The sequence below is a fragment of the Brienomyrus brachyistius genome, chromosome 9 (genome assembly GCF_023856365.1).
Source record: "Brienomyrus brachyistius isolate T26 chromosome 9, BBRACH_0.4, whole genome shotgun sequence".
Taxonomy (NCBI): domain Eukaryota; kingdom Metazoa; phylum Chordata; class Actinopteri; order Osteoglossiformes; family Mormyridae; genus Brienomyrus; species Brienomyrus brachyistius.
The window spans coordinates 7340709-7484887 of NC_064541.1; the positions used below are offsets into that span (position 1 = coordinate 7340709).

The 144179-nt window shown below is 45.0% G+C and overlaps 5 protein-coding genes, 1 long non-coding RNA gene and 1 other non-coding gene across 10 annotated transcripts; 3 read left to right on the forward strand and 4 right to left on the reverse strand.

The window, feature by feature from the left end:
* Positions 1 to 19131: 19131 nt before the first annotated feature.
* Positions 19132 to 27137, reverse strand: abhd5a (abhydrolase domain containing 5a). 2 transcript variants are annotated; one of them, XM_049027052.1, is made up of 8 exons: positions 27076 to 27137; positions 25453 to 25533; positions 23912 to 23997; positions 23433 to 23802; positions 22283 to 22437; positions 22086 to 22197; positions 21751 to 21937; positions 19132 to 21645 (listed from the first exon to the last, which is right to left on the reverse strand). In XM_049027052.1, exons 1-8 carry the CDS (start codon positions 27105 to 27107, stop codon positions 21556 to 21558), a joined length of 1113 nt encoding a protein of 370 aa, XP_048883009.1. In that variant the 5' UTR covers positions 27108 to 27137; the 3' UTR covers positions 19132 to 21555. The 2 variants fall into 2 exon arrangements, with proteins under 2 accessions (XP_048883009.1, XP_048883010.1); XM_049027053.1 differs by lacking the exon at positions 25453 to 25533 and having other exon boundaries at positions 27076 to 27117.
* A 319-nt stretch (positions 27138 to 27456) lies between these two features.
* On the forward strand, positions 27457 to 27620 carry LOC125749944 (U1 spliceosomal RNA). Its single transcript, XR_007400231.1, has one exon. It is a non-coding gene; the product is annotated as a U1 spliceosomal RNA (small nuclear RNA).
* A 22927-nt stretch (positions 27621 to 50547) lies between these two features.
* LOC125749619 (SNF-related serine/threonine-protein kinase-like) lies at positions 50548 to 75136 on the reverse strand. Its single transcript, XM_049027043.1, has 6 exons — positions 74938 to 75136; positions 69360 to 70056; positions 60830 to 60971; positions 55459 to 55671; positions 54344 to 54478; positions 50548 to 53877 (listed from the first exon to the last, which is right to left on the reverse strand). The coding sequence occupies exons 2-6, from the start codon at positions 69946 to 69948 to the stop codon at positions 52596 to 52598; spliced, it is 2361 nt and encodes a 786-aa protein (XP_048883000.1). The 5' UTR covers positions 69949 to 70056; positions 74938 to 75136; the 3' UTR covers positions 50548 to 52595.
* Positions 75137 to 82439: 7303 nt separating this feature from the next.
* On the forward strand, positions 82440 to 94585 carry pomgnt2 (protein O-linked mannose N-acetylglucosaminyltransferase 2 (beta 1,4-)). 3 transcript variants are annotated; one of them, XM_049027046.1, is made up of 5 exons: positions 82440 to 82927; positions 84348 to 84415; positions 84772 to 84887; positions 85303 to 85403; positions 91593 to 94585. In XM_049027046.1, exon 5 carries the CDS (start codon positions 91654 to 91656, stop codon positions 93412 to 93414), a length of 1761 nt encoding a protein of 586 aa, XP_048883003.1. In that variant the 5' UTR covers positions 82440 to 82927; positions 84348 to 84415; positions 84772 to 84887; positions 85303 to 85403; positions 91593 to 91653; the 3' UTR covers positions 93415 to 94585. The 3 variants fall into 3 exon arrangements, with proteins under 3 accessions (XP_048883003.1, XP_048883002.1, XP_048883001.1); XM_049027045.1 differs by having other exon boundaries at positions 84772 to 85403; XM_049027044.1 differs by lacking the exon at positions 84772 to 84887.
* Positions 94586 to 107587: 13002 nt separating this feature from the next.
* Positions 107588 to 126779, reverse strand: gask1a (golgi associated kinase 1A). The gene is made up of 5 exons (XM_049027047.1): positions 126645 to 126779; positions 113097 to 114389; positions 109075 to 109197; positions 107969 to 108072; positions 107588 to 107799 (listed from the first exon to the last, which is right to left on the reverse strand). The coding sequence occupies exons 1-5, from the start codon at positions 126645 to 126647 to the stop codon at positions 107595 to 107597; spliced, it is 1728 nt and encodes a 575-aa protein (XP_048883004.1). The 5' UTR covers positions 126648 to 126779; the 3' UTR covers positions 107588 to 107594.
* Positions 126780 to 130121: 3342 nt separating this feature from the next.
* Positions 130122 to 136515, forward strand: LOC125749628 (uncharacterized). Its single transcript, XR_007399969.1, has 5 exons — positions 130122 to 130325; positions 134527 to 134601; positions 134716 to 134889; positions 135897 to 135987; positions 136420 to 136515. It is a non-coding gene; the product is annotated as an uncharacterized LOC125749628 (long non-coding RNA).
* On the reverse strand, positions 131971 to 142313 carry entpd3 (ectonucleoside triphosphate diphosphohydrolase 3). The gene is made up of 11 exons (XM_049027048.1): positions 142247 to 142313; positions 141725 to 141873; positions 140596 to 140718; positions 138988 to 139105; positions 138127 to 138286; positions 137576 to 137735; positions 136327 to 136560; positions 134757 to 135020; positions 134517 to 134627; positions 133950 to 134084; positions 131971 to 132704 (listed from the first exon to the last, which is right to left on the reverse strand). The coding sequence occupies exons 3-11, from the start codon at positions 140713 to 140715 to the stop codon at positions 132513 to 132515; spliced, it is 1494 nt and encodes a 497-aa protein (XP_048883005.1). The 5' UTR covers positions 140716 to 140718; positions 141725 to 141873; positions 142247 to 142313; the 3' UTR covers positions 131971 to 132512.
* Between the last annotated feature and the right edge of the window lie 1866 nt (positions 142314 to 144179).

The window sequence follows — 144179 nt, forward strand, 5'->3', positions numbered from 1 at the left end:
CACCGGGAGGGGTGAAGGTCCATTGTGGACCGGGCACACACACCCAGCGTCGCAGCCGCATCAGCCGCGGGCAGCTTAGGGACACGACCCCACCCAAATAAATACAGGGAGGACATAACTAACCCATCTCCCATACAGTCGGGGTAGGAATCGAACCCACAACCTTGAGGCTACTGTGAGGCTACCGTGCTACCCACTACAAAGGATACAATATGATCTCGGGTCTAAGCCCAGAAATCCCAGAGATTCACACAAATATCAATTAGTAATGTTTTCACTAAATACATAAGTCAGGCAATATTCAACTGCATTGCTTAGTAACTGGAAGGATGCTGATTCAAATCCAGTACATTTCAGCGAAACACTGAATTACTCTTTTATTAATTGCCTTAGGTAAGAAATTAAATAGATATATTGAACTTGTATATAAGAATTTGGCCTATTGAAAATTGTCTATATACCTCAATAAATATTTTGAAGTATCTTTGTTCAGCACCACAGCCCTGTTATAGCAAAGCAGAAGAAATGAAGAAAGGATGGATGGGTGGATGCTGTCAGTTTAAACATACAAGCAAGAGCTTCAATCTGTCCACATCCCTGCAGACTGGCGGAGTTTAAGTATGCGCTATGAACAGAGAGGGCAGTAAATTAATTGACAAAAGCAAAATGAAAGAAACGAAGAAGTTGCTCATATGGACAAAGCGTGATATTAAAGCCAAACAATATTGATGGAGTCATTACACATGTAGCGCTCAGAACACGGTACAATATGAGGAAAGCATCCATCACTCGGTGTGATGGAAATCCTCCCGTCTTCCGTGTATCATCGTTCATTTTTATGGTTATTCGGGCTAAAGAGTGCCATCCAAACGTGGCATCGAGCCGGTAGCCTTGCCGGCCGTAGGCTGCTCTTGTGCCGCAGGGAGGGCTGTGCGGTCCGCCCACACACATGTCAGCACCGAGGGAAGAGATCGCAGCAGCTCCGGAAAAAGGAAATGAAAGGTGTCTTTTATTATGCCAGCCGGAAAGAAACAGAGTAAGAAAAGCGTGTACCCGGGGTGCCCCGGCCAAAGCCGCTCAGTGCGCGTCCCCGGCGCTCCGTGACCATCCCCTGGGCTCGCTGCCCGCGATCCCCATCACCCCCCGGCGCGGCACCGGCAGCAGGACAAAAGGCACAAGAGGCGGGTCATTTGGCGCCTTTTGAGACTATAAAAGTGTGATGCTCAGCGGAAATTCATTAGCACAGATTCACCCTAGGACTGATTAGTGTGTATTTAAGGGATTCTACACGGGATCATCGCGCTGTCTAACAGGTGAAATGGGATAAACGCTAAGTGATTTATAATGAATGTTACAAAAATAAATGCTAAAGAAAAAAAACACACTATTACAGATCATTCTGAAATAAGTCACAGCTAGATTCTTTTATATATCATTTTTAATACCAATACAGTCACGATTGGTACAAGTCTAGAATATCTAGTAATGTTCCATGTGACAATAACAACAATAATAATAATACACATGCCTAAACACCCAATTTGTTTATGTTGTTACGTATTTTAACCTTTTTAATTGAACGTCTATTGAATGTCAGTGCTAGGATTCTGAGTAAAATTCATTCGTTTGCTTTTCAGATAAATATACAGATGAATATACACTGAGAGTATAAATGATACCAGCTGTAATTCCGATATCATGGTAATTTAGAAATCCGGATAAGGAGAGAAAACATTGTCTTAAGGTACATTTGCAACGCTGTCCAAGGGGGATGTAATTTTCTTTTATCACTGTGACTGTGCACAATTATAAAAAGCCGTTTTCATGGCCGTAGCCGGGAGCGGTCGCGGCTGTTTCTCATACGGCCGCACTGAGCCGCGGTCACAGGGATCGATTTCAGCAGATAGACCATCTGAGAAATAAAAGGGGGAGGGACGGGTTACAAGAATATCATGTCAATCGATAGTATTTATCATAACGACAAAACAAACCGATGCTGACGTGGAGAACGTACAATCAAAACAATTATTGGTAAAGTAATATTCCACAGTATAATTATCACGGCTAAATGTAAAAAGAAGGCAAAACGAGATTAGACTATTAACAAATGTCCATTCGTTTTCTATTTTTTTGCTTACCTTCACAACCTGTCTGTCTTCTTGTAAAAGGAATAAAAAAAAAACAAACAGAAATATCTTGGGATAACTAACAAAGAGGGAAACGCTTACGATGCAGAAAAATGCCAAGCGCGGTTTTAGTGTCCAAAACCGCTCCTTATTTTCCAGCAACACCAGCGACTCCTGACCACCCAAACCACTCCGCATCTCACTCCCACGCAAAACTTTAACGATTCGTTTCCATTAATTGATTCATTCGTTCATTCATTCATTCATTCATTCATTTAAACCGAAGGTGATAGGTAATACATTTTATTGTAATCCTTCTCTCTTAATGAGAAACTTATACATACACTTTACTTATAGTATAGGTTGGACTTTACCAGTTACTTGTGTGGCCTACTCTGCAGTAGTGATAAGGGACATTTTTTTGCACGATGCACTTCAGTGTATGGGGCTCTTTGATAGTTTCTGCATCTTGCTGCAGTCCATAAAGAACAGCTATCAAAGCCATTTACTGCTCTAATGTATCTCTCCAAAGTTGCTATTCATAATTTTATAGAATGCAAAAGGCTCTCAGAAACGATGTGATCTTGTTCCTCTAAAAGCACCCAGTTCCCACATAAGATGCCCATTTGCAAACTATCTGGCAGGCTTTGCCCTCTGCAGGAATCCCTCTCTGAAGTGCCGCGTAATTGGTGCATTTTGTTGGCACGGTAATGCAGCAGTAATTTGATTAGCTGGAAGCCCATGATGAGAAGGCGGGGCTAGAACTGCAATGGGAAGCTGTCAGGCAGGGAGAGACCGGAGTGGGATGTATATATATCTGTCACAACGATTAAAGGGTCCGGGTGTAAGGAGGGTCAGGTACCGCCCACCCCACTAAGCTACTTCTGACTGACAGCCCGGTCACGGGTCAATCCAGGGAGCTGCGTGTGAGACTTTGCTGCCTGTCTCTGTAGTTTGTGGGGTCCAAGGACCAGCGGGTTTTAGGGAGCAGTCCTGGGAAGCTCCTGTCTGTCATACAGAGCAAACGCTTTTGGAGAAAATGAGACGCCAAGACAGAGTAATGTGCAAACCCCTCTTAGGTGTGTCCACATGCACCACTCCAACAAGCAAGCCTCCTATACAACGAAGACATTTGCTGTTTGTAATGCCCTAACCCGGTGGTTCCCAATCCGCTTCTTGGGGACGCACAGACGGTCCAGCCCTCGTTTTTTCTCCCCACTCTCATCCCAAAAATGTGGATTGACTGTGGGTCCCCGGGGACCAGTTTGGGTGACACTCTTCTAACCCCGGCCCTGCCCCCACGGCTCTCCATTTGCCTCTCATTGCTTAATCTCTCGGTTTGTGGGTTTGCTCTGTGATCAAGAGCCCCCTCATCTGCCTTTCAGGGCTTTGTCACGATCGGCTCAGTGTGGGTCGTCTCCCCAAATACCAGCTCGTCCCCTTAAGCCCGTGACGCCCTTCCAAGGGTGAGCTGGGAATGGGTCCATATTTCGGCAGGGACAGTGCCCCGGCGCGGTTCCACATCTATGCCACATCAGCGCTCGGCACGTGTCCCATCCATTACGTCACCTGTCCCGTGGTGAACCGCATCATCATAGTGCGACAGCTGTGCAGCACAGAGGCTTGCATTAACCTGGGGTTAACCCTGTTGTAGCTGTCGAGTGAAAAAGTGACATATCTGGCAGAATCAGAACAGACTGTTAAATTAGGGAAAGCAGCTTTCAGTCATTCTCAGCTGATCTGTCAGTGTCCAAAGGTCTGCTTTAGACCTTGTATTACAGCACTGGTATTCACAATAATAGACTTTTTTCTGTTCCTTGCAGTTTCCACCACCCCCCCAGCTTTTCACTGAGCATCTTGGGGGGGGGGGGGACTGCCCTCAATGTATCACTGAGCATGGGGCAAGCTGCTGGTTTCCCTTAGAGGACAGGGACACGTCCAAGGGCTGCAGCGAAAGGTCGAGACCCAAAGCTCACGTGAATCTTCATTTCCACATAGACGGAATCGTGCAGTTAATACCTATATCAGTCGGCGTGCTCATAAGGTACCACTGCCATGGTGACACAGGATAACCCCCTCACCCGGACCCCAGTGTCCTCGAGCCCTGACAGTTCAGTGTCCCGCTCAGCTGCCGTGTTCTGGATTCTTCTGGATGCCGCTCAGATGTGGTGGCCTAGTTCCACGCAGCCTTCAGACAATCATAGTGAGCTCATTTCAGGTCAGCGCCGGCACGGGGCGAGTTGGGCTGGGCGGTGTTGCCTTCTGAGTGTGAAAAGCTCCGATCCTGGTGACCCCCCCCCTCCCCACCCCCACTGCACCCGACGAAAAGCAAAGCTGCCTGCTGGCCACCAGGGGGCCGCGATCCCATTTCACGCCGGCAGTGAGCGCAGACGGCACGCCTCGAGAGCCCAGCCCCATCGGGGTGCCGTGTGCTTCGGAAATAAGAACGTGGAGGGAATCTGGAGCAGCGCTCTCCAAGCGCCAGAGCTCTGCTCGCCGGAATATGCCAGAATACCCAGCAGCCGAAGGTGCATCAGATACCTGCTCAATTACCCATCCAGGGTTCATTATGATCAATATAGAACTGAGACTCTCCGATCCGTGTGCCTGTGTGTCTACATATGTGTTGGATGACAGGTATGATGTTCACCCACCCATCATCTTTGACCTCTAATCCCCATGGCTTCATGGTAAGTTTGCATGTTCTCCCCGTGTCGGCGTAGGAAGTGAAAAATCCTCATTGTCCCCAAACAAGTAGCTAATGACAACTGAAAGAGTAACATGTGGTGTAACGCAAGGGGGGCAGGTTCCTCCTGGCTAACGTCTGCTTAAACGCGGGAGATGGTGCCCAGCTCTCTCCATCCCGCAGTCCGGCGCCTGTTCCAGTGACTCAGCACTCCCACATTATACCGCCAGCCATCGGGGGCCTTGGCACAGTGGGGACCCCGGCTCGCTCCCCGGGCACCGTCCCCATCTTGGCATAAAGAAGGCCAAGGAGCTGGCGCAGAGCCACTGATCTGCATTCGCACAGTCTCCTGTCATAAACTACCAATCATTTACTCATAAACGTTGTACTTTCAAAACGACGCTAGTTTACAGGAAACTCATCTTCCAGCTGCTTCTCCTGCTTTTAAAGGATTAATTGGGTTTTTTTATACATCCAGATTGACCAAACCTGTACTGGGCACCTTCACATCCACATGATACATGCAAAACCTGACACCCCTGCACCGTGTGTACCGATAGATGGGGGGGCACAGAAGACACGCCAATGTGACTCCTGTCGCTCCAAGCTGAAGGCCAATCGGGGCAGAACGAGGTGCCTCCTTTGTGATGGCGGCGGGATTGACGGGCTGCCAATATCCGAGAGGGCGTCCGAGGCTCAGGTACCACCGTCCCTGGAAGGCGTCACAGATCGGCTTCCTGTGATCGCCGGCTGGGCACATGCGCGGCCCAAACACATGGATGACGTGAGACTGGAACCTCAGTGTCCCAGTGTCTGCGCAGTGGAACGTTTGGGTAAAACGTGCCGTTTGATCCAGGATAAACCCTGCAGCCCCCTCCCCCGCAGCATCACAGAGCTGTATTTATACAGCTATATGCTCGCCACTGTGTCTTTGCTTCCTCCCCGCGAGCTGGGAGCCTTGATGCTGCTATTTCTGATTTACACTGCAGCCCCTTTCTGGCCCAGAGGGAAGACTCATTGTAAAACAAAACGTCTAGCTGTCAGAAACTCCGCCTAGGTTAAAATGTGCACTGCTGAGCGCATGAATATTTAAATGATTTAAATTAGCTACTGTATATTACCACCCCATGCATAAAGCCGGGAGATCGCAGATTCATAGCGCTGATGCACAGTAATGCAGAGAACAAACGTTTCTAGTTTGATGCGCAATATTCCGTTTGGCCTCTAGAATGTTCTGGAAAATGAAACATCACATTTTACAATGTGATGGAATTAGTATTAATATTTCACTATATTTATCAATCCATCCTTCTCCTAGAAGCTTATTCAGTAGCAGGTTACTGGTATCATGATAATTACATAATCAAATACATTTACAAAAATGAGATTCGCATACGACATAAAAATATGACATGAAATACTAATATAGATCTAAAGGGAACAGACGCTTATTATTTAATAAATAATTATTTATTTAGTGTATGCATTTATGCTATTAAATGGCTAATGTTACTTGTGCATTTGAAGGTCTGAGTGAGACTTTGCCTTAAATGTCAAAAGAACCCCCCCCCCCCACCTAGTTTAACTGCCTAGTCACTAATGAGTCACATTCTCTCCACAGGCGAACCGAATCTATGACATTTTCATAAATGTGTTTTTTCTTGGCCTAAATATCATTATTTTCAAATTGATAGAGGGCCATTTATTATAAAGCTATATCTGCATCTGAAGATGATTCCTGCACGACACAGAGTGGCGTAAAGACAGGACCACAGACTCCCAGCATATTATGTTTGTGAAATGTATCCTTTGTGTTGGGGTTTGACTGGATAGCTTTCATCGATCCCACAGAAGAACGGAGTGTCATTATTGGTGGCTGGGATCTTTCAGGAGAAGATCACAAACGCCGGGCTTAAACTGCACAACACGCATTCATTATGTGGGAGTTTTCTCGGGCCCCGGCGGCACAAAGACCCATCTGACGCCCGCTAACCTTGGAGAGGAAACAATGGGCCCTGCATCTGACCGGGTCAGACCAGTTCAGTGTGGCTGACTGATCCTTATTTTACAAGAGGAAGCGCGGTATTTTTGAGAAATGATGGTGTTATTGATTGTAAAAGCGGCAGGCAGGCCGGCAGAGCAGGCTCTGGGTTTTCACTCCAGTTGATGGAGCGAGGGCCCCACCCCCTCTGCTCTGTCTTATCTCTCCTCCTTTATGTTCCTTTGCTCTTTTGTAACGTTCTGGAAAATTCTCTCCGCTCTGCTTACACTGAGTTTTGCTGACAGGCTTTACCACCGGAGCGGACCGTGAACGAGGTGACGACCGTGACGCGGCGTTATAATCTGTCATAATCCGTATTGTCAGGTGTTGTTTTTAACGCCTCCTGACTCCGCCGTGCCAGTTTCCGATTCCCAACACCAGTGTTTCCCAATCCGGTCCTTGGGGGACCCACACGGTCCACGTTTTTGCTCCCTCCCCCCATTTTGCCCATGATTCCACAGTCTGGAATACCATTCCACATTTTCATAACTGTTTTTTTGCCCCATATATCATTTTCAAATTGATAGCGAGGTATTTAAAAATACACAGACTTTCTGCGTGTCCCTGAGGACTGGGATGGGAAGGACTGCTCTACGCATCTTTTCGTATTCTATGCTCTTCCGTGAGATTCTTTACCCAAATGCACAGGGATTATGTGAAGGGGCACCTGAAACGTCTGTTTACCCATCCATACCGGGCTCAACCTGGTGGATACCATCAGACATTTTGATCAAAATCCTTTTTTTACTACGGTCCTGGTACAACGTAGCCTACATGCTTTCTCAAGCAAAACATTTTGCCACAGACACGCGTATGGACAGGTCAAAGATCCATGGTCCAAGTGGATCACATGGTGCCTCTTGCATGGGAGAAACCTCTTCCAGTGTGACAGGATCGCATCTTAATGTCTTTCCCGCCAACCCCTCCCAACGTGCGCTTCTGATCTCGGTCAGTAGCCCCCCCCTCGTCGGCACGGCTGGCCTCTCCCTCCTTCCCTCCCTCCTTCCCTCCCTCATTAATCCCGCCTCTTCCTGAAAATGCACATTTAAGCAGCATAATTGCATTTGGGAGACGACCCCGTGGGCGGCTAACAGGAAGCCGGCTGTGCGCAGCGGGCGGCGAAGGGGCTCTTAGCCTTAAATCGATCTCACATCTGGGGCTAATGCTGCTCCAGGCTGCTCCTGGCCGGAAGTATTAGTCCTATTAAGGCAGGCAGACCTGCACGCTGATTTATTTACGGGCGGCGGTGATGGAGGTGAATTCCTGTCCCGACCCCCCCCCCCCCCCCCCCAAAGTTGGAGGAATGGGCACAGGGCGGCAGCACCACCTCAGAGGTCAGCAGAATCCGAAGGAAGTGGGGGGGGGGGAGTGGTAATTTACCCAAAATCTGTCCAGCATTTGTAAGGAGAGATTGACTGAAATGAGACCCATGTTCATATATGTGTGTGATGGAGTCATTGTGCTCATTAGGCTTCTGATGCAATAATACCACGCAGAAATAGCACCATAAGCTGATTTTATTTATAAAGTGAATAATAATATTGATTTTATCGCATTTTTATGGTGAAGTAGGAATCATTAAAAAAAATAAATAATAAACTGACACATAGGAAATAAAGTCAAGTGAAAGTAAAATTGAAACAGGGAATTATGGGACCCTGGATGTAACAAAATGCAAAAAATTATACAGTTTTTATCAGCTTAATAATTGGTCCTTAACCTGTATATGTCTTTGAATTTAATTGAATTTACTTTATTGTCATGCAGACCATACAGCAGGGAGCACACAGCTGAACGAAACTGTGTTTCTACTGCCTCGATGTATCCAGAGTGAAAATAAACAGTTAAGTATTAGTTGATCCATGTTAAAGAAACCATGCGAGTCAGATACCAGCAAAAGGAACAACTGTAACGGCAGTAGTGTAAGGAAATAAAGTGCAAGCCGAGGGAAAAGTGTGAGCGGGTGCAAGCTGGTGCGAGACCTCACATTCCCGGGGCGGAGGCCGTGCCTCAGCACCATCTGACCAGTCAGCAAAACGCAGTGGACACTGGGAGAGCAGCTGGAGGCGTCTGACAGCTGCACTGGCTCTGGCGACTCCGCCCACTGCCGCGTTCCGCAGCCAATCAGAATCTGCTGAATACAGGAGTCCATTTGCTTAATTAAACTGTGGGCTGATGTAGGCCGATTTAAGGCATACTCCACATTATATCGGCCCACGGACTAAGTCAAAACCATAACATCACGTAACATAAGGCATATATTATGTTTATTCTCCTGTACAGTCCACAATAAGATACAGTTTGGGACCTGAGTCGATATGGAGTCTTTCCGCTGCGTTAATTTATTACAGAATGAATGAGTACTTATCAGCCACAAGCTGAACCACCCTCAAATGCAGCAATGTCTTTCAAGTACAGTATGTTTAATCAGCATCAATTGTCTTGGTTCTTGTTTGATGTAACTCCTCATCTAACACAATGCGTGTTTTTCTGTCACCATGGCTACGGTCATGCTGTTTCCACGGTTAAGACATCCCACGCAAAAAAAAAAGTCTTTACATTCAGTTTTCTTTAAGACAGCAACATGTCATTTAGGAAAGCAAACTATACCAATTATAACACCAAGGCAATCAAAAAATGCACCAAATTTGGAGATTTTGGGACGTTCTGAGCAGATGGAGCAGTGGAATTTATTGGAAGCTGTCATCGTATCTCAGGTCTTCTTATTTCTTCACCTGTCTTAGTTAATGTAGGAATGTTTCTGGGATGTTTCTGGGATGTGTACTTTTCTCGTGTAAATAGCCTCCTCTCCATTTCTCTTAAATGTCAATGCTATGATATTCGGCATTCTGCCACCGGAAAATTGTACAATTTTTTTTTTTTTTTTGACCAAGACACCATATGCACAGCCAACAAACCAGGGAACACCATTCTGCGTGATTCTTTCCTCAGCTTGGAATTCCATTCCACTTGGATTATCATTCTGTGTGATTCATGCCTCAGTCCCCAATCTTTCTTCAGCATGGAACACCGGCCCATGATTCCACAGTCTGGAATACCATTCCACTTGTGATACCATTCTCTTTGAATTACCATTCTGCGTGATTTCTACCTCATCTTGCAATACCATTCTGCTTGATTCTTTCCTCATATTGGAATTAGCACAGCTCATAGATCATTCCGTGTAAGTCTTTTCTCACCTTGAAACAACATTCCACTTGGAATGTCATTCTGTTTGGAATAACATTCTGCCAGATTCTTTCCTTACCCTGGAATATGACTATTGGGAATACCATTCCACGTCATTCTTTACTCAGTTCGGAGTATAGTACCTTTCCATGAGTGTCTTTCTTTGGCCTGGAGGACCATGCCATGTGTTTCCTCAGACTTGGCAGCGTGATTGATTAAATCACCTTAAACTACCATGTGTGCCAAAGCACCACTCAGTCTAATTGGAAGCCCAAGCACTGATTCCACAATCAGAATCGTGTGAATATCAGTGAGTCATAAATCTCTTATAAACAGCACTAATGCCAAAAACATGCAAAATTCAATAGACTGTCTATATTGTTACGTTGATGTAAACATTTTCATTTTTCAGTCAGGTCATTTCACCAGCAGTCTGATATGCCACCAGTAACTTGTCATGCAGTTAAAACCATGTTAGCCAATAGCAGCCTTAGCAGAGACCTTTTTCTGTACATTTGGTAAAGTGGTAACCTAGTTTACTTTCAGAAAGTAAGTATGTCACTTCATGGAGCCTCCCTGGGAAAGGCGTTTGGACCTGAGAGCCGCATTTTGGAGCTGCTGAATGAGGCTAAGGGTGTGCAGCTGTTTCAGGTTATCCCGTTTCCCAGTTTTACGGTAATTACCCCAGTAATACAAGATTACCAGTAATAAACCAATGTGCTTCACCAAAGTGTTCTGAAGAGCTTCCGTTTAATACATTAATGTTATTCATACTAGTTTATGTACCTTCCATAAATATTCAGCTTTAGCAATAAATCTCTGGACTCTAACGAGCAGGACAACTGCAGTACTGTCTCTGGAGCGACGGGGACAATAGAGAGATAGTAAGAAACCGTAGGGCCTGGATGCATGTAAACAAATCAAACACCTTCAGCATCACAACGGCATTTGGGGGAGAGAGATGCCTCCCACCAGCCTACAATGCCAATAGGACACAACTTAGTCTGAAATATTATTTGCCCTGCAATAGTATCACTGAAAATAATCTGAAACCAGAGGAGAGATGGGAAGGCCTGGGTCTGTGTGTGTGTGTGTGTGTGTGTGTGTGAGAGAGAGAGAGAGTATGGGGGAGGGGGGGGATGGGAGAGGGGGGGAATGGAAGAGGGGGTGATAGAGAGTGATAGAGTGTGTGAGAAAGAAAAGGGAGGAATGGGAGAGGGGATGGGAGAGAGTGAGAGGGGGTGGGGGAATGGGAGAGGGGACAAGAGAGAGAGGTCTCCCCCATCCACTTGGCACCTCCCTGAGACAGACCTCTGAGCAAGCTGAAATTTGTCAGTTTTATCAGAATGTTTAAATTGTCTGAAATCGCTGAAAGGCAGCACGCCATGAATTATTTTGACTTTTGGCTATCTAATGCTGGAGTTTGAGTTTGTAATAAAAGCTTGGCACAGTTTAACAACGAAGAAACGTTTTTTGCTGAGCTCTCCATTCACCATGATAAATAAAAATCCTGTCAGTTTATTTTTTTTAGATTCTTCTTTTGAATGGCTGAAGTTGTCAAAAACTATTTGCTGTTACTACACTCTTAGGGTGATGACAGTTACCTAGACACGCAGTGAAAGGCTTGTATCTCAATTTGGCCTGTTCCCAATTCTACAGGAATCATCTCCCACGATCCTTTGAAAAGGCAGGATCACCTTGGAGTGGAAAAAGAAATACGACAAAACACGGAATCACACCCTGTTGGTTTCAATTTGTATGATACGTGCTCACCTATAAACTCCCTCAGGCGGAGAGTTTCTTGCAGTGTCATGGTCTGAATTTCCGGCTGAGAAAGGACAGTCAGCCGCTCTCCGGGAGGTTACGGACAGCGGGAGGGGTGACACAGTCACCATGCATAGCAGCGGGATCACCGGGGCTGACCATAACCACCTCAGGAATCACCTCATTTACTCAGAATAGCATCTACTGTTCCAGAAATCCCTCTGAACAAAAAAATCGGTCATAACTGGTTATTGTCTTCAGGGAACAGACCAAAAATGCAGTGTGGCTTTTTAAGATCCTTCTCCTATACATTAAGATATTACTCATAATTATGAATCATGGGCTGAATATGCATTAATTATACATTTTCGTTATAGAAGATGAGTCAATGTCAGCCTATGGTTTTGGACACACATGGACTGTGTACTAAAACAGCTTGTTCCCATAGCATCTTGTGCTTTCGTTCTCTAATGACAAGAATTTCTGTAGAGGAATTTCATATATGTGGTTTAATATCACAAGTCCACTTTTTAAGAAAGTAAGAACAGCGTCGATGTATCATTTAGCCTGCTGTTCTAATGTTTGGATCACCTGACATGCTGCAGATAGCTTAAAAAACAACTATCTCTCACAACCACATACCTATTTCTTAAATTGGCTTATCTCTCTAACAAGCCAGTGAAACATTTAAAATTGAAGACTAGTCAAATTAAGGAGTATTCAGTAGTGGCACATAAAGTGCGGAAGTTAATGTGCGGAACCTCTTTGAGGAAGCATAGCAAAAAGAATCGGAAACATCGCTTTCTATTAGCATGGCCTTCCATTACCTTCATCTGTCGTTAGCATTGCCATCAATTAGCATTACCTTCCGTTAGTATCTCCTTCCTTTAGCATCATCTTCCGTTAGCATGGCCTTCCATTACTTTCACCTGTCGTTAGCATTGGCATCAATTAGCATTACCTTCCGTTAGCATCTCCTTCCTTTAGCATCATCTTCCGTTAGCATGGCCTTCTATTACTTTCACCTGTCATTAGCATTGGCATCAATTAGCATTACCTTCTATTAGCATTTCTTTCCTTTAGCATCATCTTTGGTTTGCATCACCTTCTGTTAGCATCACTTTCTGTTAGCATGGCTTTCCACTAGAATTGCCTTCTATTAGCATCTCCTTCCTTTAGCATGGCCTTCCATCACCTTCACCTTCCATTAGCATTTCCTTCCTTTAGCATCACCTTCCATTAGCATGGCCTTTCTTCATCTTCACCTTCCATAAACATCTCCTGCCTTTAGCATCACCTTCCGTTAGCATGGCCTTCCATTACAATCACATTCCGTTAACAATGCCTTCCTTTAGCATCATCTTTACCTTCTGTTAGCATTGTCTTCCATTAGTATTGCCTTCCTTTAGCATAGGATTCCACTGGCATCGCCTTTAGTCCCACCATTTTTTCTTTTATTGACCTTCACTGAAATCAAGTTCATATAAATTGGTGGGAATGGGGAGCGAGGCCCGTGACTCCTTCGAGGCCCATGACTCCTGCGAGGCCCATGACTCCTGCAAGGCCCGTGACTCCTGCAAGGCCCGTGACTCCTTCGAGGCCCATGACTCCTGCAAGGCCCATGACTCCTGCAAGGCCCGTGACTCCTGCAAGGCCTGTGACTCCTTCGAGGCCCATGACTCCTGCAAGGCCCGTGACTCCTGCGAGGCCCATGACTCCTGCAAGGCCCGTGACTCCTTCGAAGCCCATGGCTCCTGCAAGGCCCGTGACTCCTTCGAGGCCCATGACTCCTGCAAGGCCCGTGACTCCTGCGAGGCCCATGACTCCTGCAAGGCCCGTGACTCCTTCGAAGCCCATGGCTCCTGCAAGGGCCGTGACTCCTTCGAGGCCCATGGCTTCTGCAAGGCCTGTGACTCCTTCGAGGCCCATGGCTTCTGCAAGGCCCGTGACTCCTGCGAGGCCCATGACTCCTACAAGACCCGTAACTCCTGCGAGGTCTGCATGGCTGCACATAGGGTGACCAGATAATCCATGTCAGGGAGGACACATTGAGCTAGGATAGGATTTTTAAAATACAATTTTAATTAAAAGAACCTGGATCTCAGTTAAGCGCCGAGTTCTTGCTGCGTGCTGATTGGTCGGTCTCCTATAATCATGCATATGCCACTATTGTTAAAGTGTAACAGCTGGATGAGTTTTTCAATTAAAGCAGTCAAAGCACAAGAAGACGTGAGTGATTTATCCAAGCACAGGTGGCTTTCAGTTTTAAAGTGGTTTGTAAAACCTGGGGCCTGTACTGCGAAGCGGGGTTACTAGCTTATCAGGGTAACTTGTCGGATTTAAGGTAGTCTGGGCAAAATGTAAGTGAATGAATATGAAGTCCATTTAAACCGTGGTACCTTAAATCCGACAAGTTACCCCGATAGTTACCCCGATAGTAACCCCAGTAACCACGCTTCGTAGTACAAGCCACTGGAGTAGCTTGAAGTTTCCTCCCTGACATGCTGCACATCTATGCCAAGCTCTGGTAGTGCAAATCGGGTGTTTGTACTGGAACACCTGCAGGAATTCACCTGTTCAGCATCTGACCTGATAGAGGACTGGGTACCAAACGGGTCAGACTCCTCAAAAGGCATGATTCTGGATCTATCATTTCTTCTCTTGTTAATTTTGGGCACTTAATGAACACTTCAGACATTTAGAGGTTTTTTTTCCCTAAGTCAGCACTTTGGACTCTGACAGTGTGCCACGCACTGGATTTAATGCCCCCCCATTTGTTGTTTGCTATTTTATTTGTCTTTAAAATGATCTTTTCCTTGCTATATCTTCAGTTTCTCCAGGCTGACCAGACTTGTATTATCGTAGTTAAATGGTTTTTCTTTAACTAAAACTAATTATTCTCTATGTAATGGCTGCATCATCCTGCATAGTGCCCAAGCTGGTACTGTGACTTTAATCTAGAAAAGCATGCCCCATGGGGGGGGGGATTATGAGATTCTGCATTATAGTTAAGCAGACAAGACTCTATTCAGTCGTTGTTAACAGCTGCTTATCCAGTTAGGGACTGTTGGTCTGGAGCCCAATCATGAGAAATGTGGGGTATGAACTAGAGAACTCAGATCAGGGTCAGATACCAGCCCCCCCGCAGTGCGTTTGCAGTCACATGCTATCGGCCCAAATCACCCTGAGCCGCATGTCTCTGAGCTGCACATCTCTGGGCTGCGAGCAGAAACCAAAGCAGGCTGAGGGATCTCCATTCAGCCTTGACTTTGTGGTAATGATGGCTTTCACTCACCATGTGGTGGCGCCATGCTGCTATTCATTCACTATTGTGATACGATTTGATCAACAAATTTATTTAATGAGTGCCCTCAGACTACTGGAGATTCTCTGTCTTTGCATTGTTTCACATGCCGACGCCACAGCGATGAGACTTGTCGCAATGCGATACGACGGAGGCGGCGGTAATTTCCTGCTCTGCTGTGTTTCTGGGCCCCCCCCCCCCCCCCCCGCCTGCCGGCAGGCTCGGCACAGGAGCGCCTGCATTTTATAAATTAGATCTAATATAGGAGGTCTGGTATCCTAGCAACCCCCCAGAAGTCGGTCTGCCCAGGGGTCTGAGGAGGCCGCCTCCCTGGCCTTCTGTCATGATTACCCAGACTGCACTCTGTGTCACCCTCCATCACTCTCGCTCGTTACCCAGACTGCACTCTGTTTCACCCTCCATCACTCTCTCGTTCTTTACCCAGAACACATACCTTGTCACCCTACATCACTCCCTCACTCTTTACCCTGACTGCACTCTGTGTCACCCTCCATCACTCTCTCGTTCTTTACCTAGAACACACTCCTCGTCACCCTACATCACTCTCTCACTCTTTACCCTGGCTACACTCTGTGTCACCCTTTATCACCCTCTCACTCATTGTCCGGGATGCCCTCCACCTCACCCTCTATCACTCACTTGCTTATTGCCCGGACTGCATTCCACATTAACCTCCATCACTCTTTCTCTTTACCCAGATTGCACTTCATGTTACCCTCTATCACTCTTGCTCTTTACCCATACTGCACTCCATGTCACCCTTTATCACCCTCTCACTCATTGTCCGGGATGCCCTCCACCTCACTCTCTATCACTCACTTGCTTATTGCCCGGACTGCATTCCACATTAACCTCCATCACTCTTTCTCTTTACCCAGATTGCACTTCATGTTACCCTCTATCACTCTTGCTCTTTACCCATACTGCACTCCGTGTCACCCTCCACCACTCTCTTGTTCTTTACCCAGAACACACTCCTCGTCACCCTACATCACTCTCTCACTCTTTACCCAGACTACACTCTGTGTCACCCTTCATCACTCTCTCGTTCGTTGTCCAGGATGCACTCCACCTCATCCTCTATCACTCACTTGCTTATTACCTGGACTGCATTCCACATTACCCTCCATCACTCTCTCTCTTTACCCAGATTGCACTTCATGTTACCGTCTATCACTCTTGCTATTTACCCATACTGCACTCCGTGTCACCCTCCATCACTCTCTCGCTCTTTACCTGTACTGCACTCTGTATCACCCTCCATCACTCTCTTGTTCTTTAACCAGAATGCACTCCTCATCACCCTACATCACTCTCTCATTCTTTATCCAGACTACACTTTGCGTCATCCTTCATCACTCTCTCATTCTTTACCCAGACTGCACTCTGTTACCCTCCATCACTCTCTTGCTCTCTACCCAGACCACACTCTGCATCACCCTCCATCACTCTGTCTTTACCCAGACTCTACACCATGTCACCTTTCATCACTCTCTCTACCCAGATTGTACTCCATGTCAACCTCCATCACTCTCTTTACTCAGACTGCACTCTGCATCACCTTCCATAACTCTCACTCTTTACCCAGACTGTACTCCGCATCACCCTCCCTCACTTGTAAATTCTATTTTGGTGATGGAGTTGAAACTATTCAGGGGGAGGACACTTGGTGGTTTGAGCACTATTAAAGCATTTCCCTATTAAAGCATCATGTTTCCCAAAACTGTATTTTATCTCACAGCTGTAAATTTTATTGCAATATTGGAGGTACTGTAGAAACTCAAATTTGAGACCTTTAACCTACAGTGTGACAAGTTCTCCTCAATTGAAAAAAAAACCCTGAATGGTTTACAGTAATGCTCTATATTGATATCCAATATGAAATGTATGACAAAACCTACATATACAGAAAAATCAGAACCCGGTTGCCTTTGGAGACACACATACAGATAACTGTGTGTTTGTATTCTGGTACGTTTTAAATCGCTAAAACAGTTTAGGCTTCGTGGGTAATTCCTGTGGCGACTGATCAGTCTGTGCACTTTTGCTGTAATCGTCCATCGATCATGCACTTGAGCACAGACTTCATTCATCAAAATGCTAACAGCGTGTCGATACATGGAGAGTACTGCATGTTTTTGTTTCCTAATAGTGAGCGGAGTGCTTAGCTTACGCTAATGCCCCTTTAGTGCTTAGACAGTACGGCCCACATATAGGGCTTTGCAGCCTTCAAATGAGGACGGGTCAGCGTTACGGACCTCTTACCGCTTAATGCATGATCACATACTTGAGCCCTTGTTTGGGGTCAGGGGGCTTCAGTAGTTTTCCCGTTGAATTAACCTGATAATTATATTGACATTTTGTCCGTTTATGATACGTTTCTGCTGACGCCAAGAATTCACATACCCCATCTTATCAATGTTCTGTCCTAGAGAGCCAAAGCTGAAATGAACGATACGTGTATAAACGCCATTTTGAAAGCACTACCATCGGTAACATGAGACGACTGTAAGATGTTGCTGCAGTCATAACAGACATCGAGATTTGTCATCTGTTCCTCATATCGCCAGCTGAGTGTTAGCAGATCCTTCGCCGGGTCCTGGTACGCCCCACTGGCCCACGGGCCGAGGGGACAATAGACGCTAGTGTGTGGGTTCAGCTGGGGTCTTTGGGATTGATGAGGCCGACTGACCTGGAAAAACCTCATCATGTCTGTTAACCAGTTACTGTCAGCCACAGATCTTTTGTGAGCTTTAGTTCTAAAAAAAGCACATATATAACATTTCTAAACTCAGAGGGATGCTACAGAGAGCAGGAATGGACCTCCTTTGGTGACTGAGGTGTGGAAACTCCTAACTTCTGCTGGTACATTCCATACGGCCCTGGTTTGTGGAATTAGCAGATATAGTAACAAATGTAGTAATTGCTTGAGATAAAAGATCTGTCACAATTCATTAATGATGAACGAATATGAGATCAGTATGTAACTATGACATAGTTTGTGGTTAATCAATGCATAAGTAATAGCTTAATACGGTTTTTGTGCCCCGTCAAGTAGAGTTTTATCGAAACAATTTTATGCTGAGTCAGCCTTTCTGGTGCTACTTATGGTGGCTTGTGATAATATATGTCAGTTACGCATCTCAAATGAAAACAAAATAATCCCGTAAAAGAATGAAAGGCTGAAAGAACGGACATGAAACTGAACTTATAACAGGTTTGACCAAAATATACATTTCCTTACAACATCGTTAAAGGATTGTTTTTTGTGTTAGGTTACCAATATCTTAATTTTACCTACTTTTAATTTTGAAAGTGAAATGTATTAATATTATTATTTTACGAATTCCTGCACATCCCTGCCTGGTGACCTGTACAGCCTGGAACTGCACAGTGGATTATAGAAAGGCATGCGTAAATTTACTATTTAAACCTGAATTTATCGGTTATGCATTCTGATGATTATGCTGTGTAGGAGTCCGTGTTCAGGAATCTGGGAAGGCTGTCTTTCCCAGCATGTATGGCATGTGCCCGCTGACAGTGAGCGCAGCACACACGAAGCTGAATTTCCGAGACCTGCGGAGAGTTTTCCGGGGAGAGGGGCGGGGGGGCTTGTGCCCTGTGCCCCATATCGCTAGCTGAGCTCCGCCTGCATGGCTCAGTATGACACATCGCGGCATCAGTTTCAGTTTCCGGTCCGACTGTCAAAGACTTAAAGGAATCTCTTGGCTGCTGTCCATGTTGAGGGATTTGTATGTGATGTTGCCAATAATAATTTCCAAGATCGTAGCCATGGAGTCAACAATGTCAAGGCCATAATTATAATACTTATTGGGGGCGGGGGGAGGATGTTGTGAGCAGATCTGAATATTGGGAGGACGTGTCCCCAAGTATATATTATAATTATAGCCTTGATAATATTAGTAGTAAATTCCATATTAATATACATGTAATATTAAATCTGATATTTGTTCATAGAGAAAAGAAACATTTACATAAATTTTGCTTGGTTTTTTATTGACAATTCAGTAACAATGCCTTATATGAAATATTTGCAGTATTTTGGTTTATTTGTACAAGACAGAAAGCCTTAACACTCCGCTAAAGTGAAAACATAACCTTGATAAGAGTCATTTAGTGAACTCGGCATCTGCCGTTTTTTTCCCCCTTGCCTGACAGTCGTATCTCTCCTGGCGTGAGTCTCGTGCCCCCTCGTGGCTATAAAGTATCACTGCAGTTTCGAGCATATCGATCATCTTTGAGAAAACCTTCGTAGAGATCTTTCACTTCCCCTGCTATTAACAATTGTCTCGGGTGTGACATATTTAAAATTTGAAGGCTGGTATCAAAATAAGGCCAAAGCTAATCACATTATCAAGATTATGCTCAAGACTCTCACTGCAATCACAAACACTGTCATGCTGAAATGACTTTCCAATACAAGGATCAGTACTGAAGATGTAATACACTGATGCACAGAGAGGAAAGAATTAAAGGAAAACTGCTTGCTGCAGACCCTTATCTAACTACCCAGAATATCCCCATCTGTTTGTGTCAGCAGGCTGTGCGTTGCAGATGGGGGAAATGTCAAAGAGCTGTGAATGAAAATTGGCCAACATTTCACCTTTGCCTCAGTTGAGTGGTACATTTCCATCATGCCCCACACTGCCACTCCCTCCCCTAGGTCCATTTATACTGCAAAACAAAAAAAAGTGTAAATGTCTTTTGCTATTTAACATGCACTAAACTCTTAAACCTGCATTATCCATCCATCCATCCATCCATCCATCCATCCATCCATCCATCCATCCATCTTCAAACCGCTTATCCCAGACAGGGCTGTATTCTTTGGGCTGCTGTGCCCCTGTCTTACAGATCAATATGCTCTCAAAATAAATTCTGGGTCTCATTCAAAGGCAGAACAGAGGTGCAGAACATTTTTATGTGAAATATTTACAGGATTGTGACATTCTCACATTTGCATGGTTGAACAGTAACATATCACCGAGCATCAATGACAAGAGAACAAACTTCTCAGGAAGCTGGAAGAATTGCAAATTCTCCTCCTTTGCAAAATCACCACATTGCTTGGCTCTGAACGTTTTGTTCCAAAGGTGAAGTATACTGAGGAAACTTAGCCGTTATGTCATTCCAGGCTCAGCTGTTTATAAAGGTGTGAAAAAAAGTTCCTGTTGCATTTTTCAAGAAGTTATACTTGCACACTTGAGGTAGAATCGAGAGAGAGAACAGACTAGCAGACGTGACGGATGTGACCAGTGTGCTTTGTTCCATCAGATGGACAATCCATGTGAAACCACATACAACATTAGTGTCCAAGACGGAATGGCTTATTGCAGTTAGGCATTAATGATCTCAGCATAGCTCTTTCCAGTTATAAACTTCCATAGCTTGAGATACATTACATAATAAAGAAATATCTAGAAGTATGGCAAGGCCCCATAAGTACACAAACAGATTCTGTGCAAAACCCTTCCTCTCTACAAACGTAAATGTTAAAATAAAGGGGGAAAATCCTCTCCGTCTGGCAACTTCTACAACCTAGAGAAGTGGACAGGCACCGTCACACCAAAATACAAGCTTGCCATTTGGGGTTTACATTCATGGTGCTGTGTTAGGGTCTGGTAACGATCTAGCCTGAAATATCTAGCCGGAAATGTAGCGCCAGGATGAGTTCAACCCCTGACAGCCGGCACTCTACACATGATGAACGGCAGTTGCTGAAGTGATGTCGGAGGTAAATGTGCAGCAATTACAAACCTGTCAAGATGCTAATTAATTATAAACAGAACAGGCACTTCCGGAAGGTTGCAGCACAAGAAAGAGGGGCTGTAGCAAAAACAGCAGAAGAAAAAGCCTGATAAAAACGTTGCGGATAAAATGCGTATTACAAACACATGCGACGTTGCAGAGAAGGCTTAGCTATTCAGCAACTTACCAAACCAGAGCATAACTCATCGGCCAGGGATCTGCTGGGGCCCAGGGTATATTATTGGGAATTGCAGCCAATTCACATGTTCAAATAAAACAACATTTTACTCCCAAACTAAACTACTAATGAACTACATAACCCATTATTCAGTCTGTGCTGGGTTAAATTAATGATTTTTTTTTTCTATGTAGAGGAAACTTGAAGGTAAATAACCAAATCTGATTAATTGGCCTTCGAAAAACAGCCGTTCTGCAGGAGCCAAGCTCCGAGTTTCACTGAGAAAAATCATAAAAAAAAAATCATAAAAACAGCATTCCAGTGTGGCAATGTAACCTGTTTCCAGTGAGGCCTTGAGAGTAAAAAACGCATCAGCAGCATGGTATAAACAGTAAGGGGGCCTGCCTCAGACTGCCCCTGAACCGGGGTCCCAGGTCATGCCGCTGTGATCACGGCAAACACCTCACTCCACGGCACTCACTCCACGGTGTCGCAGATCTGCAAGACCTTCTGGTTGAAGTCCTCTGGTTGGTCAGCGTACACGTAGTGGCCAGCTCCGCGAATGGCCTGAGGGAAGGGGGTGGGGTCAGAGGGGGACGCTCACCTCAGCTCATTGGATCATTCAGCGAGTCCTCAGAACAAACGTGGCAGAGCACGGGGCGTCAAACTCACGATGGTCTCCACATAGGAGTCGGGCCTTAGCTCCTTGATCAGGGTGCCAGAGTTGCCTACGATGCTGGAGCGGGAACCGTAGAGGACGGTGATGGGGATGTCCCGCCGGATGAGGCCGACCCGCTGGCCCATGGGCCGCTGTGCCCAGCCGTACGGAATCGTCATGTTCCGGAAGGCGCTCTCCCCGCTGGAAGAGAAAAACACCTTCCGCTGACTGCAAACAGTCCCCCGTACGACGGCCAAGTGAGAGGGTCATGATATCACTATTAGACTACCAGTCTATATGCTACCCCTTCACTACAGCTTCACAGTAAGTGTGTGGGGGGGGGGCTAACCTTGGGGTCTGGGCATTCAAGTGGTAGATGTACTCCGTGACGGTGTTGTCGTTGAACATGGAGGAGAATTTCTTCTTAAAATCCGGTCTGAGTGTCTGTACCAGTGTGGGCCCTGGGCATCAATAATGGACATGGAGACATTACATGCTGCCTGGGAGCAGGCAGTGATCCACGTGTCACCGGGCACACGCTGTTACCGAGGGGTCCCGCCAATCTCAGGCCTGCCAGTGGATTGAAGGGGCTCAGCATGGCCCCAAGTGCCCTGATCCACACGGGAATGGGCCGGTCCTGCTCTGCCGGTTCGGGCCTCTCTGGAAAACCCCAAGGCTCAACGAGTATGAGGTGCTTCACCCTGCAGGGCAGAGAGCAGCATGGAGGGACGACTAAGTTACTCATCTCTGCCGCTGACCTATCAGCTTAGCTACTCATCCCTCCCGCTGATCCATCAGCTGAACTACTCATCCCTGCCGCTGATCCATCAGCTTGGCTACTCATCCTTGCCGCTCTATCCATCAACTTGTCTACTCATACCTGCCGCTGATCCATCAGCTTGACTACTCATCCCTGCTGCTGATCCATCAGCTTGACTACTCATCCCTGCCACTGATCCATCAAATTAGCTTCTTATCCCTGCTGATGATTCTTGAAATTAGCCACTCATCTCTGCCACTGATCCAAACTAGCTATTCATTCCTGCCAAAAATCCATCAACTTAGCTACTCACCCTTGCCTCTGATCAACTGAGCTATTCATCCCTGAAATGCCCTTTTTACCCTGAAAATCCCACTGGCCAGTTTTCAGAATCAGAATCATTATTACCACACAACCAAGGCCAATGGGAATTATTATTAGCACAGCTCGCTAATGTTACAGACGTGACAAATACGGACATAGAATAAATGCATGGGATATGAAATTGATAGGGGAAAATGCAAGGTATGATAAATACAGTGGTTTGTGCAAACTGAAGTGATGCAATGCTCAAAGTTGACAGAGGTACAAAACAGACAACATACATCCATACAAATAATGCATAACGTACATCACATTAAATGGTAATTATGATGTGTGGACAGATTGTCAGGGGTTTGTAATATAAACATTTAAATGGTACAAATGTTGCGTTGCTGTTTGAATACAAATTTAATTTGAGTAACTGTTAACTGACGCGCTAAATCCTTGTGACCATGGTTACCCTAATACAGATAAGTCTAAATAAGCAAATCTAGGAACTGAAAATCCTTTCCAGTGCAGCAGATTATCAGAAAAGATCTACAAGATCTATAGCCTTGGTTTCATAAATACAAGCATTCGTTGCTTTGGTGTGTGCCATGGGGCAGCTCGTACCTGCTCGGGTACTGCAGCGAATACGCTGCCGCCAAATAGCCACCCAGATTGTGTCCAAGCATGATCATGGCCTCCGGTCCTACTCTGGCCCTCCATTCCTCTATGGACTCAACAAACTGGTCTTCAGCTTCGCGGGCGTCCGTGCTGAAGTGTGGCCTACTGCTCTGGCCAAAGCCCAGCAGGTCAAAGGCATAGAGAGGCCTGTGCTCAGAGAGAACATCCAGGTTGAGGGCCCAGAGGCCCACGCCGCCCCCAAAGCCATGCAGCAGCACCAGCGGCGTCTTCTCCTCGCTCCCGTTAAACACCAGCGTCCAGATCCTGTTCCCGTTGGATATTTGCACGTACTGCTTGGAGAACTTTCTAGATATTGCTAGAATTAGAGAAAGGGAGCATGACCAAAGCCGTTCGAGAAGGAATCCTCATGTCAGACATGCTGCGAGAAGCCTGACGTCATGCGGAGGAAAGGAGCACGAACTTACACCGGAGCATCTTCTCCTCCGCCACCTTCAACTGGGTGAGGGATGTTGGGCACCATGATGGAAGCCAGCTGCTGATCCACCAGGACCTACAAAGATACATCGGGTCCCAGTCAAGAGATTCAAGACCACACCCTTAACCGGGATGCAACTAGAGCATATGACTGAGAATGATGTCATTAAAGGACAGTGGGCTGCTTTTATGTATTTCTTTAGACAATACCACACATGACCACACACACTCATGGTTCAACTATATTCCAGTCAATGCAGTTAAAGAATTCTAACAACATTCTGAAGAAACCCAAACAAATTTAAATTTTGATATCCTTAATAGAACCTTCTTACTGAGTGTGATAGCCCCATGTGACTGTCATCATGAGGACGCTCCATGCATTTTCCATCTCCCGCATGAACTCTCTCCCTCCTGTTGCTATTTGCTCTACTTTCTAACTCCTGCCAGCTGGGTGCACGGTCGCGGGATCTTAGTGGCTGCCTTCTTCAGTGATTGCTCAGTTGTGCCCGGAGCCAAAGTATCCTTTTGAGTCAAACCGCATGTTTATGCACTTATGTACAAATTCCAAAAGCTATATGCAAGCAGCTTCTCCAGAACAATAATTGACTGACCTTGACTGGACTCAGTGAGATGCATAATGTGTATTTTAATTAATGGGTACAAGAATTAAGACTTTTGCAGTTGTACATTTTGGCTCACTGGGCTCGATGGAAAGGACTTGTGCATTAAAAGAGGGAATTAAAAACAGACTATTTTTGGGAGACTTTATATCACACACACTCACAGCTGATGGCAACTGTCTGCACTCCCACTAAACATGCTGTTTTAATGGGCACGTTTCAGGACTACTGGTGGCCATCAGGAGATATGAGGTGGCATACTGTAGTATAACTGGCTGGGAGTAAAAGCCAATCAGAGAGGCCCAGTTCAGGGTGTTTACTTCACCAGCGGCTCTGATGGATGCAGGATACAGCACCAGCAGCTGATGTGATCTCACCACACTCTGCAGGGCTTGGCACCTAATTCTGTTCTGTAAGCGTTCATCTTAAAACCAAAAACACCACAGCCCAGTCTAAATGGAGGAGAAAATCAAATAACTGCTAAATAACTTAAGTGTTAGCCCGTATGAATTATATGCTGAATTCAATGTGCCTTTCGAGGGTGTGCTTGTGAAAAAAGCAATTGTGCAACAGTCTTTTGAAATGTGTTTCAGAAAGCCACTCCTTTCAATCTTTAGTTTCTGTTCTCCTTGTGGGGAAAAGCACACTGATATGAAGGTCATATCAGCCATATCAAATCACTCCAAAGCCCCGATCCTTTTTTTGCCGTCAATTTTCAGACGCGATTTAAATTAGGCAAACTGCTGTACACACCTGCGGGCTCCATCAGTCTGCATTTACGACCATGATTAGCCGGGACCCGAGACAGCATGCGATGTTCTAAAATCCAAGCTGAGTGCGTTTATTCTTGCAGCCACTAGAAAGCGTCAATCCCTGCAAATACTGACACCGAGTGCTGATTCTGTTACCTGGCTGTCGCCTCCAGGAACCTCAAGAATTTGCAGAACAGATTGTGAGTAGGGAGGCGGATCAGTAACCGGCGAATGACTCTAAGGCAAAGAATAGACCGTTATAACATAGAAGGAATATTATGTACGTATGGGGCGCCAAGTGTCAAGCGCTCATTTCCGTGCATTTCAGCATTGACGACATCAAGGAATGCTTTGCTGCATTTGTCCATAGAAGTACTGTACAAACTGTTGCTACATTTTGTCCACGAAAGCATAAAGACTTCACATTTCGCGCAAAGAAATCAAAAGGAATGTTTAATTTTCTGCACAGAATTTATATCAGCGCCTTGCATTTTATGGACAGAAGGCTGTATTAGCTTTCATGGATAAAAAGAAATTAATTTCGTTCACAAAATGCATTTTGTAGATTAAATTCATTTTGTGATAAAATGCATTTCCTGAATAAAAGAAAGATATATTGTTAACGAAATGCATTTCTGGAGTGAAATAGAGTCGTTTAGTGAACAAAATGCATTTTGTGAGTGATAGGAAGTCATTTTGTGGAGGAAATGTATGTCATGAATGATACACGGGAAATTCATTCTGTGGAATCACGCAATACTTTTGTGGAACGGGCAAATGCATTCTGTCTTTTGCTGAGTCACGAAAGGCACGTGCGGGGCGCGCCCGCTGGGGGAGTAGTACCTTCCAATGGCCTGCAGGAATTTCAGATACGTTCAGCCGTCTGTCCCCGAAATGTAGGTGCTGATATCAATTCTATGCACAAAATGAAACATTCTTTTTTATTTCTGTGTACGAAAGAATGTTAAGTCTTAATGCTTTCTGTGGACAAAATGCATCAAAGCATTACTTGATTTTGTATTAAATAATGCTTTTATGGCACAGAATGTAAAATGAGCGCTTGACACTTGGCGCCCCATAAATATGTTAAACTAATAGAAATCTGAGACATGCTTTATGGATGTTAAACATACGACATGCATCATTATTACCGTTTATTCTGCAAGACAGCCACTAAAGAGAAAGCTGTTAATTGGATATTACCTACCAGGTGCTGTCACTGTCAAAACCCTTTCACATATATCACTCATCCATCCATCCATCGTCCCTAACCAGTTATCAAATATTCATATATGATAACTTCAGCATAAATAAAAAACGGGAATTAAAAACACTTTGCCATATTCTAACATTTGATACATCACATTTTTTCTGACATGGAACGGAATGTACATTTTAAGTGAGAAGCCAAACTCATCCATACTGCTCTTGGCCACAAATGAGCACATTTTTTTTGCCGTCAGAGGACCCTTATTGAAACACGGATAAATGTACAAACGTTGACATTATCTATCAACAAATTTTATTTAAAAAAAATACGACCAGCTGTAATTTAAGCAAATGTCATGTTAATGTTTTAATCTGTATACGAACCGACCAGCGCGCCCTACATTACACTGAGCTGTCATTGGTCACATTTAAGGTTTCTCTCAGTTTGGGATGGGTCGCCCGTGACAGCTCTTCCAGAGTTTTAATTGCACATGACAAGACCCAGTCAGATACGTTAGTACGGGGGCCAGCCGGCGAGATTGCCGCCGTCGCCGATAGGAAAGCACTCACCCTCTCTCCGGTGACTCCGTCTCCTCGGCCATCTTACCGCGACGCGGCGCCGGACCACGACGTCATCGCGGCCGAAAGAGCTCATTGGAAGGGGCGTGGCGCTTGGGTCGGGAACTCTCCAGCGATTGGCCGAATAGTAGCGTCGGCCGATGCTATTCGGAGGTGGCGAGCGGCGTCGGAAAGTGCCGAAACGTGAAAGATCCACCAAATGTGTACGGATGAGCAGTCTGTATGGCGTCTATAAAGTCGCATAAAAATGATCCGTTCAGCCCATAGCCGCTGGCGAGATTTACACCTGTGAAAATCTGAGGATTTTGACTGTGTATGTGGATTATGTTTATATTATATTGTGGGGACCAAATGTTATTTTGACGTTGTAGGGACCCTACTTGGCAGGGGATATACCATGATCATGAAGGTGGTTCACCCAGGGTGAGGCCTAACCATTGCATTGCAGCTGTGCTGATCCCTGCGAATTCCCCAAATGTGGGAATCTCGACTGCATAATTTCTGGTAGTGGGGGGCTGCCTTCAGGCTCTCTCATGATTTTGTATTTATTTTAATTTTATCTAGGGGGCAGTATGTGGTGCAGTGGGCTAAGTAGTGCTGCGTAAGTGTGCCTGTAATCAGCAGCTCACTGCTTCAAACCCAGCCTCAGCACCTCTGTGGGTCCTTGAGCAAGGCCCTTAACCCCCCAGCATCCTCAGCACCGCTGCATGTGGCAGCCCTTCACGGACAGCTTACTCTACAAAGTGCAAGTTGAGGGAGGTGGAAAGACTATTTCCCCATGGGGATCAATAAAGTATCTATTATTATTTTAAGATCCCCACCAAGATCCATGAATACAATTAAAAAACTACAAATGTCAAAAGTGTCATATTTTGTTTGGCTATTTATAGGTAAGGTTAGGGCTGGGTAGGGGTTAAGGTCGTCATATTGGGATTAGACTTTTCCCCCATAGTATTTAATGGAGAGTCCCCACAAAGATATAACTACAAACCTGTGTGTGTGTGTGTGTTGGTAATGTTGTATTTTAGTTATACCGAGGTTGTCTGCAATGGTGATCATGGCTGCATTTAGGTCTGCATGCCTGGTGCAGGATAAATGGTGTTTTTACTATTTCTCTGAGCGAATGTGATTGAAAGAAGCTAATTTTTGAGATATTGGTACTGGATGTGGTTTGAAAATGCAATGTCAACCAGCAGATGGTGGTAGAGATCCTGTATTTTATGCGGCAATAATCCATGAAAACAAAATGCGTTGATGACTCATTCCAACTATGTGGTACTAAGGGAACACTAATCCAAGTTAATCTATTTGTGAATTTTCAGGCTTTTAGTCTCCGAAAAATTCCGTGGAAATCCTCGTTTTTGGGTAGGGAGTATATTTGTTTTTCCTTTGCAACATACATCTTCGCAGCATGCAACATTTTTTTTTTTGCACGGTTCACACAATTTCAGCCACTTAGTAAAGTCCATAATTCAGGATGCATCTTATCTTAGGGAAAGTCTATACTATTACATTATAAACCTAAAATGAATTACATCAAAAGCGTTGGGGTAGTTTGCAAACCCTACAGACTATTTGCAAGGTAGTAAAAGTGTTACATGTATGTAAATGCGTGTGCGAGTTCGAATTGAAAATCTCACGTCAGACAACTGACCAAAGTTGGCAACTCTGCCACAATTTCTTCTTAGAGTTGACAGAAAAAAATCGTTGACTGATGCAAAATTGATCGGATGTATTTTCCGTTTCGCGATAATGTCTGGTACAAATGAACAAATTGCAAATGTTTCGCAATATCAACTTAATTTCCAGTTTTGAAAATGAGCAGTTGACGATGCAGTTCTTTCAATGAAACTGTCAGCCTTGAGTAATTACAGCTCAGGGCCTGTTTCCAGGCAACAGCAAATTTATATGGTCTTGGGGGAAAAGGTTATGTTGTCTGAGTGTTTATGTGCATAAAATAGTTTTTTTTTAATGAAAACATTTCATCTTACAATCCTTAATTCAAAATAATTTTCAGGCAGTAAAATTAACTATTGACTTTTATGACAAAATGTGTACACTGACAATTAATATCTGAATATGTAACATAAGATTGAATTGGCTTCTGTTTTTAAGATCAGTTAAACACGGGATTGTTGTAGTTTTTAATTAATATTTACAACATGCAAGCAGAACCATGATCAATCCAGGGTTTAACAATGCAGTTTTGTTTAAAAATGAAGAGTGGTCTCATTTTTTTCCACCACTGTGTGTGTGTGTGTGTGTGTGTGTGTGTGTGTGTGTGTGTATATATATATATATATATATATATATATATAGAACAGGATGTTAAATTACTGTTTTCCATTTTGTCGATTCATAGGAGTTGTAAAACTTAAAAGTTACTTAACAGCAAAGAGCAAAGTAATTGATAATGTGATTACTTTTTGCAGAAATTACAGTTTGAGACAAGTAATTAGTAATCTTTAATGGATGTCTCTCCTTGAGTGTCTTCCCCAACACTGATTAAAACACGTAGCACAGCAATGACACAAGCTGAACGGTATTCTTCCTTGCACTACAAGGCATGCTGAGTGTAGAAGCAATCCTCAACATCCAACCGGTCTGAACTACTGGGGAGGAGATGCACTGGTCTGCAGTAAACGCACTGGGTCACCACCAGTTCACCAGCTTGCCCCTCGCCTTTCCGATGGTCAGAGATTGAGCCTCTACTACAGTATGGTGACCAGAGCAGCGCAGACCCTCAGTTCCTTGGGAGTCAGGCTGAGAAGAGCCTAAACTGCATCCGCTTCCAGTGCCGTTTTCAGGTGGATGGCTGTCTGCGTGGGACCATTGCGCTATGCTGCGCGGTGCACCTGGGCCAGGTAGGATTCCAGGTGCACCATATCGCTGTATTGGGTAACCTGGAGGGAGATCCTCATTCCACCGGCACCAGCTGCCTGTCCAGGCATTGCATCTTGCTGCAGTATGGAGGTTTCCTCCTCTGCCCCAGGAACCTCCACCTGTTAAAGTGAATGATTCACTTTTCAGTGATTCAGTGTTACTCATATGACATGGCAGTCCTGCCCCGGCTCTTTGTGTCTGGCTGAAAGTAGCATGTTCTCCCCATGTCATTGTGTGGTTTCCTCCAGGCTCTCCGGTTTCCACCCACAGTCCAAATACAGGCTGAGGTGAATCGGAGTTACCTGCTTCCCGGTAATGGTGTGCGTGTATGACTGGTGTGTGAGTGTGCCCTGCGATGGGTTGGCGCCTCACCCTGGGTTCCCCACCCTGCACCCGTTGCTTCCAAGATGGACTCCAGACCCCCGCATAGGACAAGTGGGTGTAGAATATGGATGGGTGTGACCTCACTGATCGTAGTCAGGAAGTAATAATTTGTATCCTAAATAATGAATTCAAACTAAATATTTGTAAAGAATTTCAAGTGGATACATTTTCTTGGTTTCATTTTCCTCTTCTCTTCCTCTGAGCCAATTTGCCCTTTTATTCCCAGACAGCTGTCACACGCTGCGCTGACTGTCATCCTGCTTGACCTCGCCTGTCTTTTCTCCCATTCAAAGTGGCAGATGTTTCACAGTCACACATCATGTCTGTAAAATTCGCAGTTCAGTTCACGCTGGAATGGACTTACAGAGGATGTCATTCGTTAGCCTGTTTTTCTTCTAGGAAAAATTACCATTAATAGCTTCACAGGAGAAATATATTTCATTTTTATGAATATATACATGATTAAACTGTGAATCAGTATGAGACTGGAAAAATTATTTTGCTTATTTGTTCAAAATATTTTGTTACTGTGTGTGCATAAATAGTGTGTACCAGGTTTAATGCATGAGAGTACTGTGAATGTACTGCAACGTTAGTCGGTCTGTTAAACCTACAGTCTGCTAGTACTACAGTCTGTTAACCCTACAGTCTGCTAGTACTACAGTCTGTTAAACCTACAGTCTGCTAGTACTACAGTCTGTTAATCCTACAGTCTGCTAGTACTATAGTCTGTTAATCCGTTATAGTCTATTAGCACTATGGCACTATGTGTTTGAGATGCGAGCTGGACTGTTGTGTGAGATTCTTAAACAGTTATAGATGTTTTATACACCCCAGTATGAACAAACTGTTTAAGGTAAGAAGGAGAATCACATGTTTATCCACATTTGTTGTATATTTGTGGTCATGCCTGTGTTGGTTACTTTATGTGAGAAAGACTAAATTATGTCATTTAAAAACCAGAATATGTGCCATTCGCAATAGGAATGAATCGTCTCTGGAGGCCCGACATTACAATACAGCAGGTCTTGACTGTAACTCCCTACAGTTTATGGGTCTGGAGACAATCAACCAGTCCCCTAGAGGGAGCAATCGAGCAAACCACCTTCTTAGAAGAGAAGCCTGGTATATTTTTGCTTTAAATACATTGGTACCAAGCACCATAAATGACAACTTCTCTTCAACCTGTTTTTTTTTTTTATATGATACTTCGTTTGTTTTACATATTACTGTACCTTTCATCTTCTATTACACCATGTTTTGGGGGTGTGGCTTGGTGATACCCTGGTCATGTCCATTACACCTGTTGTGTCATCGCTGGTTGTCTCGCAGGGATGTGTACATGTAAATGGGACCTGCACATGGTCTGTAGCACACTGTGGATGACAACACACTGAAATGCACTTGTGTTGTGTGCAGACTTCCGTAAAGACACATTGAAGCAAAGTTTTGCTTCTTTTTGTCTGCTTGATCGATTCCTCTATTGTGGTCCAGCACTGACAATTATAGAATTAAGACTGAAGCTCATTCTTCTGTGCCATGAAGAATATCGGCTTTGAGATGTTTAGCAAAAGTGGGCAGCGAGTAGAACACCCATAACCACCAGCTGGCTGCTTTTAGTAACAAAGAGACTATTTCCTGATCAGGCAAGGTGGATTAACGGTGTTTACACAGCACATCTATCTGGTGTGGGATCGCTCGGCATGTACGTGCAGAACCTGCTGTCTCACCCGACCTTTCAGTGGGTCTTTTGTTGAGTTTCTGTGTCTCTCATTGTGCTGTGGAAGTTGTGTTTTATGTGTTACTGTTCAGGGCTATAAATAATCTTCAGATGATTCCCCCGTGGCTAAAACCTGGAGGATTATTATGGAAAAAAAAGCAAATGTTACAGCACCTCTGTGGTCTTGCCACGAAACAGGGCCTGCAGGGCCTTGTTAATCTTAACAGATCTGACATTAACTGGGCACTCTTCCTGGAGTTATCTATCCCGTTGGCTGCATGCTGTCTGCATTCCTAATATCTTATGCCTCTTATCAGGTTTCTAAGTTTATTCATTTGGTTTCATGAATTATGCAAATCATATCATATCCGAATCATAATGCAAATTAATCCGCAGCCTGGGATTTAGAGTGTTCAAAACCTGTAACCACAAATGGACTGTAAAATGAAAATGAAAATGATTTTTACGCTGCTTCGCTGCAGTTCTCTGTGAATCCCTACATAACTTGATACTCTGGGTCATGCTGTCATGCAAAAAAATATGAATGACTGATATCTCAAACTTTAATGAGTACAGTGAAAATGGTACCGACATTTCATTATGTACAAATAAGTGGTCAAAATCATGCCAGATGTTATGCAATATTCGGAGAAATATTCGTGATTTACCAAAATATGTATTTCTTCCACTGTGCTGTGCTTTTATGTAATTCTTGTCACAGAAACACAGGGGTTTCACATGTCAGGAGGGAGGTAACATTTATGTGCAATGGTGTGTCCTGCGATGGGTTAGTGCCCCGACTGGGATAGGCTCCGTACCCCCACAACTCTGAATAGGATAAATGGATGGATGGATGGATGGATGGATGGATGGAAAATTAAGGTGTTGTAATGATTCCTGTATAGCAGAATCCCAAGCTAAAGAGAGAATTTACTCATGACCAAGATGAGTCTTTGGTCCATTGACTTAGATTCTAAATTTCTGCGCATAGAATGGTTCCTGCTGATGTTTAAATTACACCCCACGGTTTATCATTTGCAGAAAACCTGTGTCTGAAGCCACACATTTGTTGCTTGATGATGCTTCATTTGCTCTTAATGGGATTCAGTTTGAGTGAAGATTCTGGCTGCTCCATAAAATGGCAATTTGTGAAGCTCAGTTTCATCAAGTACTGCTCTGTCTGTCAGGCAGCATGTGATGGACCATTATCATGCACCACAAGTGTCATGTTTTACCTTAATGCCTCAGGTTTACCTGTGCACCATGGCAGCTTTTCAGAAATTCAATATACGCATCTGCAATCAAATTTACACCTTCAGGAACTTGCCAATGACCATTCGGCGCAAAACATCACACCACTCCTGTGACGCCTGGTCAAGAAGGGAAGCAGGGATCCAGAAATGCGAACAACCTGACGGTTTATTTGCAATACGGAGTTGGAGGTAATCGAAGGGCGAGACAAAGAGAATGGTCGTAGAACGTTAGCTGGGGTCCGGTACCAAAAGATCTGTCTGACGAAGAAACACGGGACACGCAGACAAAGGGAGAAGGGGACAAGAGTAGCCGGTCTCAGCAGGGAAGGTTGTTCAGGTGCGGGAGCGGGTCTGGGGAGAGGAAGAGGACAAGGCAAGGTAAGTACACTAGGCAGACGGAGCAGGGAGGAAGCAAGGGGTAAACGCAAGACAGGAGATTGCTCGGTAAGGCACATTTGCATGGCTCAATACTTCGCACTGAACTGCTTGAGTCTCCAGGTTAAGAATGGTCTGTCATTAGCGGCATGCGGAAACACCCGCCGGGCTCCACCTATGTAGGCGGGGCTACTGTGGAGTCTGCGGCAGGTCTGGTCTGCCCGGGCGTGACATCACCCCCCCCTTGACGGCCGCCTCCCGGAGGCCGATGACGCTTGCGAGGTCTGCCGCGCGGCCGGGGAGCTGGCCTCGTAGGGTGTTGTGCATGAAAGGAGGCACGAACTGAGGGATCGATCGGTGAGGTTGCCGGGATCCAGCTTCGCTCCCCCGGAGAACAGTCCACCCATTCCACCAGGTACTGCAACCGACCCTGACGACGACGGGAGTCCAAGATGGTTCGGACCACATCGGAGGGCTCTTCGTCGGGTGTCGCTCCAGGAGCTCCCAAGGGCAGGACCGACTCCGATCTCAGGGGACTGCGTTTGGCGGGTTTGAGGAGAGAGACGTGAAAGGTAGGACATATACGGTAAACCCGCGGCAGCTGGAGACGTACGGCAACAGGACCTACTCGGCGCAGAACACGAAAAGGGCCGATGTATCGGGCGGTTAGTTTCTTACACCCTGGGAGGCGTAAATTTTTCGTTGACAACCAGACCAGTTGCCCCGCCCGGTAAGCGGGTCCCGCACGGCGCCGACGATCCGCATGCTTCTTCTGTCTCCCCGCCTGTCCCTTTAGGGACTGCTGTATTCTCTGCCAGACTCCTCGACTTCTCTGGTACCACTCCTCCACCTGGTGTACGGATCCCTCCGGAGAATCCCAGGGAAAGAGGGGAGGCTGGTACCCCAGGACGCACTGGAAAGGTGAAACGTTAGTAGTAGCATTTACCCGTGCGTTTATGGCATATTCGGCCCATACTAAATGAGTTGCCCAGCTGTCGGGTTCTCTGTGACAGAGCGTTCGTAGGGCCTTGGCTACCTCCTGATTGGTTCTCTCGGCGAGCCCGTTGGATTGGGGGTGATAAGCAGATGACAAGTTCAATGAAATGCGGAGTTTCGAACACAACTCCCTAAAAACCCGGGAGCTAAACTGGGGACCCCGGTCTGAAACGATCTCCTCTGGTAAACCGTAATATCGAAACAGAGTGGAGATAAGCAAGTCAGCCAAGTCACTCGCCGTGGGGAGCTTGGAGAGCGCTACTAGTCGGCACATCTTAGAAAATCGGTCTACGATGGTTAATACAATTGTTCTACCTCTCGACCTGGGTAGATCAGTGATGAAGTCCATCGCGATATGGGACCAGGGTCGAGATGGGACTGGAAGTGGTTGGAGAAGCCCCGCGGGAGCCTGGTGAGAGGCCTTAACCTGAGCACACTCGGGACAGGAATCTACATAATCCTGCGTATCCCTCCTCCAGCTGGACCACCAGTACCGCCGGGAAACCAACCTTTGAGTTGCGTTCACCCCGGGGTGTCCACTGCCGAGGTGGGTGTGTACCCACCTTAACAACGCCTCTCGATGGCTTCGGGGAACATATTGAGCCCCGGGAGGGCAACCCGGGGGTGGAGATCTTCTCTCGTTCTCCCGCCGGATGGTCTCCTCCAGGGTCCAGGTGATGGTCGAAACGAAACATTTAGGATCAAGGATAGGTGCCGCTTCCTCGGTGTTGGTGGGGGGATCGTATTGCCGGGAGAGAGCGTCAGCCTTCACATTCTTGTTTCCGGGTAGGTATTGTACGGTGAAATCGAAACGTGCAAACCATTGCGCCCATCGTACCTGTCGGGCAGAAAGCCGCTTGGCTGACTGGAGGTACTCTAAGTTCCGGTGATCAGTCAGAACCAGGAAGGGATGTCGGGCTCCCTCCAGCCAGTGTCTCCATTCCTCTAAGGCAAGACGTATAGCCAACAGCTCACGCTCTCCCACTGGGTAGTTATGTTCAGACGGGGATAACTTGCGTGAGAAATAGGCGCACGGATGCCTACGTCCAGTCAGTGTGTTACGCTGAATCAGGACTGCTCCCACCCCAGCCTCAGAGGCGTCGACCTCTACTTCGAATGGGATTTCGGGATCTGGCTGAGCCAGCACCGGGGCAGAACAAAATGCTCGTTTTAGCCTGTCAAAAGCTTTGGTCGCCTCCTCGGTCCAGGTTAGGCGAACCTGAGCTCCCCGGGTTAGTGACGTGAGAGGAGCCGCCACCTGACTGAAATTTCGTATAAAGCGGCGGTAAAAGTTTGCAAACCCCAGAAACCTCTGTAGCTCCTTTAGCGTTCGGGGTTGGGGCCAGTCTAAGATGGCTCTCACCTTTTCCTCCTCCATCATTACCTTCCCGTGTCGAAGCACGTAGCCTAGGAACCGGACCTGAGATCGGTGAAATTCACACTTGGTCTGCTTGGCAAAGAGGTGATGTTCCCGCAGTCGTTGAAGTACTTGTCTTACGTGCTGGATGTGGGTCTGCCTGTCTGGGGAGTAGATGAGGATGTCATCTATATAGACGATTACACACTTGTGTAGGAGATCCTGAAAGACATGGTTCATAAAAGACTGGAAAATAGAGGGACTATTAGCCAGGCCATAAGGCATTACAAGGTACTCGTATTGCCCCCTACTGGTGATAAAAGAGGTCTTCCACTCGTCCCCCTCCCTAATACGTATCAAATTATACGCACTTCTCAAATCCAATTTAGTGAATATCCTCGCCTCCCTGAGTTGTTCTAGGGCCGAGGGAATCAGAGGGAGGGGTTCCCTCCTCTTCACCGAAATGGCATTGAGAGCTCGGTAATCGATACACGGACGCAATCCCCCGTCTTTCTTCCTTACGAAGAAGAAACCTGCCGTTACGGGTGACGTGGAAGGCCTTATAATCCCCTGCAGAAGACTCTCACTAATGTAGTCCTCGAGCGACTTCTCCTCTTGGACAGACACGGGGTATAATCTTCCCTTGGGCAGGATGGCTCCGTCCCGGAGGTTAATCGCGCAGTCGCACTCCCGATGAGGGGGAAGAGTGAAGGCTCGCGATCGGCTGAACACATCCTGGTAATCCTGGTACTCCTTGGGAAGCAGGTGCAAGTCCTCGGACTCCGGGCTCTCAATGCTGGAAGCACGACAGGGCAGAGACATGCAGACGGAGAGACATTCCGGGGACCAAGAGGTAAGCTCACCCGTTCTCCAGTTGAACTGCGGGTTGTGCCGTTGTAACCATGGTAGACCCAGGATTAGTGGATCCTTGGAATGAGGAAGGAGATACACCTCAATCCGCTCCTCGTGAAGAACTCCTACTCGCAGGCTGAACGGTTGCGTACGATATCGTATTGTGCCTTCACGGATTCTCGCTCCAGTTACCCCTAACACCGTGAGGGGACATGCGAGTTTAACACAAGGCAGGCCCAAACGCCGAGCCAGCGCTTGGTCAATAAAGTTACCGGCTGCCCCACTGTCCACTAGGGCGAGGGTCCTCTCCGCTCTATTCTGTGAACCTAGGAAGACTGGTAGGGTTAGTTGGTTACCGGTTGGAATTATCTGAAGCGGAGCACCTACCGGTGGCGTGTCCTCCTCCTTGCCTGGGCGGACGGGACAGGACAGCCGCATGTGTCCAGCCTCTCCACAATAGAGGCAAAGTCCCCCTTGGGTTCTCCTCCGACGCTCCGCTGCCGAGATGGGAGCTCGCCCCAACTGCATGGGCTCGGGCTCCTCTGCTGACGGTCCGGGAGTGACCCGTCGTGCCTCTGTCAAGACCCGTCGCCTTCTGCGGTCACGGACAGTGTTGTCCAGCCTTACTGCGAGTCTAACGAACTCCTCGAACGTAAGAGCCTCTCCTCGGGAGGCGAGTTCGTCCTGCAGGTCTTGATTCAGACCTCGGCGGAAAATGGTCATGAGTGCGTCATCAGGCCATTGGAGTCCGGCGGCGATCGTACGAAATTCTAGCAAGTAATCAGCAGCCGAACGATCCCCTTGCTTACAGTCCAGGATCCGATCGCCAGGTCTCCTTCCTACAGCAGGATGGTCAAACACCTCCAGCAGTGCCTGATGGAAATCTCTAGCAGAGGTGATGAGTGGACTCTCATTTGCCCACAAGGCCGTTGCCCACTCTCTAGCGCGACCGGTAAGGAGAGAGATAACGAACCGTACCTCAGCCGCTTGGGAGCGGAACATCGCAGGATGTTCCTCCACGTAAATCCCGCATTGCATTAAGAAACCCCGGCAGGTGTCGGGATTACCATCATATCGCTCGGGCAAAGCGATAGGAGCCGCGGCAGCAGGGCGAGGTGGAGAGGCAGGTAGGGGAACCTGGGCAGCTTGATTAGCGAGGAGCTGCTCAATCGCTGCGAGTCGATGCTCCACCGAGGGGTTGTGCGCTGGATCCATTACGAACCGGCGAAGTATTCTGTGACGCCTGGTAAAGAAGGGAAGCAGGGATCCAGAAATGCGAACAACCTGACGGTTTATTTGCAATACGGAGTTGGAGGTAATCGAAGGGCGAGACAAAGAGAATGGTCGTAGAACGTTAGCTGGGGTCCGGTACCAAAAGATCTGTCCGACGAAGAAACACGGGACACGCAGACAAAGGGAGAAGGGGATAAGAGTAGCCGGTCTCAGCAGGGAAGGTTGTTCAGGTGCGGGAGCGGGTCTGGGGAGAGGAAGAGGACAAGGCAAGGTAAGTACACTAGGCAGACGGAGCAGGGAGGAAGCAAGGGGTAAACGCAAGACAGGAGATTGCTCGGTAAGGCACATTTGCATGGCTCAATACTTCGCACTGAACTGCTTGAGTCTCCAGGTTAAGAATGGTCTGTCATTAGCGGCATGCGGAAACACCCGCCGGGCTCCACCTATGTAGGCGGGGCTACTGTGGAGTCTGCGGCAGGTCTGGTCTGCCCGGGCGTGACAACTCCCTCCTTGGTGGTGTTTCAGTCTGAGAGGACAAGGTGTCTCATTTCTGTCCCAAACTTTGCTCCATCTGTCAGGTCCACTAAGAGTCCATTAGTGAACAATACAGTTTGGAAATGGGCCCAACATACATGCTTCACTTTGTCGCTGCCCGTCAGAGGAGGTCTTTACACACTTTCCGAGCTGGTGGAGAGCCCTGCACCTTCTTGATCTTGAGACATTGCTGGCACCAGCCTTGTCAGATATCTCTTTGCTGTTGACTAAAGGTTTTCTCATTACCACTTGCTTAAGAAGCAGCCAAGATGGCGGCAGCTTTTATATTCAGGTGCAGTAATCAATGGGATCCTCACAAATGATGCAAATAACTGTCATCAATGTCTTTGCAAAGTATGACTCCTGAAGAAAGAAGACATTATGAAAGAAGTCCAACAAAGGCTTTTGCATAATAGCAATAGAATCTGATACATACTGTAGTGCATAGCGTGCGCACGGCTTACATAAAATCCAGAGGGAATGTTTGCTTATGCAATAATCACGCCGTTTACGTAATGTGTTAGTCACATTACTTTCCGCATCTGCTTCCTGTCCGCTGTTTATATTTACACTGTTAATCGCTGTGCTGCCTAATACTAAGGCAAGAGTATTTCCAGGTTTCACATTCCGGTGCATGAATAACATCTGAATCTTATTAATGGAGTTTCACACCTTCCTTCCATCCTCTAAGAGAGAGGAAATCCCATTTCTATTTGCTCCGGTCATTTTCACCTGGACTCAGTGCTGAGTAGCTTACTGTACAAAATAATAATAATACTGATAATAATATGTCCTGTATGTTCCCAGCCCTCCTGCTAATACTGGATGAGCAGCCAAAAAATGGATTGATGATAATAGAATAGAATAGAATAATATCATAATTAGATACAGTGGTTCTAATAAACACAGAGTGTCATACATGATTGTGAATGTGCTGTACATCATGCCAGATTAGTTCAGAGCTTTTTGTCACTGTTCTAAATGCCGAAACCAAACCAGGCCTTGGGAAGGCCACAGAAAACTGCAGGTGGCCCTGTAGAGAGGGCGGTCCCGTGCATTTTATCACTGGGAGATGCAGACAGGGAGACCCCTCCCAACATGTAACGTGTTAGCAAGACAGGGAGACCCTTCCCAGCATGTGAGGTGCTAACAGACAGGGAGATTCCTCCCTACATGTGACGTGTTAGCAGTCAGGGAGACCCCTCCTGACGTGTAACGTGTTAGCCAGACAGGGAGACCCCTCCTGACATGTGGCATGTTACAGTCAGGGAGACGACCTCTCCCAACACTGTGCAACCTATAACTAAAACCACTCGTAAATTACTGTCTGTAAAACAGCATTTTATTTTATTCATTGAGTCATTTAAAGGCCTGTTTATCTGTATGGAAAAAGTTTGCAGTGTTAAACATGTGTGCACATCGTATCTGTGGAGACAGTGACCTTGATGACACTCCTCCCCTATATGTCATCGTCCGTCACTATTTCACCATGATGCCCGTAAACCCTGCACGCACACCCCCCGAATCACCCTCTCGTGAAAGCACACGCTCTCTGCTGCCAAGCTGGTTCTGGTTCTTTCTGCTTCTGTTGCCAGATGCAGGCAGTTATCTGATGGACTCATACTGAAAGTGGTTATTATTTTGTATTATGTTTTTATTAGTCCATAGTCCTAGGGCTGGTTTGTCCATTTTCGGTCGTGTCCCTGGTAAAGCCTGGAGTCTGTAGGGTCAGTGGGGGCATCACAGCACTGATTAAACAGGGCTAGTGCACCCCCCCCCCCCCCACCCATCCGTCCTCCCTCACACTGACCACAGCCCCCCCAGATTCGATGAGATGTGCCCAGCATTCGGGTTTCTGGGAAAATGGAGCCTGCTGTTGGCCTGTCAGCTTCAATAACCAGGCGGCGTGACTGTGGGCCGGAAGATCGCATCGGACCTCTGGATCAGCCCAGCTCTCCTCAATGATAAGAGGGTCCAAATGCCATCATGTCTTTACCACATTGTGCGGAGTGATGTTCTACATTAAGACCTTCCTCAAAACGCACAGTATAAACACCATAAGCATGTGTATGCCTGTATACATTTATAACTCCTTAATGTGCTCCAGTGTCTACATACTTTTACAAAGCAAGTAAGAAAATGCTTTATTCAGAACCCACCAGCTTTCAGAACAGAAGTACTCGGGAGGATGCTGGTTCTGACCCACCGCAGCAAATATTTAATTTCTCCTAAAGGTAGGTCCTGTAAAGAGGAATATTTACCAATCACAGATGTAGAGAAATATTATAGGGGGGGGGGTGGCTTAAGGTGACTGAGAGCCAGCAGCGTTGGGGGAGATGATATTGGGGGAACAAAGCGTAATAATTTATATACAAAAGCCTATTTACTGGGGGCGGCGATTAAACATGGGGGGTACATATTCCTCCTGCCTCCCCCCCCATTGCAGGTTTATGTGCCCCTTCTGAGAGCAAACCCAAGGTAAGGGTGCATGATCAGCGCCTGTCAGCATATCTGTTCTGCCCTGTGCAGGGGGAGGCGTGTGGTCACATGATTCTGCTGGTTCAATAATGTGAGACGGGGCTTCAATCTGATCCGGCCGATCACGTTACCGCCCGAGAAAGCTCCCAGGCCGGGGTTTGCCTTTCCTCACCGCTGTCATTCCATGCTTTCCATGGGTTGCCGACCAGCTTTTCGCCGAGCTGTTGTCGGGTATTTGGGAAGCTCTCTCAGCCTGGATGCGGTGCTAACTGTGATAAGCAGCTTCATGTGTCTCCATCCTCACAGCCACCCGCTATGGGCTCCTCGTACTCTGTGGAGTTCCTAACCCTCCTGTGTGTGTGAGGAGTTTGCATGTTCCTAATCTTAGTCTGTTCTCCTTATGTGACACAGTCCAAGCATATGCAGTCAGGAATGACTGTGTGGCGTTTGTGCCCTGTGATGGGCAGGCATCTCTTCTAGGGATGGATGAAAATGCAGACACTTGGTACATATTCATTCAATGCTATCATCCATTTTAAGGATGCATTCTGGTTTATTGATCCCAGGGGGAAATTCACTCGGAGTTCTGTTAGGACACATTATCTCAGAATTCTGAGAATTTTCTATATGCTATACTGTATATATGCTAACACTCTCATTACTATTCCCATTTTAAGATGAGAGCATATTAATCTGGGAACTGAATATATTTTGTTGTGGGACTGAGTCATTCTCGACTACAATAATATAAGCAATTTATTTTTCTCTGCTCTCAGTCATTTCAGCTCATTTGAGGTTTAAATCCTGCTGCTTTAAATTTCCTGTTTGGTTTCCTGCAGCTTAAAAGCGTCACTTAGGATCTTAAAAGAAGTTCTGGAAGCAGAAGCTGAAGAGCGGCAGTGCGTTTTTCTCAGTCATGCTCTCTTCCTCCACACCCATCGGCTTGTCTGATGCATTTCTAATGGACGTCAGGAAGGTGTTTCTGTGACTCCAGAAACCAGAGTAAAGCATCTTAACGAAAAGACGTCCTGCAGAGTGTGGGGTCGGGTCCACTCCACCCCACCCCCCTGTCTCATCACACGAAGGCGCTATGCATCAGATATGCATCAGTCTTCATGGCTTCCACATTAAAATTAATCCATCCATATCTGGTTCATCTGGTTCCTGGGAAATAAACCTTGCGTGATAGCACAGAAATTAATTCAGCATATCTCCATGTGCATGGAGTTGTTAGAAGAAGAAGGTGTTGGTGTTGGGCTGAAAGGAAATGTTTTATGTATGTATACCGGTTTATCGGGGTATCCAGGTGATTACATAAGATGCATAATGAGTCTGATTGGCAGGGAAATAGTTATTTTAATAAAATGTAGTGGTTTTGTTGCCTAAGGTAAGAGCTGGACCAGCTGGACCAATGGAATATGCTTTGAATGGTGCCAAATACTACCCACTTGACCTTAAACCTTATATCACATTCAGCTGTACAACGTCAGACCATCACAGTGGTCCAAAAGACAAACAGAAGATGACAGGGCTGTTTACACCGTTAAACGCACCGACAGACAGGCCCACGTGGGTGTGTGTCATGTTTACCGTCCCGCTATTTGTGACTGGCGTTTATCACCCTGTGTGTGGGATCCGACCTGCGGAAATCACCTTACAGATGGGCAGGCTAAATCGATCCCCATTCATATAAATGCCCAGCCTTCTGTGAAAATAGGTGGATAATTGTTGTGTTTGTATACTTTATATACATACTTGTGCTCCTACACTCCACATGTGTTGAGTGATTAGTGTTTCGGATATATGAAATTTTGCTGCTCAGGCGGTCAACAGACCTTTGGTGGTACGATTCCAGGCTGTTTCATTCTCCTTGTATTTTTTTGTATCCAAGCTGAATGCTGAAGTAAGTGCCGCACTTAAATGCAACCTCTCCACCTCCAAATGGGATCGCCGTGCTCCGGACCGACGTATCACCTTCATGGGACTGTCAGCTGAGTGTCGGCGGTGGAGGTTACTTTCAGCGGCCATGTTTAGTTTTAGCTGGCTTCCGAAACGTCATTATGATTATGGGCCCTGCTCAAGTAAGTAAGTTCTATCTTTTAACATAGAATTTCCGAATGACTGCTAAGAAGGTTTCAAGAAACTGCGCCCTGCTCAATAATATTACTTAAGAGCACAGACTGTGAGATGCACTGTGCGTATTTGCAGTGTTGCCCTTTGTATAGCTCTCATTAAACAAGCAGGATGGTCTTCGATGCGCATTGGCGTGTTCGCCCTTTGATTCCTGCTCCTTCATTCCAGTGCAGCTAAAGGAGGAGCGGCTTCAGCCATGTCATGTGACAATCGGTGGGACTGCCCTTCAGGAGCCTCAGTGTGTAAGGCACACAGCATGTGGCTACCTGTAAATCCCTTTCGTCACGTGTTCGAATCCCACCCCCTCTGTTTTTGTATTTTTTTCCCTAGTGTTTCATTGTATGAGTTTTCTTGTTCCTGTGTCTTATGATTTGTTGGTATGTTTTGTGCTTGTGTTTCTACATATCTATTGTTTCCCTAGTGTAGATTCTGTTTCCTTCTTTCTGTCACTCTTAGTTTTTCCCTCCCAGTTCCCTGAGTTAATTAGTTCCACCTGTTGCCTGTTCTTCTACCTGCCCTTGTGTGTTTCCCTGATTGCTCGTTGCCCTGCACCTTCCCCTATTGGTTAATTGTCTGTCTCACTCCTGCTGTCTCGTTACCCAGTTCAGTTTTCCTATTTAAGTTCCTGCCTGAGTTGACTTCTCTAGTGGTTCATTGTTTGTCATAGGTTTGCTGTTAGATGTATGTATTTTGGATGTTCTGTCATTTGTAGCCTGCCTACCTTCTCTTTGTTGTCCTGCCGCTTTTTGAAGTTAGTTTGCTTATTCGTTTTAGTTCTGACCCCTCAAGGTCTATTTTTATTTGTAGTGTTTTCTGTTTTGTTAAATAAAACCCTTCTGTTCCGGTGAGCCGCAAGTGGGTCGTCCACATTTCTGTTCTCTGCCACGTTCTCCCACCAAACCCGTCCGGATCCATAACACAGTGTCAGGATGGGGGAGGGGGACATTTTTCCACATGTTCAGCACCACCACAGCTGAAGCCCAAAGCCTGGGGGCCACACTGAAAATAGCCGGCAGGCGTCAGCGGCGACCCGAGGCCGGGAAACCCCAGCCACATCAGCACCCAGCTGCTGGCCGCCTGCCAGCTCCTCTCCTCTCCGCCGTGACCCTGGACTCCCACAGCTCAGTCACCTGACACCCGGTGCTTTGATTAATTTACGCGATGAGACAGTGTGGCCCGTATCGGTGTCACTGTGCTAGTAAATGTACTCATACAGGGGAGATTTACTGCAGCTTTGTTAATGTGCTGCTCTCCAGCATGTAACCCGTACTAAAGACATCCCATTACATCATTTTATTTCATTACCTTCTATAAGATCATTTCAGTTCACAAAATTCCACATCATTTCAGTTCACTAAATTCTAGAAGATCACTTCTGTCAGGGACATAGCTAGAAATGCTGGGACAAAATATCACATTGCCCCCCTCCCCCCTAGGGTTTCCATTATCAATCTGAAGAATTACACGTACAGGAGTTATAATGTTGCCAGAGTATATACATTTTGGACTTTTTTTAATTCAAGGGCCCCTATAAATTCGAGGACCCCTTGAATCTGCCAGGGTATCGATGCCTCCCGATTTCAGTTCACTAAATCCCAAATCATCATTTCAGTTCACAAATTTGGCATTAATCATCATTTAAAAAAAATGAAGTGGATTACCTGAACCCAGTGCCCTCTCTGGGATAAGCGGTTGAAAGATGGATATAGCAAAGTATTTAAACTATACCAGAATTACGATTTAAGAAGACAATGGATGGATAATGGAAAATGGCTATTATATAGGCAAATTCAAAATCTTGGCAGCATTGCTCAATGCCAGCAAGAGGAAAGTATAGGCAGAGCTGACAGGTTAAAAATGACTGTCCAGTTAAATAGCGAGGACTTGGCTTACAGCACAGTGCTGAAGTCGCCCTGGAGACAGAATGAGGGTGAAGAACAGCCAGCCGTGGGTGATTCATAGAATGTTTAAGAGGTTATGAAGTCAGCACTTCTAAAAGTTCTCTGCTATAGACAGTATGGATGTTTGATGTTTCTATGCTGGTGAATTCAACATCTGTTCTTGGGGCAGCACTGTGGGCTCCTGCAGGGTTGGGGGTTCGAATCCTGCCTTCAGATCTGTGTGTGTACCTGTATATTCTGGCCCCTAGTGGACCACAAGCATGTGGTGAGATGAATCGGCATCTGTGACTCGACTCTTGCTTACTGGGATTGGCTCCAGGCTCACCATGACCCTACACTGAATAAGGGTTATGGAACACGGACAGGTGGATTTGTGCTTGCGATGGGCGGCTGTTCAGGGATCCACACTCATTTACTGCTGTAGTGACAACGTGTCCGAGTCGTCAGGGAAGCAGACTGCATGGGGAGAGTCCCTGGAGATGAATATAGACCACGAGGCTTCCGGATTTCATGAATATGGATCTGAATGATGAATACTGCACGTGATGACTGCAGACTAAAGCAGGCAGTCCATGCTTAGTCAGATGGTCAGTGTGGGTCTGTTCGTTTGGCTTTGTGTTTACCTCCAGGGGGGTTGGGTGGGGGCTGGTGGATGTCAAGCGGCCTGAATAGAGACTGCCAGCTTGGCAGGAAGGAACAGAAAGGGTTTTCAGAAGTGAAGACCGTTGGGGATCAAGCCTGACCTCAAAACTCTGAAGTGATGTGAAATTCAGCTGCTGAAATAAGCAGCCAACTCCAGGTCCTACATGAGCTACTGGAGATGGACTGTGTGATGAATGATGAAGTCTTTATTTGCCATTTTCATAAGTACATCAGAATTCTTCTTCACCTACCCCACCTACCATTTAGCTCTCCATAACATGAGTCTTGGGGGGGGGGGGGGGGGGAGGTTATATTACAGGGTCAGCCAAATGCAGCACCCCAGGAGCCAGGGGTTATGGGCCTTGCTTAAGAGCCCGCAGACCTGTGATTGTTCTGCCAAGGCTGGGGCTTGAACCAGTGAAAATCTGATCACAGGCACAGAGATTTAGTCCACCGACCCACTCACCTGTGTGTTTTGTCACACCGAAACAGCACAGATGCCACCAGGGCTGCTCATCATTCCCCTCATACGGCTGACAAACCTCCTGTGACCGTCGGGAGTGGCTTAGTGCTTATGTCAGCATGGGACAAACGCTGTGGGAAAACAGGACCATGTCCACAAGTGCCAGGCTGCAGAGGAGGGCTACGGACAGCCTGTGGGGGGAAAGATCCAGAATTTCTTCTGAGTTTGTGGCAACTGCTGCGATCTGCTCAAACACCAATCTGCGGGAGCAGAACGTTGCTCTGGGCATATCAGGGCTTTTCATATTGCTCTGATGAGAGGAGTGATTAATAAAGACCATCGCACAGACTGCAGTGTACAGACAGTGCCGCAGAATCGCCAGGGATTTTTCACACAGATTGTTTTGTGGCAGAGCCTGGGCCGGTGCCATGCGGGAAGCTAAACTAACCTCATTTCAGTGGTCTTTGAAAGCCCAAGACCCCGAAGCGCAGGCGGACGCCTTCATCCTTGCTGTCAAGGCTGGTATTAGTGAGCCGTGGCTGATGGAGATTGGGTGCTGCTGTGGAAACACATGGTGTGTCAAGGGCCTCTTTATCTTGTCAGGATGTCCCACTGAATGGAGTGGGTAACAGCCCCCCCAATGGCAGAGCGCGGAGGGTCCCGACCTGAAAACAGGCTGTTAGACATCGGTATCTGTGGATGAAAGGATCTTTAAAAATACGTCTGGGGAAATCAGGAGAAAATACGTAGTTTAAAGGAGAGAATGAGTCCAGCCATCTGCCGCAGTACTTAACGAAATGAGCATCTTTGGTGTTTTCTGCTCCTGCCATGGTTCTGTAAACATGCCAACATTACCAGCAGAAAGGATTTTATTTTCCAGCTATACGATGGTACTAACCTCTGAGCAACCAAAAACACAAAGGATGACTAAATAGGCATTTCTCTCATGTCATCATTAAGTGGTCCCCCAACGCATTCTGTCACCAGGACTTGCTCACCATTGAGGTGTCAATAAATTCTGCCAGCATCTGTCCGTTCTCCACAGGAAAATGGCATCTGACGCATATAAATCTGCTTGGCTTGGTTGCTTAATTTTTTTGTTTGGTCTAATCATTGCACATTTGGAAGGACCTACACTTTATGCAGCGAAGTATTTCTGCATTTGAAGTGCATGCAGTAGTATGTGTGTCTGTTCACATTAATAACCTGCTCTTGGGTAGATGTAGTCGTTCACTTTGTGGCCACATTTGGTGACCTGTATGGATCTCTGGTTCCTTTCTGATGCAGATGCTATGGTGAGGTTACTGTGGCCGTGAGTGAGTGCCCATCCTTCTGTGTTACTCAATATGATTTGCCTTCGGTAAGGTGCATCTGACTCAGCAAGCCAGCCGTCAGTATCGATCTAGCTGCCCGGCCAGCTATCACTGCATTGCACACATTTTTTAAACGGAGAGTTTAATTTATGCTGAAAGGCAGAGTGATCCGCTAAAGCTAAACCGGACAGACGTCCTCCTTGTTACCAGGGTTACCACTGAAACATTTCATTCATTTCTGGAATTTATTTTTGGCCAGGAAGTCCAATATGTCTTTGGATGTGACCTTGTGAATTTTTCATTCACCACTGACAGGGACATTTTCCCATGTTGGCACAAACGTCATCGTGTGTCTGAGTGCTGAGCTTCCGGTGACCGAAGCTGCTTGGAAATCTTGCACCCACACGTCAAGGATTTCCCTTCCAGTCATAGTCACAAATAGCTACTAAAACGTACCACACAAACACACACATTTGTCTTCATATTCAGTTCTAGTCAGCTCTGGCTTGCTCACTGGGGGCTTTGGGCAGGGATAATGTTAAGTGATTTGAGAAAATGTAATGTTGTAATAAAATTGAATTGATATCTTTGTTGTGAACGTCCAATTCTATGGGCAAAACCCTAATCCCAACAATGACAACCTTAAGTCCCACCCAGCCCGAACCTTAACCTTATGTGACCAAACAAAAAACAAGACTTTGTCGTTTTTATAAAATTGACTTTCCCCTTGTGGGGACTGAAAAAAACGGTCCCCACAATGTCAAAATAACATGTTTTTATCATATTCCGGGGACATTTGGTCCCCACAATGTAACATGTACATAACCCACCCACAGACACACCCCACGTTCAGGCCACATTACACCTGAGGCACTTATTTTAACCTCAAACCTTTTAAGTGCCAGTGTGTGATTCAAAGGGTTAGTGCATTGTGCTTGTGATGGGAAGATCACCAGCTCAAATCCCAGTGCTGGCAGAGTGACATTGCTGGTGGGCCCCTGAATAGGGCCCTTAACCCCCAGTTGCTCCAAGGATTGGCTGATCCTATATTCTCAAAAATGTGTGTTGCTTCTGATAAAGGCACCAGTTAAATAAATCAAACGTAAATACTTTTTAAAATTGCCAAAAAAGACCAGTATTTTAACTTTACTGGTTAAGCTAACTAGTTTGAATGCCAAGGTATTAGTAACATTTTAAACTGAAACATGTGCAGTGTTCCCCGCGTGATCTGAGAAGACACGGAAACCTGTAAGCGGATCCTCTTTCTGTTTCTAATCAGCACAAGCTGAAGTAATTACATTTGGCCCTCTAAATTCTGCCACTAGCCTTAGCAGCGTGCTTCTTCCCTTGTCCATAAATTTGCATAATGAAGTTAAACACCTTGGTGTATTTTTGAATACATTGAATTTTAACAGACAAATCAGCAGTGTAATTCCCCGTACGTGGGATTGTCCCGTTCCACACTTTCTAGACTTCCAATGATTCAAAATACAGCTGCTAGATATTTAACTGGAATAAAGACAACATATTAGACAGCTGCTCGACTTGTTTTCAACCTTCCCAAGTTCTCCCACACCACTCCTTTGCTACGCTCTCTCCACTGGCTTCCTGTAGCTGCCCGCATCAAATTCACAACACTGATGCTCGCATACAAAGCAAAAAAGGGTCTGGCACCATCCTATATAAAAGACCTCATCACACCCCATACTGCACCCCGATCTCTCCGATCCTCCAGCACTGCTCGACTGGTCCCACCACCCCTCAAGGCACAAGGACGACACACATCTCGGCTCTTCTCTGTCCTGGCACCTAGTTGGTGGAATGAACTCCCCCTAGATGTCCGAACAGTGGAAACCTTGGCTGTCTTCAAGCGACAACTCAAAACTTTCCTTTTTCAGAAATACCTGAACTAGTACTCTGTATTCTTACCCAGCTCTTTTCCTTGTGTGTGTGTGTGTACAAAAAAAAAATTGTTGCACTTTCTCAACAGAGTATTCAGATAGATGGTATTCATTGCCTGGGTCTAGTACCGGAAAAATTCATCGCAGCGTCTTGAAGCACTTATGTAAGTCGCTCTGGCTAAGGGCGTCTGCCAAATACTGTAAATGTAAATATTACTCCTGCTCTAGCTCAATCGCATTAGTTACCTGTGAAATACACGCTTTGCTATTTGTTTTTAAGCATTCAATGGATTAGCCTCACAATCTATTAGTTCCGTATTCAGCACCCCAGTGACTTAGGTCATCGACATTCAGACCTGCTCTATTGTACTATATCTAAATTAAAGACCCACCTTTTTTCTCTTGCTTTCACCTCAGTTTGAGGTTTTCTTGTTATTGTCAAGTCCACCATTAAGTTACTTTTATTCATTTTAATGCAAACAGGCTCAAACCTGTAATGTTAACATCACTATAGAAACTGAGAGCCATTTTGATAATGTTCATCTTATTGGGGGGGGGGGGGGTTATGCTCTGGGAGGCCACTTAAATGAAAAGACCTATTTGGAAGAACATATATAATAAGTGCTTCTCTTAGAGGCAGTTTTACTAGCATGTGGATCTGTAAGACAGCCCATGTTTCATGAAATATGAACACCCCATGAAGGAGGAAAAACTAGATGAGCCGGCTTTAAAGCCATACAGAGGTACTGGGGGAGCCCGATGAGTCTTCACACCGCACTGCATTTTCACTGAGATGGTGCAGTGACAGCTAGATGTCTCTCCACGGAGCCAGGGCGTGTGGCCCCCAATACGGCCTGTAAACCGGCCCTGGAGGGCAGAGGAGGAAGGCCCTCTGTGGACCATATGCAGAAACTGGCCACCGCCCAGTGACCTTAACCGCTACACCCCCTGCTCACAGTCAGAGGTGCATTGTGGGTCACCCACAGCTTGGGAAGACAAACCCACAAACACAAAAAATCTGAAGACAGATGAAAAGGGCCACAGCTTAGAAGAGCTTTTTACACAACATTTAATTTGGGACATGATCATACCTATACAAGTCTTTCTGAGGACAGGACCCAGCTACTAAGCGGTACAAAGACACCATCTCATTATTGTTCTTCTGAGTCAGTACGTGGTTTGGTCCAGTAACACGGTTCAGAGTAGTGGTTTGTTCTGACCTCGAGCAATAATGGTGGCAGAACACATGCAGTCTATTACACGTTTACATCCGGATAAGACGACAGTGACAGCTTTTTAAAACACATGTAGCTGATAAGGCTCCAGGATACAGTTACACAGTGACAGACGTCACTGCTGGACGGGAGAAGCACCACATATTTACACCCCTATTTACACACTTCAGAAGGAGGGGAAAAAAACAAAATCCTTTTTGTTGTGAACAAGCTGCCATCTACAGCTTTACATATTTTTATTTATAAAACAAATATTTACATATAGCTGCAACATATAGTTTATTGCCAATGCCCTTAAAATATATCCCCTATATTCTCATGTGCCTCCGATTTCAAGGCTGCAGAGTCATGCACCTCTTTTAGGAGAGAGCCTGAATGAGGGAGTGAATAAACAAATGAAGGAGCGAGCGAATGAACATACAAACGAAAGTACGAACAAACAACCCAACAATAGAACACTGGCCGGAGGCAACATGATCTCGGCCTCTTTCTCCCGGCAGTGATCCTGGGGGCCGTAGCTCTCAGAGGGACTTAACAGCACTCCTTATAAAACCTAAAACTGGAAACGTTACATGTACAGACATCCCTTTAAAACGTGCCTTTAAGAAAACTACAGTACAAAGAGATGATTAAGAAAAAGATGGGGTTACACTGGCAGAGGTGCTGATTATTTACCTGGAGTTGGAAGGTTGTCGGAAACTGGAGAGGCAGGAAACCATTCACGTAATTTGACAGCAGTTCCTAATAGGGGGGCTAGATTTTCCAAATCAAGATTCTACCTTCTTGACCCCCACCTCCCCTGTTTTTGTGATCTCTTGAATGCCTTCTGTTTATTTTAAATCCTTCAGTACATTTGACGGTGTTCAATGCCCTGTCACCTCTATACAGCCAGGGTGACGGCTTTGTCTGTGTGCCCATCCCACCACTGGGCTGGACCCATTAATACTAAGACGGAATTGGCACGCGCCATGCGACCATCCAATACTGACAAACTCCTTCCTCTAGAAGACCACCCACCTCATATGATGCTGGGTTTAAAGACTGCATTGTTAGGAAGAGAGCCTCCTATGCTGGTTCATGTGATGCCCCAATTAAGTGTGTGAGTGTCTCTGTCAATGTGACCTCTCCCCGGGTACAATGCTTAAGGAAGCACCTAAATTAAAGTGTAAATCTATTTGATTGTAAGATGGGATAAACATTTAAAATCACGACGTCTATGTCCCTGAAGTTAAAAGCAAAGATTGTCTGCGTGCAACAAGTAAAAGCACCTCAGGGTAAAATTAAAAATTCAAAAAAACCTGATTTGCTTAAAATGACTTGTGTACACCCCTCTTAAGATTCAAAGGGGTACATTTAAAATGATCAATGATTCTTATCGGCTTTACGACTTTCAGCCATCGCCGCCAGCCCCTGCCACAGTCACCCAGACGGCGAGCGCTGCCAAGACCATAATTTGCCAACCCTAAGTGCTTTCCCTGGACCCGCCGAAGGTGCTCTCTGTTCTAGACACCTGACCTCACCCCCTTATCATTCAGTTTCACCGTGTCTTTCTATAGAAGTCTACCTTTCATCAAACTGTGACAAGATTGCCCCAAAGCATTTGTATGAAGGAAACAAACAAATAAACGAACAATCATGTCGGAGGGTGGGGGCAGTCAAAAAGAAGCAAAGCTAACGAAAATGAAAACACTCTTCTTCTGGGAAATGCCGTCTTACACACTGAGGGTCAGACAGGAGCCAGGAAGCTGAGAAGACAAACCGATGAAAACTGGCGGGGGGGAGGGGTCACTCGTGGCCACTGAGAGAGGTCTACCAGACCTGCTACAGACGGTGGGGGGTTCTGTCCGACCTGCTGCGGTTATATGACCTGACAGCAGCTGGCCTGGCTGGAGGTGTACAGCAGCCCGTCGCTTGGATGGTGCTGAATGTTCACAGAGATGGTCTTCTCACACAGAGGTAGCTGTAGGACGCTGTTCTTCAAGTTCATGTGAGTCTCCCTGGCCGCCAGGTCCAGCTCCCCGAGGGAGGCTGAAACGGGCACTCGGGCCAGAGCACCAGTGCCGTTGTGCAGCGACTCCCCGTCCAGGCAGCCCCCGGGGCCCACACACATCCTCCAGGAGAACTTCTCCTGCACCTTGACACCAGAGAAGCCCTGAGGGTCTATGATCAGCTTGGCCATGTCTGCCGCACCCAGGGGGCGGAGCTGCGGGCCAAGGCACAGTCTCATAAGCTTCAGGCTCTCCACCAGCTCCCCAGCCGCCCTAGTGGAACTCCGGGTGGAGCCCGAGGCGGCCTTGCTGCTGCCACTGGAGCAGTTGGATGGGCTCCCCTGGCCCTTCCCCCCGCCACCTCCCGTCCCGCCCCCAGCACCCCTGTCCGGCCCCTGTCCGGCATCCCCAGGTGGCTTGCCCTGCCCGCCTCCACTGCTCCCACCCCCGTTACCCCCTGGGTTGCCTGGAGGGCCCTCGCTGCTGTCCCTACGGTTCCAACTGTAGCTGAAGCCCGTGTCCTTGTCCAGTCGGCGCCGGTGGCTCTCAGAGTCGTCGTCGCTGGTCTCCGAGCTGGAACAGCTAGAGCCGCGGCCCTGGCTCTTGCGGCGAGGGAAGCGCTTGTGCGCCGTGCCTGGCGAAGCCATGCTCATCTTCAGCCGGCTCAGTTTGGGTGGCAGCCCCTCATCCATAGCGAAGTCGTCGTCTGACTCGCCCTCCTCCTCGAAGATCTGGTTCAGCACGGGGGCGCTCTTGCGTGACGTCAGCCGGTTGGTGACGCTTGAAGGCTTGCGGCGCAGCACCACCTGCGTCGGCAGTGGTGCTGGCTCCTGCTCTTCCTCTTCCTCCTCATCCTCCTCCACCCTGAAGAGGCACGTGCGCTGCTTGGCCGTGGCACAGGCCCCGCCTGGCTTGAGAGCGGCAGGGGCTGGGGGCAACTGTGGTAGCAGGCAGCCTCCAGGGGGCACCGGCAGGGGCTCACCAGGGTCCTCTCGCCGCCCCAGATCCAGCAGCCCCTTGGCACGGTGCCCATTCAGCAGGTTCTCAGCGCTGCGAGCTGGTGACTGGGGGCCACCCGCATGCGAGATAGATGATGCTGCCAGGCTGTCCTCGATGTCCTGATGCATGTCGATCTTCGTTGGCCACGATTGCCTGTGGAGGATAGACACGCCTCGCATCACATGACACCTTCACCCCACAGACCAGAACACCATCCCATACTAAACACTCAAAGTGTCAGCGATCGTCAGACATGGATAAACTAATCTACAGGTCCTCCAGCATCCTCCAGCTGACACATTGGTGAAGCCCAATAACGGTGATGAGTAGATGAGGCCTGGCTTAGTTCCTTACATCACACATTCTTTAGAATGATTCTTTAATGTCCTTGTGTGAGGGAGGGATGGTGCCCTAATGGGTATTTTCATAGACACAGCTATTGTCACCATGATCAATCTGACTCCACATAGGCCACTCGAGTCAAAGGACTCCCCCTTATGTACTCTGGGAGGCTCCATCTGGCCCGGTGGTATTTACTGGTAAAAATGAACGATTTACCACCTGACAAAGTGCCGGCTAGCCAAGGTTTGACAGTGCGACCCCTCTGGGTGGCCAGTACCTGAACTGGGCCTTGATGTTGCTTGGGCTGGACGAGCGGGTGTGGACCTCTTTCTCCTGCTTCTCCTTCAGGATCCTCTCGGCCAGCAGGTAGTATGTGGCCGTGATGTGGTTGTACTTGTCTGTCTCTAGGGCCCTTGTGACACAGACAGAGGTAAAACATCAGGACTACAGAGTGCGGGAGCAAAGGAGATCGCAGAGATCGGAAAGTGATCAGGAATGAGGCATGATATCGGGTGCAGCATAGCCTCCACATACACACGGCCAGACTTCCGAGGGGGTGATGCTCATGTGGCCCCTTCCCAGCAGCCACTACTCTGAGGTCCAGGGCAGCAGATGGTAATTACAGTGGTTTTAAATCGCATCCCAAGGGGACGAAGGATGAATACTTAATCTGCAGAATGACCTTGGCATCTGAAGTTACTCAAGGCTGTCTTTCAGAGTTCATACCAAAATGTTGGGGTGGGGGGGGGGCACACAATAATTAGAGATGTTTAATTAAGACAGCGATCCTCTAAGGTAACGGGTCTATCCCTCAGAGTTCTACATTTCAGCAGATGCAGCATTAATGACAGAAATTAAAATGTTTACATCAATATGCCACAGTTTAAATGTAAATAGGGAAGTAAACTTCATCCTTCACCAAAATGTATTGCTAACATGCTAATAAGCACACGGCTCACCCGGACCTTTGCCAGCAATGGTAAGCAGAGCTACAGATTTGAAAAGAAAGGTCTCACCCCCCCACACTGAAGGGCCAAACACCATGAGTGTTAATGTGCCTGCTGAAAATATCACTTTTACTAGCACTGTGTGCTGTTTCTCATAGGAGTGGGGTGGTGGTGAGGTGGGTGGGGCTGCATAGCCTCGCAGAGCAGAGGTGTCGGATTTGAACTCGGCCCTGAACATGTGCTACTCTCACTGCAGAGAGAGTATTGCAAAGACGTGCTATACTGGTGCATCCATATAGCAGCTCCCGTGGCCATGCGCGTGTGTGTGCGCATGTGTGTGCGCGTGTGTGTGCGCATGTGTGTGCGCATGTGTGTGCGCATGTGTGTCTGCCATCCTATCCCTACTTTGGTTACAGTGTAGGGCGAGTGCAGTCGAGGCCCTTACTCAATGATGGCCTCGCGGTCAGCGATGTCACCCAGCACCATGCGCTGGATGATGCTGTTGTGCTCCTCCTCAGACAGGTTCCTGTGGGACACCAGTGGGATGTTGTACTTGGTGGCCGGGGAGGGGTCCACACCCTGCAGCCATGGGTGCCGCTCGATCTCGTCCAGCGAAGCGCGCCGTTTGGGGTCCCTCTGTAGCATGCGGTTGATCAGGCTGCCAGGGAAGGGGTAGGGGTGTTAGGGATCAAGGACGAGCTGCTCAGAACCAGGCTCCCCCAAGCATTTACAGCCCTGAGCATCACGTCTGATAACAAATGATCAGATGCTTAGTACCAAGCAGGCGTGGATGAGCTGTTTCTATCATATGACAGTCTCATTCAATTAAATTTTACAGTGCCTTTCACAGCACTTTTCTAAGAGTGTGTGCCAATACATAGTTACTAAACTAAAATTAGCCCGGGTTCGTGGGCCAAGCAGTGTGTATCCAGTAGGTGCTCTGCTCAAGGCATCATTTTCCCCACACCCTTCAGTAAACTGACCCACGCGGCTTACATTTCTGCAGCTACAGAGGCACACTGCATGTCGTCAGGGGTACAGGCTGCCAGCTCTGCCCCCCGGCGACAATCACGAGGCTGACAGGCCAGGGGAGTTTCCCAAGGTTTGACCCTAAGCACATTGGGCAGTGGTGGCTTAATGGTTAGGGGAAGCACACTTGTAATCGAAAGACTGCAGGTTCGAATCCCCGACCAGCAAGGTACCACTGAGGTACCCTGAGCAAGCCCCCAAGCCCTGCTCCCCAGGCGCTGAATTAGCTGCCCCCTGCTATGTCACATTGTCACATATGGGTTAAATGCAGAGGACACATTTCGTTGTTGCGCACGGTGTGCTGTGGTATGTCAACAATGACAATTGATCACTAAATCCTAATATTCTACATCGAACAAAGCATAAAGTGCAGAGGGCAGAAAAACGCCGATGCCCCACCCCCATATTAGTACTGCCCTACAGGGATGAGGGCCAATCGGCACAGACCACCCCCCCTCCGAACCTCGTGCCCACGGCCAGCCCAATGCTATTCTCCTCCTCGGCCGTAGGGGTAAGGAGAGGGGCTTCCCACTGGATATTTATAGTTCGCGTCACTGAATTTTCCAGCCCTTAGCGGCCAGTGACTCATGCCGCATGTAACAGAACAAATGCAGTGAAATGTTTACAGTGGGGACAAGGAGTCATCCTCCAGCTTTGCTCTCCATTCTTCGATGACCATTTATTCAGCCCAGAGGGGGGTGCACACTTGCCCCTCACTCACCCAGGGTGGCAATAACTCTGTGAAAAAAGTCACACTTTGACTCTTCCTTATCAGACCTAAGAGACAGTGTGTGTATTAGCATCAAATTTAAAGGATGTATAATAGAATATTTAAACAGTCTTCGTTGGTCTGTAGAGTTTTGCAGTCAGGAAAAAACTCACTGACCAGGGCCCCTCAGCTCTGTGATGATCACATGCTCAGAAGGGAAGTTCTGTGGACATTCATGACCTGTACTATAAAGCAGCTTAGCTCTCACCCACACATCCACACACACACATACACACCTACCTACAGAAAACGCTTGTTGGCAGAGGGCTTTCGTAAACACATCTGCTCATTAGCAAGGCATTAATCGGAGTTCCTCATGAGACGGAAAGTCATCCGTCTGTGACCAGTGCCTATGACAGAGAGTGCCGTTTTCAGCTAAATGGAAGAGAGGACCGGTCTTGGCCTGATCGGATTACCAGCGGCCTCACTGGGGCCCCAGCCCCGGCCCCAGTTGACTCCCACCATGCACCTGACATGCGGCTAAGGCAGTCGGCATTGTTCACTCAAGCCCATTTAAGGAATCCGTGAGCTACCAATACCCCTGGGCTCTTGATATCCCCCAGGCAGCCTGCTTGTTATAAGCCTGACTGTTTTACAGAGATGGGGAAGGTGGCAGGTTTGGGACAGAAAGGACCACTGGCAGTAAACACAGAGTGGGGAGATACAGTCCTCATGCACAAATTGCTCATGGATTAAATAAAAAAAAATTCAATCAACCATGGTGAAAAGGGGGGCAGTTATTCTTTTCAAATGAAATCAAAACACTAAAAAACTGGCAGCCAGAATTATAAATAGATCTGTACACAAGAGACATTCAGATCTGTAAACAGAAAGCATTCCTAGGGATTCGATGAGATGAAATGGAGTAAACACTGGAATTCAATTAAAACCGGGAAGCTCCAAGGAGATGGGAAATCAGGATGGTGGGGGGGGGGGGGGTACTGAGGCACCCCTTGACAATATCAATAACTGGCTGTCTAAAAACTGGATGCTCAGTCTGCTGGCCAGATTTAATAATGAATTAAATACATGTCGCAGGCTGTATAACTCTCGTGGGCCGGCACTTTCTTGCCACTTGCCCCATGTTTTACCATCCCATATTGGAAAATAAAATGCTGTACTCCATTTTGATCTGATACAGGATGCAATTTGTGGACTGCACAATTGATCCCCAACCATCCCTGCTCAGCAAATTTAATCATTATCAAGGCCTTGGTGGGGGCCCTTATTTTTTCAGACTGGAAGGGGCTAACCTACATCTAACCTGAGGAAATCCCACATCCTCCACTATGCAAAATGTCTGTCCATCTAATGCAATAACCTCCATTATTTTAGAACTTATTCCTTTAGCTCTGGTGCTGCTAACTTTTAATACTGATAAAGTTCAAATGTCAATATCAGCCAAGATTTACACATCGGACCGATTCAGATAGCCTCATGGAATACTAAAACATGGGAAAGTGCGTCCAGGACGAACATGCCCCAAAGTGACCCCGTCAGTCCCAGGTGTCTGTCGCAGAGGTTCATTGCTGACGAGGACGGGCAGAGTTACAGTCAGCGTGGGGGGTATCTAATGGCCTCCCCAAAGCCTCTGTGACAAAAGGCTTCAAGAAGCTGGCCTACCTGATGTCAGCACTGCCAGCGTGATCTTTATCGGCAGTTTACTGTAAATAAAGTGCATCTAAACCAGTAGGAGAACGATTATTAAAAGATAGACAAGGTTCTACTAATGGTGTCACAAATTCTCTCACACTGTTCCAGTTCTGAAATGGGAACAGGACAGCCTGCATCATGACCATCTCTCAGTCTGTAACAAGGGTCCTGCCACATGCACAAAGCCAACAGGACATAGCCTGAAGTCAGGCCCACCTGAGGCTGTTGCTCACAGCCACCCAGCCAAGCTACAAAAGGCCAGACGTGGCATGTGAATACGGGGGCCCGCAGGCAGTGTCACCTCACATAAAAACAGATCAGAAACAGAATAAATTAACAGAATACCAATAAGTGGCTGCATCATTTAATCGTAATCCACTGCCATGAAAACACACAAATCAGTACTCCATGAGACGACAGCTCTTAGGGTTGTAATGGTACACAGATCGGTCATGTACAGCTTGGTACATCATTTTTGGTTCTGTAGGCACAGTTAAACAAATTAATACATTTCTTGATATGGGTGGAATCTAAATTCACAAGAAGATGTTTAACATAGAAAACAGTAGCATATGTGTGTATAACTGTATAAATGACGCAGGAATGGATCACAACACACGCAAGTAAAGTGCCTGTGGTCGACAATAGTGAAAGGTGTTTCATTAACAAAAAGACGCTGAACCAAATTTAGTAACTGGTTTTAGGTGTGCTTCTCGCTACAGATATGCAAACATACCCGGCAGTAGAGAACATGGTATTTAGTTCATTATGATTGTTATGATGTTATATTTTTGATTTTAAAGTTTATTTCACGCACTTTTTACAAATAAGCATCTCTTAGGTTTTGTTATTCAGACACATCAACAGACACTGTCGTTGGTTTACAACTGTTCCTAATTGCGTGTGTATTTGCCGTTTAATTAATAATTAATTTCAAAAGAAATTTTGTTTTCCCTCTGGTACCAAAATTGCACCAAACTGTGAACCAAAAATTGAGGTTTAGTGTACCGCAACACCCATAACAGCTGTCTTACAGTGATTAGGATCATCCATTAGTGTTTAGCTGCAAACATTCGACTGGTTCCTGAACCGAGAATGGCACCTTTGAGGCACTGTATCCATGACACACTCCCCAGCTTGGAGCGTTTGAACCGATAACGAAAGTAGTGATTGACAGATAATTATATCCAGACTGTAGGAAAAAAGTCGCCATGCAGCCAGATGTGCCAAGAGGTAATCAAGGGAAAGACAGGTTTTTCCACTTGGGGCACTTTTGTACTGCACCAGGTACTGAACTTTTGGTACTTCACAACAATACCAAAGTCAAAGTCAATGGTACTTCTTGTGTGTTGGTTTTCCACCGCTGCAAAGAAAACTGGCACCAGTGCATTATGACATCACAACACGAGGCGGGGTGCTTTGTACGGAATTTAGAAATGGCTATTATATTATAGGGCTGGGCGATGCGCAATACTAGTATCGACATTGCATGTTTAGTACCAATTGCAAGGACCACAATAGTCAGCTGGGTTGTGAAGCTTTTTGCATATCTTTATACTGTTCTGACATTATTCAAATACAGTTCCGGTGTGTGTGTGTGTGTGTGTGGGGGGGGGGGGGCGGTTAAGTTTCTCTAAAACATTTTTTACTGTCATAGGAAACAAAACTTAGCAAGCTTTGACATTTTTATGATTAACCCTTTTTAAGTTTACCTAGTATATGTTAAAAAAACCCATTTTAAAGTTTACCACCACTACTTTTGCGTGAGTTCTGCATGCAAATAAGCATCTCTTAGGTTCTGTTATTCAGACACATCGACAGACACTGCGTTTGGTTTACAGCCATAATCATGTTGCTGTTTAAATCACTCACAGATTGGTTTGTGAGAAATACGGCTTACATTTGTCATTCCATCCAAATGTGGGTGAATCAGTTCTTTCAACCAGATCAAAATTAAAGCTTGGATTTATTCATTTGTCAGTGCATCTAATATTATTGCTTATTATTTTTTTTTTATTTTGAAGGTTATTTGCATAACCAATCGACAATGCACACATTTACAAATCCCGCCCAAAGTACAAAGACAATACCCCAGTTGCTTTAGTAGTTCGGTACTAGTACTGCATCAGAAATCAATGGAAAAAGGAAAGTACAAATGTTTTTAGTATCAAAAGTTTGGTACCTGGTACAGTGGGAAAGCGTCCTAAAATGAGGTTTTTAGCATACAGCTTATTGGAATACAAAACTACATTAAATCATCAGTTAAGAATTACACAGTGTGTGATATACACATCACAATTATTGACACACCACATGTATGCTGGTGACAGGACGTGTATGTGGGCGAGAGGACTGGGCCACTTACTCTCTGCAGTCACTGGAGATGTGAGAGGGCACTGTGTACTTGCAGTCCATGATCATGGTCAGGGTCTCGCTGTCGTTGGCCTCCTGGAAGGGCGGCTGGCCGCACACCAGCATGAAGAGGATCACGCCCAGGCTCCAGATGTCTGCAGCGGGGTGGAGATCAGAGATGGTGCATTGTGTGATCCCAGAGTGTCCAAAACCCAGGCGCTCGGATCAAGCAGCACCAGCACCACCCGACACGCCCTATTTGCTTTATTAAAGACGTACTGTGATAGCTCAGAATGCATGAACACTTATCCATATCACTCTTAAGGATGGCTGTTTTTAATGCATCATTATAATAGAGAGAAACAGAAAATGGAGGATTACATTTTATGTACTTGTTACATGATCTCAATTTCACTCAGGCAAAGAGAAAAAGTGTGGTCATCATTTAAGCATCTTCCTTATAACACAGAAATGCTCAGAACAACAATGCATGTCATTATTTGTTATGAAGTGAGCTCTCTGTTTTGAGATGGAGTGTAATTCCAATCATTCTCATGTTTCATGGGCTGACAATGTCCTTGTAACCTGTTGTAAGAGGAGCCACCACCAAACACCAAGCCCCATGCCAATACAATGAGCACACGAAACTGGGAACTAATTTTCACAGTCCTTCATTTTTCCATAAAAACGAGTCACACTTAAATCCCACCGAAAAGAAACATAACTTAGAGAAAGAACAAATCGCTTCTAATGACCCAGTTCTGGTAAAGGAACCCGCAGTTTGTGCAGGTACACCGTGCTCATCTGAGTCGGGGGTTCTGGGAGTCAGGAGAAAACAGAAGCTATGGCTAGATGGACAAAAACGGCAGGAGCCAACTGATCTGCAATAATGTGGGTCACCTGACGTCGGCTCACCACTGTCTCATATCCCACGCCACTTGCTTGACCAAACCCCTGTGGATCATTCAAAGTGTCTGAAAAACACCAGGTCATGGACATTCACCAGACACATGCAGCCTCATCGTGGGCTGCCATGTGTCAAAGATCCGCAATACACACACACAAGCTCAGAGAAAGGTCTTTTGTTTGGCTCAGCCGCCCCCCCCCCCCCCCCCCCCAAAAAAAAGCATGGTGTCCTCACGCTGGGAGTTTAAAAGTAGTTCAGCACAGCTGTTCGCCCTGAAAGATGACATGCGACTTCTGTCTGCGGCGGGAGCTCAGGCTACGGTAATTATCAATCCCATCACAGTCAGCCTCTGGCTCCTCCTGCTCACCACAACAGATGCACTGCCGCATTGCTCAGCCAGTTACGATGCTTTGATTAAGCCGCATTCCTGATGTGCTTACATGCAGCAGACATGTGCAAGGAACCTTCCTTCCATTCAGGCTTCTATAAAGATGGGGAATCGTGCTGGCATCAGAAGACATCCTGGATCACTAGCCAGGGACTGATTCACTGAGAAGCTAGATAAGGAGACGCAGAAGAATGAGGAGGGGAACAAGGGAGCCAAGGAGGTGGGGGATAGGAGTCACCTCAGGGAACTGACAAAGGTAAGACCCATTCCCTAAAAACAAATTGAATGAGTTAATGACATTAACCTGGAGTTTCGGTGACCTCATTCACCTCTGCCAGGGTATGCAGATTACAGATCTGATCACCAGTGATCATTGGCACGCAACTCAGTCTGACTAGGCTTAACCAAACCACACCACAAGGATAACACTCTCACAGCTTATGGATATTTCCAAGGCATCTCCACCAAGTTCTGCACCAGCATGTGCGCGGCAGTCACCTGGTTACCATGGGGTCAGCTCCGGCTTGCAGATCACACTGACCTTCCAATGCTTCACAGTCAGGAGAAGCTGTGCTAAACCTCTCAGGTCAACCTCCGAATGCTAGGGCATCGCCTCCTTCCACTTCGGCTGTCACCACCTGCTCCAAATTCTCACTCAGGACCACAGACCTCCCAGAACCCGTGAGGCACCAGAAGTCCCCCCTCCACCACACACTGCCCTCCCCCCCTCGACTGCTCAGTCCACCTGGATGTCAGAATCAACTGAACAAGTCCCTTAAATCATTTTCGAAGGAAGCACATACATTTTCATGCCAGCTGACATGGCCATGATGGCAGAAAGGCAGGCCGAGAAGAACACTGGACAAGTAGAGCCATTGTTAGAGACATTGTTATTGCCAGAAGACTCTCTGCACCCCCAAAGCGTTCCATCAGTCAGCACGTAGCCCATCGGGACCCAGGACCCTTAAAAAAATAACTCCGTTAACCTTATGAGCAGCCCCCTTCTCCCAACACAGGTGTGACTTCTACTGAGGACCAAGAGTACACCATTCCAACAGCTAATGAACATGGCCGGCTCTGCCAGGGCACAGAAGCACTGGTTGCTTTGGTTAAAACACCAGATCCCAGACTAACTGTGTGTTGTTTACGGTGATGAAAAAGCAGCTCAGCAGAAGATGGATGCATTTAAAGCTATGAATAAACATGGGGCTTATCGTTCACTCAGAACTGAATTAGGGCATTTTCATATTTTGAGTGGCTTTTTACCCTTCATGAAGCACGCCCTGAAAGCACCAACTAAGAAAAAAAAGCAACCACTTCCCTGCTCTTTTTCTGATGGGGGGAGGGGGCCATGGCCACAGGCAACCCAAAAAAATGACACATAATATGTTTATCACAGACTGGAGTCTGGCTTTCATGTTTCTGGCATTTTACGTGAGTATTTCCTGCATGGATTCATTGCGAAGGTTTCAGCTGCACTGTATGACCCTGTCTGGTCGAGCATTAAAGATCATAAAAGCTAAGGGTGAAGCCAATAAGAACCACAGAAAGGGTGTCAATGAAAGCAAGCTTAGGAATATGTAATGAATTTAGATAATTAAAAATCCCCAATCAGACCTGCCTCACTCGGTTTTTTCCACACATACAGCAAAAGACACAAAACGGAAGTGAGCAACGTGTGGGTAAATCCATGTGGCTCACGGGTCCGGCTAAATGATGCCCCTTTCCAAAACACAGATGTGTAACGTTCTTCAGGCTCCGTTTATGTTCTGAAGGGAAGACAGAAAGGGAATCGACTATCAAAGATGTACAAGGTGCTTTAGGCTAAAAGCCGCTCTACAAACGCATGGGAAACGAAACAGCGATGCAGCCGCACCAGTGCTGTGTATCTTAGAGCATAAGAAGCCCTGTCGAAAGCCAAAAGGCTCCAATCGAGTCCAATAACAGGCTCCTTTATCACGCCTCTGCAGCAGCGCACGCTTCCGCTAAAGAAAGTCACTTTATGTTAGTGGTATGGAGACAGCGAGCACACCCCTGTACCGCTCTGGGGGTTATAATGGTTTGGATGAGTGCTGAAAACTGGCTGCTGGTAAATTTAGAAATACTTGTCAGCTCAAACTATAGCCAGTCTGAATTCAGGAATTTACTTGAGAGGATTCTAATGACATCCCAAGTTAAACACACTGATGTGAAGTTAGGATGCCTTCCAACTGCTGTCCAGTGAGCAGCTTTGAGGTTTCTGGCCAATACTCTGCTAGGGAAGACAGGCACTCTGTCAAAATACCCAAAATGGGAAGCTGGGTGTCCTTGGCAGAGCGTTCCAGAGTAGAAAAGAGCTCAGCTGTTATGAGCAGTAGCTACTGGGCTCACAAACCGCAGACTCCTTCATGGCCATTGGTAGGAGTTAAGATCCCATGCCTGTTCAAAGTGAATTGATAGAAACGAGGGATGCTTGGGAATTAGATCAAGGTTTGTTGCCTTTCTGCCTTTTATGCATCATAAAGCCAAAATTTCCACAAGCATCCTTGAAAAAGCCAAGCCATTTTCGCATGTATTGCAAAGTGGCTGTCTAGCAGTAATGCAGGATGACAAGGTATAGCCTCACGGTCATCTCTATGAGTGTGTAAAAAGGAGGATGATAAGAGATTTGTGTAAAAAAAGCACATGAAAATGTACCTGCATTTGTACAAATTGCAAATAAAGCTTCATTTCATTGCCATCTCAAAACAAAGAGGCATTCTAGAGCATTAATTAAACTCTGTCTGATACCGGGTGCGGCAGGGCGGAGATGCATTTTCTGGACTGAGCCCAGTCTGATGGAACGATCAGAGCAAAGGATCAGAATCTTGTGCCTCATGTTAACCACAAATCACGAGTGACAATGGAAAACAGTGCACAAAACGTGCCCCGTTTGGAAAAAGTATCAGCATAATCAAGATTTAGGTGTTAATGTATAAACTTGGGCCCAGCTTTGGTCAACTGCATCACAAAGCCAGGGTTTCAACCGCAATTCCTACGGTTGCAGCTCTGCACATACAGATTCTAATTGCAGCCGTCGCATACCTCAGGGCAATATTAGGGGCTGTGGGTCGCCCCCTTTTTCCTGAGAGGAGGAACCTCCATAGGTACAGGTAGCTCAGGCATCAGGACTCCACGTGTGGGTCAGCCCCTAATACACCTGATTTCCCACCTCCCTCAGACACTCGGGTACCATAATTGATTCCCCAAGACTGTCCTCAAGGTGGGGCTACTTCTTTAGGCACTATTCAGCAAGACATCACTGCTGTAACAGCAAGAAGAACCGCGGATGTCAAACATCAGCCAGGCCACCTGCTGGCCAGCTACGCGCAGCATATGCGCCACAGCGGTGGCTTAATCAGCGATTTGCAGATCTGTCGCCTGGCAACATCTACACTGCAGGAACTCTGATGACGAGCCAGCGAGGTACTGACCTCAATCCACATGGACGCTTCCAGACTGCTGTGCTCCGAAGACTCTCAAATCCGCATTCGGATACCACACACCAGAATGATGCCAATCTCACGCCCGTAACATGCATTTGATGAGTATATGAAATACTGATGGGAAACAGGGAATGTTTTTTTAGCCCCAAAGCTAATGCTGAAATGGGTAATACAGCTACTTAAAGATCCCATTAAGTGAAACAATTATGCAAGAGACAGATCAGTGCCTCAGAACTTTACTTCCACGGCATCTAGAAAGGGTCACAAACATCAAAAGAACTGTACCTTAAAAAATGAGATACTAATCAGAGCCTGATCATATTTTGTTCTTATACAAATCACACCTTTGTCAGCCTTCATAGGACACCATTATTAGTAATACCATTCCGAGTCAGAGCAGCTAAAGGTTATCAGCTGTCTGTATGTATGGTGATATCCTACTGTCCGGTTAAAACCACAGTAAACTTACGAAAAAGAAAGCCAACCGGAACAGAATGTAATAACAGCTTCTGTCAAGGCTGATGCTCTTTTGCCCGTCATCTCTGTGGACAGATTCTTGACCCCCACGAAATCTACATCTCCATTGCTGCTTTGTGGCTGCTACTCCCATAGTAACAGGACCTAGTTACAGCATCTGGATCGAACAAGGACAGCTCACTCAGTATGGAAACTGGAATACTTCTGACTCATAATAATATTAAATTTACCCAGTCAGGATAGTTATTTAATTTCATACAGCCTTTCAATATGGAACTTTTTTCCATGATAACAGAGCAAAGCCTTGTGCAAATCCATTCAGAGCAGTGTATTAACACACCCAAAAACATGCCCTTGTATAAGCCTTACAGAACTCAATGATTTTTTTTTATTAAATGTGACATTCTCAGGTCATTCCAACATTCATCCCAGGAAGACACCAGCATGCCTCATCATGCTGGAAACTGCAGCGGTGGCAGCAATGTGACGAGCAGGGCCGTGGAAGCAGATTTGCATGTAAATTAAACAGCGACTCAATCTGCTTGAAGAAAATCTGTAGGAGCAGCAGACGCATCTGGAGAATGCCGGGATGTGATTTCATCCTCAGATGGACTGGCCGCCTCAAGTCTGTGTGACAGGCTCCTGCTCCCACTCCTGCTTCCAGATGGTCTGTTCAAAATCCAAAATAAATTACCCGAGTTTTCTATTTTTAAACCCACTGCGAAAACATTCAGCGTTCAACTCGAGTGAAATTTTGGAAGCCAGGGTACTGAGTGAGGGAAGTAACATGGTGGGAATTAGATCACGGTTGGTTGGTTCTGCAAAACACACGAAAAATATCTCTGGTGGCAGAGCATGAAGTTTCAAGCTGAATGAAAGCTGAATGAGACTCGCCAGAGAGCATGGGAGATTTGTTCTGTGTGATTTTTTTTCCTTTTGCAAGCCCGAGGCCCTTATTTCTTAAATCTACTATGTAGTGTTTGATGTACCACAGCAAGTTGCATTTCTACCAAGATAATCAAATCAACTCTGAATGTGAAAACGGCAAAAACACTAGTATTTAAAGTTTTAAATTAAGCTCACCCTACACTAAGTTCACATTATGCAAGAAACATTTATACATTTGAATACCTGACTTCGACCATTGTGAAATTTTCTAAAATTATGTTTTTGTCGCAAACTGTTCTTAAGATTCAAAGAAACTACTAGGATTTCTACATTGGGGTCCCAGCTGGTCAATACAAGCATCATGGCAGGTTTTGCTCAGTGGTTTAACTAATGCAGGTTTCCCCCCACCACACGGTGGGGTGTCAGTTGGGGGTAAAAGTGTTACAGCACGTGGCTGGATTATTCCCGGCCTTCTTGAAAGAGGTGAGGGATTGACCAGACCTATCAGCTCTTCTTACTTTCACTTTCACAATAGCAGACATTCATGGGTGCCCTTCAAGCTTGTTTCTAAATGTAAATCTTCATTATAATAAAATAATTTGTACTTAGCAAGCCAGAGATTGCTAAAAGACAACTCATCATCAGTGTCTGAATAAGAAGCAGTACAAGCACATACCTCACAGCTATGACACTGTGTTAAAGACATCATTCCAGTCGAGTATGGGATGCTTTAACCAGTAAGTCAGACTGCTGAAACATACAGAGGGTCTGGCACAGGATTGGTGTGGTGCCCAACACACCAGCTGGTCAGAGATTAAGGTGTGATTGTGCAGGTACAACTGATCTGTCTCAAGGGATATACAGGTTTACATAAATACTAAAATAGCACCATTTATTTTGATATGGTTGTCAACCTTTGACTAAACAAAGTGACATTTGAACACGAGTTCTGCATCAGTGCAAGATTTTCAGTAGGGCTCATGCCTGGGCTGTAGTGTTTCAACAGAGAGCAGGAACCAAAATAAAGAGGAAGTGAATTCTTGTACCCATCAGAAAGGGGGGAAACACATATCAAAGTGCAGGTGTAGAAAACCATAAAAGGTTAAAATTTCAACATTTCTGCCCTCTGGGAACACCAGTAAAGCACACATTTGAGATACATTACTGGAGTGACGCAAAACTGCGTCATTCCTACACTGCTTGTTCTACCACATACCTTACCCTTATCTCAGCTTCCTCCAGGACGGCAAGATCGCGGCTCTAGTCAAAAGTACAAAAGCACGGCAGCTGTCAAAGCTCAAATGCTTCACATCAGATGCAGACTCCATACACACAAAGCTAGACAATCTAAAATATTCAGGATTACATTTAACGCTAACACTGATATAAAATATAAAACCAAAAGGAAGGAAAAGATTGAACCAAAGGTCAGTTACAAACACGTCTGTGTTCACGCCCCACGTCATGACGCGTGTTAAACTGCCAAGATAGCAAGCTTTCTCACGGAAAAACACCAGGCAGACAGTCATGCAGGATACTTACAGTGAAAGCGCTTAACATTATCTCAGCACTCACATGAATTAAAATTTGCCTATATTGTTATGATATTTGTACAGTTACTGACAAACCTTCAGTCAGGCCTTCAGGATCACCAATTCACAAATACAGTTTTTAAGCAGAGACTTAATCCCCCTGCAGCTGCTCCACATTAGCTTTTGTTCAGCATCCTTGAAATCTTAGTGTCAAACATAAACAGCTAAACCATTTCCCAGAAACAATTCAAGTTCGATGAGAAACAAATGCAAGTGGGTGTCTGTGACCCAAGAGATTCTACTTTACAACATTTCAGCAACACCAAAAAAAAGGTTACTGTCCCTTGAGTGTACATGGAAATGTTAAGGACACCTCTCCAACTGAAGCAATGGCAGACAACTTACTCAACATTATTCTGTGGTACATAAGCACCCCCCAAACCCTGATGCCTTATGAAAGCACACTAATAAAGAGCAATCCCCTTTGTTCTTCATCACTGACAGACGCACACATACATTCCTCCCACACACTTCATGCGTCACAGCCAACCTCCATTGACAGAGTGGGATTCCAGAGTGAGACATCGTAGCTCATTTCATGGTAAACAAACACACGCAGGTTGCTGGGAGATCTTTGTTGTCTTGCTCAGTGAACGTGATTAGTAGGACCAAGGATGTGTAGATTGAGGGGAAGAATGTGGAGAGGGAGGCAGGAACATACTCCTGCTCTGATTAATTCAGATTTTCTCATTAAAGCTCTCATTCAAGAGTCTATAGGGCACTGATTTCACACCAAACTATGACCAAGTACAGGGAAATTCTCAGATGGAGAGCAAGACATCTACAGTATATTGTGCCATACTGTCAATCAGTCACTGAGATCTTACCCACAGCCGGCGCATCGTACTCGTCCCCCAACAGGATCTCTGGGGCTGAGTAAGCTAGGGAGCCACAGCTGGTGGTCAACTTCTTTCCAGGCTGGAATTTGTTGCTGAACCCAAAGTCAGTGAGCTTCACCAGGCCCTGCTTCTCAAAAAACACCACATTCTCGGGCTTGAGGTCGCGGTGCACCACGTGCAGCCGGTGGCAGTAGGAGATGGCGTGCACGATTTGAGCAAAGTACCTCTTGGCCAACTCTTCACTGAGGCCCTCCTCGTGCTTCATGATGTAGTCGAACATGTCGCCGCCATCACCCAGCTCCAGGATAAGGTAGAGCTTTGTTTGCGTGTCAATGACCTCGTAGAGGCGCACAATGTTGGGATGCTGCACCAGCTTCATGCAGCGTACCTCTTGGAAGAGGTGGCCTGTAGCAACCGAGTCCAGCTTGGTCTTGTCAATGACCTTGACCGCTACCTGCTCCCCTGTGAAGACGTGGCGCGCCAGCTTGACCACTGCAAAGTGGCCGCGGCCCAGAGTTTTGTCCAGGTCATACAGCCCAGCGATCTTGCCATCATAGCCGCGCTTGAAGCCTGCCATGGCCAGCCTTTGGTCCGTGGTCACAGGCAGATCAATGGGTTGAGGAGTAGCTTATTTCCAAACGTCCGTAGCAAGCAGGGATCCCATGGTACCAGCTTTGAAGGAGCCCTGGGTTAAGGGGATGAGAATAAGGAGAAAAATGCATCACACAATATCCCTATATTAAACAAACAGTTGGTGAGATCACAAGCTAATCATGCCTCTCTACTTTGAATCCTTGCCACTCCGCACACCTACAACTGACCACGAGAAACCAGCAGGGCAGGAGGAGATTTTTGATTTAAACATGAGTTCCTGATACAATGAGACAGCAAAGAGCATGTGGTCCAATTTCCACGAATGATGGATACAACACTGCTCTTATGCTGTCAGCTACCCACTGATGCAAGATAAACTAGCAAATTCATTTCAGCAGCAGGGGATTACTTTAAGGAAATAAGGCATGCTTGGGGATGGAGAGGAAGCACAATTACATGACACAGCATTGGGAGGACAGAATGGAGGCTTCATTTAAGTTGGGACTGGAGACTTAACATGGTGATGGGGAACAAAAGTAAGACATAAGGAAGCAAAACAATCACTGAATCCTGGGAGATGATACAAGTCTTTAGTCAACGGGGGAATAAAAGGTCTATGCAATGTAATCAGCAATAAAATTTACATGAAGCAATTGAATGGGCTTGTTACCAAACCTCTTCATGTCCCTGGGGCAACCACATCCAAACCACTCAAGCCCCTTCTTATGACTCCATATTGATCATTGAAATCTGTTTGCATCCTGTTACAAAGACCGAATGCAAGGCAAAAAACATAGATCTCAAAATATTGCAATTAACAAGAAAGCCAAACAGGAATCAAACTTGGCTTTCAGCTCATGACACACTGAGGCATAAGCAGGAAGGTTACATGCTCACGCACCTCAGCTATGACAGGTATTCACGGCCGCACAAGAACCAACAATGACCCGCCTCAATGGAATCCTCACTTCAAGTCAGTTCAGCTCAAGGAACCGGATGGAACCAGACTGCTCGACATCGCCCCACTACCGGGATGAGTTGTGCAACGGTAAGCTCGCAAGGCAAACGGCAGCTAGGGCTGCACTTCTACGACAAGCCCAAAAAGGAAAACTCTGTCTCTCTGTGGTACTTCAACTTGTGCTGAAGTCCCCCCAGCCCCCTCAAAGGGGATTAACGAATAAAATTAGCAGCTTGCACTGTCAAGTATGGCTATGGTGAAGTCCACTGACTATCAGGATTACATCTAAGGCCATTTTATCCACTAATACAGTTGGAAAATTACCTCTAACATGTAAAATAAAGTACTTTTCTGTGTGCAGTCAGAATCGACAATGAAACTTCCTCACATTTCACTTTCATGTGACAAGTAAGCCTCACTACAACAAGTGCTGCTCTAGTAATGTTGATTACAGATGACAAAACAAATCTTAAACCATTAAATATTGTATTCTTTTACAAGGATTACATGCAACTACCTCAACCATCTTAACACCTGGCAATAACCATTTACATTTCATATCTGGCCATTATGACCAGGAAACTACTGCTTTGCTGTAACAAAGTATAATTCAGAGAACAACAAAGCCACTTGCATCTCAAACTGTGAAAATGACCATGCAGTTTCACATAGAAAAGGATGTGAATCGATTGCTCTTTTTTGCAAATAAGTAATAGTCATGGGGGCACTGCTGTCCGGTGAGGTAGATGAAAAAAGCCAATTTACCAAAAGGCTGAATTCAATCAAATCAAACATAGAGCTGTCCAACAAAAACACTAACAGGCAAGGGGTGCAGCTTTCAGAACAGCACATTACATCTTGCAAGCCAGACCCAGTCAGAAACTCCTGGTGCTTTACTGAAACAGGAATAAACATGGACTTTATAAGACTGCCAGACCAATGCTGCATAAGGGGTTTTTTCTGCAGTCCAAAACAAAAAAAAATAAAAAAAAAAAAAAAAACTTTCCCCAAAATTCACACTGTATATGAAACAATTGCGACAGTATGTATATGGGGTTTAAGCATGTACATTTTCACAGGGCTCACCATCATTAAAACACGTGCCTTCATGTTTTGTTTTAAAGTCAAATTCACATTTGCCATTAGCACTCAAATATTATAAAGCTACCAAAAAAACAGCCAAAGCGACATATCTTAAGACCTGGTATCAGACCAGACTGAAGTTTCCAGCACACGCCATTGGTTATTTAACACAAAGTCCTACAAAAATGTAGAACTGGAGTGAAGCTGATAAATTATTTAAACAGCTGATAGAGTGGCCCAACTGGAGCTCAGTTTTCACACGCAAAACCCAGGTCAAATAAAAACAATGCAAGAGGTACAGTGATGAAGAACAAATAGCAGGCTTCAGTCCCAAGCTGGCACTAGTAAAGCTCTGGCTCATTGTGATACTTGTCTAAGTGAGTACACAAATAAATTCTGCACATCTTTAGATATTGTATTCCTGAGTAAGAAGACTGGATGGGACTTCTGCATCGAAGAAGACCATTTCAGGGTTGAAGTGCACATTTATTAAGAAAGCCCCTGAACAGAATTGCATCTCTGCAGAGAGAGAGAGGGCACCTGGCACCCTCTATATGACCCCAATGTGGTGCACTGTGGGAAAAATAAGTAAATTAAATAGAGGCATCCCCATTCCAGGCAAGAGCCCAGTCATCACATTAAACTGCGACTTCAGCATTCCTTCAGCCCAGTATCAGCATCATAACCACTAATCTGGCTGATCCCACACTACAGCATTTATGTGACAAGTCTCAAACTCAGAGAACCCGAGGGGAACCCTTGTTGAGTTGCTCTTTCTTCCAGATGCAACCTCATCTGGGTTCAAGGCTGGCCCCAGCTAGTGGGCATTTGTAGTGTACATATCCCTTGTTCAAAAACGCTGTCGTGTGTCTCATTTCCTGTCAGTATCCAGTGACAGACTGGCTTCATGTCCAGGTCACTCTGACCCAAAGACAATAACCTTTTATTAAAACTAAAACGACAAAGGGGCATTCTTGTCTTTATACATCTACACTGACATTATAAGGCAGTGTCAGAATAATAAAACAAATAGGTAAGAGCCACTGATTTGTCTCTTAAATGCCATAACAGATGAAAAGAAAATGTTTTATTAATTTTTAATTGCACACATGCACGTCTCAGAAGATCCACATCTCTCAACCAGGTCCAATACCTCTGGGGGACAACTGGGAAAGCTGTCCGGGGCCAGATGGAAGGTGTCGTGCATCATGGGGGCCCAGTAGAAGTAACTTCATCCCAGACCAGGGAATTATGCGAGGCGGAGTGGCACTCAGCTAACATAAGATTACAACACGTGGATAATGATTCGGTGGCAGCCGGATCATTAAAAACGGCTGGAGTCGTCCCGGGAGTGGAGCTGGACTCTTTCCATATGGTGGCAGAGAGGAGGACATTGTCCAAATTCCATTCGATAATGGACAACATCTCCCACCCTTTGCAGAAACTGGTGGCTGAACACTACTGAATGCCATCCTCCATCCCAGTGCACTATACAACCTCTCTCCTTTCTGCTGAACATCGAAATATACCAGGTACAGTTTCTATCCCTATCATTTATATTCATACCATGTGCACACTGTATAATTTGGTGGATAATATACATCGTACAGTCCTAGTTTTTTCCACAACCCGTATATAATTTTCCATGTGCACATCTGAGTGTATAATATGCTCCGCATTGTGTATAGTATAGGGTATAACACCTTACTGTGTATAATATAATATGTACAGTATTCTTTGCACAGCATATAATATAGCTCATAATATACTTGCACATTTCATCTTGATGGAACAAGTGGTATTTTATACATAGTATCTTCAGTTTATTTGCAGGAACCATATCTGTACAGTTTTAGTTTTAATTTGTCTTAGTCACACAACTGCACATTGGGTAATTTACTACAGTTATTGGTTTTCTGCTTTTACTTTTGTATTGGTTACTGTGATATTTTTGTATGACTACTTGTACTTGTGTTTTACTTTACATGCTTTCCCCTTGTTCTCCCTTAACTGGTTGTTGAGCAACTGCAACAAAAGTCATTTCCCTCCGAGGATCAATAAAGTTTTTCTGATTCTGAATTAAGAGGCCAGTCATAACAAAAAGCAGGACTGAAAGGACGGGGGCTGAAGAGATGTGACCTGCAAGTTTTTGGTGAGTTCCTGGAATGTTACCTCACTAGCATAATATATTCAAAAATATGTAATAGACAGATCTCCATGGAAACTGCTTTATTTCCAGCTTGCAAACAGACACGGGGTCCCTACATCCAGTTGGGGAAACTACAGCACTGAGAGCTGCATGGCAGAATGTTTAAAGAGATACACCGGCAGCGAAAATCCAAAACACCCAGGACTACACTGCAAGATTCAGCACCAGCTAAAGCGTGGATAGAGAAAAGGCTCCGGAGACGGGGCCGGGGGTGTACCCTGATGACAATGAGGATGCAATGGGGATGCGATGGGAATCCGCTGCCCGTTAGCATCCGTGCGAGCGGCTCCCCTTCCTGAGAAAACCACGGTTAACACGACAGTCGGGCCACCCCAGGTGTCATATCCAGGGGACTCTACCTCAGCAGTAAGACCCGAGAGCCGATTCCCATTACCAGGCTGTGCTTCGCAGAAAATGAGAGGGCCGCTGGTTAAGCGGAAGGCGGCAGGGAGAATGCCGCTTCGCGGCATGGTGAAGGGAAGCGACCAGGCCCGTCCGTCGCCTAGCCAACCTCCCAGCAGCCACCCTGCCTACCTGTCTCCCAACCCCGCGAGCAGGCGACCCCGTCCGCTATCCAGCCCGACGCCGCGGCCGCGATCAGCCGCCGCGCTTCTCTGACACAAAGCCCGAACGGCCGCGATTATCCACCTCGGAAATCACACATCCGCGGCCAGTTAGCTTCATATTAATCCGTTAAAAGACACCAAGAAGTGCTTACTCACCCCTTCCCCTGGAAAACGAGCAGGACCGACCATTTACCGAGGCGAATACGAAGGCGCACGCAGGCAGCAGAGCAGCCGGCGGAAGACCCGCTCTCGGCGGTACACACTGTGCTCGAGCGCGCTCACTCGCGGCGGTGTACACTGTGCTGAAGCGCGCTCGCTCTCGCGCTCTTCCTGTAAATACAGGCGCCGTCAGTCACTCCGCTACGCCGCCTACTGCGGCTCACAAGAGCCCTCCCCGGCGCGACTGCGACGTCGCGGCGGGGGACCTATCAGCGCTCAACCGTCCGCGGGCACAGGCCAATGGAAGCGCGCCTCGGAAAGCACCGGTCTTACATTTCTTTCCAGCTTTCTTTGAAACTGGTTTCTCTGTATGTTATTCAGTATTTTATTTGCATCTTGAAATGCATTTAGCAGGCGAATGTGGATAATTGTGGGCATTCTTTGCAGCTTGAGTTAAAACACATAAATGAAAAACAATAAACCACCAAAAAGCACCAACAGCAAACACACCGAATTTTTTTCTGGAGCTGCTGTTTTTAGTCGTATATAAACCGACGCTTATATTTCGTTGTATGCGTAATTTTCCCAGTAATGGACTAATCGTACGTTTGATAAATTGTATTTCATGCTGCGTTAGTACTCCACGATAAACCATCCTGCTGTGCTTGGCTCACATGTACACGTAGACAGAGGTTCGTCTGCTCTCTGCACGATGCTTGTGAAATGTATCATAAATCTGGAGACGGACAATGGCTGGTGACATACTGTTGACTGAAGGTTAAATGAAATTTAAAACAGATGGTTACTGTAATTAATGTCCTTTTATCTGTGCACTGAAGGGTAATGCTTTCGTTTTCGTTTATTACAATAAGATATGAGTATAATATTGTGGCAGTGGCTGTTGCATAAAATATATTACTTGAATAGTTACACGGTGTTATAATGGAACTACAATTGAATTTTTTGCTCTTGCCTAGTGTTCTATATTGTGACCTTAGGCCCCTTACTCGGGTTGGCACCTTTTTTTTGGGGAGGGGGGAGGATTTTGGGGCTCCTACAATGTGTGCCCCCCCCCCCCCCCCCCCAAGTCTGTCATGGTATCCATGCAGCTCCTCCACCCCTGATTGTCATAATTTAATAGATTCTACTAATATTCTGTAAATAAGTAGTTTGTGTTTTTGCACCTTTATGTTTTGGACAAAATTTAATAATTCAGTATACATAGCAAGAAATAAGTATATGTGAAAATATTATTTGGCATTTTTATGAAATATTGTTAATATTGTTAAAGTCACAAAATGGGTCATTCTCCATTTATAGTAGGAATCGAGGTGCATACATTTTTAAAAAATAATAAATAAGAAATGTAAACCAAGTTGTCTGTAAACATACACTCACCAGCCACTTTATTAGGTACACCTTGCTAGTAACGGGGTGGACACCCTTTTGGTTTCAGACTTGCCTAATCCTTCGTGGCATAGATTCAACAAGGTACTGGAAACATTCCTCAGAGATATTGGTCCATATTGACATGATAGCATCACGCAGTTGCTGCAGATTTGTCGGCTGCGATGATACGAATCTCCCGTTCCACCACATCCCAAAGGTGCTGTATTGGATTGAGATCTAGTGAATGTGGAGGCCATTTGTGTACAGTGAATGCATTGTCATGTTCAAGAAACCAGTCTGAGATGATTCGAGCTTTATGACATAGGGCATTATCCTGCTGGAAGTAGTCATCAGAAGTTGGGTACACTGTGGTCATAAAGGGATGGACATGGTCAGCAACAATACTCAGGCAGGCTGTGGCATTGCAACGATGATCAATTAGTACTAAGAGGCCCAAAGTGTGCCAAGAAAATGTCCCCCACACCATTACACCACAACCACCAGCCTGAACCGTTGATACAAGGCAGGATGGATCCATGCTTTTATGTTGTTGACGCCAAATTCTGACCCCACCATCCGAATGTCGCAGCAGAAATCGAGACTCCTCAGACCAGGCAACATTTTTCCAATTTTCTATTGTCCAATTTCGGTGAGCCTGTGCGGATTGTAGCCGCAGTTTCCTGTTCTTTGCTGACAGGAGTGGCACCCGGTGTGGTCTTCTGCTGCTGTAGCCCGTCTGCCTCAAAGTTCGACGTGTTGTGCATTCGGAGATGCTCTTCTGCATACCTTGGTTGTAACGAGTGGTTATTTGAGTTACTGTTGCCTTTCTATCCAGCTCGAACCACTCTGGTCATTCTCCTCTGACCTCTGGCATCAACAAGGCATTTTCGCCCACAGAACTGCCGCTCACTGGATGTTTTCCCTTTTTCAGACCATTCTCTGTAAACCCTAGAGATGGTTGTACATGACAATCCCAGAAGATCAGCAGTTTCTGCAATACTCAGACCAGCCCGTCTGGCACCAACAACCATGACATGTTCAAAGTCACTTAATTCACCTTTCTTCCCCATTCTGAAGCTCGGTTTGAACTGCAGCGGTTCGTCTTGACCATGTCAACATGCCTAAATGCATTGAATTGCCACCATGTGAATGACTGATCAGTAATTTGCGTCAACGAGCAGTTGGACAGGTGTGCCTAATAAAGTGGCCGGTGAGTGTATATTATCATCCATCCATCCATCCATTTTCCAAACCGCTTATCCTATTGGGTCGCGGGGGGTCCGGAGCCTATCCCGGAAGCAATGGGCACGAGGCTGGGAACAACCCAGGATGGGGGGCCAGCCCATCGCAGGGCACACTCACACACCATTCACTCACACATACACACCTATGGGCAATTTTGCAACTCCAATTAGCCTCAGCATGTTTTTGGACTGTGGGGGGAAATCGGAGTACCCGGAGGAAACCCCACGACGACATGGGGAGAACATGCAAACTCCACACACATGTGACCCAGGCGGAGATTCGAACCCAGGTACCAGAGGTGTGAGGCAACAGTGCTAACCACTGCGCCACCATGCCGCCCCTGTATATTATCATACAAGCTAAAATATCTTTATAGTGCAAAGTTTGTCACTGATGCCATCACATCACGAGACATTTATTTTGTCATCATTTTTTAATTTTCAATTTATATTTTAATGTGTAAGGGTGACATGCTGGTGCAGTGTTTAGCACTGTTGCCTCACCTATCAGGACCTGAGATAAAATTAGATTAAATCTCATGTGTTAAAATTTGGTTATTTTACCCGTGTAGAACTTTGAAACATAATAAACAATATAAAAGTCAAACTAATCATAAGGGAAACATGTTATTTAATAATGCATTAACTGTTTGAGCGTACATATTGATGTTTAGAGCTGTGTCTAATATTTGAGGTGTGTTTCTAAGCCCTGCAACCTCTTTTTCCCTCAAAATGGAGAATGACCCAAATAGGTACGGACATAAACCTTAAATTCCTCTTATTTAACTCTGTCATTATGATATTTAAGTAGTTCATTCAGTTGAAAAGGCAACACTTGAGTTTTCATGGTCTGTTTCTGGGTCTGTGAATAATTAATTACAGGATAAGTTTAGCTTAGCTCTAGCATAACCAAGCATTAATCCTCCTGTGAAAAGGGCTCATAATCTTTATGGTTAGCTGGAATATTTTAATACCTTTATTTAAAAAATTAAATGCACCATTTTCAGTACATGTTGCTGAGTCTTCTCCCCCAAAAGCATTATAAGTTACACATATTAATAACTATATACTGGGCTTAAAAGGGAAAAGCAAGTGTAAGTCACGTGTAGTAGAGATGCAAATATACACTGCATGGCAGTAGTATTTGCTGTAATTGTTTAAGGAGTTTTTAAAAAGTCTTTTTTTCTGGCTAGTGAAAATGAAATGGATCTATTTTGGAGTTAAAGGCTGGCAGGGTGGCTCGGTGAGTAGCCCTGGGGCCTCTTACTTCCAGGGCTGGGTGTTTGACTCCCACCCCTCCCCGGGGTGTGAAGGTCCCATGTTCTCATCACATCCCCCCAGGCTTCCTCCAGATAGCCTGCTGTCCTGCCACACTCCAGACACCTGCACCTAGGCTAATTACCATCTCTAAATCGCCCGTGATATATGACTGTGTGTGGTATTGCTATCAAGGGTGCATTCCTGTTTTATGCTGCCTGGGATATGCTACAAGCCCCTTGTGACCCTACTCAGTATAAGTGCTTGGAAGATGGATAGATCTATAGGAATTTCAATATGTTTAAAATGTATTATTATTGAAAGACTAAAATAGTATTTTATAGAGACCTGAATGTGTAAATGCCCAGTAGACCTCTAGTTAAATAATCCTCATAAATAATGTAATCTGATACATTTTTCCTGCAGGTGAATTTGCATTCACATTGTATTTCCATGCATTTGGTAATGTTCGCTGTGTAAAATCCGCAGAACATGTTGTAAACACATACGTTTTTTTTTTAATAAAATAGTGTCTTCTTTACCTATAACTCGGCTTTATTGCAAAGTTTGTTTTCCCAAACATCGCATGATTAGCTCCATTTCCAGCAAAAACTTATGTGAGCATGACCACTAGTGGTACTTTGTCGGTATTGCATGTACACTCATCTTTCCCATTCATGCGAATAACATAAAAGTTCAAATAATCAGCAATAAACAAATAAATAAATACATCAATGAATCAGTCAATAAATACAGAAAAATTCCGAACCATGATTAACCAACACAACGTTTTGCCAAATAGGTGCATTCAGCGTAACCTTTAGAGTATGGTTATTAATCTGTAGTCTGCAAAGCGCAAACCTATACAGAGATGTATACTGGGTTTCATAAATTATCATAGCCTACTGCTTCTGTTTCTCATTATTTAATGATGCATTTTCCAGGGAATTTCACTGCTCGGCCATTTATTATTTGCATCTACTGGTCATCTAGTGGTGTTCATGACGATTGTGGTTTGGACCTAGGCAGTTTGGAACCATTTCTTAAGGCAACTGTGACGAATCTTGGTTGGAAATTGATGCCCGCAGGTTAATGCAATTGCAAAGGCGGGTTTCTTTCAATAAGGCCCTTATCAAAAATTAAGCCATTTATATCTTTTAATGTCTTTGAAAGGGTTGTTCATTACAATTCGCCTTCACTATTGTAATGTTCTTTATGCGGGTATCAGTCCGGCTTCATTGTCACGATTACAACTTGTCCAAAATGCTGCTGTTCGTCTCCTTACAAGCTCTCGTGAACGAGATCATATCTCTCCTATTCTGCCCGCTTTGCATTGGTTCCCTGTTCAGAGGGCAGACTCCATTGTATATTGCTAATCTTTTAGAATTTTACTCCCTATCGAAATCTTTGAGGCTTGCACCCCAGTGCCTTCTATGTACGCCCAGCACATGGCTTAAGAATAGGGGAGACAGAGCCTTCTCAGTATTTTCACCCAGGTTGTGGAATGAACTGCATCGTCACAACAGGCTGCCTCCTAGCCTCTCTGTTTTTAAATCTTATCTTAAAACTTATATTTATTCCCTGGCTTTTAACTAGCAGCGAGGCTGTACTTTCTGGTGGTCCATATATTTATCGTAGCGTATTACTATTATTTATCTATGTGTTTTTATAATTCTATGCTCCATGACTTCATGGAAACGTAAAGCACTTTGGTCAACATTGTTGTTTTTAAATGTGCTCTATAAATAATAGATAATAAATAATCGATAAATTTGATTGATTGATTCGATACTTACAATCCTTTTCACAATAACAGAATTTAGAAAAGCACTTTCTGGAAGAATAATTAACCTCCAACATGGAAGCATGAAACAAAAATGCAGAAATACCACAATATCTCATGCACAAATATTTCCTGTGTACTTTTGTTAGCTTGTCCCTGTACTCGGGTGGTTTTGAAATAGCTATGTTAGCACACTTATGCAGACATTGATAGAAATGATAATTTTACAGCAATGTGAAGATCGAGGTGGCGACTGTCTAAGACGTACACCACCGCAGTAGTGTATGTATTTGTTCATATTTCTCATGCTATACTACAATTAGGACTGTGTCTCTTCGTAGAATCCTTGGGTACCCATGGATTCAGGGACGGATTACGGACCGGGCCAGCGGGGCCGCTGCCCAGGGGCCCTTGGGGTGCAGGGGGCCCGTGGAACCCCTAGCCCAAAACAATTTGCAATGCTTATCAACAATGTATTTTCGTTTGTCTATTTTAGAGGGCCTACATTCTTTGATCCTCTGCCTACAAGGGCCTCTGAACCTAAAGGGAGGGCGTTTGGCTGCCAAGGGCCCTTGATTTGTGGTGGTTGTGGTGGTGGTGCTGGTGGTGGGGGGGGGGGGGGGCCTCGCAAACGTTTTGCCCAGGGGCCCACACAACCCATAATACGTCCCTGCATGGATTGACTTTGTATCGAACGAACGAGTCCCGAATGAGGAAGATTTATGCTTCCGGAAGGTGGGACTGGAGCGCGTGTCGACCTGGGGGGGGGGATCGCTAGGTGTTTCGTCGTGTGGTGGGTGCATGCTTCTCAACTTCACCTGATACTATACTATATACTGCATATTAAATCCAGTTATTCCTTGAAGATGGACTTTAAGATGACATTGCAAATATGTGAAAATCGGAAATCTTATATTAAACTTTAAGATATATTATGACTTAATTGTAACGCATGATAATGCTCGGTATAACATAGTCCATCCATCTTTCACTCCAGTTCAGTATGTTTTAAGTTTCCAGTCCAAAGGCCCGCCGGTTCTGCCAATCTCAATTCACTATATTTTTAGATTTTCGTTATTTGAACTCAGGGTGGTAGTGTTGCATTGCATATGTTTTTCGTGGCACTTGTGAAACTCATGAACGATCTTATGAAAAGCACCCTAAAAACAACATTTCTTTATAAAAGCACATTTAATCTGGAGGAGCAGTGTGTGGGTGAGCAGGTACGATATACCTGTCATCAGAATTCCGGGTTGAATCCCGGAGTCTTTAAGCAAGACTCTTAATCCCCAGTTGTTCCTGGGATTGTCTGACTGCCTCCTCAATAAACAAAAATATAAATCTCTGTTAATTAAATGTAATACGGCAAAAAAAAATCCCACGTGTCTTCATGGTAGATGTCTGTCTATCATGTCTCTATGAGTTAACAATACGTTTTTTTAACGTCGTATATAAAGTCCATATGCGATCTCCTCCAAACCCACTAAACCACTTAATGGTTAAGTAAGATAGATAGATAGGAATGATGTAAATATGCAAGTTAATTATTTAAGAAGAAAAATTTGGATGGCTTAAATGTGTGGGAAGCCGTACATTTTTATTTTGAACAGCATATTTAATGTTGCATATGTTACCGTCGTCCCAATAGTGTTGGGTGAGAAAGCTTGCGCCATCTGTCGAGTGCTAACAGCACACACTCATGCGTTCAAACGCAACAGATCGCCCTTAAGGGTCATTTCACGTTTGGGGAGCATGTCACGGTGTGCGTGACGGTGTGATTTGCGACAGAAAGGGCTTGACGTCACCCTCCCACCCCCAGGCCCAAAGAGACCCAAACTCTAGGGTTCGTCCGTGTAAATGCCAAATCACCGACGAAAGTGCAGGCTGAGCTCACAAACAGGACCAAATGGATACCATGCGTAAGACTTCTGGATGAGAGAAGGAGGAATTAAACTGCAAAGCCGCTCATAGTGCCGCTAAATCACGCTGCTAAATCTCGCGAGATTTCGGCACGAGCTGTTCTCCATAATAGCGAGCTTGCTTGAACTCTGCAGAATCACAAGGAGCAGCGCCGGGACAATGGCTCTCCGGGGCTGCCGTGCTATCAGATGGCGATGTGATGAATGAATGCGACGTTTCTTTCTCAGTTGAAGAGCCCCGGTGTCGCCGCGTGACCGACGCCTCTGCCTTGTGTCTCCGCCTCGCGTCAAGCAGCGGTGCAGAGAATCCGGCGGCTGCTTGAATGCAGATGTTACTTCGGGGAGAATCTGCGAGTATTTCAGCTTTTTACCATCTGACAATAAGCAGATCCCAGGTAAGAGCGTTCTGCGTTCAATCATATCACTCATTCGCAGGCTGTTCGTTTGTACGCGTACTTTTGAGTCAAAGTTTCATACTGCCATGCAAGAGTTGTTTTTTTTTTATTCACATGGAAATTGATAGCTGCTACGACCCTTACGGGTAGCGCAGCTGCACGCTTTTGGACTGGCGATCAAGGGGCTTTTGTGTTGCTGTGACATGCATAAGTTTAATTAGCCTATTTGTCTTCGACATCGAGTTCTTGTGCGATGTTATTAATTAATCGAGACCTGTTGTACAAACGGTATGTTAGTAAATCGTTGCAGCGGGTCAAATGTGCATAGAAGCAGCATGTGATTTACCCATTTCAGTAATTAACACTAGTGGGTATCCCTTTAATAATCTTGCTAGTGGTTTATGTTTATGATCGCGCAATTTCCCAGGTTATTAAAATTATGGAGTATTTTGTGAAAGCTTCTTATAGCCTGTTTATGTTTTATGGTGGCCATTCTGTAATGATGATCTTGTGCAATGCTTTATAAAAATGTAGAGTTATTTTTTTTCTTTTGACGTGATTGTTGTAATGATGATGTCGGTGATGCTTCTTTAACATCTGCGGGGCTTGTGGTGAAACTTAGGAGATTCAGATATGGGAAACGCAAAAATCCTCTAATCAATCAAATGAAGGGGCACCAAACATAAGATTAGTGTAGTAATGACTGCTCTGAATATGCATGTGCAATATATAGTGTAGGGATAATTATTCAATTTTGAAAACTCTGGGTTTCACTTTTGGGGTTGGGCATTGGTGTGTAAAGTAATGCATTATTTTACCAAGCCGCATAAAATCCCCAAATGCACACAATAATTATAAAACCTTGTTCATGACACAATTGACCTGAATTTTTGGCATGTGTGAAACTCTCATTTACCTGATGAACGAAATGTACCCTCCTGGAAGTGCCCGGCCAAGGTTTGCCATGACTGTTTGGGTTAAAGGATTGGGGTGTGGATTCCCCTGGACGCAGGGTGAGGAGGCGGGCCGTAAAACACGCCGAAAAGGCCGGCACGATGAGCGCCTCCGAATCCCCTCCCAAAATCTGATTTGGGGCAGGTATGTTCATCCTTCAGGGAGTAAGGGGCCGGGGAAGGCGGCAAAATGCAGGCAGTCCTGTCTCTCCGGGAGCCGCATTAAAATGCATGGGAAGCGGCCCTCCGCCGCCGTCCCCTGGTGTGCTGCAAAGTAGCAAACCGAGGCAAAGCACACGGTCGCCGAGGCACCGTGCTCGTCTTCTGGAGCCTCCAGAAGGGCAAAACAGTGCCAGCCGATGCCCCACATCCAGCCGGAGAAGTGAGAGGATGGGCTGCCGGAGAAAATCTCCTAAGGGACGACCAGTCCCTCGTATCCTCTGTGACCTCTGCTGTTCCTGGGACAGGGTTGCCGGCTGCCGGAGGGACTGTGCTGGCCCAGCTGTCTGCTACTCAGAGCCCCCTGTGTTTAAAGGTACTTCCTTCCTGGGGGGTGGGGGGCGGGTGATTAATCTTGCTTCTTAGCATTGACACATTTGCAGTGGAAATAGCATAAAATCAGAATTTGTCTATGCTTTATGCGATGAAATAGGTGAGAATTTGGTACTGCTAAGTCAAATTCTTCTTCTATAGTTTAGTTTTTAAACCATGACAGTAAGGAGATAAAAGGTAATCAATAAGTAAACATGCCGGTGATTTGGGATTAAGGGACTTTAACACATTTTCTGTAGTTAATAGTTAATTCATAATTGAAAATCGGGTTGCTTTTGTCTGATGTCTGGCCTGGTCGGCTGTGTCCCAGTTAAGTTTCTCTCCCCTGTAATGACCCAGACAGATGCTTTTATTCTGCGGGACAATGATTTGTGGTCATGAGCAGGACAGTGTGTCAAAACCCAAAAGGAATAGCTGCTAAGAAGCTGCATGGACTCTCATGGTGTTTAATCCTGGTCAGTGTCGTTTCTGTAATTAAAGAAATCATAGACCTTCTACCTTTTTTATTGTATGGTGGCCTGATGGGGACAAGGGCACTGACCGCACATTCCTCAGTGTCACGGTCCCTCTGTCAGGCCCTTCTTACGAGGGGGAGCTGCTGTCTGCTCTGCCCTCTGTGCTCCATCTCTTCCCACTGCAATCCTCCCCCAACCCCTTCGCTCTTACTTCAGTTAATGCCTCTTTTTCTATTATCTCCAAGCCTTCAGTGTAATGGGGCTTTTGGGAGTACTGAGGAAGGGGTTGGAGTGTGTGGGTAAGCCTGGAACTATGGAGGACTCCAGGTTGTATGTGTGTGTGTGTGTGTGTGTGTGTGTGTGTGGGGGTACGCATGAGGCAACTGTATTGTGATTATGATGTCGTTTTTCCAAGGGTCTCTGGACTGACCAGGTGGAGGGTGAGCGGGCAGCCCAGGGGAGTGTTCCGTGGTGGTATCACGTGTTCCTACCAGACGTCCACTGTGTGCCTGATTGGTAAGAGTTTCCCTTAAATCCGTCCATCTAAGCAGTCACCCTACAGTACCAGTTAAAAGTTTGGACATACCTACCCATAGAAAGGTTAATTTGTATTATTATGTATGTTTTAGAATAATTATAAAGATATCCGAACTATAAAATAACATATATGGAATTATACACTGACCGAAAAAATATTAAACAAAAAACTTGTTTGGGGGGGGGGGGGGCAGCAGCTCTGTGGGTTGGAACTCAGAAGGTTGCCAGTTCAAATCCCATGGTCAGCAGAGTGATGCCACCATTGGGCCCTGGAACCCAGTTGCCCCAGGGACTGGCTGACCCTACTGTCTCCTCTATGTCAGTTCCATGAGGTGGCCTCCTGTGATGCTTTTCCAGCTGTCCTGAAGGAGGTCCCACATATATGCTGAGCTCTCATTGGCTGCTTTTCCTTCACTCTCTGGTCAAACTCCTCCTACACCATTTCTACTGTTTAGGTCAGGTGGCCGGGTCATGTGATGCGAGACTCACTCTTATTTGTGGCTTGGTGTGTCCAAATGTTTTACTGGCACTGTAAGTCAGCTCCCTTTACTTTTAACTTCAGTGGTTACCAACAATGGTGTCACTGCTGTGACCCCACCCCCCCCGCCCCCCCATACTCACACACAGCTTGTTCTGACTCAGCAGTCCTGCTTGGACTCTTACAGTAATACATCTGTTGCCTACAGTTTATTTTGCTCGGCTTGTTAAAGATATCATACATTGAGGAACAAAGGACTGCGTCATCTTGGTTCTTCGGGTCAGTTCAATTTTTTTTTAAATGTCTTATGTTTTTCATATTTTCACACCACTGGTAAATCCTGTTGGTCTGGCTTTCATCAGGCAGAAATTAAAGAAACTGTTTATCAGAACAGCTGTAGACACAATGGGAATTTATACTTAGAAAGAAAATTGGTTGATAATCGATCCTAATTGTGAGCAGAACGGTTTCAGAGCTTGGAGGGTTTTACCTGTGTGGCATCGTACCACCAAGTTACATGTGATTATCAGGAAGTGCTGGTGTGTTATGGAGAGGGGCGCGTTAGGGAGATGAGTGCGTTGGGGAGAGGGGCACGTTGGGGAGAGGGGCGCGGGCGCGTTATGGAGAGGGGCGCATTAGGGAGAGGGGCGCGGGCGCGTTGGGGAGAGGGGCGCGTTGGGGAGAGGGGCGCAAGTTACATGTGATTATCAGGAAGTGCTGGTGTGTTAGGGAGAGGGGCGCGTTAGGGAGATGAGTGCGTTGGGGAGAGGGGCACGTTGGGGAGAGGGGCGCGGGCGCGTTATGGAGAGGGGCGCATTAGGGAGAGGGGCGCATGTGTGTGTGTGTGTGTGTGTGTGTGTGTGTGTGTGTGTGTGTGTGTACCTGTATAGGCAGGTATGCATGTATATACATATGTTTATATATTGTTGTATATGTTCAAAATAAAAGGTTATCATCATCAGTAATTATGAGGATGCCTGTGCAGTAATATTTAAACTTGAAATTTATGAATAAAAAAATGTTTGGACTTGAACATTAAAGTACAGTAAGATACTGACTGAAACGTGGAAATGTGACTCGTAAGGATGCTGCTGTGTTTTTCTCCTCTGTAATCGCTTAAGGTTAACAAAGACATTAAAACCAGACAATGAATGAGGCCAAACGGGCATGAATGTCTTTATTGGAGCATAAAATGTGAGGCACGTTCTTTCTGAAATGAAGTTATATTGTACTTTTTTGCTTTAGGGACGGCTTTTCTGTCCTCTCAGTTTGGCCGTCAGATCTCCCACAAAGCCAGGCTTAAGCCAGTGTCTCAGGGGGGCTTTTGCACATTTGGGTTCTGCTGCCACCCCCCCTCTCCACCTGGATCCTAATTGTGAGCAGAACAGTTACAGAGCTTGGAGGCTTTTGCCTGTGTGGCATCGTATCACCAAGTTACATGTGGTTATCTGGAAGTGCTGGTGCATTATGTGGAGTGAGCAGCCAGGTGCATTATGGGGAGTGAGCAGCCAGGTGCGTTATGGTCATGGGGAGTGAGCAGCCGGGTGCGTTATGGTCATGGGGAGTGAGCAGCCGGGTGTGTTATGTCGAGAGGCACCAATGTGAGAGGTGCTGGGGCATTATGGGGAATGAGCAGCCGGGTGCGTTATGATCATGGGGAGTGAGCAGCCGGGTGCGTTGTGATCATGGGGAGTGAGCAGCCGGGTGCGTTGTGGTCATGGGGAGTGAGCAGCCGGGTGCGTTGTGGTCATGGGGAGTGAGCAGCCGGGTGCGTTGTGGTCATGGGGAGTGAGCAGCCGGGTGCGTTGTGGAGAGAGGCACCAATGTGAGAGGTGCTGGTGTTAGTACTGGTGTGTTATTGAGAATCACTGGTGTGTTACTGTCATGCTTCTATTGCCCGTGTGACCGGTTTTGTATAAACAGGCTGAGTCTCTGCTCCCATTTTCTGTTCTTATTCGTTGGCATTGTCGACCATCAGAGGTTATGCATGTTGTGTTATATTGTGTCATATTCAGAGTAATTTTGCATGCCTCTGTGGCCATCGTTTCAGTTGGGGAAGCATGAAAAAGTGATTTGGAATCTAAACATATAATTTTACCATTTCTTAAACGCTAATAAGACCCCAGTGTTATCCATGAGTCGTGACAAATACTGTTTGTTTTGTGTAGTTAAAAAAATAATAATAAAATTTGATATATTCATAAAACAGATTTTCGGGATATTGAGTAATAAATTGTAATGCATTAACTGGATTTTTTTTTCAGGCAGTGGGTGGGTGGTATAATCCCCCCCCCGCCCGCCAAAACTGTCCACACATATTTCCCCCTGCCGCATGCAACCAGGACCCTCTCCTGATCTTGTCAAGCAGCAGTTGGATGCTGTTTGCTTGCCCTTTATTTAGCGTGTGGGAGTTCCGCTCAAGTTGGGTCATTCCCCCTCCTCACAATGTCTGAATCGGCTTGGGTCCTCTGCATCCCTGGGGAAGCTGCCAACCCTGCGCTGCTGTGTTTGATGCCGAGATCTGAACTCCAGGTTCATCTGCAGCTGTCAGTAATGAAAGGCAGGAGGGCGAATGCCCGAAGGCCCTGGGCGAAAACCATTAGCTTTTGGCTCATTCCCAGTAAAGCTATGGCAATGGGAGCCAATGGGGTCCGTCCCCAACCAAGTCATCACCTCGCTGGTGGCTGCGATCAGACGCTGTTTCGTGGGGGCAGCCCCCCCCCCCGATGCATGCGAGGGACGAGCAGGCGTGTCAGCCTGACATGTCACCCAGTTCCCGGTGGATCTGGGACTGATTCGGAGATGGGAGGGGTGCAAGGGCCAGAGTGAAATCTGATAGATTAGAAATCAGCATTACGTGGGTTTTTGTGAGTCGTTTCAAATTCAAAAATTTAAATAGGGGTGGCTGATTGCACCTCGTGTTAATACGGTACGGTTCAAATCTAGCCCGTCACAGTAATACACTCAAATATACAATAGCTATAAACACACCATCTAAACACACTCATAACATCTTCTGTTATTACCCAATAGTGAGTCATAGTTATAATTGTCATTTGCTCTGCTGCAAATTTATAAGCTCAATCTCACCCCCCCCCCCCCCCCCCTCCGCCCCCCATTTCGACTGCTAGCCTTAAGTAATAATCCCTGACCACAGAAAGTGTGATTTAGATATTTGGATTTTTATTATCCTGTAATCTCTGTGTGCCTCGACAAAATTGCTGAAGCAGAAACAGATGAACATCTAAAAAGAGTTATTTGTGTACATCAGCATGATCCAAAAAGTGTCTAAAAGCACTTATTCAGCAGAAGTCCTTCAATATCCAATGGGTATGTTTAGCTCTCTGGGGGCTGTTGGATTGTTTGTTTATTGGCAGCACGATCCCTGAGGCAGGTGCTGGTCCGTATTGGTTATCCTGGGGGAGGGTTGGAGGTTCGAGTCCATCCAGTGCACCGAATGGCTGCAAGTACAGTTCTGTCCATGAAACAGTGGAAACGTGGAAATATTTGGAGGTACGGCTTTAATAGTATCTACACATATACAGCTGTCAGGGTTTGGCTTTAATGTGATTCTGCATTTTTCATATCCCACGCTCCATTCTCCATTCCAACTGTAGGGGGAACACGGTGTAAAAACAAAATCTACTCCCATGTGTCATCCCGGATAAAACATAGCATGGCTTATTGTCAGTGCCTGACAGGAGGCCGCAGGAAATCTATTAAGTGCATGAATGCAGAGGGGTATGAGTCCTTTTGTTGCGACACCAAATATGATTATTCAGGGGGCAGAGAGCTTCTGAGAGACAGTAGGGCATTAGTCCTGGGCTGCATTACCCCTGTGCCACCTCCAGGCGGAGGTAGAGTGCTGGTGGGGGGATGGTTGGGTGTGAGTGGAGTAAAAGCAGTGGTGGGGGTTTTGGCACAGCCACCAACCCAGGACAGGTGGGCCACCTGAAAGACAAAGGGGTATGTTGGGGGACTGGATTGGTGGGAGGGAGAGCATGGATATTATCACATGTTCCTCAATGTGACAGCTGAACATGTTGCGGCGATCTAGAGGGAAATTGGAGTTTGAAGCCTGTGCTTGAGTTTGTGATGGACATATTAAGAGTAAATGTTCTTCCCAACGCGGGCCCAGTTTATTACATTGATTACCACTCCGTTTCCAAAAATGTTCGGACGCTGTGTAAAATGAAAGTAAAAACAGAATACAGACGATCCTCTACTTACGAACGAGATACTAGAAGTGTTCATAAGTCGTTATTCAACATCATTTTAAGGGTGTACGCAAGTACAAAGAACTAGGATGCTGGGAGTTCGCACGCTACACTGCTGCGCGGCGGGAGTAGTGGCCAGAAGTCATACTAGGCAGAATTGGCAAAAAATTTGATGTTGCGGACAGGGAAAGGGAGCTCAAGGAACACAATTTGGACTTGCAGTTCTCTTCGTTCGTATGTCTGAAAGTTCGTAAGTAGAGGAGCGTCTGTACAATGATTTACAAACCATATAAACACGAATGTAATTGAAAATAGAACAAAGACAACATATCAGTCGTTGAAACTGAGGAATTTTATTGTTTTCTGGAAAATGGCTCAATTTGAATTTAGTGCCTAGCATCATGTTTCAAAAAAGTCGGGACGGACGCAACTAAAAGATTGGAAAAATTGTGTGATGCTGAAGCACAACACCTCATTGAATATTTGAAAAACCTTTTTGGAAATGGGGTTGTACTTGATTTTATAAAAGCTGAGAAGTGTGTGTAGCATTAACAGTATATATCAGTATTAAGCATCGGTCTCTGTCGGTGGGTAGCATTTGCTTAATTACCTTCAGCTTTCAAAAGCGACAATAAGTGCTGGTATTAGCCTGTGTTATGGAGCCAGCATGGCACATACAGTAGCAGCAGCTTCTGCTGTTAAATAACCCTCAGAACCTCACAATGGCCTGTCATTTTCTCTCTTGAGTGACATGACTGTCCCCATGAACCTGCGATGCAGTATGTGCTCTAAAGTGCTTTTCGGTATGTTTTATGACAATGAGAAACATGCACTTCAAATGAATCATTTACTTATCCAAGTCCACTTCGACATGAAAAGCTACAGATTAGGAGCTGCTCCTCTACATATGACATGACAGCATTCGCACACCATGTCTGTGTTTTTTTTTCTTTTTCCCCCCAAGTGCTGATGAACCAGGAGGCTAGATGATAATTTCAGTCCTGTGGAGTGAATTTAAATGAGCATAGTGTAATTGCAGAGCTTGTCTGCCTTGGATAATCCTGGGGCAGTTGTTTGAGTAGCCGTCCTTCTCCAAAGACCTCCTAACATCGTTGCACGTGGCAGTTTAGGCCACCGTCCAGTTTTCGTGGGTTCAGACCTGATCGTGAGGGATGTGTGTTCGGTAGCATGTGGATCAGGTTTCACTTTCCACCCTGAAACTGAGACGCTTTGGACATCCGCTCGCTCTCGATGCCTCCTGATGCCTCCTGACGTGTCTGTCATCTGACTGGCAGTTCAATGCACCCCGAATATATTGATAGCGAAGTATGTCGGTACACCAGCGTGAAATAAAGTGGCCTCGCTGTTGTAGGTCACCTGATTCTGTTGTCCTGTGGAGTGATGCTAAATGAGCCTATGCCCTCTCTGCCCCCCCCCCCCCCTTCTCTCTCATGGGTACCATGGGCGAGGCAGCTGACCCACCCCCCGGGGTTATGAGAGCAGCACTCGTGTGCGGGGTCGTGGCCCGGCTGTGATGTATGCCCCCAGCTGCAGGATGAACCTTCCGGCGGTCCTGAACGGCCTGCTGGTGTCAGTGGTGGCGGCAGTCCTGTGGAAGTACGCCAGCCTGCGCGAGCACGCCTCCCTGCTGGAGGAGGAGCTGCTGTTGACGCGCCAGTCGCAGGAGCTGTCTCAGGCGCGTGTCGACTATCATGCCGCCCTGCTGGCGCTGCAGGAGCAGGGCACGCGCATGGTCTGCTCGGGCAAGATGCACACCGACCGCATCTGCCGCTTCGACTACCTGTGCTACTGTTCTGAGGCCGAGGAGTTTGTCTTCTTCCACAGCAATGCCTCGGTCATGCTCCCGAACCTGGGCCCGCGCCGCTTCCAGCCTGCCCTGCTGGACCTCTCTTCTGTGGAGGACCACAATACCCAATACTTCAACTTCATGGAGTTGCCAGCTGCCGCCCTCAAGTTCATGCCCAAGCCCGTGTTTGTGCCTGACGTCACGCTCATTCTCAACCGCTTCAACCCCGACAACCTCATGCACATCTTCCATGACGACCTGCTGCCTATCTTCTACACCATGAGCCAGTACTCGGACCTGGACAGTGAGGCGCGCCTCGTCTTCATGGAGGGATGGGCGGAAGGGCCCTACTTCGATCTCTACCGACTGCTCAGCAGCAAGCAGCCACTCCTCAAGGAGCAGCTGAGAAACTTTGGCAAGCTGCTGTGCTTCACAAAGTCGTATGTGGGCTTGTCCAAGATGACCACCTGGTACCAGTATGGCTTTGTCCAGCCGCAGGGCGCCAAGGCCAACATATTGGTCTCGGGGAACGAGATAAGACAGTTTGCAACTTTCCTCATAGAGAAGCTCAACATCACTAGGGAGGAGACCCCGGCAAGTGAGGAGTACATTGTGGTCTTCAGCCGTACTGCTAACAGGCTCATTCTAAATGAGGCGGAGCTGCTCCTGGCGCTAGCTCAGGAGTTTCAGATGAAGACCGTCACAGTGTCCCTCGAGGAGCATTCCCTCTCGGAGGTGATCCGTGTCATTGCCGGTGCCTCCATATTGGTCAGCATGCACGGAGCACAGTTGGTCACCTCCCTTTTTCTCCCACGTGGTGCTGCTGTAGTAGAGCTCTTCCCCTACGCTGTCAACCCAGAGCACTACACCCCTTACAAAACCTTGGCCTCCTTACCAGGAATGGACCTCCAGTATGTAGCTTGGAGAAACACCATTGAGGAAAATTCCGTGACCCATCCAGAGCGACCTTGGGAGCAGGGTGGAATCGCCCACCTGGAACCGGAGGAGCAGGCGCGAATTCTCCAGAGCAAGGAGGTGCCACGGCATCTGTGCTGTCGCAACCCCGAGTGGCTCTTCCGAATCTACCAGGACACCAAGGTGAATATTGCTTCTCTGCTGGAAGTCCTGAGGCAGATTCTGAAGTCCAAGCCCAACTTGAAGAGAACCAAGACAGGCAATGTTGTGCACCCAGGACGGGTTCGGGAGCCCAAGTGCCAGACTTCAGTGCAGGCCACCAACGAGGCTAAGATGATGGTGTCGTGGCAAATTCCCTGGAACCTGAAGTATCTTAAGGTCAAGGACGTCAAGTACGAAGTGTGGATTCAGGAGCAAGGCGAGAACACTTACATGCCTTATATCCTACCGCACCAGAACTACACCTTCTCTGAGAACATTAAGCCCTTCACCACGTACCTGGTGTGGGTGCGCTGCATCTTCAACAAGAACCTTCTGGGCCCATTTGCAGATGTCTTGATGTGCAAAACCTGATAGCAGCTGGTTGGCAAAGTCATAGAGGGCCACCAGGTGTCCTGATCCAGACAGTCGGATAATGTGGCAGGAGGGTATTCGCTGTGGCATGGGAATGACATTTTCGTCACTCTGGGTTGCCCGCAGTCAGACTGGGCAGAAACAAGGTCCCCTTTTGGAAGCGCTGAGATTAAATACCTGTGACACTGGATGGTCACCTTCCATAGGGCCCAGAAAGTGTGAAGCCCTTAAATGAAGAGTTTTAGGCAGATATCAGTTTATGAAGCTATGAACAGAAGAGTCTATTTATGATTTGATGTCATTCTGCTGTAGTACAGGACATGTTAGCACAACTGTAGGTCTACATCTAGGATGCACAGATTGTCTTACACTGGTATTTATAAATGGAAGGAATAATGTTAGTTATTTAATTTTTATTTATTGCTCAGAGTATTTGGGTTGTTTTGTGTTTAGTATAATGTAGGTTTACTGCAAATTAATACCCATTTCACATTTTTTTTGCCATAAATTATTAAACTATCAAATAGATTAGAATCAGGTAAAACTAGAATTAGGTTGGATCTTCTCCATTTGCTTGGTTATTCTGACTTTTTCATTAGTTGATGTTTTTGTTTCAGGGACGTTGTACAAAGTCTGCATATGGGGGTGGGGAAACAGAATGTTTTTACAACGTGTTGATTTTTAATGTTTGATTAGAGTATGAGTTGATCGTAATTATAAGGATCTGAATCTTGTCTGTGTTTCTTGGGACATTTTGGTAGCATAGATACTGTGGAGGAGAAGTTAAATTGTAGTCTCCAAACATGTTCTTTCCTCCATCTGTTGGACTGGACATTTTCTTCTTACAGAGTAAGCGGTTCTTCGTGGAGGAGATCATGGTAAAATACTCAGCTTTTTTTTGTTTGTTTGTTAACGTCTGACTGAACATGTAAAAAAAAAAAATCCATTAATTCTCTATTTTGCCTTGAGAGTGTTCATTCTGGGATGGAGAGGGAGAAGGGAGGCTCCTGTATATTAAGAATAGCTTGTGATATTCTGCTACCCCCGGGATCAGTGATATATAAAATGTCCATTTGTATACAGTGAACATGTTACTATATATTTGTAATTATATGAATTATATTTAACATGTAGTATGATCCTATTAAAGCCCAGCACAGTCGGTATATACTGCTAGATTTTAAAAGCTTCTTATATTTTGTGTTTTTATCATAATTCAAAAAGGGAAAAAGGCTACAGCTGTGAGTCCTGTCATTTCCTTATCCGATACCTTCTTTTGGGATAAATTTAAATGCACCATTTTGTTGCCTAAAACTTCAGCTGAACCTGTACTCAAACCCTTCACTTCTTGTCCTTGATTTAACAAAGGATTTGGGAAATCTAAAAAACAAGCAATCAAACATGTTTTTTGGTGTTAATTGCATACAGCTGTGTTCTTCGCAAACGTATGCCAGATTGGACATCATGTAGGTAAGCACGTTTCACTGTAAGCACGTTTCACTGTACTCTTAGCTGCTTCACTGTTTGTTCTATGTGCTTCCAGCTGTCAGCCGTTAACTGTAGACATTTCTCATGTGATCACACATTAGTTGGGGGGGGTGCGTTGTTTAACTCAGTTTTCTTATGGGGGTCCTTTAAGAGCAGTTGAACGCCCCTGGTCTAGTAGATACTCCTGATAATCAGAGATAAAAAAGGTGGCTACAAGGTGACTAAGATGTACGGTGATTACGCCTAAGAGGTTTGGGGTGGGTGGGACCCTCCAGAACTCCTGAGTGCCTCCATGTGGAATGAGAGATGTACTGTCAGGTCAATGCCACAACTTCAGGAAGTGTTAATAATATTTATAGTTGGAAAAAGCAGCTGTTCGCTTCAGGCAGTGGAGTGACGACGGATATTAAAGTGGACCGAGCAGGGCAGCAGAGGTTGGGAAACGTAGAGGCTCGCTGCAGCCACTCACTTTTTGCAGAGCTGAAGGTGGGAAGGTCAGGCTGTTCTTCAGCCTCGACCGTCTGTGGACTCAGAATATTGAAGAAGTAAGATATGGGAGGCTCTTAAAATGTAGGTAAGTAGGTGCAATGTAGATAATCCATGTCAGGGAGGACACTTTGAGCTGGAACAGCATTTGTGAAATACCATCTCAGTTAAAAGGACTTGGGTTTTCACATGCGCTGATGTCTTGCTGTGTGCTGCTGTAGTCATGCACGTGTCACTAATGTTAATGTGACACAGTCTTTAAATCAAGAAAACAGACCAAACAGGACCTTAAGTATTTAGCCAAGCATAGGTGTCTTTCAGTTTTAAAGTAATCTGTGGGCAGTGGGGGCTTGATAGTTAGGGAAGCGCGCTCGTAATTGAAAGATTGCAGGTTTGAATCCCCAACCAGAAAGTCACCTCTGAGGCACCCTGAGCAAGGTACCGCCCCCAAGCACTGCTCCCCAGGCGCTGAATTAGCTGCCCCCTGCTATGTCACATATGGGTTAAATGCAGTGGACACATTTCATTGTTGTGTGCTGTGGTTTGTCAACCATGACAACTAATCACTTAATTCGAAATTAATTCTTAATTCTAAAACCTGATGTAGTGTCCTGTTTGACATGGATTATCTGGTCATCCTAGTGCAATGAAGCTAAGCTGGCGTTTGGAATGCAGTAAATCTGATTGGGAAAAGTACTGCCAGCATTGGTGGACGTGGTCTGGGGCAGAGCAGCCCAAAATCACAAAGAAGATCTGCAGGGAAGAGAAGGGAGGGTCTCTCTGTCTCAGCTGGGCATTTTCATCTGTGACTTGGCAACATTGGAACAAAACTAATCCAAATTATGCACACATTTACATAGCCCCCTGAAAAATGACTGGCCTAAGAGAGTCAACAACATGGGCTTATCGCGTTTGAGCCGGCTAATCATATTCCTAAAGCAAATCCTCAGGACGAGATGCTCGGATTCATCCCACTCAAACGAAGGGCTTTAATCTCGCTCTGTCCCCGTAAACGTCCTCGCAGATTATCGTTACGTTTTTGCGACTGCTCCGGTCTTCGCACCGGAGAGACTGCCGACGTCGTGTGGGTTCAGGTCATCATTGTGGTGTCTGCTCATGAATGAAAAAGAGATTTAAATCAAAGGCTATTTACAGCAAACAAGAAACCAAAGAAGAAAAGCTGCCAAAATTCATAACTGCAGACCTTTACAGGGTCATCTATAATAAGAAATGCTTTTAACATCGTAGAGATGTTACTGGTGTGCTATCTGATGTGATCTCCTGGGGGATGGCTTTCATATGGGGGGGGCATTTTATTTGTCGGCTTTGTCCTAAAGAAAAGTTGAGCTGCCTGAATGGAAGCACCCTGATTTCACACCAGCAAGACGGACGGCACAAGGCCCAGCGGCTCTCCTCCGGGGGGGGGCACCTACACCGCTACCCTCTGTCCCAGTTAAGTTAATGTGTCCAAAGACGAGTGAAAGAAGCATCTGGGCTCTTTGCGGATTTTCGGTATCAGCCTGCGATACTCCTAACCCTCCCCACAGCCTCAGCCTCACCGCTTCCTATGAAAAGCACATGAACAGTATGGAAATGGTATCGTATCTCCGTAAGTATAACAGGATTTTAATAGCGTATCGGTGAGTGCGGCACATTAACATTGCATCAGAACGATGTGAAAACGCCCTAAGAGCCAGTTGGTGTTTAGAAGAGGATCTTTGTGATTCGATGGTTTTGTCATCCCTCTGGAAATGCACCGTCCATATGGCTAGTTAAAGGACAGTATGTGTCTTTGGACAAGAAAAGCCTGTAGGAACATAAGGAGAGCAGGAACACAGAGCCAGTCTCTTCGGGGGTGAAACGGCACCTAGTGAATCGGCTGCATTTTTCATGTCAAGAACAAATTCAAACTAATGTACAGCTACGGCTGCCTGACAGATCTTTGCCCTCCTGTGATGAGAATCCTCATGCGTGACCCCCCCTAGTCCCTACTTTAGGCTGTTATGAATAAATGTAGGAAACATTTATTGAGCAGTGCATATTTACATGATAGTCGTATTGTCCCCCCTGCACTGAACTTGAAATGTTTTCCAGTAACAGCTTTTGACAGCGAGCACAACACATTATTTAAATCTTCGTCCTTCAAGAAACCGGACTATTAAAATTCTGCTCCGGTGTCTGGGTTTTCCGGTCATTTCCGGGAATGATTTGGGGGTCGGCGGCATGACTGGAAATGCGAGTGTAGACGCAAGTGCTGGTGCGCTCATTCCTGTTACGGGCCTCTGGGAGACGCCAGACCATGGAATGAGTGTGACTCCCTTGGAGACGCGTCGGAGCACGAGGGAGAGAATTCCGGAAGGGTTCCTGTTTCCATTCGTTCGGCGACCGTCGAGCCCTGTGAAGGTGGTCAGCCTTGTCACGATCTCACTCACCACACCACAGCCTCCCTTCGTCCCAGGGAGCAGAGCTGGGGACGACAGCATTAATAAAATATGTGCGGTGTACCGTTACCTTGTTCTTCTGTGCAAAGTCAGTGTAGGTCAGGATCTCCCGCGGGCTTTGGGACTGACACAGGCTGTAGATACATCTGGCACCGATGTCCCCACCTTCAGTAAAGTCATTATTCACTCTAACCCTTCAACCTTGACTGTCAAACATAAGGTTTACTTTCATGCTGACTGTCATCCATGGGGTTTAAAAACAGCCATCAGAGGATAGATATAATTAACTATATTGTGAGAAATCCGAGAATATAATTATACTGATTTTAAATGATCAATTATTACTATAATAATTATTCAATTATGTCATTTCACAACAAGCACTTGTGTATCAGAGATTCTGTCAAATGACCAATTAAGTATTGGTCTTGTATATTATTTAGTTTTCTGCCACTTCCTCATGTTTATACATGTTTTCTAACTAATAAACATAAATAAATGCTTTTTTTCACACTGTTGCAATTCAGCTCTACAGCCCCACATGGTGGTAGTATTTGAAACTACATAATACACAACCCACTTCAAATCCAGCAATCATTTCCTTAATTGCATATCTGAAAAAGTCAGTAGCTCATTGTCTTTGCATCATACTACTGATTACTACATAGACTGATTTTCCGCTGTGCAAAATAGAATAGGATAAAAAAAATAGATAGTTTTTAACCCGCCATTATAAATCCTCACAAAACTCCCATGAAAGTTGCAATGGTTGACATTTTTCATGGCTCAGTAAGAAGGCATCCCATCTTAGGCTCAACCTAACTTCACTCTTCCTCGTATGTACATCTCTGCATTTGACTCTGAGTGGAAAAATCTAGTTAAAAATAAAACCACCAAAAGCTGTTCACAGCAAAGCAAAACTTGTTAAAATAATCATTAAGTCAATGTCTGCCATTAATCATTTTTGATTAGTTAGTGGTGACCCATCACCACAAAATGAGTCTTATGGGTGAAATTCTACCAGTGCGACTTAAGACTCATTTCGTGGTGATGGGTCACATATATTTTCAATATTATTAATTATATATGACAAGGCAGGGAACAACCCAGGACGGGAGGCCAGCCCATCACAGGGCACACTCACACACCATTCACTCACACATGCACTCCTACAGGCAATTTAGCAAGTCCAATTAGCCTCAGCATGTCTTTGGACTGTGGGGGGAAACTGGAGTACCTGCAGGAAACCCCACGACGACATGGGGAGAACATGCAAACTCAACACACATGTGACCCAGGCGGAGACTCGAACCCGGGTCGCAGGGGTGTGAGGCAACAGTGCTAACCACTGCACCATCATGCCGCCCCATACATGTAATTCATGAACCGTGAAGATCTCAAACGCTGCTCTTCTTTATATATATGTAAAGGAGCAGCGGGTAGCAGGTGCTGGTAAACTTACCAATGAGATACTAAGCATTAAAACTGCTGACTAATAGAGCCACAAAGCGCGGGCATTTCACTCTCTTCACGTTTTCTTTCTGATAGATCTGACATACCCCTGTGTGCCTTTCCTACAGCCACATGTATCGCAGTGCCAGCTAAACAGCCATTAAAATGGATGATAGATTCAATTTTGCAATGTTGCCTTTTAAAAAATGCGGCTTCTGCCTGCAAACACTAAATTGCATGTAGTGTTGACCTTGACCTGCGCGCATCCATTTTTCCATGAGCGTTTATTTACTCTCGGCCCCAGTGAGCATCCAGTGAACAGCCCAGAGCCCTGACTGACGTGCAGACCAAAGGCAGTGCGTAACATGCAGAATATATGGAAGCTCAGCATGCATACAGCCAGGTGAGGGATCGGAGCTCCAAGAGGTTCATTAACTCCCTGTATTACTAAAGGTCTTTATTTTAAAGATGACTAATTTCTTTAGCATTATTGTAATAAATCCGATTGCCAATAGAGAGAACAGTTTAATGCTTTAATGAGCCCTGTTGCTGCGAAGCCTATACTGGAATTCTGTGGATAATACTGCACTGGGGCATGCACCAGTTATGTCATGTTGAGATGTAACAGGTGGTTTTTTTCTTGTTTATATAAGACCCCCACTCCCTTCTTTCCGGGATTAAAAATTAATGCTGTTTGAACCAAGGATTTTGTTTTTGTATTTATTACATTGTGGGGACTAGATTTCCCCAAAATGTGATGATCACCTTCTTACTATATGGGAGCATTTTTTCGGTCCTCACACAGATAACCTCAGTCTTATAAAAATCTGTAACTGCAATCAAGAAAACTAAAAATGCTAAAGGTCTTGTATTTTGTTTGGTATCATTACTAGTCTGCCTGAAGGGGTAGCCATGCTAAAGCCCTAGATTCCTTCAAATCTGAGCTTGACAAGATCCTGCCAACTAAATAAATTGTTTATTTCCCTTCAGGCAGTCTTGATAGGATGAATGGCCTCCTCTCTTTTGTGTCTTTATGTTCTTTTATTACTTATGGTTAATGTTAGGGCTGGATAGGGGTTAAGATTGTCACAGTTGGGATTAGGTAGTAATGGAGAGTCACTACAAATATGTAATTACAAACCTGTGTGTGTGTGTGTGTGTGTGTGTGTGTGTGTAGAGTGGCATCCCATATAAAGGTGTATCCCAGCCTTGTGCACTACACTGCCTGGGACAGACTATCCTTAACCCTAAATAGATGGATGGATGTTTGTCCTTCAGCTGGTTCTCTGCAATGGGCGAGTGTGGCTGTGCGCAGAGGAATTACATGTGACAGCCGTCTGTCAGAAGATACAGTCACAAGGAGAGCAACTGAGTCGCTGTCGCTGAGGCATCGTTACTCTGCAGCTACTGGCTCTAGATCACACTCATGATTAAAGGAAGTGCATTCTGATTCTTTAATGGTGTATATCCCTGTTTTATATATATATATATATATATATATATATATATATATATATATAAAAATTGTGGGGGAGGGGGATCCATGTCACGATCGCTCGCGGAGGTAACGGCAGCGAGCAGCGATCGTGCGGGTAAGGAGCAGGCAAGCAAGCGGGATACGGGGAAAACGGGGGTTTATTTGGAGGACAACGAGGTGCAGGGAACATCAGACGCTGACTTACATCAATGACGGACACTGGACTCGGGTAAGACACTGACTGAAATACACAGGACTGATTGAAAATAAACGGAACCAGCTGGGTACGAGTCGGGAAACACACGTGGGTAAGCAGGGGGCGTGGCACACAGGAGGAGCGGACGAGCTGGGCGTGACAGATCCAGGTACTGATAAAATGTTTTGTTTTGTTTTTTTTTAAAATCAGTAATTATCCTTTAAGTGCTTTTCTGAAAGTAACACTTTCAGCATTAAGGTTGTGCTGCATAACAATTTTCCATAGAATTTTTTATTTTGTTTTTGGGTTTAAATTAGGTTTACAAGCGTTTTGCTAAGGCACATGACCGAATGTAATCTTTGTTTTTATGGCCCATAAAACCACAACAAGATTCATGTTGGAAAACTTCCTCTATGACTGTATGCATGCATGTTTACCAGACTCTCCATTTTGCCCTGGGAGCCAAAACCGTGTTATCCATATTCTGCAGGGTGCTATCACATCAACAGCCTTTCCCCACAATTTAACACAACATTTATAGTGAGAGGAAACGTCAAAGTAGGGGGCAGGCATTCCTTTAATTATGGATGATTAAAGACTCGAGAACTGCCACATTGCACCCACAGTATTTTTGCTACTTCCCTGCAGGACCTCAAAATGTGTAAGATGACTGAGATCCTGCAAAACTCTGTGGCATCCAGTAGGACAGACTAACCAACCAAGATCATGGCTCTTGGGTCCAAAAAAAAAACCTTGAATGCCGATAGCTTGCATCCTAATTATAGCTTATTATTTTGCTGCAATATAAGCATTTTGTAAAAGTTTCCTTTGAAACAAAAATAAAGATCATTCTCAAAATGAGCTTTTCTTTCTCTGGGAAGAACAGACTCAAATTAAAGCAGTTTCCATGTTTAGAAGATGCCAAGAAAGTGATTCATGCATGACAACAACAAGTATGAACCACAGAGAATGGCACAGTCTGGCTTCAGTTAATGAACATTAATTGAAAGAAAGTGTTCAGAGATCATAAAAACACTGTCAAAATGTAAAAAAAAACATCCTGTAAGCCTTCCTGACATTTTAGCCACATTAAAAACTGCAGATTGCGTTTTCTTATGTGCGACTGTGTAAACACACAAAACTCTGCTAAAGCTGCTGTCTTCAGCCAATCTTTCTCCAAGAATTGGTGCGGTGACCATGATTTCAAGGCTGAAGAATGTAGGACGCACCGAGCTGGCCAAAAGGCCGGTTACTTCTTGGCTCCTTTGCTCCTGGTGTTGTTGAGAAGCTCTGCTGGTTCTAGCTCAGCTCGCCTTGTAGCAGCCAAAATGCACAGCTGTACAATATCAGTGGCTGCAGCACATAATGGCCATAAACACAGAAATGGAGATGAGTCTCATTTACACAGGCTTCTCTCATGGGATGCTGTGCCAAGCGTCAGACAGCATGCAGTCCCATCACGCATCTTAAAAAAAACTGATTCGTAAAAAAGATACGTCGGGTATTTCTGATACATCAGGTATTTCTGGTTCACTGAACTCAATATCTCCAGGGCTGAAAAGACAGCGTAAAAAAAATAAAAGTGTAACTGACGAAGATCCAGCACTGGATCAAAATGTTACCTATGCAGTGCATTTCCTGGAGGAGTGTAGTGGGTAGGCTTTCCTCACCTGAACCGTGTGATAGCAGAGTGAGTGAGTGAGTGAGCGAGTGAGTGAGTGAGTGAGCGAGCGATTGAGCGAGCTTTCCTATCACTCGCAATTCCATCATCAAAGCCTGCTGCTCCTCTCTGCATTTACAGACTGGCTTTGCAATAACATTTTCACAGTTTGCTAGAAATTATCATTCCTCAAGTGTAGAAATAAAAAAAAAATGTCAGTCCTGTTACTATCATATTGATCCCATTTAGATCCAATTGCTTTTATAATGACAATTTAGGTCCTGTTACTATCATAATAATTCCCTTTAGGTCTTCGTACTATCATAACGATCCTCCTGTTACTATGATATCAATCATTTTTAGGCCCAGTAACTATTAAAGCAATCTTATTTAGGCCCTATCACTATGATAACACTCCAAATAAGGTCCTTTTACTATGATAACAATCCTATTTAGTTCCTGTTACTATGGTGACAATCCCATTTAGTTCCTGTTACTATGATAGCAATATCATTTAGGGCCTGTAACCGTGAAAGCAATCCTATTCATACCCTATTACTATGACAGCAAACCAATTTAGGTCCTGTTACTATGATAACAATCCCATTTGGTTCCTGTTACTATGGTGACAACCCCATTTAGTTCTTGCTATTATGATAGCAATACTATTTAGTTTCTGTTACTATGATAGCAATCACGTTCATGTCCTGTTACTATCCTGCCACAATCCTACCGGAGAAGAAAAAACCAGACCCACACAAGAGACCATGGCCCACGATATGTGACCTGAAACAGGTGCTGCCCAAAAAAAATACTTCCCACAAGTGCCCAAATTTCCCTCTCATGCTATCATTTTGAGTAATAGTTGAGTTTAATGGTTGGTCCATCCTGCAGCAGTAGCTGGTCCATGTCAAGCCAGAACTGCACATACACCGTCACGAAGAGAATAAAAGGGCACACTTAAAAATAACTCCCCCATAGAAGTTTACGTTGGCAAGCTGGCCACGTAGATCACGCAACAACGAAAATAGGTGCGAAGCGAAAGCGGAGGTGGCTAGCAGGAGCAAGCTGAGCACTGACGGAAGTGTTTTAGAATAGAACAGTCGCATTTGATTCGTCCCTGCAGGGAAATTGGCTCGTTTTCACACCGAACAGGGACGCTGTCTATAAGTGGCACAGACAGACATGTAGGTGAGAGCAAGCAAGGGGTCAGAGCAGATGGTCTGAAAAATCCCAAAAATCATATAATCATTCTTTTTAAACTAACAACCTGCCAGAAAAGGACAGGTATACGTAAGAAGCTGAGGCACACACTGCCCCCAAACAGATATTATTCTTAAAAATTGAGATGCAACTTGTATTATTTTTTAATACTGCTCAGGAAACTCAAGAAAGGGAAGGATTTTATTTTGCCATAGATGAAGCCTGGAAAATGGATGCATATTTGCCTCTGTGTCAGAGATCTCCAGGTGAATAAGTGACCTGATATCATTGGTGTCAGGATCGCTGGGCAGGAAGGCGAGGGTGAGGGAAAACGGGTTCATTTGTGGAAAACAGGATACGGAGAAGACAGGGCAGATGGCGACAAACTAACATTAATGATAAGTCTGGGGAAGACGGACTCGGACGCGGACTAAATACACAAGACAAGCCGGAAATAACAGGAAACAGCTGGGCACGATCGGGGAAGCACAGGTGGATGCTCAGGGGGCGTGGCACACACGAGGATTAGACGAGCTGGGCGTGACGATTGGTTCTTTCAGGATGTATCTTAAAACAAAGATGTGTTAAGTGCAATTGACTCCTCCTCCTCCTATGGAAGGATTTTTAGCAGGTAACGCTAGCTGAAAGCCTAGCAGGAACCTTGCGGCCCATCTGTCCTGGACAAGCCTTCCACAGTCCAGTGACCACTTTTGTTGCAAGCCAGGCATGTGATTGGCCAATTGACACTTCCCGCTGTTACCCAGAGACCCGTATGCTGCAGTCGTTTACATCTCAGCAAGACTTCAGCACCCTGTCCAGAAGAGGTCTCACACTTACGCCATGTCCATTACAGAGCAACACTCTCCCTTTAATTAGTGCCAACATACACATCTGACATTACCAGCCAGCATATCCCCTTAGAGCATAACTTTAGATACTCAAATTAAAGATTCCCACATATGAAGAGCAAATGGCCAAAACTCTCTCAGTACATGGGATATATTTCCAAGAATATCTAAGAAAATTTCTTCATTGGATTACATGAGGACTGAGTGAGTTTTGTTTCCCAATACCGTATCACATGAACAGGAAGTCTTGGTTTAGGTCATTATGGCATGGAAAAGAATCTTTTAAATCGCCAAAAAAATGTATGCTATCGCCTAAAGCAGGGATGGCCAATCTTATCCGCAAAGGGCTGCTGTTTGTGTGGGTTTTCGCTGCAGCTCCTTAATCATATTACTAATTAGTGGACTGATTGCCTGAAGAGTCCACACTTGGGTGTGAACAGCTGACCTAAAGGTTATCCCAAAAACCAGCACACACACCGGCCCTTTGCGGATAAGATTGGCCACCGCTGGCCTAAAGGTTTGGTCACACTAGCGCAAAAAAAATACCTCGCATTCAGTAGGTAAGTGCATTTCCAGTGCATTTAACCCTTTATACCGCTAAAGCATATTAGCATACTAGCTATGTCAATGCCTGTTTATAATATGTTGCTGGTTAGTATGCTTCTCATGTAAATTGCCATATGAGGGGGATGCAATTCTTTGAATGAAAACCACGCTAAACTACTGAGTTTACATGTCCATTTTCACTCAACTGCAAAGACACTGAATATTTTTCACTCTAGCGTACTTTAAGACAGTGTATTTTATACATTTAGAGTTCATACACCTACAAATACTCCATATGTATCCAATTTCCAGTGTATTTGACACGTTTACAGTTTATATGTTTTCAATGAGGATTCCCCATTCTAATGGGTAGTGAGTCTCTTGCTTCATTCAACAAAACCTGCCTATTATAATGACATGGATGGAATGGATTTTCTATCAACATTAAAAATTGTTACATACACGCGTGATCAATTCACGATCAGAAATATAAAATCAAATATTAAAAACCAGGTATATATAAAAATAAAACAATTGTGTTTCTATCTGCCATCCAAAATGGGTGAAAATAAACAAGAAACTACATTTTCCTGTATTATTTGTAGGAACCCCGTGACCCTGAAGAGGATAAGCAGTTTCAGGAAATGGGTGAATGAATAAATGGATGGATGGGAGGATGGAGGGATGGATGGATGGATGGATGGATGGATGGATGGATTGGATGGATGGATGGATGGGTGGATTGGATGGATGGATGGATGGATGGATGAATGGATATTCATAGAGATTTTACTTTGTGTTGACATTACTGTATAGTAAGTTGTTGATATAATTTTCCCTTGCAACTCCATTTACTTATACGTATCAGAACTGGCAACAGCGTTAATACACAAAGTTTTTAATATTAAAACAGGGCATTTTCCTATGACCTAAGCACTTAAATGTCATGTCAGTTCTGCTAGTTATTTCATCAAATAAGTATCCCATAAATAAAATAAAGCATCATTACAGACTGACTTCATGCTCATTTTGCTGATATAACTGCAGCTTTTTTCCATCATCTTCAAGGCCAATGATATAACAGACATGAAGGAACTTCGAATGAATGAAAGACCGATAACCCAGCCTGCTCAGTGCTGCAGGTACGCTGACAGGAGCTGTACTGTATATTGCCAAGTTCCACCTCATCCGTGAGACCTGACCTGGGACAACCCAGAGATCCTGAAAACTGTCCACATTTCCGGCCCTATGTCTTAATGATCAATTTATATTCCCTTTTAAAGCGTTTGAGGCTGCAATCCATTTCTGCCAGGAATGTACTTCCAAACACAATTACGGATTTATTTTTAGGTGATAAAAAGTTAAAGGTATGGGTTCAGTTCACTTTGAAAATAAAGACAGGGGAACTGCTTTGAATAAAATAACATGTTCTCCTCATGACCCCATCAGTTGGATACAGTCATAGAGATACATTAGAAATTGACAGTACTGAGAGTTCCTTACAAATACAGGTCAGCTTTAAATTAAAGCCCCGTATTCTTTATATACATGTGGTATATACATGTGGTATATACATATATATTTTACATTAAACAAATATACATAATATAATTCAAACTTACCATTTGCTAAAACACTATTAAAAAGGCATTAAAACTGCATTACAAGATATAAATCCTTGACTCAAGAACTTGTGCATAAGTACAATTTTTTCCCAGGATATTGGCATTTTTGGTTTCTTTTATGGAAACAATAAAGACTACTGACATTTACATCACAATGAGCCGGAAAAATGAAGATTCCTGAGGTTTTCAAATCGGACCTGAAACATGCTAAGAGACATAACAGATTTAAGAGGGACAAGAGCGAAAGAGTGATAAAGGCAGATAAAGAGTACTGAATAACTAAATGGATAGATCGCACAGATAAAACAAACTTAAGCCATGCTAAGTGTTATCCAACGGGAGTTTAAAGTGCTCTTGCTGTATTTAAACGCCCAGCACTTGTGACTAAATCGAATGATATAAACCAATGTGCTGAGGTGCTGAGGAGACACTGCACCTACAAACCTCCACCCTCAGCAGAGGGTGTGGTGACCAATGGCATCCGTATTATGCGAGCAAGTGGACGGAACGCCGGCTAATTACAGGGGGACATGCACCATGCCCCCCCCCACCCCTGAGATGCCCATCCAGACAGCACATCTTCGATCTGGAGAGAAGACCTCATGGACGAGGGGGTCATAGTCACTCATCCGGCGAAGTTCCGGGATAGAAAATTCTGTGGAATCCGATCAGGAGCTGAGAGCACAAGCCTGTACCTGTCAGCGGCCTCACTCCCGCCCCCCCCCCCCCCCCCCCCCGCTCCCACCCCCCCGCACGGCTCACAGGTCCTGGTTCAGCCTCAGACGCCGCTCTTCAATATGCCGCAGGAGTACCTTCCCACGGTCCTCCACCGTGCGGACCAGCGCCCTCAGGCCATGTAGGCCTCCCCGGCTATCCCAGAATTCCTGGTCCACATGAAGCGAGCGCAGAAGCATGGCCTCCAGGCAGCCTGACTGGAGCACGGACACCGCCCTCTCGGGGAACCTGAAAGGCAAACACGGCATCTCTTACACTTGAGGGGTCCAACCATTCCGGGGGAATCTTCCGCTAAAGTCAAATGTAACCATATAGCACAGGCAAGGCAATAATGGACAAAACATATATCATATGAACACATAATTACAATCATAACATCAAGGTGTAATTTACTCACTCATCTATGCCTTCCACCAGGAGGAAATTGAGGTTGTCATGTGACTGAAAAGGTCGCCCCGCGTTATCGATGAACACCAGCTTTGACGGGTCAGCCTTCCTCACCTGGGGAAGGAGGGAGCCCCATGTGACATTAACAAATCCTACACATCTATCCTTTCCATACTGTACTTAATGGGCTGGCTGGTTTTGCTGCTCTCATCACAAAGTGCTGGTGCGCCAGCTTTCTGTCATGACTAAACTCCATGTATATGTGTTTATACACACATATATTAATAGTCGACACTCATCATTTGTTTATCTGCTTATATGACAGCGTGTGACATTCCTCTTCTAGTTAATGTCTCACATATTAAAGTGTCTCATTTCTGCTAACAAGCTAACAATGTTCAGCCCATGCTGGACGCCGTCCCTGCTGGACGGGCTGAACTGCTCCCCGTGGCCAGTGCCGCGATGGCAGCCACACAGATCTGACCCGACTGCCTTATTTTTCCGCCCTGTCCACCCAGCGGCAGAGCGGATTTAAGGAGCGCTCTCTATTGTGCTTCACAGAGGACTCCGGTCTCTCCGGTCTCTCCGGTTTCATGTTTGCCAAGAGGACGCCCTCCGAGGAGCATCTGATCGAATTATTGTCAAAGGACGGGCGGCCAGAAGAGATGTGGCTGAAGGTGGCTGAAGATGTCTGGAGCCAAGGAATCACTTAAACAGGGTCCAGACACCGAAGTGCTTCCAGAATAGTCTGTGGGGGAGCAGGAGCCAGCATTCCTGGGAGCGCTCGCTCTTTTGAATCTGCATCCTGCTGCTAATTCCTCTTGTTTCCCCTGAAGGAATTTTCCATCAAAATCAGCTGCCCTAGCAATGTCTTGTTTTAACAGATTATTTAATATTATTATGCAACCTAATCACCACAATCCAGAATGACTGAGATTTTTGCCTGTTTTTTGCAGCTGAATATTTTTAGATTTCAGGTTAACCACCTTCCTCATGGGTGCAACAGAACACCCATTCCAGGACCTGATCTTATAGCCTAAAAGGTTAAGAGTTCTTTAGCAAGTAGTCTGAGCACCTCATTCATTTATTTGCTATAGGGACGTCATGAATGTTTACCAGGATGTGCACCAGCAGCAGATGCTTGGGGTTCCCACACTTGGCATGTAGCCGGTTGTCCACGCAGGGCTCGGCGGGATCTGGCTCGAACCCGCAGCAGTAGCGATCAAGCCGGTCACTGACCTTGGGTGGGAGGGTGGCAGGGAAGGCACAAGGTGATCACAGTCTGTTACTAAGCCGATCAGAGCGAAAGGGAGGAAGGTCTCCAACGAACACCGAGACGGACAAAAGCACAGGAGCATGAAGGCAGGAGTTATGAGCCACCATTAACACAGTTAATGGTTAGTTCATGGAGACGGCCAGCTAACGTGCTGATGGTGCCGATCCTGGTGGGGAGCTCGACAGCGACGGCCACCAGGGAGCAGATAAGGTCACTCGTCTGCTCTCACAATATCTAGGAAAGTCCTGGTTTCTAATTTGAAAAAGGGCAGCCAAGGTCTGACTAGACACAACAGTCTGCCAAAAGAGCAGAGTATAGTGTCTGCACATCTAGATCTTTATGTACATCTACGGTATACATATCCATCAATCGTCCAACTGCTTTTGCAGGACAGGCTGATCTGCAGTCCATATAACATATATATAAAAGCTATCATAGATATATCGATGGAGTGTGTGTGTGTGCTGTGTGTGTGTCTATATATAACTATATATATATATATATATATATATATATATATATATATATATATATATATATACACACACAGAAACTCCTTTTCTTACGAAAGAGATACGTTCCGAATGGCCGTTTGCAACTGTTCGCAAGTCGTCATTCAACATCATTTTAAGGGTATACGCAAGAACTAGGATGCTGTGAGTACGCACGCTACACTGCTGCACGGCGGGAGTAGCGGCCAGACATCGCACTAGGCGGAATTGGCACGCAGAAAAAAATTTAATGTTGTGGATAGAAATGAGAGCTGAAGGAACACAATTTGGATATATATATATATATATATATATATATATATATATATATATACACACACACCAATATAAAATCACCGAACACAGATATATTCATGATGGCTTTTTCCATACACTCATTATTATGAAGACTTTAGCTACTTGCTGTGAACATGATACATTGTATCAGTAACATACGGCCGGATAACACACCAGAGAGGGAAAACAGCAAAATGTTCTTTCCCAATGCCGAGAAGTTATGGGGCACAGCAGCTGCCCATTCTGACTCTCGTTGGGCTGTTAATACATGATCTGCCCCAGACAGCCCCGAATACCCCCCCACACCCCCTGCACGGCCATCACAGAGCAACCAGGCGGAGTCAGAAAGCCCGAAACGGAGAATGCCGAAGCTATAATGTGTGACCATCTAATAAGGAGAAACTGTAACAAAACGACAGGCTGACACGTCTTCCAGGAACGAATCGGTGCTAATTAGCGTCTGACTGAGTGGCAACTCCACCACGCGTACGAAAGCCAAGCGGCCGCCTCCATAGAGGGAGAAATTCGCTCTCCATGTGAACACTCGGCTGCTGCCTCGCTCTGTACACGCCGCTTTCATTACATCCTAATCCCCATTGCCTTTCATTTACATCCAACTCGATGGTAATGGGGAGAAATCCAGCCAGCCAGGCAGTTCTGGCTCATTTCCATGTCCCACGATGACAAACCCTCGAATAGACACGGCAATTACACTTACCCAGGAATGCTATCTATCTATCTATCTATCTATCTATCTATCTATCTATCTATCTATCTATCTATCTATCTATCTATCTATCTATCTATCTATCTATCTTATCTATCTATCTATCTATCTATCTATCTATCTATCTATTTTCAACTTGCAGGAAAAGCTTTAGAGAGTAGCACAGATCCAAAGCAGGCCTGCATGACTTCTACGGCTTCAACACGCACAGGAGCTCTTGGTCATTAGAGATCCACGGTGGGGATATTTATTCTGTCGTCTCTTTAACATCTGGGTTTTATGGCAGGCAGGACCGCGAGAGGTGTTAAATAGTCAGATAGGGACAGGCCTTCTGAGCCCAAGTCAGCGATTCTGAAGCATCGATCGATAGCTGTTAGTTACTGGCCATTTTACACTCATCGATCTCCTCGAGAGGCCTCTCATATCCCACTAACATCCACAGGGACGCCCCTGCCTTTTGGGATATCTTCGTGTTGGGTTTCGAGGCCCAGTTCCACCATAAACCGGCATGTCCAAATATGGAGAATGACTTTCTTCAGCCAAAACCCACAGTAAAGTGCATCGTGCCGTAGGCTGACCTGACCAAGCAAACTATACATTCGTTTTTTAGGGATTTTTGGGTATGAAGCAAAAACAAAGATTTCTCACTTCTTGTAAAAAAAAAACTAAAACCTTTTATTCTGTAAATAATGCAAGCCCAGTAGACCCACCAAAGGGTCATGGGTGGCAATGGGAGGTGTCTCTGCTGCCCCTCCAACCCATCCACAAAGACCATCCCATCCCAGCAGAGCCTGTCACTTTAATCTCCATCTAGCTGCCTGTCCCCACGTCACCATGGTAACCAGTGGAAGGAGGGGCCTCGCCAGGAAGCATGGTGGGCTACACGCTTGCAATGTGCTACACGCTTGCAATGCATCCGGCGCCCAGGTAGGGAGGCACTGCGGGCCACACGGAAGCTCAGGGGACCGATTACTTGTGGACGTCGTTAAGAAGGAATTATGTCTCCTGTTAAAAGAACAGAAAGCAGTTTGCCTGCTGGCCAGGAACCGGTACATGTTTCATATCCAAACAAGGCACAACTGTGTGCAAAATTCACCATCTGCTAATAAGAGAGGTAAAAGACTGCATCAGTATCGCCAGATTCCACACACAAGCAGGCTGGCTGCTCGCCAGAGAGAGCCTATACCCACATTCTTAAGTGAGCATTTTTACATGTCAGGCATCTACTTTATTTATGGACCAGAAACAGCAAAATAGGTTAAGATGTGCTACGGTAGATAGCCTTTCCAGCATTTCAGCCAGTGGCACCTTTAATCAGTTTGCTTTTCACGTTACGGTATTTAGAGAAGCTATAAACGCAGCCAGGCCCTGGTGTAAGTGGGCTGCCGCTAAGGCAGTTCACAAAAAGCTAAAAAAAAGGTTTCATTTTCTAATTAATTTACTATCACCAGCATCTCATGAATAAAACTCCCTTTCGGGGGTGAATATCTGCAGCAGCTTGACGAAGATTTAATTGGATTTTTAACTGAAATGATCAGCCACATCAGTTCAGCTGGAAATAAGATAATTGCTTATGAAGCTGTGTGTTTAATAAGCTGGCTGCCGTCCTGACCTACCCATACCTGTGATTCCACCCATTACGAGTTACCTATTATCAATTATGTTGACAGTTTCTGAAAGGAGGTCTCGCCCTTTATTCAGAATATCACAGACATTCCGCTGCATTCTTTTGACGTAATTGCCTCGTCAGGCAATTGAAGTGAAAATGGGTTCACTGCAAATGGCCTCGCTTCAAACAAAAATGCACTTCTGAGAAGTTTGGGCTCTCTCGTGGGATGAGTCACAGTCATTAAGTAAAAATGGCTTCAGCCAAATTAGCACATTCTTGTCCAGAGTCCCGGTGAGTCATTGTTTAAGGCCCTCGATTCCCGGACCGTGGTCAGGTGACTCAGCCTCTGTTGCCACGTAAATTTCTGATAGAACCAAACTGCATATTTAGACTCACAGCTAACAGGTGACAATGTTTGCCAAATGTTGAAGGCATGTGGGGGAGGGTCGTTTTGTTGGGGTCGGGTTTGTGGCCTCACCTGGGATGTCACGTTTGGGTCACAGAGAGTTTGCATCCATGTTTATGGTTTTGCCCCCACGGTCAGAAAAATGTGGTCAGATGAACTGGTGCCTCTACACTGCAGATATTCTCAGTGCATTTCATGAGGTGAATTACCATACCATTTAGGCTGCCCCCTGTCTCATACCTTTTATGTTATGGCAAAGGCTTCATTTGAATAGTACTGGATAAGGGGTTATGGAAGAATAGTACCTGAAACAGTATTAGAAATGTATCTACCTGAAGAAGGAAATCGAACAATGCCAGCCTTCCCCATTCTGAATGGTGAACACCAATGCAGGGTGGGGAATTCGCAGACAGTCCCTTATTGTTGCATTTGGCCTTCAGAAGAGCCTGGTACTGCAGCCAAGTAAGAGGGAAGGAGTTCTGGTCATTGTCATCATCGGGCAGATGCTGGATGCCCGGGTCCCACCACACCACAGGCCTGGCAGAGTCACTGGTGTACCTGTAGGGCAGTAGGTTACTGTGGAACTTCCGGGACACGGCGGGCAAACTCCGGTTCAGGCCTAGAACCCTGTCCAGATGGAAGGCAAAGACCTCAAACCAGTCATCGGAGCGCTTGATCAGGGCACAGAGGCCTCGTTCACAGCGGCTCGCATGGTCGCCGGGTGGGATGGCTGAACCTCCCGCACTCAGCCCAACTTGCAGCACCTGTCCATGGGCTGGAACCCGGGCTTTGCTGATCACCTCACCCCCAGAAAGCAGTTCCATTTTCTGGATGTCATCCTCACTGAACCACTGTAGATGCTTCGCCCTAGATCTTATTCCACGGTTTCCACTTTCCAAGAAGTCATCCTGAGTCACCTTGGTGCACCAGACGGCCTCCTTCTTCTTGACTCCTTGGTGGCCTACGCCTCCTTTCCCACTGATGGCGTTTGATTGGCGTATGTATGCCCTGAGGTCTCTGGGGACTCGCGTTCTCATAGGCTGCTGCTGGATAGTAGCTTGACCAATGAGAGTGTCAACCCTCCGACACTTTGGAGCACAAGAGAGTGTCAGCTGAGGCTTGATCATGCCTTGTAAGCCTTGTTGTGGAGGGGGTAGCTGGTTTGAGATCAAAGCTCTGCTGTCGTTATTTTGCGTGATACCTGGTATACCTTGCTTCTCAGTCGATAACTGCTGAGGCTGTTGTTCCTGCCTGCTGCCTGAGGACTTGCCTCTGGCTTCCCTCTTAGCCAGAGCAGCAGTGTCCTCGCTCACATGATGCTTCCTGACAGCTTGATGTACCACATGCTCACTTGCCTGCCTTTGAGCAAGGTCAATGCTGACTTTCTGCCCATGTTCCCCAAGCTTTGCCGGCGAGTCCTGCCTTGGCTCCTCCACATGACTCAAAGTGAGAGGCCAGCCCCTGCTGTGAGTCGTCCCATGAAGGCCATGCCAGGACAGCACCTCGCGACCCTCTAAAGGGAGAGAAGCCAGTGTGTTGATCGTCACCGCAAACAAGATGAAGAGAAGAAGCAGGATGAGGCTGATCCACCTCCTCAGATACTTCTTTAACCACAGTCTCAGGGCCTGGGAAGGAAACAAAGAAAGGATGAGAAGTGAGGTCAGGATCTTTCTCCATGTGTGAAGATTAGACATTTGAGAAAAAAAAAAGTTTTTTGAACTTGAGTTCATGTTGAAAATTGTAATTATCAGAAACGCTTAACCGTCAGAGAATGTTCTATAGAGTCAAAACTCACTTCCTATCCTAGTGAATCTGCCTTCAACATCTTGGAAACATTCTGTGTAAGTCCTATCTTTAGCCATCTTCTGAATGGTTGGAAGATTAGCAAATTTGCAATTCAATGCTGGTGTGTCCTACAACCATTAGGTCTATTTTCTGCTAAGAATCAGCAAGGTGCAGAGCCCATCTCTTTGCAGGGTGGCCCAGATATGTGCTACTCATTTGTAGTCTGTACGAAATAGAGAAAAGTAAATGCAGGGTCTCGATGAATAACTCATGGGAGCAGAACCCATGACCACGTCTATAGGAAGAAAGGGGGATTCCAAAATGTCTCAACCACATTGTTGTACATTCAGAGGCCAAGTAGCAAATTACTGTAGTAAATTAACAGAAAGTTACGTTTCTGCCAGTGTGGGCATTTACATCCATAGGAAGACCTATGGATAGCGACTCGCCACCTTCAGGTATTCCTTACTGCCATTAATTTACAGTCTTCTAGAAACAGAGGGCCATGGAGTTTAAGTAGGCATGTTGTCACTCCCACTTTGATTTCCTCATCTACTTGGCTCTTTTCTTACTTTGTAGGCTTGCTAGGATTTCTGCCCTGCGGTAATAGCAATACATCCTGTACGTTTGCAGGAAATTACAAGGGCGGATACCCACAGCACATTTTCATCAGAGCAGCACTTTTTAATGTCCCCATTCTTCTCAAAAAATATCTTCAGGAGCTGTTTTACAGTCTTCCACACAAATCCTCATGAAATTTCATGACCTTAATCGCTCAGCCCGATCCTTTATTTTACATCTGAACGCACTTTTAGTGAACATCCCTGGCTGAGGGGATCCTTCCATTTCTAAAAGAAATGTTCTGGCAACTTCTGTGTTCATGCCTGAACAGGTCCAGGTTCGGCTATGTTCTTACTCTTCGTTAACTGCCACATGCCTTCTCTTTCCAAACATGAAAGCTATACTTTTTGCCGCATTTAGAGTTACACCACTTGACACAACACCCCTCCCACTGCTCGGGCTAAATTGAAAACAGATTCACATGTGTTTGTTGTAATCCTGATCCTCGTCAAACCAGCAGAAGTAATCCATTTGCCTTGCCAAGGATGCATTTACACCCCCTTTAAGGTATGTTTTTTAGTTAAATTAGCTATATTAAAGTGATGTTCCTTCAAAAGATAACCTGCGATATTCTTCTAACACATAAAAATTCACAAGTGCTCTCATCAATGTTATAGAAATACAACATTCTTCCAGTAGGTCTCACAAAGTGATTCACAGAGCTAGCTGGCAAGTCAAAGTCCCCTGTAAAGCCATTTTCCACATCAATAAAAAGATAAATGATGTGTCATTGGGAGGAAATCACAAACCTTAGCCCGCATACATTTAATAACATGAGAATCACTTTCATTTAAATAAAAATGATTTAGGGAGATTTACCACTGACTCAAATTCACATAGGCAGTGAATCACAACATGTGAAAAATTTGATGGAATACAATGTTAACAGTGACCTTCCTATTAAATCATGTCCTTGTTCAATATCGAAAATATCAAATGCTACTCACAACGATGCCAGAATATAAAATAGTATTAGAGTAAAGGAAAATGTAGTTCCCGGCAGCCCATAATAATGTATTCAAAAACTTTTTTTGTGTGGCTCTATGGTGCAAATGAAACTGCATACTGCCCTTTTCATTAGAGTCTGACTGCAGGAGAATAGGATGTTAAAAGCAGCAACCAGCATTTTAACCTCGTCAGGCTTTCCCACTGTTACTGCCAGATTTTACTTTATGCTTCAAAAAAAAAAAATCATTTGACTAGCAGACCAATAGCTTTCAGTGCAGTTTCATTTAAAGCAACCTGCAGATTTTACCTCAATGTATTACTAATAACTATATATTTAAATTGTATTTTTGGAGAATTGTTGTGCGACGAACATCTTTATGCGATAAAAATATGTTCAAAAATGTTAAAAAGTTTTTAATCATTTCCAAAAGTGTTTCAATGTTAAAAAAACAATCCATGTACTCTTTCACATCTTAACGGAGGGTTGTGGCTTTATCTGAAATATGTTAAAATGCATTTCCCACTTAATGGAAATTGATGAAATCACTGCTCTCTCGACATGTGCTTCTCCGCAGGCTGCACTTCACGTCCACGACTCACACAACGGTGAAATGAAATGTGTGTGTGTGTGTGTGTGTGGGGGGGGCATTCCAGGAAGACTTCATTTGAAAACATCCCGTTTGCAGTTTCGAAGGTCCTTTGCAGGAAAAAGCCGTCCTCTGTGGGCTCAGAGGTGCCAGCGGGGTGTAATGGGCATCACGCAGAGGGCTGGCGGGCTGTTTCCTGACATGGGGGGCAGCTCGAGGCTTCGCCCGCCATGGACTCACTCTGACACAGCACTGCCTCCCCAGCCGTGCTGAACTTTCACACTTAAACTCTTTTTCAGGCAAATTCTGCCCGTTCTGCTGAGCCACTGTAGCTGTTTCATTGTGAAAAAGAAAAAGTCACTTTTATGAAATTAAACGGCTAAAGACTCAATAACCGCATCCATTTTTTTTAGGCCATTTCCACCTTTATTCATGTCATAGACGTTTTCCAGGTGTCTGTCTGTCAGTCTGTCTGGGGTGGTTTGTGTACTGGGAGCCTGTTTGCTTTTTTAACCAGAAAGGTTTCCACTGTGTTTCTAAGCAAAACTGGGAAATGACACAGTTCTGGAAAAAAACCCAAAGAGCAATAAAGGACATGCTAAAGGTTCAGATAATGTAAAGTCAAACCGGGCCTTACTGGGATGCTGTGACACGTTCATTGCACCTATAAATATACATTAATTTTCCCCAAAGCACTTATACAATATGGGGTCACAGTGTGCCTGGGGCCTATCCCAGCATGCACCGGGCGCAAAGCAGGCTGGACCACACGGACACACACAGGCACACATGCACTCACACACCCTCAAAGGAAGATTTAGAGTCACTAACCCACCTAAGCCGCATGTCTTTGGATTGTGGTAAGAAGCCAACAGTATGTGTAGAAAACCCACAGAAACATGAAAACTTCTCACAGAGACGGTCTGGGCAGGAACAAACAAACCCAGCGGCGTGAGGACACAACAGCTCCGGCAAGCATGACGCTCACACGGCACTGATATGTACAGCAAGCCGAGCAGTGGGAGGCTGCCGGCTCCCTGATTGGCACTAACCTGCATTTCCAGACAAGGGGAGCACATGCAGAAAGCAGGCGAGCCGTGATATCAGCATCAGGCATGGCGAGGATGGATCCACCCGACGGGCCTGTAGTGCTTCAATGGCTGCAGACACAAAGGAGCCACTTGAATGTGTCTCCTGTTCCGCTGAAGTGTATTTGTATGGGTCCCAAAAGAGCGCACAGTGTTAGTATGATTGGGTGATTATTCCTTTTCTGGATTATTATTATGATTAGACAGCTGCCACGGGCTGAGGGCAGCATCATGATTATGGTGTCTGAAAAGCCAAATGTGTCACATCTCCCCTCGCCATGACAACCGTCTGTCGCAGAACCTATCACCCCCCTTTTCAGCTGAATGCTCTACTTCGTCACCCTCCTACCTTTACCCACCTACCCCCCCCCCCCCCCCCGCCGCATTTATGCTCAAGCAGTGATTAAAAAATAAAAGGAATGTGGGGATATTACCGAGAAGTTCTCTCTGGGACTTCAAGTGTCAGCAAGTTCAGTGCAGCCACTTTAATAGAGCGTTCTTATGTATGGATAGCAGGCGTTAAGCTAATCCGCCACGTCTGAGGCATTAAACACACGCCCAGGAGGCAGACACGTCCCGGCTGCTTGGAGAACGGTGAGTGCGTCACCTCTGAGGGGTGAAGGCTCTGAAAATGAGCCCCCAACACACTGGAGACCGAAAGTATTCACATCCAGGGTATGGCAGACAGGCTGACAGAATGGGACCGTATTCAGTCGCAATTACAAATAAACACTACGAATTAATAAGGTTTAGTTCCTGGGATGCATTTTTTAAGTAGAAGGAGTGTCAGAGAGATCAATGCTGTAATGAATCATTGGGAAATAATAACAATCATCTGTAGCCAGAATGCAGAGCTGCTAGCATGTACTTGCGAATACCAGATGAAAGCGTTTTGGTTAAACCTCATTTGAGTTTTGCACTGGCGGCAGACATCCCAGACGACACTAAAGGATGTGTTAATGCGCGTTTAAGGAGTCGCGCTAAGTAGTAGGAATTGTGAGGTGCTGTCACCCGGAGCAGGTGACACCAGGAGACAGAACATGCAGTGCCGATGCAGCAATAAAGCAAAAAACCACGCTCATCAGGGTCTCACATGTTAATGCACAGAGGTGCAGCAAGTGATCATTTCAATTACATACATGACAACTTATATTTGGGGAGAAAAATCATATCTATAATTATGTATGTCAATATTCCAGTCTATAGACAATAGCTGAGTCTGTGCGTGCGGCAATCTTCAGTCAATAATTAATGAAGCATAACATGAAACATAATAACAAAAAACATATTTATAGAACAAATATATGGATGGAATATATGCTTTGGCCAAACATGAATATTTTAACTGAGTTTAACAGTTTTATGAATTGGTTGGTTTAGATGTTGCATGATTGTTGACATAAAACCTTTTTAAAAGATGCAGCATTTATATGAGTAAAGGTCTTGTACATCCAAGCGTCTTAATAACAAATATATGAGGCTAGTCAATATTCATAGAGGCCATCATTATTAAATGTTATATTAAGGTTGTAGACTTAATGGATCTAGCATTAATTACGACGTAATGGATTCCTTGTGGCAACATTAACGCTAATTGTGTTACCTTCTGAACTAATGCCGAATGTAATATGTCCCCGTTTAGTCACAGAACGATCTCTATTCCTGAAGGATCAACACATTAAGTCCACCCACTGTTTGCAGCAGGAAGGCAAATGCAGGATTACAGGCTCTGTGATTACAGGCAGGGTATACTAGGGCATATCTCCATGTATGAAGGATGACTACCTGAACAAATTCAGCAAGCACTGAGTCACTATCTGTCTGGGCATTATATGCAGTGAGTAGTGAGTCACTGCCTGTTTGCATGTGCATATTATGTAGCGACTAGTAAGTCACTGCCTGTTTGCACATTATATGCAATGAGTGTTGAGCGACTGCCAGTTTGCATGTGCATAATATGTACTGACTAGTGAGTCACTGCCTGTTTGCACATTATATGCAGTGAGTGTTGAGCGACTGCCTGTTTGCATGTGCATAAAATGTAGTGACTACTGAGTCACTGCCTGTTTGCACATTATATGCAATGAGTGTTGAGCAACTGCCTGTTTGCATGTGCATAATATGTAGTGACTAGTGAGTCACTGCCTGTTTGCACATTATATGCAGTGAGTGTTGAGCGACTGCCTGTTTGCATGTGCATAATATGTAGTGACTAGTGAGTCACTGCAGGTTTGCATGTGCTCATTATGCAGTAAGTAGTGATCCACTGCTTGTCTGCAGATTATATGCAGTCAATAGTGAGTCACTGCTTGTTTGCACATAATATGCAGTCATTAGTGAGTCACTGCTTTTTTGCACATTATATGCAATGAGTAGTAAGTCACTGTCTGTGTAAGGAACTGGATAAAGGTCCATGTGCAGGATCCATATTCATTAAATATTATTACCAAACCATCCACAACTGAAAATCATAATGACAGGCAAGGGTCAATACCAGAATCAAGATGAACCCAAATCCAAACTGCTAGACAAAGACAGTCAGGATACACACAGAAGTAATAATGAACTATTAAGACAATGCTCTGTAGGGAGAAACTCACAATATCTCACAATGGGACACTGAACAGAGACAATAATTACAATATAAGAAATAGTTTACTTAGGTGTGATTAATTAACCGGCTCTCTGGAATAATGTGGACTGGATTCTGGATCTAGAGGCTGGTTAGTTGGCAGACATGAAAGCATTTTCCTGCATTAAATGCAGCGAGTAGTGAATCAATATTCATGTGCACATTATATGCAGTGCTTCTGGGATAGGCTCCGGACCCCCCCACGACCCAGTAGGATAAGCGGTTTAGAAAATGGATGGATGGATGGATGGATTATATGCAGTGATTAGTTAGTCAATACTCATGTGCACATTTTATGCAGTGATTAGTGAGTCAATATTCATGTGCACATTATATGCAGCGATTTGTGAGTCAATACCCATGTGCACATTAGAAGGATTGAATAGGCAGTCAATATTGATGTGCACATTATACATAGTGAGTTATTACTCATTTGCACATGAAATATTTGAATTTTGTGTGTTTGCTACACTTTGCCGTTGTCTCTGTACTCACGCTTCAGAGTCATATGCCTCTGAGTACTGCATACGTTTGTTTTTCTGCTGCTCTAACTTGTAATTTACTCTGGGATGAATGCAGTTTCTTTCCATCTATCTTACCTGTCTTTAATCAGAGATCTTTAAAACTCATTAATGAAGCTAAAGATAACTGGAGTTATCAAGCGTGCAGGAGGATATTAGCATTTTCAAATCGATATTTCTTTCTTGTCTATAAGTGGCTTTGACGTCAAGCTTGTGAAGACTGCTGGTTGTCAAGGAGATAATAAGAGTTTCAGGGTTCAATTACATTTAGTGGATAATCTATAGCAAATAAATCCCCAAATCACGCCCTCAACAAAAATGCTTGAGTTCCGTGAAATCTCTTGAATGTTTCCAGCATCAGATCTCAAATAAGAGGGTATTAAAACTCCACCAGTCACTTCATTCATTTGTTCTGAAAGATGATAGCATGCATTTCGAGAGAGCAAAACAGCAACATCTCACAATACCAGAGGCACAGTTTCTCTGTCACGTTCACTGCAAATCAAAATTTATACCTCTTTCAAAATGTCACAGAAGGGAACTGTTGGTACACAGGGCCTCAGGGTAACACCCCAGAAGGGAGCAGAGATGCTGACATTTAATCCCAAAAGAACGGCGTGGAGCAAAGCTGCTCCACAAATAACTAGTCAACATGCACTGGTCTGAAACAGCCCTCCAGTTACTGAAAGTGGGTACCCTACATCTTTAATAAGGTACTCCTTATTCATGTCAAAGACCCATAGAGGCACACGTATGCAGGCGTGTATGCAGTTAGACAGACAGAGATAGACAGACAGAGACAGACAGACCGATAAACAGACAGACAAAGAGGCTGGCAGACAGAAAGACATAGATATTGAGGAAGGCAGACAGACAGACAGAGACAGACAGAAACAGATGGACAGACATAGACAGACAGACAAAGACAGATAGACAGGCAGGCAGACTCAGAATTCACAATGAGATAAACAGGAAAGATGACGCTTTACCATTCCAAGTGAAGTGAATTCAACTCAAAATTCAAGAGGCCTTTTTAGTCAAACATTAATCGTTAAGCACAGAACCATCCAAACGTCATATTTCAGTCTTCAAAGTCTTTCCAGTCAATATGGAATGTAGCCCACGCACCCGTATCTTATACTGAAACTGAAGGCATTGGCATGGCTGTCAGCCCAAAAGGATTCTCAAGATTCAGCCTAATGTCAGATGCTATATGCTAAATATACAGATTTTGACTACATATTAGGTTACTCATTGAATACAAACCTGTTCTAAGTGCTAAGTGTAGCTGGAAAAGTTTTCCCCACTCTGAGTTGTGTGTAAATGCTATTTCAAACATTGTCACAGCATGACATCCTATTTCTTTAAAAAAAGAATCAATAAACTTAAGTGAATCTAAAGCTCAGTCTTATAGTTCAATGCAGCATTCCATGTAAATGTCACATTTTAATGGAGCAAGATGATAATATTAATATCTGCTGCACTAATCCACTAAGTAACATTGTATCATTTATATACCTCCAGGTACTAAAAAAGGTGGATGAGTCTCATGCTTCAGTCTCCATAGGTCAAGGCCTTTTTTGCTATGTGTTTGAACCCCCTGTATCTGTTAATTAACCTCACCTGTCCCTTGTTACCCCTAGTTCATAATAGCCCTTGGTATCAGTGTATGAGGATCAAAATTCTTGGGGACTGTTATTACTGTGTATCAGGCCTGCCGGAGTCGCTGCCAAACCACGCCAAAAGTTGTGTGAAAATGGGTCTGGATATGTGTGAAGCCATTAAGTATGTATATATGTATTTCCTTCTCACTTCGAGTCTCCTGTGTCTCTAATCTACATTCTGAGTACCGGGTTCCCATTTCGAATGCAATATTTGGCATTGTATCAGAATTCTTTATTGTCATTTCATGTGCATGCAACAAAATGCCTCACTCCTAGTACCTGCATCAATAACAACAGAGACACATGTCAAAGGACAGTTACAAAAAGAATAAATTAAGTGCCTGGCTTTGTTCTGTTCCTCAGGAGGTCATTGTGGCTGTTGCCCTATGTAGCTGTGTGATTATTTGTTGGAGTCATGATAGCTATCCCATGTAATTATTGTTGTTCCCAGTGTTGCTCCCTGTATTTGATATTGTTGTTCCCGGTGTTGCTCCCTGTCTTTGGTATCGTTGTTCCCTTGTGTTGCTCCCTGTCTTTGGTATTGTTGTTCCCGGTGTTGCTCCCTGTCTTTGGTATTGTTGTTCCCGGTGTTGCTCCATGCCTTTGGTATTGTTGTTCCGGGTGTTGCTCCCTGTCTTTGGTATTGTTGTTCCCAGTGTTGCTCCCTGTCTTTGGTATTGTTGTTCCCGGTGTTGCTCCCTGTCTTTGGTATTGTTATTCCCGGTGTTGCTCTCTGTCTTTGGTATTGTTGTTCCCGGTGTTGCTCCATGCCTTTGGTATTGTTGTTCCCGGTGTTGCTCCCTGTCTTTGGTATTGTTATTCCCGGTGTTGCTCCCTGTCTTTGGTATTGTTGTTCCCGGTGTTGCTCCCTGTCTTTGGTATTGTTGTTCCTGGTGTTGCTCCCAGTCTTTGGTATTGTTGTTCCCGGTGTTGCTCCATGCCTTTGGTATTGTTGTTCCTGGTGTTGCTCCATGCCTTTGGTATTGTTGTTCCTGGTGTTGCTCCCTGTCTTTGGTATTGTTGTTCCTGGTGTTGCTCCATGTCTTTGCTATTGTTGTTCCTGGTGTTGCTCCATGCCTTTGGTATTGTTGTTCCTGGTGTTGCTCTCTACCATAGTTTCTGTTTTACCAGTTTCATTTTGACCCTTGTGGTCTCTTTGTTTTCTCCCTTTATGTTGTATTTCATCAATAAAACTCTTTTTTTGAGAGCCACTGTGTGGATTGTTCCTCCTTTGTTATGCCCCACCGTAACAGCAGATGAGTTAATTAAGTAATATACATGATAATGATAACTGGCCAGGCCTCAAAAACTAGACCATGTCATTTAAAGAAAATGTAATTTAAAAAGCAAGCAAGAGAACCTACTAATGGCAACAAAGTTCATAATTTTTTTTTTACCGCAATTACTTTGCAGAACTGAAAAGATGGAACATTTTTCTTGATTTATTCAGGTCATTCAAAATGTCCATAACATGCAAACATGTCTAGCAGAAATAATTAGCAAATTTCCAAGGATTTACTCTAGCAAGGTATATTTGTGAATTACAGTTATGGCAATCACAATTAATTATAATACACCTAAGGATGTCCTCAGCATTTCTGCTTATTGGTCACCCCCCCCCCCCCCCCCACCTCAGTAACCCCCTACTCTTCTTCACAGCTCAGCACATGAACCACCAAACATGAGCAAACACTGACACTGAGAAAGAGCCAGTTTCTCTGACGTTTTCCTGGCTTGCTGGCTACAGCAGGAACACTGCCTGCAGTGTAATGTAAAGGGCAGTTATTCAGCAGTGGACAGAATTCTCTGCCGTGAAAGACATCAAACAAACAAATTTCACAATGCAAAAACTGGCCTAAACTGGCAGGGTGTCTTTGAGTTGAAAAACATAAAAGCAGTGTTGTGGAAGCACCCTTCATTTCATGCCCAACATATGCAATTTATCGGGGAGACAAACTGAATTTAACAAGTAAACAAAGTTACAGTGCTTAACTTGACCGAATAAAGAACACAAGGTGATGTTAGCGGATTTCGGATATTTTTGCAGAAAATAAACTGCCCAGTACTGGAATTAAAACCGAGATGGAGTGTAAAGACACCCTATCACCCCATCCCACACAAATGCTGTAAGGAGAGATATATAATGTACCCTTCAACATTCACTCACTGGCTCGTTATGGGTTGAGGGTGGGGGTAGAAAACATGGACTATACGCGGTATCAACATGCTAGGCTACCTTACACAGCACGCCACTGACATCGTCAGCAACACGAACGAGATCTGGGAAGGTTGGGGGGGGGAAGCAGAGGGAATTGCAGAGCAGGCAGACCTCACAAGAGGGCTGCTGTGGCCAGGTCAGTAAGACTCCTGATTGAAAAAACAGATCCTTACGCATGAAAAACACCTTTAAAATCTCATATGGCAGCTTCCAGTCCAACGCAAACACATGCGGCAGTAAGCAAACAGACTGAAGTTGGAGGTAAATATTTTATACCAGCTTAAATGATGTAGACCGTGGGAAAGGGTGGGAAGCTGAGGATTCGGGTTTGCATTTTTTTTCCTTGCGCTACCTTGGCCAGCCCAAGTCAACACCGCACCCTCTACATAAATCTCATTCTTAGTCTTGAGGTGTCAGCATGCTGCTGCAAAGCCAAAGTGACCCGGGCGCTTCCAAAAGCCCGAACGCCGTTAACCCGCCACGGCTCCACGAGTCATCCGCCTTAACACGCGTGAAGTTCGGTCATGTGAAATTCCAGACGTCGTCCAGCAGGAACTCGGGCTCGTCGGGAGCCCCGGGCAGTAACACGACACCGGCGTCCCCAGCTGAGCCCCCGCTGCTTGACCAGCGCTCACTGGCCCCATTGGTCAGTCCATGAAGGTCAACCTTAGAATATGCAACCTTATGCAAACCATATGATATGCAGACTTTTGAAAAATCCCTGCATATCCACACACAACATTATAATGCAGAATAATATGCATACTTACCGATGGACGAAATAACACAAAATGCTATCCAGAGTACACCGTCACTAAAGCCGTTCTCGCTATACTATTCGGTTGTGTATCATTATTTCTTTCACATGAAATACGACGCATACTTTGTTTATCTAAATCATACTTGCATGAATTGTTCTCAGTTTTGTTCTTCATTTAGATTCGCGTCTTAATCACCATGCCTTTAAGATAATTCTCCGCGGCGATTAAATAAATAAAGCATTTAAATAAAATAGCCCTCATTGTTTAAGTTTTGAACTTTTGATAATTCGTCTTTACTGTAGTTTGAGTTTTTTGGCAAACATAAAACCAGTAAGGTTTGTTGAAGAGGCTTGAGAATCCAAAAACTATGCGCCTACACCATACATTTATAACATAGCACTAAGGGGGTTATTTAACAAAACAGAACACATGGGAGAAGTATCAGGTTTTTTTTTGTTCTTTGTCTGTCGTTATCGAGGGCGTGGTGTTAGGTAGTACTCCGGTGTTTTTCCCTTCTTAAAAACAATTGTATAAGTTGATCCGTCTTAACTGAGCAACATTTCTTAGAGCGGCCCTTTCCCAAAATAAGGTCGTGTGTCTTTAACAATCAGAAAACGCATGAATTAATCCTCGGGACTGAGCGCATTCCTGCCCGAAGAAACGGTGCATACTGCGCGGAGCGGAGGGACCCTGGGGTAGCGTAAAACACCTTCGGGAGAAGAACTTTCAATGACATTAAATTACTTTTTAAAAGAACGTGGCCGCCTTGCATCAATATGTCTCCTCTTTATGCAGACAGTTATGATGATCGCCATCTGCCACGTAATGCATACAGGTATGCAGCTCCGTTCATGTGTGCACTTCGGGGAACTTACTGCCAACTTAAGGAGCAACAAAAGACACATTCTGAATATTATTCATTATATAAAGGTTAACTACAAACACAGCACATGGCAGGTCATGCCTTGTGTCCTGCGTGCCAACTCCGGTACCTTGCACGCCGCGTTTCCGCTTTTAGAGAAACTTAGTCAGCCGCAAGTGAAAGCCAAACTCACCATGGTGTCGCTTTTGGTGTCGCAGGTAGCTGAGCGAAGCCCATCCGTGCCACATGTGGACCCTGCAGTCAGCGATCATCTGGGATCAGCTGCATGTAGCCGCGATCAGCCGCGTGCAGCGGAGCCGCATCTGGCCGGCGCGCGCCCCATTCCAGCTGTGCACGGTCCGGGACCAGACGCCTCTCACAAGACATCCCTCTGGACCGGCCCATTCACTTGATATGCCAGTTATTCTAATCACACTCCTTCACAGCTACAACCACTATCCATATTTACCTAGAATAAGTTAAGTGCGTCTCCTTTTTTATATTAAGTAGGACGGAATGCATAATAGATGTAGATTAGGAATTTTAAAGCAATCTAGGCAGAAGGTAAACACGGCCGAACTATTCCCCTGCATACTTCAAACAAGACGTCGGCTTAGAAAAAAGTAAATTCCACGAGGCCCATTCCGCTGGAAAGACTCGCTTCATAATAAAAGCCCCTCCCCTTTTGCGTATAGGCTAAACAGAAGGCAATATGGATTTTTTCCGAATGAACTGCGGTGATGTGTTTAATTATATACTTCATATATCACATTTCTTAAAATCACGAAGTATGCTTGAAATAAGATGTGGAATGATCTAATACAAACGTTTTGGGTGGTGGTCCTGTACATTAAAAAATGCTACTGCCGCCAAAGCGACATGATGGAAGATATTAAGTCAGATCTTGGAAATAAGCAAATTAATAGTATAAGAGGTACAATTAACAGACTGTGGGGAGGGAATAGAAAACAGAAACATTTGCATCGTAATCCTGCTATAATAAATATTTGGACCAGACTGGAATCTGTCCTGTATCGTAATCCATCCATCCATCCATCCATCCATCCATCCATCCATCCATCCATCCATCCACTCAGGGTCATGGGGGTGGGGCAACTTTCATAGAAAAAGAATTGGGAACAAGCCTTGGGTACACCCTGAACAGGATACCAATCCATTGCAGGGCATACATGCACACACACACACACACACACACACACACACACACACACACACACACACAAGAACATTCAATCTCTTTACATACATGACCTGTCGGGTTTTTTAAAATTCTCCTATTGTACAGAAAAATATCTGTTTTGGTGCTAATCCAATTAAAAAAGTCAACTCATATGTTAAAGACAGAGCTCTGTATTTACTGTAGTTTCACCGGCCCAATACGTGAGCGATCTTATTTCAGAAGATATGTTTTTAACTTAATAATTAAACATGTTTCTTTTGAAATAAATGGTCTGCTGTGATGAAGCTGATCAGGTACCTTTTCCTGTCCCAGTAACCCCAGAATCAGCTGGGAGGGTCTGGCTAAGGCCTGGATGGTATCTTCACTGCAGTCATATTACACACGAAGGGTAGAACATGTGTGCTTCTGACAAAGAGCTTCTTGTATTCAGGCTGTACGGACCGGGTGTCACTGTCACTGGGGGAGGTGGGAGTGTCGAATTTGTCATCATTAATCATGGTTTTTCGACTGCGGCCCATTGAAATGGATCCTCTCTGGAGGGGGCCCTGCACGCCTCACGCTGAAATCTCAGGACAATGGGAATGGCTGCGGGGATCGTGGTGTCCAGCCTCACCACCGGATCTGCGGTTCGATGGGAGCCATGGCGAGCTCCAGAGGAGCTGTCGATTGCGGCAGTTCACAGCCGGTGTGCGTCAGTCTGCAGGACGAGCGCTGTCAGACACACGTCGAGCGTGCTGTGAAGATTCACCTTGGCGCGGTGGATGGTCACGAGCGGCTGGATCTGGCTATCATCTTCACAGAGCTGTCAGCGCCTCCTTCAGGAGAAACTCTTATCTTATGTTCAGGAACTCACATTCACAGGTTTAGAAAAGTCAATGGGAACAAACAGGAAGACTCAAAATTTAGTAACAAATAGGCCAACGTATTAAAGACACGTCTAGACTGCGATAGGCTGTCATCCCATCCAGAGCTTGTGGCTTTTCCTTCCTGGGATAGACTGACAGTGACTCTGTACTGGATAAGTGGCTAGATGGTGGATGGATAGATGGATGGATGGATAGATGGATGATGTTTGGATCATTTAACATTTGTGGTATTTTATTGAGATTAACCAGAAATGCAAGAAACTTTAGGCCATCAAATAACCCAGAAAAGGAATAGGAAAGTCAAGGAATATGAAACATTTTTAATGTAAGGTCGGCATTTTGTTTTGTCATTTTTAAAACATTGACTATTAATTGTATGTTGATTAAAATAAGTAAACAGTATATTTACTGCCGCTTGCTAAAGAACACCACGTGTCTGAAAATGTATGTAATTTCATATAGTTTTATAGTTGGTATTATGATTCTGAAGCGAAGGATCATGTGTACTCTGTTAAGATGCAGTAAAGCGCCATCGGCGAGCAAATATTTATAAATAGTAGTATGTCTTGTAAAACCTTTTAATCGAATCGCGTTATTTCTGTGCTCGCATTTTCAACTGCGTTAATTTTGTTATCTCAATGGGGAATTCAGTTTCAACACACACACACACATATATATATATATATATATATATATATATATATATATATATATATATATATATATATATATAGTAGTATGTCTTGTAAAACTTTTCAATCGAATTGCGTTATTTCTGTGCTCGCATTTTCAACTGCCTTAATTTTATCTCAATGGGGAATTCAGTTTCAATAATTATAATACCGATTATAACATACTTTTTGACTTTTTGGTACTGCAACATACTTGTGAAAAAAAATAAAATAATATTACTTAAGAATAATAGTGTATTCCTAGCATCATGAATGACGGTCTTTATCTTGACACTACTTACAATGTTTTTTTCCACACACCGTACTCGTATAGCAGCATCCTTAGTGCCGCTCCCTTCCCCGACACGGCGACAGGCGGTGCTCCTCAGCTAGTGACGTCACGGCCGAAAGTCATCGGTACTAACCAAGGGAACCGAGCCGCGCTTCACTGCCGTTCTTTTGATCGTTGCGCCCAAATTTCATTGCCTGCCCTAAATCCAGCCCCTCCCCAGTCACAAAAGGTAGCCGTTGTTGCGGTAAGTTCCTGAAAGGCACAATGAGGAGGGTTTGTGCCAATAGAAAGTTTTCTAATATTAGGCCTAAGTGTTGCATGTATTTCATTCAAGGCAAAGGAACTTGATTTACATAACACGTACAGAGGGTAAATTCAAAGTAATCAATTCACTGTTAAGGCAGGGATACGGATACGGAGTCACCTTGTATAATGTATATAATACAGATCACTGACATTAGGGCTCGCAATACGTGCAATTTAGTGCTGCTAATTCTAGTCCAGAGATGCGAAATAGATCGAACATCTAAGTTGGAATCTGATCCAGGGCTTAACAAATCATTATATTAGTGTTTATTTTGTAGATTGGTCTAGTAGCCCTCGCTCCCGAACAAAAATTAACGGCTCTCGGAAAGGAACGGAGCCATAAGATCCGGCTCCCTTCAAAGAGCCGTTATTCCCAACACTATACCCATCGGAGGAAAGCCGGCGCCAGAAGGGCTGACTGACCCTGAGCCCACTTGTAGAGAGATGCGGCCTGCATCTGACGGCGCTGTTTTTCTGCATTCTGAGGATTGTGCAGAGCCGTGACTGGCTTTCCGGCCCATCGGTCTTCATCAGGAAAGTAAGTCGCTTTGACCATGTCATTTGTGACCCTTTAGCACCTTCTAGTGGCCAAAGAGAGACATTCTGACCCAAAAATGTATATACATACTAATAAGAAAAAGCAGTTAAGTATTCTTAATTAGTTCTTAAACTATATAGAAGTGTAGGGGGGTAGGTCTCAATTCAATTAGAGAGTCCAGGGGGAATGCATTAGAATGCATTAGCCGGCTTTGATTATGAAAAAGAAGAACAAGAATCTTTATTGTCATTGTCACTTGACAACGAAAATTCACACATTACAGTATTGTGTGAGTTACAACTGTCCATCTCGCCTGTGATGTACACCCATGTGTATACATATACCAGCTGGTTGCTTTGTGATGTTGTGTGGGTATGTGTATGAGTACAATCAAGTACTATCTATCTAGCGCTGACAGTTGAGGGTAAAATTTACATTTAAAATCACCTTTGTGGGCCAAAATCAAACCACAAAGTGAACCATCACAGATATTTTGAAAGGTTTTCATTATAGACTTGTGACATTTTCCATTTCAAAGGCAAGGTTCTAGTGAAATGGAAAATCTACCAACCTCTGACACTTTGTAACTGCACTGGATCAGGTGTGACGGACAAGTACAAAAAAAAGTTTAAGTTAGACGTATAATAAAGTTGCCTTCTTTGAATTCTGCAGGCTTGGTGCTCACACTCCCAACAATCTGATGACCTTCAAAAGATCAAAATGATATGCAAAGGCATAGACTTGGGCCAGTCCCAGGACCTGTCATTCCCAATATTGTGGGAGCCTGTGTGTGTATAAGGGGGCGAGTGGTTCGGTTCTGATTTGGTCCCATGCTGAATCCAAACCTAGTCCGTGGGCCAGCGGCTCCACTATATTCTATGGCCACTTCTTAAATATTACAAAAACGATCATGTGTTTTTGAATCCAAATGAAGAGTAACGCACGAGTCCTTGATTACATATCATTTAAGTGTGAGGCGATACTGGACTGATGCTGATGCTGCATGTCAAAGCTGTGACACCGTGTCACTCTGCTAATTGAGTGTTTTATGGATCATCCCCTCTGTCAAGTTGAAAACATCCAGTCTGGTTCACAATGGACCCATTTCACGATGCCAAACACACTTAAAAATGCAACTGAGAAAAAAAATTACAATTGGGAGCTCTGAATAATGTTTTTCAAGCATTTATCGCTGGTTGCTCAGTGCTCATCATGCTCAGTGCTCATTTACCGCCGGCAAAATATTTCATACATTTTATTAATCTATTAGTCAGTTTTGGTAACTTATCATTGGCATTACAGTTTGTCAAGAGAAAAAAATGGCATGCAAACTCGCACAATTGCAGACACATACTGATGAATATCTTCAGACCCAGAACCATCGACCATGATCAGAAGATGAAATATCCAAGACTATCCCGCAGAATGTTCCGCAGGTGGGTCACATAATGAGTTTGCTTCCACTGAGAAATGGTCAAGCATTATGATTAAAGGCCACATTCCCCCCCCACTGGACGTAGGTGTCACCAGCCTTGTGCATTATTCTGCCTGAGACAGGCTCCAGGTCTTAAATACTTCTTTATTTTGCATATCCATCTTCTTGTCTACTGGCTGTTCTACTTACATAATGGCATCCTACATTCCATTACGATCAATCGTTCACTTTATTGGGAATGCATTTCATATCTATGAAGAAGCATGCGTGTTGGTCTCACATACAGTGCGATGATAGGCAGACATACAATATAATGGTTCATACATATAAATACAATGGAAAAGGAAGCTCGTATGCATTCACTGGAACTATTACCGTCCTCATCAGTGCATCTCATGCAGGAAGCCAGGGCCAAACTGCAGCGTTCTGTGCGTGAGTGATTTCACTGTACAGTTTGGAAACATGATTTTACGGTGTGTACGGTCATCATGGTCCAACACGCTAACAGTTATCAGAACATAAGCGAGGGTAACGATAATTATATTGCGAATCTCAGGTTTGCCACCTACCTGCTGCTTTATATACTCTTTTGCCATTGCACATCCGATAAACCAAACCAGCAGACAGACCTGTGCCATTAATCTTAGGATTACCAGCCATTCCTCGAACTCATCAAGGCTGCTCCGGGATGCAGGTTCCTAGCACCTGCTCTTCCAAGAGGTGAGACTGATGTGCTGCCCCCTAGTGGCCATTCAATAGCAAGCCCGCACCAAGGCAATGGCCAGGAACATGAAGCAGAGGATGGCCAGCGTGGAGAACATGAAGAGGAGCCCCGCGAAGACGGAGGTGGCCATGGGCAGCTGCACCAGCTTTGCTTCAGCAGGGATCATGTTGGAAAGGGCCAGCATATAGCCCAGGGGCCAGGCTACGCTGTTCTGATTTATCTGTGCAGGGAAAGCGGGATGAGAGTCACAGATGGTCATTATCTGCACTGACCTCAAGTCATTGCACTCTAATGCTCTCTTCTGTTATATACTCATACATCATATATTCCAGGTCAGAGGTCTAAAGCTTACAGCCCAAGAGATGGTTTCATGTGGCCAGTTACACGTTTTTAAATCATTAACAAATGTGGCTTTACAGGTCAATCTGTTATTTTTCACTGTGCAATTTTTCATTTATGTAATCTATATAGACTTGGTTTTCTTATAAATTAGCAGGATATACGCATTGCATTGTTCTTTCTTCTCTCTCGTTTCTCTTTCAGCTCATAAAAGCCTCCCTCGGTATCCTAAGCCTAACTCTAACCCACGGCTCCCAGGTTATTTCAGCTGGAGACTCCTGCTCTAGGTTCAATCAAAACATTAACCACAATTGTAAATATGTTTTACAGACTTGTCCTTGTCATCATGACCTTTAACTGGACAAATGTGATGCAAAATGGACGGACAGACAGATGCTGCATTCTGTTGTACTATATCTGGAAATGACATGGCATGGTGGTGCAGTGGTTAGCACTGTTGCCTCACACCTCTGGGACCCGGGTTCGAGTCTCCGCCTGGGTCACATGTGTGTGGAGTTTGCATGTTCTCCCTGTGTCGTCGTGGGGTTTCCTCCGGGTACTCCAGTTTCGCCCACAGTCCAAAAACATGCTGAAGCTAATTGGAGTTACTAAATCGCTCATAGGTGTGCATGTGTGCGTGAATGGTGTGTGAGTGGCCCCTGCGATGGGCTGGCCCCCCATCCTGGGTTGTTCCCTGCCTCGTGCCCATTGCTTCCGGGATAGGCTCCGGACCCCCCGCGACCCAGTAGGATAAGTGGTTTGGAAAATGGATGGATGGATGGAGCTCAGACACTGGCATTATACGTATAAACGTACATTTTTCACATGCATTTCAGGATATGGTGGCCAGAGGTGGTAGGCGAGCAAAGTCACTAAAGCACCTGAGATAAGCACCTGCTAGGGAAATTGGTAAAATAGTAATATTACAAAACACATTAAATAGAAACACCGCAAAACCTGAAATGTGTTACGAGTCGTGATAAGCGACTGCATTTTAGAGAAGCCCGTTAGCATGCTATACTTTAAAGCTCAGCTGTCAGTATACGAGTTTAGGTTAAACTCCTTGTTGCATATTTGTTATAATATTATAATTATTATTTTATAAACCATTTGTAGTGGGACTTACCTCATTTTGAAACCGGATGTTATTCCATGTCTCTGGGCTAAATTTGTAACCTTCAACCAGCAAAACATATGCTAAATTTGCTGAGTAACAGTAAGACCGCAGGTATTTCTCCTTTTTAGAAGATCCTTCTATTAACTAAAAAAAAGAATAAAGAAATGCAATTGTGTGATTTTCGCATTTCCACGCTGGAAAAGGGTTTTTGCCGTCAGGTGACATTCTCTGCAGCAGAGCTTTGTATGAATGCACATGCAATTAGAAGTCATTCAGTTTCACAAAGGTATGATTAGAATTGTCTTTTGAAATATATTTTTACCAGATTAAACATTAAAAAGGAGAAAATATTTTGGTCAGAAACCACAGCTATTTCATTGTGTAAAATTTAATAAGTGAAGTATTCAAATGAGATCAACTTTTCACAATAGTATTAGATTACTTCTTTCACAGCAAGGTCACAGTCCTATAATTATCACAATTGCAGTTTCCTACCACAAAACTGCAGTGAGAATTGGTGGTACTCATATGTGTTAATCATTAAGAATAAATTTATTAAAAATTAGTTTAACTCACTGTCTTCCAGGGTAACGAGCAGTGAGACCGGATTTTGGAATCGAAGGCATCCAAGGAGAATGATTGGTTGAGGCCAAACATCTCGGTAATGTAGGAAAATCCTGCATAAGCCTAGAAAAGCACATGTGCGTTTAAGGAACAACATTCAGCCAACACGCCTCCAGTGAGATGACAATAAAGTTCACTTTGACTTTGACAGTGACAGTAAGGATATGACAGTGTAGCAACATTGGACCATACCACAAAATCCCCTGAAACGGGGGGTTGATACACCCCATTGAAGGAGCAATTGGAACGGCCCTGACAGGAAGCCAGGTCAAACGCTGCTCGCACGGCGGACCGGCAGAGGCCCGGATCCCCAGTCCCGACCAAGGTGAGCTGCTGTTTTGGGTTGTAGTTTGAGGTCTTTTGGTTGCAAGGCGTCTCAAAGATATACCCGGCGGACATGGTGGTGCTGTAGCCGGTGTGAAAGCAGGGGTTTTTCACTTGGCTGGACGACGACGTCTGTAAAGCAGAGAAACAGATCCTGTGAGAATCAGAGAAAAGGAACTGCTCGTCCAGTGCACTGTGTCTCACTAGAAGAACATGCAGTGACTAACACTGCATGGCTAGAAAGCTTTCCAACATTTCCATTGGGTTTAATTAAAAACATGACGAGTATTACTTAATTATTATAAGCAACTGCTCTGGAGATCAGATCTGTGTAATACAGCTATTTTAAAAAATTCTTAAAGACTAGTGACATTCACAGTCTTTAGCACCTTCTATGAAACATAAATCATTAAGCTGGGGAAAAACAAAAGATAAAGGAGTGACCTTTTGGGACTCATAGACTATAATGACAAAGGTATTGGGACACACCTCTTAATCATCCAGACCCATTGTCACAGGTGTATAAAATCAAGCACCAAACCATGCAGTCAGGTTTACAGACATTTGTTAAAGAATGGGTCGTTCTGAAGAGCTCAGTGAATTCAGACATGGTACTGTCATAGGATGCTACCTTTGCAATAAGTCAGTTTGTGAAATTTCTTCCCTGCTAGATATTCCACTGTAAGTGGTATCATTGCAAACCGGAAGTGTTCAGGAACAGAAACTCAGCCATGCACTGGATGTCACACGCATTATTACATATGGCTGGTACTGGGTAGGGCCCACTTTGCCTCCAGCACCACTTTAAGAGTTAACAAGTTGTGTGATCAGAGTCACTTTTCTGTGCACACTTATACTGAGCTGTTATTTTTGCACTTGTGGCCTGTCTGTTAGCTTTAATGAGTCCGGCCGTTTTCCTCATTTTCACTAACAAGGTATTTCCACTCACAGAACTACCACTGACTGGGATTTTTTTTCGTTCATCACACCATTAAATCTAAATTCTAGATGCTATAGCGTGTGAGAATCCCAGGAGGGTCCATTCAGCTTCCATTCATGCAATGTAAATAGCAATTTATGCGGGACCAAGAGGAGACAGGTAAGGCTGCCTGTTTAAGGGCCGTCTCAGTAACTCACATACTGTATAGGCTTTTTAATGGGGTCTGCTGACGTTACCCTTTTATACTCCAGGCTGGAGAAACACGCACTTTGCTTTTAAAACCCCATAATGCATCTGCTGCCTGCTTTTCTAATCCCCCTCTAATTTTGTTCAAGGATATCTCATATTGCGCTGATCCAGAAGCAGGCAGAATGTATGGATTTTTCAGATGTTGAAAGAGCATTAATTATAGAAAAGCTTGACTTGGTGCTTGAGAGAGAGGTGGCGGCCATTGTGCACTGGCCAGGGACGTGTAAGGCAGTAAAACGCAGACGATACCCGAACGAGGCTTGCCAGAACCTTCCTCTCCGCCTCGTCTTTGCCGTAGCACGTGAAGCTGTGCGTGTAAACGCTGTACTCGTAACCGTACAGCCACACCTTCGTGTATCCGGGGGGCGCCTGCCCTTCAGCCGGGCGGGTGGAGAAGGCGATCTGGGTGGACGCCCCCCCGAGATCCAGGGAGCCGATGGTCTTGGCACCGTGTGGACGCACCCAGGCATTCCACAGGTTCTTCTGCATGGAGACATAGGAGGACAGGGGAGGTAATGCCACAGATCTGCCAACGAACAGAGAAATGAGGCCTGGCCCAAGGAGCCGACAGTGCAGGGAGTGTAAGCCCCCCGTTCACATTCATCTTCCCCTGTGTTAGGTCAGGTATTAGCTCAGGAGCCATTTATCAAACTGATCCATAGTGCATTGGCGACATTTCATGTGTCATGCATACAGTTACTGAAATTCACACATTTCAGTTACAGGAGACATTTAAGTTCCTTTTGCATAATATTAATGAAATAATTTTGAAATTGTAGTAAGAAGGTTTGTGTTCAGCATTCTTATTCAAGGTGAGTCATTGTACGTTGGTGGCTTAATGGTCATTCAGATGCTGTACTTAAATCTGAAAGACAATGGGTTGTTTTCAACTTGTATAACGAAGTTAATGTTTCTTTTGTTTCAGTAGAAGCCCTTTGGTTTTTAGCACTCATTTGAGTATCGTAATAATTTGCTAAATTTCACATCCTGCATAAGCAGCTTAACATTACTGCTGCATGTTCATTATACAGGGAATCCCATAAAGAAATTATGCTAAGTGCTAGCGAGGCAAAATGTAAATATGGCCATTTAAAAGGATTGTGAATAATGTGCTCCAACATTGAGTAAAGCACCTCTGCAACCTGGGAATACAGCTGCATAAAATAATCCTTTTGCTCTTCTGCTGAAATGCTGATTTTCCAAGAACTGAACTCAAGTCAAAGCTACTCAGTCCACGCTTATTCACAGTGTGGAAAAACCAGAAAACATGAGGAACAAAACAGGGCACAGAGCAGCGTGACAAGGACTGTATATTTATGTTGAAAAGTGCATCAGTCAAAAACATAACACAATAAAGATTGTAATGAGATGTACAAGAAAACAAATACATAAGATGCATTTTTAAAGAATGTTGCCAATCATTCAATGAAACGCAAACTTTTATTGAACAAAGAAACATTTTTCAATAGGCCAGTAAAAAATGAATAGCTACACTAACCTCCAAGAAGTTTCCCATCAGGTAGTTGGCGGTGATCCAGCCATACAGGCCCTCCTCCTCACCGGAGATGATGGAGGCATTTCCAAAGCTGAAGGGTAAGCTCTGCAGGTACCTCCTGATGTCCAGCAGGATTTTATCAGAAGCACTTTCATTCTTAGACCTAATAGAAAAACATCCAGGCATGGGTTAGGGGGGTGGTCACCAGCCCTGTTCCTGGAGATCTACCACCCTGGAAAGCTTAGGTCCAGCCCTAATTTAACATGCCTGACACAGATATTCAGGTCCTTCAGTAGCATCTCAGTATTAAAGCCAACTATGTTAACATAGCTACTGAAGGACCTGACTATCTGTACATCTTCTGGAGCAGGGTTGGTGACCACTGCTCTACTGGATAAGCAGTGTTGATTATGCATGTAAAAGGCATAACCTGTTGATTGTGGATGAAAGGTCACTCGTCATGATTCAGCTGACAAGGACAACCTCTACATCGATGCATCAGAGCCACTCACATGCAGCCACAACAATTAACGATTCTTAGAATATTACTTAACCTCAGCAGCCTCATTCCAGCTGTCGCCCCTAGGAATAGTGGGGTGGAATTGTGCTGGGATAGAGGGATCGTTTCCAGGGTTTGTGCCATACACGCCTTCATGGAGTGCCAGGTGCTTCTGTCCTGATCAATGTCCTGACCAAAGCTAGAAATCCCAGGACCTGGGAGTGGGACCAGGAAACATACATCCACACATTGCTGACTTATGAATGCACAATACAACAGGAAACAGCCAGCTACAGGTCACCGAGTGATAAATGTACAACACAGACAGGAAACAGCCAGCTACAGGTCACTGAGTGATAAATGTACAACACATACAGGAAACAGCCAGGTACAGGTCACTGAGTGGTGAATGTACAATACAACAGGAAACAGCCAGCTACAGGTCACTGAGTGATAAATGCAAAATATAGTTCAACCATTAGGTCGCTTACAGTGTTAGACTAGGCTTCGTAGACAAAGAATAGAATAAAATAGAATAGAAGCTCTATCGCCATTGTATTGCATACACAATGAAACTACGAGTGCTGCAGGCATTATGCACATGACATCCATTAATGGAAACACCCTATTCACAATTTAACTTTGTTAACAGCTCTGTTATTACAACTGTCACATATCCTTTGAGAACCGAATCTCTGTTTTCTTTATTTAATGAATGGATGGATGGATCATGGAAATTAATCCTATGAAACTGACCTCTTTATTCAGAGGCATTCTTTATGTCTGATTCTATAACATGTCTTTACATCAGAACCCATGGTTCTCATGTCCCTGTTGGCTGATCTGAAACACTGGCTGCGTCGTCATGGTGATTAACAGGTCTCACCCTCATTCCCCCACAGAAACGCTTCCTTACCATCTATTCGGCATTTCAGGGTCTGACTGACCACCCCGGTGTTATTTTCCTTCTCTGCCGGCCATTGGTAGAGATACACGGTGGTGCGTGAGGAGCCTGCATCCAGGACGATCCCATACTGGGGAGGAGGAAAGCAGAAGCCTTAGTGACATCCCAGATTGTATGATCCAGCCACATTCTACATGTGTGGGAGAGAGAGAGACAGGAAGGCCGAGCCGTGATGCCCACCGAGCCACAGCGTTGCTCTGAGGGAATTATTACAGCCTGCAGTGAATCCTCCTCATCAAGCTTTAATTGCTACGCTTTTAAGAGCTGACTGAATGTTGCTGTTGGGGATAGACTGAAGTCATTGTTTACATTTTTTTTCTGAATAAGAGGAGTAAAACCCCGGTGGCCATATTTTATTCCTTCTTGCCCCAACATTTCATGCACATGAAATCATGAGATTTATTCCCTCTACACCCGACGCTTTGTATCTCCTTATTTCCTATTGGTGTCAGGATACCATTATGTTGCTAAGGTAGGCTGTCACACCCACAGGGATTGAAGATGCGAACCAAATACATTTTCTGGTGGACTTCTGTGCAATTAAATTACTTTTTCAATTAGTTAGAAACACATGGAGAAATGTTTCACTGCTTCCCCGGGGACTATTCGAGATGTGCGCCTCCGTTATTTAAAGCCAGCACACCTGGCCATTTCCTGCTCAGTAATGAGGTTAAAGGTTTCCTTTTTCATGCCTGTTACTTATAGAACTTTCACATTCTTTGATGCATTTATTTTAGGGAACTAAATGGTAACATGGGCCTTGTTAGGCCAGCAAGACAGAAGGAAGACTGGTGAACCCCGCCCACCTGTCACTGCTGACAGGGGAAAATGGCAAACCCCGCCCACCTGTCATTGCTGACAGGGGAAAATGGCAAACCACGCCCAACTGTCATTGGTGACAGGGGAAAATGGCAAACCACGCCCAACTGTCATTGCTGACAGGGGAAAATGGCAAACCCCGCCCACCTGTCATTGCTGACAGGGGAAAATGGCAAACCCCGCCCACCTGTCATTGCTGACAGGGGAAAATGGCAAACCACGCCCAACTGTCATTGGTGACAGGGGAAAATGGCAAACCACGCCCAACTGTCATTGGTGACAGGGGAAAATGGCAAACCACGCCCAACTGTCATTGGTGACGGGAAAATGGCAAACCACGCCCAACTGTCATTGGTGACAGGGGAAAATGGCAAACCACGCCCACCAGTCATTGCTGACGGGAAAATTGCAGATTCAACTGAATCTTAGTTTATATGAAAAAATCAGAGTTTTTAGGTGAATTTCACAGCAAATATGTTCATTACTACAGACCTCCACACAGAAATGACACAAAAACCAATAAGCAGCCTAAACCACATTCGGCACTTCGTACCATATTCTGTGTACAAATTCTAAATCAGATTTTCAATTTCCTCGGTTTGTTATTTCATCATGTATAGAGACACTTCAGACACTCTGATGGGGACATTTGCGTAATCAATCAGTAATGAAACAAAAAAATTATCAATAAATAAATAATAATAAATGTGAAACCGATCGCCCTTTCAGGAGAAGCCCTACCTTAAGGCCTGGTGACAAATAATTTGTTTTGTGAACCTGGATGACTGACACAGCTATGATGATAGCTATGCTCCCGAGCAGGAGGAAGCCAGCAAGAGAGACAGCCAGCCTTGAGGTCATTTCCTGTAAGGAATAAAAAAATCTTTAGTCTTTCTTCCTTTAAGTTCAATATCGCATTTAATTGAAAATATTTTGACACCATAATTGCATATATATAATATTTTTTTTTAACTCAAAAAAATTTCTGTCTTCAACTTCAATCTTCAACTTTCTGGAAATTCCCTAATATATGATTAACAGAAAAATGTATAATTTTAAGGTATTATAACATTAAACACAGAAGAAAATTGTGCAATTTTTAACCATTGTTATGAAATATGTGTTTTAGGCAGGCTTTGTAAAGTAAAAAGAATAAATAAATAAATTAAGCAATTTGTTTCACCATAATGGAAAGATTTCAGGGTGTCACGTATTTGAAGCTGGGAAAGTTTACAACTGCAGCCCGAGATACCAGCAGATTAATGATTTCCTGTTCAAATAAAGCAGAGTCACTTCCAGGAAATCTTTACATTTCTGGTTGTCATTCTCTTTCAAAAGAGGAGGAGGAGAGAATGGGGATCATATTCTTAATTTAACAGTTTCCCTTATCAGGAGTTTAATATTCCCAATGGTAGGAAAACTTCCTAATGTATGGAGGAGAAACAAACAATTAAGCCGTAAAACATTGTACAAGTGCGTTTTGGGATAAATGCTGTAGTTACAGACGTACTACAGGTCTGCTCTGCCCAGGTCCCTATTCATTACATGCTAGTCTGACTTATTCTGCTAGAAGAAGGTAGTTATTTTTGTAAAGGTCATCAACACAAATTGGTCATATATTATTCTTGAGATCTTTCACAGTCCCAGTAGTACTTCTAAGTTTTTTGTAGCTCCTTAAATCATTCACATCTGTAGGAATTGCTTGCAAGCCCTAAGCGTTGTCGAAAAGCACACGGAAAACTGAACAGTATCACTTAAATATACATTGCAAAAGTCACATGCTATCAATTGTTCAAAATAATAATTAGCATCAAAACATCTGGATGGATAAGGGACGGCTGCAGTCGTGTCTGCAGTGCCCGTCTGTCACCTCAGAGAAGGATAAAGCTGAATGCTTCGCTCACCGCGCTCCTCTGCCTGGTACTCGCTGAGACAGGATGGAGTCAGACGTGGCTCCTCTGCAGGACGGCAGACGTTAGTGACGAGCAGCTTGAACACAGAAGATGCTCCCTGGTGTCTCTGTCGGGGAGAGCTTTACATCAGGCCCCTCCCAGCTCATTCTGACCCATCCATTTGTGAGAAAAACCCACTGGACTCCATCCCTAGAGACCACTGGCATGACTCACCTTCTCCCGGGTTTTGAGCAAACATGCAGCATCTCATTATATTTTGTTCTCTGTGTTATTATTGCATTATTGTATCATTATTGTAATAAATCATTATTAATTATCATTATGCTATTCAAAGTAACCTGATAATGTCGCTAAAATTCTGAAGGTGAGAGTGAAGAAACCTTTGCTGAACTGGCAAACCTGTCTGGTCTTTACACTTCTGACATGTTATTTTAATTGGACGTTTCATTTCTGATGTTTTGTGAACCATCGAAGCTTACCTGTAACATCTGGATCGGCTGTTGTTCCCTGCCATCAAGCAGCATTTCATGACATCAAGGAGGAGTGAAATGGATCTTTAACCCCCCCACCTCAGCCTTTTCACTGCTGCACCCGCTTCTGCATTTTGACGTGTGTTTGGCTGGGCATCGCGCTCCACACCCCCAGTGCCCATTAGACAGATTATTTCCCACACGAGTTCCCACTCAAGCTACAAGAGCTCCAGTCATCTGCCAGCAGTATGTAGAGCCACAGCTCAGGCAGTACACTGCTCAGATGTACGGTGATTACATATTGGATCTGTATCAGGGCTCTAAACCAGAAGTTTCCCAACCCGGTCCTTGGGGACTCCCTGACTGTCCACGTTTTTGGTCCCTCCAAGCTCCCTGTAGAAATGTGGATTGTCTGGCAGGGATTTGGGAGGGAGCAAAAATGTAGACTGTCTGGGGGTTCCCGAGGTTGGGAAAACTGCTACCAGCACCTGCCATATAGCCTGGCTTGGGCTCGATTACTGTAATTATCTAACAATCAGCCACACTTTTCAGGCGCTGTTGTTTGGCACTGGGGGGAAAAAATCATCTCACTTCTCTAGAGTGTTTATTTAAAAATAAGCTGATAAGAGAACGTAATTACTTTGTCTCTGTAACTAGTTTTCCTCCCACAAAAACACACACTCAAACGCTAATGTATATTCCATTAATATCCCACGATTAAAGAGTCAGACTCTCTGAGCAATATCAGACAGATGGCTTTCATTTTCCGTCACAAATTGGCGATATCTGGGAGCATCGGTGTAACTGGGGGGGGGGGGGGGGTGTCAGTTTAGTGGTCTTAACATTTGAAGTCATGAAGTGAAGACAGGTATGCTGGCTGCGGTGAAATTTTTAGTTCGAGAAAAGTGTGCACATTCATGCACACGCACAAGAGTTTTAATACCTTGTAAATAGTCTGTAGGGTTTGCAAACTGCCCAATGCTTTTGATGTAGCTAATTTTAGGTTTTTAATGGAATAATATATAGATTTGCCGTTAGATTTCTTGCCTGAGCATGAGAGTCTCTAAGAGTGAGAGTCGCGCCAGATGCGTGAAAGTTGGCACCCCTACGAAGAAGAAGGAGAGGAACTTTTTGGAGTAGAGCTTAGTTAAGCTGTTTTTATTCTGCTGCAATTTATACTTTGTACAGGGTGCAGCTAAACCAGATAATGTGGAAAGAATGATGTTTGAGGGGAGTCACATCCTGCGAGGTAAACAGGTCGACGTGAGGATGCAGCATGTATTTTTAGCAGCTAAATGTGCGATTCGATACGTGTTTGTCTGAAGGAGCCGGATAGACAGCCATGCACAATTAGATTTGGAAACGGATGCTTGAGAGCTAACCGAGCTGTGCTCTCACATTGCATTTAGTGCAGCCTGAAGCTGGAAATCCCACGCCAATAGCTGCAACAGAAAGGCTAACAGAAAGAGTTTGCACCAGGCGTGACTTTAGGATTTGACCCTTTGGTGGGATCAGTCACCAGCTGGACTGCCACTTACATCTTATATCTGAAGAAATACAGGACAGCACCCTATTCCAGGGTAAAATTAGCCATACCAGTTACCCTATATACCCTGGGGCATTTAATGCTAGGCCATTAGATTAGAGATTGGTTCATTATTCCTGTTACATTTGTTGTAAGGAGAAGAATCAAAATTTCCTAATTCACTTCATTTATGCACAGTGACAATCACTGAACAAAATGTGAATGCTAATCATTACATATTATTTAGCCGACTCATCAGTAAGTGTCAATGAAACAATATCATTGCTTTCACAGTGGTATAGTAAAAAATATGACTATTTTTCTTAATATACTATTAAAATTAAGGGTCTTGTACTACAAAGATTTAAGGGTGCCAGCTGCATTTAGAGAATCCTTACTTACCTCTATAGATCCCAG

Bases quoted from the DNA above. Each gene is read 5' to 3' on its own strand.
- LOC125749619 (XM_049027043.1), bottom strand. From the start codon at position 69,948: ATGGCAGGCTTCAAGCGCGGCTATGATGGCAAGATCGCTGGGCTGTAT. The intron at 55,672-60,829 runs GTAAGTGGCCCA...CTTCCCTGGCAG, and splicing joins ATCTCCAGTGACTGCAGAGA to CCTGATCAACCGCATGCTAC. The intron at 54,479-55,458 runs GTAAGGGCCTCG...CTGTGTCACAAG, and splicing joins GACCGCGAGGCCATCATTGA to GGCCCTAGAGACAGACAAGT.
- pomgnt2 (XM_049027045.1), top strand. From the start codon at position 91,654: ATGTATGCCCCCAGCTGCAGGATGAACCTTCCGGCGGTCCTGAACGGC.
- gask1a (XM_049027047.1), bottom strand. The intron at 108,073-109,074 runs GTAAACATTCAT...CTCCTTCCCCAG, and splicing joins TGCTGCTGGTGCACATCCTG to GTGAGGAAGGCTGACCCGTC. The intron at 107,800-107,968 runs GTGAGTAAATTA...TTTGCCTTTCAG, and splicing joins CTGGTGGAAGGCATAGATGA to GTTCCCCGAGAGGGCGGTGT.
- entpd3 (XM_049027048.1), bottom strand. From the start codon at position 140,715: ATGACCTCAAGGCTGGCTGTCTCTCTTGCTGGCTTCCTCCTGCTCGGG. The intron at 136,561-137,575 runs GTTAGTGTAGCT...GTCTCCATGCAG, and splicing joins TGATGGGAAACTTCTTGGAG to AAGAACCTGTGGAATGCCTG. The intron at 134,085-134,516 runs GTGAGTTAAACT...TCTTTTTTTTAG, and splicing joins GCTCGTTACCCTGGAAGACA to TTAATAGAAGGATCTTCTAA.
- abhd5a (XM_049027052.1), bottom strand. From the start codon at position 27,107: ATGGCCGAGGAGACGGAGTCACCGGAGAGAGG. The intron at 23,998-25,452 runs GTAACAGAATCA...GTATCTTTGTAG, and splicing joins TTCCTGGAGGCGACAGCCAG to GTCCTGGTGGATCAGCAGCT. The intron at 22,198-22,282 runs GTAACAGCGTGT...ATTGATGCCCAG, and splicing joins GAGATTGGCGGGACCCCTCG to GGCCCACACTGGTACAGACA.